This window comes from Protopterus annectens, chromosome 2.part1, assembly GCF_019279795.1.
Source record: "Protopterus annectens isolate FY-2018-M chromosome 2.part1, PAN1.0, whole genome shotgun sequence".
Lineage (NCBI taxonomy): Eukaryota > Metazoa > Chordata > Ceratodontiformes > Protopteridae > Protopterus > Protopterus annectens.
Window position 1 is genome coordinate 382,731,469 of NC_056729.1, and position 144,179 is coordinate 382,875,647.

Consider the following 144,179-nt stretch of genomic DNA (forward strand, 5'->3'; position numbering starts at 1 on the left):
AATAGGAATATGTTAACTGTGTTCCTATCTGCAGGCCTTTGACTTCCATCATTGGAAAACAGACAGTCCATCTGAAATGTTTTGTGTGGATAAGTAGGTGAAGAGACAGTCATTCATATCAAAATTCACAATGGTGATGCACCCATACATGTATTTGAAATGCTAGACACCACTGGATTTGAACCCAGGACCACGTGTACTACAAATTAATGATTTCAAAGCATTTAACAGCCTGAGCTACTGAGTCACAGTAGGTGTATTTTTCAGTATATATTTGCACCCTTACAGGCTGTTACATACCTCATTTACATCCATTATTCTGTGTATGACTTTATTAGAATGTATTTCTCCACCAGAGTCTCTGTTAAACACCTATTTTTCCATTAATGTTTTATCAGGTGTATTTTTAAATGTTGCAGATATAATTGCACACTTACCTGCTGTGAGAGACCTCACGTACATCCATTATTATGTGTTTAAACTCATAGTGATGTATTCTATACCAGAGTTCAAATTATATTCCCATTTTCCTATTACTCTTTTATCAAATTTGTGTGACATGGAGTAATGGGCAGTATTGCTTAAACATGCTTAATGATGGAAAGATGACAGTTATGTTTTGCTTAAAACACATGTGTTAATCAATAGCTGTGTGGCTTGGTTGGTTGATGTACTGATCTGCAATGCGATAGGCCTGGGTTCAAAATAAAGTGCAGCTGTACTTTTTTAATGTGATTAATATTTTTCACAAACATATATCAATATAAAGCCATGTAGCTGAGCTTAGCAACACTGAGCGTTGTGCACCGTCACACAAAAAATCTTTAAAAAAATGAAAAATGTGGAGATAGGATATAAGTGCACTGATGAAGGCTTTATGCCAAAACCAGTATGTGATGTTTTTTGCAATTCACCTTTGGGTGCTTTGTTTTGGTTATGTCCCTTAATTTATGAGGATATATTGAGCTGAATTGCATTATTATTTCATGTTATTTAATTATTAAATATACCATTAAATATGGAGAGCTGACTCAGAGTGTGGGCCGATTGTGTTTTATTATTTGATTTTTGGCCCAACACCAATCTGTACTTGCGTGGGTTTGTGCATTTTAGTTTGGGGTGATGGGATAATAATTTTCTTTTGATGGTCTCTATCTGTATGGGACATGGGAGCCAGACTAGTGGTAAATTTACAATTTTCCATCCAATTGTCAAGGTTTTGTTTGAATAGGGTCAGAGACAAACAGAATATGGTCAGAGATGAACAATGTTTTATATGGATAATCTTTTGTGACACATATCTGTCCCTCCATCACATTTGTTTATGTCACAAGTGAAGTTCGGATCCCTAGATCTAGTGTTTCTGGTGCTGTTTATTTTACCCATGTGCAACAGATCCTTAAGGGATGAGTCTGAGGAAGCCCTGTAAGCCAGGCCAAGATCTCCTCTCAGCATCCTGTAGGAGACTGAATACCGAGATAATGCCTTTAGGCAATCAGAGTAGGACAAGGTATTCATGCCATGAATTCTCCTGGTGAGAAACCATTGTGGGCATTCCAACTCTTGCAAGTGTCTGGTTAGATACAGGCCAAAGGGGGCATTGAATTCAATGCTAGGTCTGATAAGGGCCAAGTAGAGTTGTACTATATCTTCTTTGGACCTGGATATCATATCCTTACCTAAACGTTGGATGACATAGAATGATTTTCTTATTATCATAGCTATATGTTGGTCAAATGCCAGATTATTATCTACATATGATCCCAGGACCCCTTACTATTAGGTTGACTCTTACAGGCATTTTATTGATGGAGTAATTAACTTGCATTGATAGTTTCCCAAAAGGCATTATAATGCATTTTTTGGCATGGAGCTTTACCCTGTGGCTTTGACAACAGTCATTTGTCTATGTTAAACCCACGTCCAAGATCTTTGTTTCTTAGAGGGAATCTACAATACTTCCCAATTTACTGTCATCTGTGAACTTGGTCAGCCAGAGGCCTTTAATATTAGCCTTGACTTCCAAGAAGTAGATGCCAAACACGAATGGTCCCAACACAGAGCCTTGGGGTATTCCACTAATGACCGGTCTCATGGTGTGGGTGGTCTCATTTTTCCTGACTTCTTGGGTCTTGTCTATGAGCCAGCCAGCAATCCACTGAGTTATGCAAGGGTTTATGCATAGCTCAGACAGCTTGTCAACAATGCTTAAGTCGGGTATTGTATTAAATGCCTTAGCCAGATCAGGACACACTGCATGCACTATTTTACCCTCATCCATTGCCTTTGTGACCCTTACCATGTTAAGGATGTATGACCTTCCCATAACAAAGCCAAATTGAGATGGGTCCAATGTCTGTAGATTGCCAATGGCTTTGTTTATCATTTCCATGATAATTCATTCAATGTCTTTCATATCAGGCTTGTTAGACTGATGGGTCAGTAGCTCCCTGGGTCAGTTGATGGTCCTCCCTTGTGGAGAGAAATGACTGTTGCAATCCTCCATTCACTTAAAACACAGCCTGTTTCAAGGCTGTAGTTTAAGTGCCTCAAGTCCTGATAGGTCATATTTTAGATTCTTTAGGAGGCAACTGAGGATGTTGTTAGCACCCATGGAGGCGGTGCTCTTAGCTTTAGCGAGTGCTGCCAGCAACTGGTCCATGCTGATCTCTGGAGGAAGTATGTTTGAGGGGAGTTTCACCTGGTAGAGCTTTGGGAGAGTGGTGGTGAAGTTTGAGCTGAATTTATCAGCCAGTAGATTTGTTACTTCACCCCGATTGGTGTAAGTGGCACCATTCATCATCAGTTTAGCACACAGTTATGTGTTACCTTTAAACGTCCGTATGTAGCTGTAGAAGGTCTTATGATTGTCTTTAGCCTACAAGGCTATTCTGACCTCATAGTTGGCCTTGTTGGATTTAATTAGACTTAGTTTCTTGTTTAGTTGTTAAACCGATCACTTGTCTTTAAGAAAGTTGCTTTTCCTTATTTTGGCCATGAGGTTTTTTTTTTTCATTTTATTTTTATTATATACCCTGCTTAGTGGGGATTCTACCAGTGGGGTTTGTTTTGAGTTTATTTCTGGTAATATGGCAACCTCTATGCAGCCATTTAAATGTTTATATAGTGAGTCTGTGAATAATTCTTTGTAGGTTGCTGCAGTCCTGTGGTTGGGAGAAGCCTTGAATTTTGACAAACTGTCACTTAATAGGATGTAGTTTACCTTTGAATAGTTCCTAGCTGTTACTAATTTAGCTGGATTTTCTGGGTTGATTTTTACTTCATGTGAGACAGTTTTGTGATATGACCTCACTAGTGAGGATGTGATTTCCATGATAATTAATTCAGTGTGTTTCATATTAGGCTTGTTAGACTGATGGGACTGTAGCTCTCTGGGTCAGTTGATGGTCCTCCCTTGTGGAGAGAAATGACTGTTGCGGTCCTCCATTCACTTAAAACATAACCTATTTCAAGGTTGTAGTTTAAGATTACCTCAAGTTGTCCTGATAGGTCATGTTTTAGACTCTTTAGGAGGCAACTGAGGGTGTTGTCAGCACTCATGGAGGCGTTGCTCTTAGCTTTAGCGAGTGCTGCCAGCACCTGGCCCCTGCTGATCTCTGGAGGAAGTATGTTTGAGGGGGGTAGAGCTTTAGGAGAGTGGTGGTGAAGTTTGAGCTGAATTTATCAGCCAGTAGGTTTGTTATTTCACCCTGATTGGTGTAAGTGGCACCATTCATCCCCAGTTTAGCATGTTGCTGTGTGTTATCTTTAAAATTCCGTAAGTAGCTGTAGAAGGTCTTATGATTGTCTTTAGCTTACAAGGCTATCCTGACCTCATAGTTGGCCTTGTTGGACTTAATTAGACTTAGTTTCTTATTTAGTTGTAAAACAGATCACTTGTCTTTAAGGAAGTGCTTTTCCTTATTTTGGCTATGAGTTTTTTTTTCCCTTTTATTTTTATTATATATCCTGCTTAGGTGATGATTCTACCAGTGGGGTTTGTTTTGGGTTTATTTCTGGTAATATGGCAACCTTTATGCAGCCATTTAGATGTTTGTATAGTGAGTCTGTGAATAATTCTCTGTAGGTTGCTGCAGTCCTGTGGTTGAGGGGAGCCTTGAATTTTGACAAACTGTCACTTAATAGGGGCAGGGTCCAACTCTTTCCCATACTGGTGAGTACCAGAACCAGTATGTTTGATCTTCTGGTTGGAACGTGCACTACCTATTCCTTTGTGTTTGTGCTAATAAAGTTCAGGAAGCTTTGTGCCTGTGACTTTGAGGCAGTGTACATTTCCCAGTCTACAGAGGGATAGTTAAAGTCAACCATGAATGGGGTATTTGATTGTATGGTGAGTGCCTCTAGTAGGTTTAGATAAAACTCATGAGATTCATGGGGCATAGATGGTGACCTGTAGCTGGCCATGGTATGGTGACAGACCTTACCTGTGGTGACTTACACATGGATGAGCTCAACAGTTTCATCCTATTTAACCAACCTGGAGGTATGTTTGTTGCTGACATAGATCAAAACACCTTGACCTTTGGCCCCAGTCTGTGCTGTTATTGGTGTGAATGTGTGGAAGGCACTTTAGCCTTGTACTTCTGGGGTACTTTCTATGGTTTTAAACTAAGTCTCAGTCATGGTACAGATGTCTGTATTCTACAGAATGAGGAGGACTTGAGGGATGTGAAGTGTTTTTGTTTAGGCTCTGAGCATTAAGCAATAGCACCTTAAGGTTGCTTGTAGACTTTTTCACTATGTTAGTAGTTTTGTTTTTCTGGCAGAACCTGAAAATGCTCCAGAGGGGAGGATAAAGTTTTAGCCAATATCCAAAAGCCTCGGGGGGGATAGGTGCAACCCATCCTTGGCAAAGCAATGTGGTCTTTTTACTATGTTCTCTCATTCTGACAGATACTGGATCCCCCTGGAGTGACACCAGAAACTAAGCCAATTATTAAAGTCAATCATTTTATGTTCATACTTTGGAATCATCCTTGGTGAAGGTGAGATACTGCTCAATGCAAGGTTCATACCTATTAATCTATGATACATACTCCAAGACATCCATTAGGTCTCTTTTTATATACTCCATTGAGATATGTCTGAGGTCATTTATATCTACATGAAGTATGAAGCAACCATATTTGTATCTGGGATGCAATAACTTGAGTGCATGCATGGTATTGTTACAGCAACTTGAAAAATGGAGAAATCTCCCAAAAATAACTGAATCTTTGCTGGTGCAAACTTAGAAAGCTCACCTGTAGTGATTTTGTATAAGAAAAAGTGAAATGCATTATGTCTTTCATCTTTTTTCTATGTGCTTATGACACTGAAGCAATTTCAGCATGAGCAACTGTGGGGAAGCTCCTTCTATCTTGCCTCTCAACAGATTATCATTTGTAAAATCATGTTCCAAGTGCAGTTTCCTTATCTTAGGTTGAATCATCCAAAATTAGTTAATTTTCACTGATTTTTCTGTATTAAGATGTAAAACTCAAAATGCCTGTAAACACAAAGCATTTTGCACTGCATCCAGCATGTGAGGGGAATTTAGCCCCCCCCCCACATATATATATATATATATATATATATATATATATATATATATATATATATATATATATATATATATATATATATATCCATATTCACACAACAATGGACAAAAGTGGAAAAAAAACAACAGTATACCTTCGGCTTATGCAATATAAATGCCCATGGTTTCAATAAACCACAGTTAAAAGAAATCAAACTAGTGACTTGGATGAGCTACACTTGTTGCAGGTATGAATACCTCAAGGAGCCATGGCTTGTGAAAAACTATTTAAAACTGTATACTAAGTTACTAAAGCAAATGTTTTTGTTTTATTTTGGAGCAATTATTATTGACTTAATGAGCAACACATTTGCTTTTTATGCTGGAAGATCGGATGACTGTATGTGTTCTATTCCCACTACAAGGAGACACTCATTACTTAGGTGGCATCCTTGAGATAAGACACTAAACTGAGGCCCCATCTGCCAGAGGTGGTGGTAACTCAGGGGGATGAAAATTATCCAATGCATTTATTAGAAAAAGGCAGAGCGAGTATATACAATTAAAAAATGAGGTGCTATTTATGAGCTATGGTTACAGTTTGCTGTGGCTCATACTCTTCTAACATAAAACAAAAACATACATGCATACACACATGCACACATAAATAAATAAAATTACTGATATGAGTGAAGGCAGCAAAATGTTGTACACACAAAATGGCCAAGTAAAACCATAAACACTGCTATTGCTGTATGTGCTGAACATGGCAAACCAAATGTAATGGGATGTATGCACCACTGATATAACTTGAAGGTTAAAATGAGTTTTCTTAATGAAGAAAATGTTCCAGGGTAAAGCCTTATCTGTTTTACTTTCCTGAATGCTTGCACCAGGGGTGCCTGCTGAATTTCTTAAGAGTGTATATTTGCTCCTTAGAAATGCGGGAGTACAACTGAGAGCAAAAAGTCTAAGGGTTCTGGTACCTCAGACTAACCCCCTTTTCTGAAGAATGATAATCTTGTTGTTAGTATGTATTAGTAACAACAGAAGATTGGAAGGTGCGGGGTCAAAGCCCACTGATCCATTTACCATATTAATGGTATAACAGTAAGTAGATCATTTCATATCATTCCAACAGCAAGAAAATGCACTCTGCAAACTATGTTTAATAAAGCATGCCATAATATGAAAAAGGAATTGGATGTGTGCATCTTGGTATCCCTTTCTTAAATATACCCCCTAGGTCTTTACAATTAGAATTTTGCTTACACAGAACTCCTGCATTGTGTATATCATTTCATTGTAGATACAATCTCATATATCGTTTTGTATACAATACAATACATATTGCGCCAAACTGCACAGTTAAATTACATGTTGAAGTAGTCATCTGAGTAATGCAACGATATATACAAGTCACCACTACAAAGCAACACACACTCATTTGAATGCATGAGTGCATTCACGTTCAACATTCATTTGTATTATAAAATGAAACAGACGTTTCATTGAAAGCAAGAAGAGAAATATATTTCTAAATAAATCAAGACTGCTAACTTATGCCTAGCAATGTTTTCATGTACATTGCAATGTTTGTATAAATGTGTTATCTTTTTTGTGCTTATGGCCTGGGTTATGGCTGCAAAAGGTCTTGTAGCAAAGAAACAAACATGCAGACAAATAAATGGTTAATGAAGTGTTACTTTATTTTGCTATTATCTGTTACACAAAATTTTATTCTATTCAAGCAAAATATATGTAGGCGATGAAAAGTCATTCTAAACCAGTCTGTTTATGAATGTATAAATCCTGACATTTCTTTTATTATGATTATTTAATTAACTGCCACTGATAATTTAGTAATCAGGAAGCTCCTGTTGCTGTATAATTATTTGTAATACAGACTGATTACATTAAAGTATCCGAGTTTACTCAGCTGTGATTATTCATGTAATTGTTTTCTGTTTTTCACATTATGTTTTTAATTAGCAAGTATAGTTTCATTAAAACAAATCAGTCATAAATTTAAAGAAGCATATCAATCTGAAAAGTCCAGTTATATTTCATATACATCTCTCCTTCAAAATAAGGAAGAGATAAATAAATTGTTCTTACATATACGTGCAAATAGTATAACAAGTCAACGTTTAGAAAACTCTTGTTAAAATGACAGCGGAAATGTTGCCTTTATAAAATCGATTTTTTTCCTTTTTATAAACTTTGCTTACAATTTACAACAAAGATGCCTGTTAACTTTCTGCTTATCACTATATTCCAAAGTCTTTAAGACTGCTTTCCTCTTCTTAACTGACTTTGGTGCCTTTTTCATTTTTTCTCTCAAGCTTTGCAGAAACAGAACCTTCGGTAATAGTTCTGCCTCTGCCAGAATGGTTACAAGTACAGTGAATTAACAGTGCACAACTCTGGACCCTGGACAGAGGGACAGTAAATGCCATTTTGGAAACAAGATGGCAGGAAGGCAACATAGCATATTGTTACCATACCCAGAGTTTCACCATGATAGCACATAGCTCTGAACACTGGAGAGATGGGCAATACAATTCACTACAGGAAATAGGACGGGGGAAGGCAAAAGAGTGTCTCAATACGATACCAGAAGGTCATGGTGATAGTACACAATCTGAATCCGGCAAGAATACCTTAAATAACAACCAGCTCTATACATCTTCCTTCTATACCTATCCTTTGGGTAATGACAGGACCCCCAACACTGATTTGGCACATTTTGAAGACCATTTTATTGAAGGACAATTCCATTGAATTTCGCATTATAATAAGATTACTTATCCTCCTTGGGTGACTACACATCACTGTGAGTGGGCCTGCTTCTCACCATTCAGCCCTCTGCTTAATATAACATCCTCCAAGGTTGCACAACCTTGAGGGAAGTTTGTAAATTTCAACAGAATTGGGGCATTAAAGAAACAGTTTCCATAATGGTTAAGGTCTTTGCCTTCCATGTACAAGGTACAATCCTGACTTCTGGACAGTGCATATATGGAGTGTAAATGTTCTTTCTGTGTCAATATGGGGTTCCTCCCACCTGCTAAAAAAAAAGATGCTGGGTGTTTCCACCGCAATCTCACCAAAGAATACAGTTGTGGGTAGCAGCACAGACTCTAGATTGTACCTATTGGGGAAGAGTTGTATAGACTAAAGGGTTGGAGCATCAGCTGAGGTTCACAGTATCCTCTAGATATGTCAACATGGACCACTGACTGTGTGTCATGTCATGTCTAGCAATTTGATGTATGAAAATTGGCTCTAGGTGACTCGATCATATTGACTAATGCTGCCAAAAACTGGGCATAGGTATTTGCCAGTGATAAGTAAAATGAGGCTCCAACATACACCAGGGACGCATGCTAGTGGCGGAAGAGGCTTATGTGCCCTTATTGGCCAGTGTGTGCCCATCACAAAGCCCAGTATCCCTGGGTCAATAAGTTACTGGCTGGCTGGTGTTCTGTTGCCCAGCTTGGGTTGCCTTGGACAGCTCTATTGAGCGAAAGCTGGATGCAAAACCTGACAAATATGAGCTAAGTATTGCTACACTCAGTACGGATTTAGTGACAGGATGCAGCTTGGAAGGAGATGACATGATGGTAAGGAGGAGGCTGGATATTCTATGCATCCAGGAGACAAGATGGATGGGAAGTGCAGCAAAGTCACTTCACTTGGGATTCAGAGTCTGCTATTCAGGAGAAGGAGACACTAGTAATGGTGTGGGAATTTTGGTGAGGGAAAGGCTTCAGAAGACAGTGAGGGAAGTCATCAGAATTAGCAACATACTCTTGGCAATCAGTCTCCAATGCAAGGATAGGGAACTATTCATAATCTCACCCTATGCCCCACAACAGGGTTATGATAGTGAGGAAAAGAGTTTTAGAAACATTAGTAGAATTAATGCAGACTATATACAAACTCAGTGACTCAGAGATGAATGCTCTTCAGTCTGTCAGAGAGGTTGGTACACCACTGAAGACAAACACTTTAAAAACGAAAATGTTTTTAAACTGTTAGAGAGGTTCCCAGCAGGAGTAGGTGTACATCACTGTTCAGTTCTGAGCCCACTGCTGCTCATACTGGTGACGGACTATATTAGCAAACAGTTTGGAGGGGACAGATCAGCAAAGTTGCTGCATGCAGACAATGTAGCATTACAGGTAGACTCTAAACAAGAACTTCAGCAAAGAATAGGAGAATGGAATGCAAAACGGAAGGTACATGGAATGAAACTTAGTACAGATAAGACAGATGTAATGGCAGCAAATGGGAGAAATCAGAAGAAACTGAAAACTGAGACTGAGGAGAAAATAGTGGAATAGGTTAACAGCTTCAGGAATCTGGGAGAGGAGGTTGAGGAGAAGGGATATGAGGAGGTCAAAGCTATAATCATAGGGGATGCAGCAACTGGCACAGTGTCAGAGACTGGGTATGACAGAAGAATACCCGAGAAGCTGAAAAGTAAGCTGTACCAAACATTCATGTGACCAGTACTTCTGTATGGTACAGAAACCTGGCCATTAAAGGCAGAACAGCTGAGGAAGCTAGAGGTGATAGAGATGAAGGACAGACAAAGAAAGGAGGACTTCAGAGTCGAGGCCAAAGTAGCTCCAATTGCAAAGGTCAAAAAAAATTATTACCAAGGTTTAGACTCATGTGCAGAAAAGTAGAAGCAATCCGCTTAAGAACATTTGGGCAGAAAGGAAGAAGACAAGAGAAAATGAGGATATCCAATAAAGAGGTGGATGGATTGTGAGAGAGAAGACCTGGCACAGTCAGGCACAACTGCCAAAGAAGGTAGGAGAGTGACATTGAATCAAGAAATATAGCGACAGTTGACATGAAATCCTGAGCCAATGTAGAAAATGGGAAGGAGAGCTGATGATGATGATGGATGCCTTAAAGAAAGAGATCAATGGAACAAGCAGTTACTCTCCCAAAATTTAATTTGCTAAGGACTCCCTTATACCTTAAACTATAGCAAATATCAGCCTGTGAGAACATCTAACTGATTCTTCTGAGATTAAGTGCCCCAGGCACTTAGAGTATTCAGGGAAAAAGAGCAAGTTGTTATTCGCAGGGGGCATGCTGTTGTACCTTGACGGGGATGGGGAGATACCACATAAAGCTCAGTACGTCAATATCAGTACAGATGACCCATCCCAGCATAATCAGACCCTATCCTCAATCAATCTAGGCCACTGTAAATACTGGAACATCCAGAACCTAGACGCTATATTAGGCTTGCATAGTAGGATCGGTAGTGTTCATGTAAGACTGGTCAAGATGTTACTGATCTCTGAATCTAAATGCATATAGAGTGAACTAATAGCAATTTGGCTTGCATGCAAAACTATGATATTATGTAAGTGGCTGAAGCTGGAATACTATGGCATGCACCATAGATAGCAACTGAGATTTTGTTTCTAAGAGTTTAAAAGGTGTATTGCAAATCGCTATTCTGATAAGCTAATAGGATGAACCAGTGTAATTCTTAGGTCGTATAGGATTCATATAATTTTGAAACTGCTATGAACTATAATAGTTTATTTAAAGTAAAATTTTTACACCTAGGTATGTACATTTTAAAACCGCAAAACAAATAAATGGTGCATGATTAAAAACAAATGCAAATTACTTAAAAACACATTTTGATCTTAACAGTAAAAATAAATAAATAAATAAATCAAACCAAGACATACCTCTCCACCTCTTACAAAAAATCTGGACAAAACCTAAAATTAATGGGGGACACAGGGCCAAAAATAGGGACAGCTTTTAAATATTGCTCATAGACTTAGAAAGTTCCTAGAATAATAAGATTTGTGTTAGCATACATTTTCTGAAGGATATGAAGTCAGAAACTAAAATGTATTTCATTATTTAGTGACCTAAATCCTTAGCGAATTGTAATAAAACCTCAAGTTTTATGAGAAACAGACAAAAAATGAGGTAAAAATCTGGACATTTTGCAAATATCTGGACAGTTGAGATGTATGAACAGAGACACAAGTTTAATATTCTAAAACTAATGTAGATGCCCCTCCTTAAAGAGATGAAATCTAAGGGAATTCCTAAAAGAATCCCTGATTTTAAAGACTTAGAAGTTTTGCATTTTTTGGTAACTCCACCTTTCAATGTATTTTTATTTGGAGTTTGAGGTCATGCTTTTTGGTAGGTCACCATGCGCACTTTTAAAATATCACACAGTAGAATGAAATATAAAGGGATAACTGACCCTCACAAGCAGTGGTGCAAAGGAGCATGTACAAGTACAAAAGTGAGAGGTAGGAAAGACAATTTAAACTATTAAAAAGATACGAGTAGCAAGGCGTTGTCTGCACTGAGTATGCTGTAGTTCCTTTCTGAGTAATAAAGACAAAGAATATCTTGTAATCAGCAGAAGGGATTTAAGAAAAAAAATACCTTATGTTGACAAAACTTACTGGCCATAAGCCCTTTATCATAAGTATTGGAGATACACATTTTATTGTCTATAATAATTGCATCATTGGAAAGTGCATATGTACAAGATGTTTCTCACTAGATATTATAGGTATATTACCAGACAAACAGTTATGGGTGTTGACCATAAGCAAATACTTCCCTGTCCATAATCATTAATTGAGTTTTTTAGTCCACAGGAACAGACAGACAGTATTATGCAAGAAGCCCCGAATTTCCAGACAGATGATTTAGAGATACAAAAAGATTTAGAAAGACATTAGAAGAAAGAAAAATCCTTCCACAAGAAAAACTGTCATAAGTGTCAGATAAAAATTTGTGTTCATTAATGCAACAGATTTATGAAAAACATTATATTGACCAAGAATAATACAACAGATTTATGAAAAACATTATATAGACCAAGAAACCTTGGGCCGTTTGGGAAAAGAAGTTAATCAGGAAGTGCAAAAAAAAAATTATATATATATATATATATATATATATATATATATATATATATAGATGGTTCCCATTCAGAAGCCTGAAACATCATAAGCCTGAAAATCAAAGTCCTGAAACCAAAAGCCTGAAAATTCAGAATCCTGAAAACTCAAAATCCTGAAAGCCCAAAATCCTGAAAGACCAAAATCCTGAAACTCAAAATCCTGAAAACACAAATAATGCTAATATGTCACTATAAAGACACTAATATCTACCAACTGACCCTGACCCTAACCCTAACCCTAAGGTCCGTCACTATCGCACACTCACCTGACCCGCCTAACCCTAACTCACTTAAACCGCCCCTAACCCCAATATTTGTCACTATTGCATACATGCCTAACCTGCCTAACCTAACTCACTTAAACCGCCCTAACCTAAAATAAAACCAACTGCACACTTACCTGACCCCAACGCATGACCTAACACCACAGGGCTAACAATAGCAAAGCCACAATGACATCAGTATGTCTATTTTGTGTTTTCAGGATTTTGAGTTTCAGGATTTTGGTCTTTCAGGATTTTGGGCTTTCAGGATTTTGAGTTTTCAGGATTCTGAATTTTCAGGCTTTTGGTTTCAGGATTTTGATTTTCAGGCTTATGATGTTTCAGGCTTCTGAATGGGAACCATATAGATATATATATATATATATATATATATATATATATATAGATATAGATATAGATATATATAGATATATATATAATAAAATCTAGAGATGTTTGAAAGGTATAAAAAAGAAATATGCAGATGGGAAAGAGAGATCTGATATGGTGCAATATTTATGCAAAGGAGAAAGCCAAATGAATCAATACAAAAAAGGTAGCCCCAAAGATATTTCAAGAGCAATACAGACAAAGTCATCCAGATACAGAACATTTCACAATACGAAAAAAATATCACAAACAGGGTACGTAAAACAGAAGATTAGTAAAGCAAAAGTTAAAAAATAGAAGTTGAAGTTATGGAATATCTGGGAAGTGAAGAATTTAGTATATAAAGCCTAACACAGGTTATATCACAGCATGATGGAACAACAAATTCCCCAAGTAAGGAGAAACAGGAAGAGCAGGAGACATCTGAAGAAGAAATACGGACATGGGAAAGAAAAAGAGATTTAATATGGTACAATATTTATGCAAAGGAGAAAGCAAAACCAATCAATACAAAAAGAGCAGCACCAAAGATATTTTAAGAGAAATACAGGCAAAGGTATCTGGATATGGAAAATTTTACAATACAAAAAAATAAGAAAACAAAGAGGAAAAGTAAAGAAGAGGATTACTAATGGTGAAGTTAAAGAAATAGAAACTGAAGTTATGTATTACACTCAAAGTGAAGGATTTAGTGTAGAAAAATCTAACTTTGATAACATCACAGCAGGATAGAACAATGGATCCCCAAATTAAGGGGAAATCAGTGTAGTGGGAAACATCCGATCAGCTGCCATATGAAGATACTTTGGCGCCTTCTATAGGAAACCAGGATAAATGTTCAGTTGGAGTTGCACAGCAAGGGAAGGAACAGGAACTGTGGCAACTCTGATGGAATCAGTGTTGCGTAGTGATAGGCCAGCGAGTTCCCATATGAAAGAGCAACAGACAACACAGGATGAAACTGAAGAGAATGTGGCACAGGAAGATACTGTGGAACTTTCTATAGAATGCCCGCAGGAACTGGCAAACAAAGAATGTGCACACAGTTTAGAAGAAAATGATCTAAGAGAAGAGTTGTTTGATCTAATTTATTTATTTATTTCCATTTGTTACAGGGAAATTCAGACTGGACACAGGTCCTTTTTCAGTGGAGACCCAGGGGGAAAAGCTCCACAAGTACAATAAGTGAAATATACAAGAATAAATGAGTTTACAGTAAAGAAACACGGCATACAATAAAACAGGGTAAATATTTCCATTGTAAGGAACAAAACATACAATAAGATACAGAGCAATAGGCTGCAGTAACAATTTAAAGAGACCCATAAAGAAACTTATGAATTAAGCTGAAAAGCATGTTCAGTGGCAGATAATAAAAATAAAAATCTGTACTGTTTGGATAGGAGGTTTGTTAGTCAGGACTGGAGCAATGACAGAGCCAGTGCATTTTTAGGTGAGATTTGTGTGTGGTTTGAACTGACCACTAGAAGGTAACTTGGTTATTGGAGGGGGTTGTTCCATAGTTTGGATATGGCTCAGGAGGATAGAGCTGATCCTGCAGAGTTTTTGGGTTTGGTGGTAAGAAGTAGATTTTTGCTGTTTGAACATAATAGTCTAGAGGAGCAGTAGGGTTGGAGTAGGTTTTGAAGAGATGGGATCTTATGACGGTGGTTTACTAGTTTGTGGGCAAATGAGAGTTGATTTAGGTAAAGAGGTTGTGGGAGTTCAAACAAGTGAAGTTCCTTAAGTGTGTTACAGTGCTGGTGGAGGAAGGATGTACCTGTTACAAATTTTGCAATTTTATCGTAGCAGGTTTTGAGCCTGTTTAGGTCAGCCTGTCTAAGGCTGGTGAGTATAGGAGAGGCGTAGAGTAAGGTGGTGATTAGTTGGGACTTTGAAATAGAGGTTCTGGCTGCCTTGGTTAGGTATTGTTTGTTTCTATATAGTGCTCCAAGTTTTTTGTGTACTTTCTTGATGGTAAAAGATATGTGAAAGTCAACTTTGAGATTGTTGTCAATATCCACACCCATAGGCACCAGAAGCTGATGAAGACTGGGGGGGGGGGTGTGTGAGAGGGGCACTTAGTGATCTAAAAAGGGCAATTTTTTAAAACTATTTACTACCACAACATAGGTTCACTTGGAGGACATTTTAAGATTAGCCAATTCCCTTTTGGTGCTTGAATTAACATTTCCTTATTTGTCTTACCTATCCCAGGGCTGATAATTGTATATTAGCCCTAGTGAGAATAACTGTGATCATACCATAGATAATTTGAGAGGACCCATGTAAGGGATGCAGCATTTAGGAACTGCCTCTGTCCATTAGTGGCAATGAGGTGTAATCCTGGAGTACATTTTCTATTACCCATCCTTAGATCCAAGTTGCATTTGAATATGGACAGGGATGAGCTTTGTTTTACTTGAATGGATACTCTGTTCTGGAACAGTGGTAACCTCTGTGATATATATCCATCTCTCCACAACATTCAGTTTAGATACCTGGACTGCATATTTCTGGTGCCATTTGACTTGCTGATGTTCAGTAGGTCCATCTATAATAGGTCAGAGGATGCCTTGAATGCCAGACGTCACCTCTAAGCACGCTGTAGGATACTGAGTATAGTGATAAATCTTTGAGGTGGTCAATGCAAGACCTATTGTTTAGGACTTGTATCCTTTTAGTAAGGTATCTCTGTGGGTTTTCAATTGTTGTATGGGTCTGGACAGATACATGCCAAAGTGGGCATTATACAAAATGATTGACCTAATGAGGGCTTTGTAAAGGGGAAACAACATCTCTAGATCTAGTCACAATCAATTTGTTCATAAGCTGTGCAATATAGAATTACTTTTTTATGACTCTGGGCACATGTTGGTCAAGAGTTAGGTCACTGTACACACAAGTTCCCAGATGTCAAACAACTGGGTCAGTTCTCAGGGGGCATTGTCAATTTGGCAGTTCCCTGGAGTAGATTACTTCCCAAAGGATACGATTATGTATTTCTTGGAGTTTAATCTCAATTCATGACTCTGGCACCAGTTATTGTTTGGGACAAACCTTCCTTCATGATGGTTAAGTCATTTGGGGATTCAATAACTGCTCCTAGCTTGCAGTCATCTCATCTCAAACTTAGTTGGCCAAAACCCTTTGGTATTTCCTTTTACATAGACACACACACACACACACACACACACACACACACACACACACACACACACACACACACACACACACACACACACACACACACACACCCTCCTTAAAAACTGTAACACACATGCACACACTCCTCAAAAACTGTAACATACCACACATGCACATACCCACACACACACACACACACACACACACACACACACACACACACACACACACACACACACACACACTCCTTAAACTTCTGAACACACACACACACACACACACACACACACACACACACACACACACACACACACACACACACACACACACACACACACACACTCCTTAAAGACTGTAACACACACACACACACACACACACACACACACACACACACACACACACACACACACGCACACACTCCTTAAAAACTGTAACACACACACACACAAACACATTCCTTAAAATCTGTACCTAATAAGGAAGCATGACTCTGGCAGCACCAACGTGTACTGAAACAATACAGAGCAATAAGAGAACACTACTGGATATGATAAGAAAACTGAAACTCTTGGGCACAAAATGTGTGATTACCACCAACAGAACAGTTAAGCTATTTAGTTACATTAGTATTATTTTTTTTTGTTCCTTACTTTTATCTTGTTTATACTGCAGTGGTGGTGCTGCGGTAGCGTTGTCGCCTCATAGCAAGACGTTGTCCCATTCGATTCTCAGCTAGAGCATCTTCAGTGTGGAGGCATACGTGAATGGGGCGTGCCTTCGTTGAAGGTTGTGCATCAGAGCTGGTAACCCAGTACGTAAAAATCCACTACCAATCATTAGCGGACCAGAGTTCCGCTGTGGCAACCCCTAACCGGGAAAATCCGAAAGACTCTTATCTTGTTTATAACTCAGTTGGTGCCAAAGTACTGGGTCATAAACAGTTAGGGCATGCCACCAGTTAGCAAAGAAGACTGTAAACAAATTTTCCAGGACATTCCAAGGAGACGCTTACTATCAATCAGTCTTTGTTTCTATTCATCCCACCACTGAATATATTATTTATCCTTTCTCTGTCAGCTTAAATTGATTTCCATAACCACATTGTCAACAGGTTCCTTAATGCTAATGAATTAAGTATTGTTATTCCTGACTTAGATTAAGCTAAAGGCATATGGTTAGCAGCTTCTATCAGTTTCCAAATGCTATAGACCAAAAATCAGCAATCATTAGGTGTGAGCGATTTTATTCTAGTGGCACAGTAGCCTCTGAAAAAACAACAGATTCAAGCAGTAACTGAATAACAGCCTAAATAACATTTATGTGATGGACAGGAGATCGAAAAGACACAGTTTTCAGAAACTACTGGTTTATGCAAGACACTGCATCCTCCGTACTCTATATCCCACATTCTGTTCAAAGCTGCCATCACTCGAAGGAAAAGTAAATCAGTGTTTGTCCACACACCCTACATAAGCAGTGTGTGCCTTTCTTTGATTCAGGTCTAAATATGATAAGAAAACATCATCTCCTTGCCGTAATATGACTCTGGCAGCACTCAGAACCTGTTGGGCAAAATGTGTGATTACTAACGGAACGGCTGAGCTAGTTAGTTACTTCCATGCATGCTTGTGTTTAAATCTATGTTAGCATGTGCGATGCATGCAACGGAATCCGTGTTTTGGGTCCTAAAGAAAAACTCCATTTTTTTGGTGTGTTGCTTCATTAAGTTTTCCCCAAGAGACAGGTCTTGCAGCTGTAAAAGTGGGGGGCCCTCCCTCCCCCTCACCCTATGGTTCTGGCACCTATGTCCACACTAAGAAGTTTGGTGTACTCATATGGGGAGATGATGGTGTTGTCTTTGGCAAGAATGTTGAAGTTAGTGGAAGTCTGGTTAGATTTGGAGGGTTGGAAGATAAGGAGCTTGATCTTGCTGGGATAGAGTAAAAGTTGGGTATTGGATAGCCAGCTTTCTACAGATGTGAAAGACTCTTGTGTGATCTTTTGAAGTTCTGGTAAAGTGAGGGCAGAGCAGATGAGGGTGGAGTCATCAGGATATTGTATGAGAGAAGCACACTGCGTGGAGGTATGTAGGTTGTTGGTGAATAGGGAAAATAGTAGGGGGCCAAGGATAGAGCCTTGGGGGAAACCAGCAATTACTGGAAGAGGAGGGGATAGCTGATCTTGCAAACAACTGACTGCTGCTGGCTGGATGGATAGCTGTGGAATCAGTTAGTGGCAGAGTGGGAAAAGGAGAGATTAGTGAGGACAGAGAGAAGAATTTTATGTGATATCATGTCAAAAGCCTTTGATAGGTCCAGAAAAATAGCAGTGGAGAGCAAGCCATTGTTTTTATGATTAAGGATTGTGTTGGTGAAAGAAAGCAAGACGCTGGTAGTGCTGTGATATGGCCTGAAGCCATGTTGAGTTTTGGAGAGGAGGTAGTTAGCTAGGAGGTAGTTTAATACGTAAATATTTATACATTTCTCAAGGATCTTAGAGAATGGAGAAAGGATGTAGATTGGGCAATAATTGGAGAGATCAGTGGAGGAGCCTCCTTTGTGTAGGGGAATGATGTGTGACATTTCCCACAGAGAAGTTACATAGCTTTCTGATATGGAGCAGTTAATTAATATGGAAATTGGATAGGCTAGGGTGTTGGCTACCATTTTTAGATATTCTGAGGAAAGGTTGTCAGCTGCAAGTTTTGTGGGCTTAAGTTTTGTCAGAAGTCTTTTTATATAGGTGGTGGATACTGTGGAGATGGTGAAAGTGTGGGGTGGAGGATTGGGGTTGAGAGTGGGGGTAGTGGATGAGGGGTGTTGTTGTTTGGTTAAGAATAGTATGGTTTCAGTGAAATGTTTGTTGAAGGAGTCAGCTATATTGCTGGAGGAGGAGGGGATGGTAGCTGGGGGGAGTATGGAGTTTATTGTGGACCAGAATTGCTTAGGGTTGTGTTGGGAGAAGTTTAGGGTTGCCTGATAGTAAAGGGCTTTATCTGTTTTGATTTGCTGTTTGACCTTGTTGCGCAATTCAAGGAAGGATTGCCTAGCAGAGGAGGATTTTGTTTGGCGCCAGTGTTCCCAAGCTTTATCTCTAATTTTCATTAGACCCTAGGTGGTTTTTATAATGGATGGACAGACATATTAAGACCAATAAAAGAAATAGACTACAGAAAGTCAATCACACTCAAAAAGTTAGAAGTTTGATAAAACAAATGAACACAGTAATTAGGACTGTTTATAGAGATTCATGTGATATAACAGAAGTAAATAAAATATATTACTGTGCAGCTAAATTGATAACAGATAAAGCTTTACCAAAAAAAATACAGGACAGTAAGGGAAAGGAAGGGGAGAAGTCCAATGCCATCATGGAAGTATCAAACAAAGAAAACTATAAAGAATTCATACATAAGTATCACCATTAGAAGAGTATAGAAGAGAGAACAGATCAATAAAAATACTCAAAAAATAGATGTGATAAAAGCAATGCACAGTATCTGAACAAATTACGATCTATTGTGCACTATCACAAATAATAAACTAAAATATCAGCACAGGCAGAAAAACTTAGAAGATATGCAGATAAATATAAAGGAAAAGTACAAAATAAGTAATTTATTGATGACCCACAAAAGTTTTATAGAGAATTGGGAAACAAGGTAAACAGAATGGAAACACCATCAAAAACAAAAAGAAGAAAAAATAGATACATTGTGGAGAAATATCTGTGAAGATCCTGCGGAACATAAAATGGATAGAAGAAGAAAAAGAAAGAATAAGAAGTTCAAATGTTCAGGATATGAAATGGGATGAAGTAAAGGCCAGAGAGATTGAAACAAAGTTAATAAAAGCTCCTAATTGGAAAACCCCAGGCCCAGATGCAGTACCTAACTTTTGGCTTAAAGTACTAACTTATTTACATGAAGATTTAGCCATGAGTAAGAACTATTTATAAGAACACCCCAAACAGACACCAACCTGGTTAACAACATGAAAAACAATACTCCTACTTAGGAGTGAACCTGCAAGCTATCCTAAAACTATAGAAAAACAACTTACCTTCTGACGACGTATAAAATATACACTGGAATTGATGCCGACAGAGTGTATAGTCATTTGGAAGAAAACTCAATCATGGCAATAGAACAAAAGTGTAACAAAAGAAAGCTATATAGAACAAAGGATCTTTTGTTTTTAAATAAAGTCATAGTGGAGAACTGTGAAAAGATGAAGAATCTAAGTATGGCATGGATTGTCTTCAAAAAAGCATTTGATAGTATCCCACATTCATGGATAAAAGAGTGCTTAAACTGTATTAGATACACCCTATACTGATCAATTACATTACAGTGACAATGAAACAGTGGCAAACCACTTTGTAGCTAAGCCATGATAAAGCCCAAATTATTATTCCAGGGATAAAAATTCAAAGGAGGATGTTCCAGGGTTGCTCTTAGTCACTGTTGTTCCTTTGCCTTGCCCTTAACCCATTAAGCTGTTTACTTAACAGATTAGGTCATGGCTACAATTTGGCTCCAAGAAAACAACAAAGTGTAAAGGCTTCTCCTCTTCTTTTTTGTGGATGATTTAAAACTGCATAGTTCATCAGATAAAGAACTGAAAGCACAACTGCAAGTGGTCAAAACTTTTTCAGATGATATAATAATGCCATTTGGTCTTGATAAATGTGCAAAAGCAACCTTTAAAGCAGGAAAGATGCATCACCAAGAAAACTTTAGTCTGGGACAGGAATGTGATATCAAAGAACTTGAGCAAGAGGGAGTGTATAAATATTTGGGAACTGATGAATGATCAGCAACAAAATATGAACAAATGTGAATAAAACTGAGTAAAGAATATTTTACAAGACTAAAATGAATACTGAAAACATCACTAACATCTAGGAACAAAGTTCAAGCTATAAACCAGTTTGCTCTTCCTGTCCTAATGAACAGTTTTTGGAGTGACTGACTGGCCCCAAATGGTGTTGGATCAGGTGGATTGGAAAACAAGAAGGAATCTTCATGTTCATCAAATGATTTATAAAAATCAGTGTATACCAAGACTATATATTCCCCATTTTGAAGGAAGGATGGGCCTCCTCTAAATTGATTACATGTATAGATATGCAATTGTAGGACTGTGTACATATCTGCTGACCTCACAAGCTAAAACATGAGGAGAATAAATCTAAGATGACTTCCCTGTTTAGTTTGGCAGAAACATATCTGTGTCAAGCAGAAATGGAAATCAAACCAGAAGTAGATAAAAATCAGGCAGCAACTGAATGTGCCAAAAAACAAAAGAAAGAATATAAGATGAAGGATCAGATGAGAAGGCAAGAAATGTGGAAAATGCATAAACATATTTGTAAGTATAGAAAACTATTGAAACAACGTCATGTTGATCAGGATTGGATGCAGAAATGGTTGAGGAGAGGTGAATTTAAACCAAAAGATGAAAGGTTAATATTGGCGGGCCAAGATAGTGGACTACATACATGTTGGCTTACAAAGTCCATTGAACCTGTGGGAGAAACAGGCAGATGTAGGCTTTTTAAAACAGAATTGGAAACAGCTGCACATGTTGCTGTTGGTTGTGACATACTAATGGTAGAAGGACTGTATACTGAAAGGCATAATAATGTGGTAAGATTGTTGCACTGGGATTTGTGTGAGTATTATAATACTGAAGTAGCCAAAAGATGCTGGAAACATGAACCACATAGAAAATGATGAAATTTATATCACATGGGATCAACCACTATCAATAGTTCAAAAATAGATGCGAGAAAATCAGATATAGTAGTCCATGAAAAGAAGACAAAAGTAGCATTGATCATTGAAATTGCTGCACTCAGTGACTACAGTGTCTTATGTACAGAGATACACAAAGTTATAAAATACCAGGATTTGCAGGCAGAAATGAAGGTAATGTGGAAGAAGGATACCGAGACAGTTCCAAAAGTAGTAGGAGTAATAGGTCTTATAAAAAAGAATTTACAATCGTACTTGGATATGTTACTGATACATGTAACTCAGTATGAATTGCAGAAGGAGTCATTACAGGGCACATTGCAGGTGCTGCGAAGAGTACTTCTGGCTGACATCAATGGCTGAAGCCATACAAATTTCAGAAATTTAATTATACTTTGACATAGGAATGAAGTCTATTCTCTTCATGGTATTAGAATTCAAATAAATAGACTTGGAGAAATTAAAGAAATATATAGATCACTAATAGGAAAACAGGAAAGACAAGAAACCACCTTGTTACTATAACCAGAAGATCATGGTTGCAGTGCACAATGACAGACCCTCTAAAATACCATATAGAGCAATAAACTCTGTGGCCCTTCCTTGTATATCTATCCTTCAGGCAGACACGAGATGTCAAATCCCATTAAATAAAGATTCTCTTCCATGAAAAATAATAATACGTACCAGCCTGGGAGGATAGCTAACTGACCCTTCTGAGACTAAATGCCATACAGTCCTTACAAAGGTGTGGTATAAGGGGGGGGGTTATTCCTCTCACAAGCACCAACCACCCATGCTTTCAAAAGTAGTTGTACTTATATGTCCTACATAACTCTTCCAGTAAATAGTTCAACCATCAGCACAGTCCAGAGGAAAGTGCACCAATGTATCCCTCTCCAAATATTTATAATAACCGTGACCTATTTCCTCTTTATTTTTTCTTGGAAACACTTTCCTGGTACATACTCTTCTTGCGTAACAAACTATATGTAGTCCAACAAAATTAGGACTCTCTTGCAACCTTCAGATATTCACAAGTAGCCATTGGACAAATATTTCCGTATGTATACTGCATACACTACATAGTGTTATCAGCATATGTATTTATTTATTTTTCATTACTTTATTTTTATTTTAATTTGTTAACTGAGAGACTGTACTAGTCTGAAGAGCCTTTTAGCCACATTCCAGACCAAAGGCAAGAACAGGTACACAATGTCTAGATATTGATAAAAAAGGCATAAAAAATATAGGGAAGGCTTTATATAAATTACATATCTCCTGTGTGATGTACAATGTTGCATCTCTCACAGCCCACACACATACTTGCATTTCAGAGCATTTTCTGAAAAATCTACTTAAAAAGCAAAACTTAGTCAAGGCTTTTCTACTGGGGCATCCTATATTAACAAGCTTAGTGTCAATTATTAATAGCTACTTGCCTTTCTAATCCTCCCTGTTCTAAGATGATATGTCACTTAGTTAAAGAAGTCAGACCCAAGAAAAGTCTGGACACCATAAGGAGCTATATCTGTTAACTGGAAGTATGCAAAAAGGCACTATAGGCTTGAATAAGTTAAAAAGTTAAGAGCAAGCACATTATGAATATAATGGCTGTGACAATGTACAGATATATGATTTTGTACAGTTTTGAAATAAGGGGTAAAATATAACTGTAACACAAATAATACTGTCATATAGCACACAGAAGCAAAACAGACAGGTGAGCAAACAGAGACAAGAAGTTGAGAACAAAAGGTATGTGGATTTTTGAATGGAGTATGTTGTGGGATTATTAAAAAAAAAAAAAAGATATTATTTGTTTTTAAGGTCTTTTTTGCTTCTTACTGTTGAAGCAGGAGCAGGTGCATTTGAATGATTGAAACAGGTATAAATTTAAGAGTTTTGGCACTGAGATTGTGTTTCAGAAACTGTATAATTTTCAGAGTTTTTTGGCATTGAGATAGTATTTTAGCCTGTCGTAACTCCACTGAGTTTTAACTGGAGGGGGCAAGTTTAGAAAAATAGTTTTTTTTTTTTTTTTTACATAGGACCAGATGACTGTATAGCATAGGTTAGACTGTATAGCATAGGTTAATCATGACTTCTGAATGAATAATCAGTGAAATGAAATTGAAGTTTGAGTAGTAAACATTAAGGGCTGTAGAGAATTTTAAAGAATAAGGTACTAATAAGGAAAGAAGCTCTCAAACTGATAGGAAGCCAGTTTGACTTTTCTATACTATTGTGGAGATGCTGTCTCTACTGTGAGAGATGTATAAATCTAGGGACTTTTTTTTAAAGTTTTGCAGACAATTTAAATTGCAGATGAATGTAAATCCTGAAAGTCTGTATTCATGTCTGGGAATAAGTATTTTGAGGGCAATGGCTCATCTTACATCAGGAGAAAGAATACTGAAACTTTACTTGCTACATTTAGTGGGTGAAGTACTTTGTGGCATTGCAGTTCTATTTGAAGCTTGAAGGAGAGAGTCTGGTTAATCAGAATACCTAAAGAACGTTGCTGTGTGAATGTGGTTAATGGAGTACTGTTTGAGTCTAGAATGTTTAGAGGGTGGCAAGGAGCCCTGGCAAGGTGTTTTTTTTTTGTTTTTTTTTTTTTTGCAGTAGCACAGTGTTAGACTTTTAACACCAATTTCTACTATGGTTATAAATCCAAAAAGGAAACTCCTATTAGACAATCTGGGGAAAAATTATGCAATATTACATAAACTCAGAAAAATACCAACATACAAATAGAAGTCTGATTTGCCTCCTTACTCCATCTTAATCTCCAAAGATATTGATCTAAACTCTGGTTCTGTACCTGAGATTGCCATACTACATAGCCCATCTGTGACTTTTTGGAGGTGAAGCAAACACAAAAGTTTAAAATGAATTCACTTCAATGACCATAATATGTGCAGTAAGCTACCCCTCTTTCATAACTGGCTATCTAAATAAAATGCAGACATAGTGGCAATAACAGAGACCAGGTTCAAACCACACAATGCATATACAGAAATACTTTGCCATTTGTAACATAACTCACAATAGCAGTTTATATGTAGGAGCTGGAGGAGTAGCAATTGTCTACTGTTATAAAATGTACTATAGGCCAAGCTCAGCTATTCATTTTGTAGAGGCTGAAATTATGCTAGTCACTGTACAAATCCATGAGATTAAAACAACCACTATCAGCTGTATCTACATCCCTCCGGATGCACCAAAAACTGTAGAAGAATGCATCCTGTCCTGGTCAATCTCAAACATGAAGAAAGAAATACTCATCCCTTGTGATTTAAGTGTAGAGCAGCAAGGGACAACTGTCCAGTACTCCTAAGGAGAGTTACATTTCTTTGGCTTAAGGTAAAATAGTTGCATGACAAATAGAATAGATGAAGTTTCAGGCAAAAACATCATTCTTATATAACTAAAAAAACTGTAGAAGTGAAAAGAGCTTCCTTTAATACAACTTTTATTCCTACATGAAAAGTAACTAGTACCTCAGCTAGAAGTCAGCAAGGTTCTGACAATCCTTGAATGCTCCTAGCCAATTTGCTAGTTCCTTTTTAAACTATTTTGTAAAGAACTCATAAAGCAAAGTGAATATATCTCAGCTATGATTACAAACAAACCTATGCAGCGTGGACATTACAAAGAAAAATCATAAACATTAACTGCAAACAGCACTATCTATATCTCCACCCATGACTGTAGGCAGTCAAAGCATTTTGACAGCCTCCACCAACTTATTTTTAATTTTTCACCTATCTCAGCCACATCTGTCTGGAAATTCCTTACTAAATTCAAGCTCGTATCTATTACAACTAAGTCTTCCTGACAACTTCCTTAAACTAGCTGTTGAAAGTCTTGCATACCTTGTATCAGTCTCGATTAATTACTCTGTAAGGGAAACATAGGCTCCCAAATGCTAGTGTAGCACCCATTACCAGTCCTCTCCATGAGAGAGGAATGTCACCTGACCTAGCCGGCTCCATTGTTATCCCCTACTTTTCTAAAATACTGGGGAGGTGTATTCGCAGATAACTTACACACTACTTAAATGACTACCACCACCTCTGTCCAACACAACATGGCTTTTGTGCAGGGCACAAGAAAGAGATGGCATGCTTAACCTTCACAAATTATGAGTCTAATAAACTCATTGAAGGAAAATCAGTGGTATCAGTATAGCTAGACTTTTCAGAAGTGTTCAGTACAGTATCTTATCCTACCATCACTCAATAACTATTGGATATAGTCTAAGCTCAGAAGTCGTCAAATGGTTTGGCAGCTGTCTGAATGACTGTACTCACTGCATCCACTAATCTGATGCTTTTTTCCACATCAGCATCTATTGAAGTAGGATTGTCACAGGGCTCAATCCTGAGATCTGTACTGTTTAATATCTTCATAAACAATATACACATAGCAACTCATCCAGCTCAGATTATACAAAACACCAGAGCTGTAGCAAGGTCTGGTGATACCCTGGGCAAATATCCTATTTGGTACCCCCTCAAAAAAACAAACATCAAACAAAAAATGTTATCTGAGCTAAGTAATAGCACTGATTGTACCTGACAAAAAAATAAAAGTCTTCAGCATAGGTAAAAAGCTACATAATAGTTCTCTGCTGACTGCATCAGACACCTTTGATAAACTGTGGCAAACAGCTATACTAGCTCCTTGCTACACTTCTTAATGCACAGATAAAGGCTAGCTCTCATTTAAGCAGCACCTGCGGCTGCATAAATGATTGCTGAAATTGCTTACAGGGACCAATCAGCACCAGCCTTAAACAGTGCTGTTTATGCCCCCTGGTATAGTGTGCCGTGGGCAGCCACCCCCTTCACCCCCATCTTGCTATGGCTTTGCAAAACATCAATGACTCATCTCACATGTGGTTTACAAAGTGATTGTGTAATAATTATACATCTGAAAGCATTCAGAACTGGTTGCCTCAATCTGCACTACTCCTAAATGCCACCAAAACAACGACCATGATATTCTCAAATTCACCCCCTGAAACAAACCTAATATTATACACTTGCCCAAAGTTTTCTGAAATTCATTAATTTCAATGCCCTGGACCAGTTTGTTCTTACCCCCAATAGAGGTGGCAACATCCTTAATCTAGTCATTACTAACATGGGGGTAGTTAACTCCTCCCTGGTTAGATCTGACCACAAACTAATCACATTGGAAATCCACATCACTCCCCAACCCCCACAAAGGTAACCACCATGAAAAACTTTTCCAAAGCTAACTTTGGGCTCCTAAAAACAGAGGTGGCTAACTTCATGGCACCCATGGAAATGGATAATAGTTGCATGACCACCAAATCATACACCAATACACTGTATGAACACATACACAAATGCATGGATCTCGCCATACCCATGCTCTCCTCCAAAAAAAAGAAGCCAATCTGGTAGTCCCCTGCCATAAACAAACTCTACAACAGAAGGAGGAAACTGATGTGGAATAAGGTGAAGTCCCAAGACTTGAAAAACTCCCTTATCAGCCTCAACAAAAAGTTGAGATCCCTCATCAAATCCTCTAAAGCTAGCTATGAAAACAGAATTGCAGCAGATAGTAACGACAACCACAAGGCCTTCTATAGTTATTTAAATAATCTCCACAGCAATACCCAGATTTGCTCTGAGCTATTGCACAATGGTACCTCCTATACCGAGCCAATAGATATTGCCAATATACTGACAGATTCAGTGCCAACTTTACCCCCCCCCCCAAAGGACCAATCACAATACCAGTAGATTGACAGGCACCCAGTATTACTGCTGCACAGGTTAAAACAGCACTGTCCAAGGCCAAGAATACAGCTTCTATGGGACCTGACAATATCCCTGGCTGTGTTCTACATGAACTACAGAGTGAACTGGCACCTCACCTGTGTGCTCTGGTCAATCATAGCATCACCTCTGGCTTTGTCCCTACCAAATGGTGCACTGCTACAGTCATCCCTCTCCGCAAAGGAGGAGTGATTACAGACTCTGGGAACTATCGCCCAGTTAGCCTGACAAGTCTGATATGCAAAGCTATGGAATGCATTATCATGGACCTAATAAACAAGGATATAAGGAATCTCCAAACTCTGGATCCCACACAGTTTGGTTTTGTGAAGGTTAGATCATGCCTGCTCAACCTGGTTGACTTATTTGAGTCAGTCACTAGAGCTGTGGATGAAGGCAAGGTGGTTCATACAGCCTACCTTGATCTGGCCAAGGCCTTTGATACCATTCCCCAACCAGGAATCATAGAAAAACTCACTAAGCTAGGCATCAACCCCTATGTCACTAGGTGGGTTGCAAACTGGCTCACAGATAGAACCCACAGTGTGAAAGTAGCTAACTTCAAGTCAGACTGCTGAGCAGTCACATGTGGTGTACCACAAGGTTTATTCCTGGGTCCTCTCCTGTTTGGTGTCAACTTCTCTGAAATCCAGACCAACATGAAGGGACTCTATCTGACAAAGTTCACAGACAATTGCAAGTTGGGAACTATTATTAACTTCCCAAGTGATGTTGACATCCTACAGAAAGGCCTCACTGAGACCAACGACTAGTGTCAGAACAATGGCCTTAAGCTCACTGCCAAAAAATGTGTTGTCATCCCCTGTGGGAAAAACCTAACTCCCACGAATTACCACATCGATGGTGGTCCACTGAACACAGAAGGCATTATAAGAGATCTGGTAACATAGGTTTATAGCAAGCTCTCTTTTGACCATCACATTTCAACTGTGGTCAGAAAGTCCTTCTATGTGGCACATCTCATTACTAAGGGTTTTGCATCCAGGAAGAAAGTGGTCATTGTCTCCCTCTACTCTTCGCTCATTAGACCAATCATCGAGTACAATGTCCCATTTGGCATCTACTGCACTAGACACCTGCAGCAACTGGAGAGGCCACAAAAGTACCTCACAAAGAGGATCCTAGGCCTTAAACACTTGTCCTATATGGACAGACTCAAAAAATTCCAACTATTCTCTGTCTTATATCACCTACTTAGATGCGATCTCTGCTTGACTTACAAAGCCATGTCTGACCCAGGTCTGTTAGAAATGCTACATCTAAAGAAATCACAATCCCTCCACACCACATGCTCCAGAGACCTCAATCTCATTAATACAATCAACAGAACATGCTGGAGGGACAGGTTCATAACCCAGAGACATTCCATGCTATGGAACAGACTTCCCATACATGTCAAACAGAGCACCTCACTGGCCCTCTTCAAGAGAAATTTTGATGAGTGGATGGGAAATAGAAAATTCACCCCAGGGATCACTCCAGTAGCTCTACTCGACAGAGGCACTGGGAACTAAGGTCGGGTGGCATGATGCCAGGGTAATCTTATGGGCTAGGCTTGTAAAGGCTCCAGGGCCATTAGCCTAGTGCACACCCATGAACCTATGAATCTATTAGATACTGCATCATGGCCACCAATGGTAATCCCATAGAAGTTACAAACAATATTAAGCTACTAGAGGTCATTATTAATAATGAAAACAAACTGTTGCAAGTACGAAAAACCAAGAAAAAACAGACTGTATCAAGGTGATCAAAAAGCCACAAAGTCCACTCCACGATATTTAATCTTAACGCACCTTTTATTGAAAAACAAGCAACGTTTTCGCTACAACTCCTGTTGTAGCTTCCTCAGAGTACAAAATAAGACCAGTGTCAGTTTCTTTTTAAACATAAAAACACGCCAAAAGTAATGCGCGTAATTGTTAAGAAAAATTACATTAAAATAAAACATAAAAACAGTATTACTACTAAGTGTAAAAAACATGTCCTTACGACACTTGTGAGGACTAAGTCTCCCATTAAAACTCTGAAACCATTGTTATAAATGAATATAGACTACTAAAACCAAAAAACCGATCCCTATCGGATCGGAGCATGCGTGGAACATAGTAAACAATAAAAATAGTAGTAAGCTGTCAGTGTCATAACAGAAGTTAATCTGACCTAAAACTAGTAACAAAAAGTGATCGGTCCTGCGGTAGTAAATTGTCAATTGACCGCACTTGTCAGGACCCAACAAATGTAAAGTACTAAAGAAGTAGAGTCAAAAAACTGACAGTAGTTGTTAACCTTACCACAACTTAAGTAATAGGAATTGAGTCCTACAAATTCAGGCTTTAAGTGGAGCGGCTGTAATAATTAACGGTATTGTTTTATTCAAAACACTTACACACTTTCAAAGAACACTAATTTCTATTTTAAGGTTCAAGTCTGAAATATATCTAAGTCATTTTTTCAGCACGGAAAATGGGCTGATTGAATTGTCTACCACATTAAAGCCTGAATTTGTAGGACTCAATTCCTATTACTTAAGTTGTGGTAAGGTTAACAACTACTGTCAGTTTTTTGACTCTACCTCTTTAGTACTTTACATTTGTTGGGTCCTGACAAGTGCGGTCAATTGACAATTTACTACCGCAGGACCGATCACTTTTTGTTACTAGTTTTAGGTCAGATTAACTTCTGTTATGACACTGACAGCTTACTACTATTTTTATTGTTTACTATGTTCCACGCATGCTCCGATCCAATAGGGATCGGTTTTTTGTTTTTAGTAGTCTATATTCATTTATAACAATGGTTTCAGAGTTTTAATGGGAGACTTAGTCCTCACAAGTGTCGTAAGGACATGTTTTTTACACTTAGTAGTAATACTGTTTTTATGTTTTATTTTAATGTAATTTTTCTTAACAATTACGCGCATTACTTTTGGCGCGTTTTTATGTTTAAAAAGAAACTGACACTGGTCTTATTTTGTACTCTGAGGAAGCTACAACAGGAGTTGTAGCGAAAACGTTGCTTGTTTTTCAATAAAAGGTGCGTTAAGATTAAATATCGTGGAGTGGACTTCGTGCCTTTTTGATCACCTTGATACAGTCTGTTTCATTATTAATAATAGTCTAATATCAGATTAATTCAGTAAGTATGCATCACAGGCACAGTGGTGCAGCGGTAGCATTGTCACCTCACAGCAAGAGGTTCTCCGGTTCAATTCTCGGCTGGGGTGCCTTCTGTGAAGAGTCTGCATGTCCTCCCTGTGTTCGTTTGGGTTTTCTCTGGGTGCTCCAGTTTCCTCCCATGTTACAAAGACATGCATCTGGAGTGTTTCTCCCTGGGCATCCACTGAAAATTGGCTTTGTTCCAAGTTGGACTTTCCCAGTTAACAAATGTCAAATAAAATCACAGTTATTCCTGAATGAGATCAGTGAGACAGAAGGTCCATTCCATACTGTACTGCTAGCAATATTTTCTGACATCATCCCCCATGGACAGTATTGCTAGAGATATTCTCCTGATCACCCACCAGTAGCACAGCAGGTGACACAGTGGGCACTGCTGTTTGACCAATACTGAAGGGGTTCTGCTCTGTAACCTGTCAGTGGACCTGATACCGACTTCTCACCTATCTTATTCACACCACTGTGCAACAGTATTTGAGTCCATCACTAGTAGTAAATGGCATTTAGGTGCACATGGTTGCATGCTAATGATAAAGACCTCTTCTGTGGAATGGGGGTGGGATTGCTGGTATTTACAAAACCAAATCAGCCTTTGCAAATGCATGCATTTCAGATAAGATGGAAAACGACCAATCCTTTGTCATTCAGCAGAGCTGAAGCTAGGGTGTCGAAAAGAAGGTTGCTGCCCCAGGTGCAAACTGTTAGGGTACATGAACCATGAATCAGTGTTGCAAGTACTGGTTGTGATGACTGATCCAGCCTTGCAATTCTAGGCACTAATGTTAGTTGTTTAAATAGGTACAGTTGGGATCACAGCTGCTTAAATGATTTGCTTGCCATGGTTTCTGAAATGTGTTTGAGGCAGTGTATAATTTTTTCTTTTGCTCCTCAACTTTGGTTGAGTGGAAACTCCAATCAAAAGATTTCTCATCTTGCCAACTGACCAAGGTAATTCTCTATCACTCAGTAAGAGACAATTGGAACTGCTTATTTCGAAATGGTTACATAATATTGAAGTAAATAAACTTATATATAAATATAATAATTATATGTCTAATAGCATCATGCATAGTAAACATATTCAATAATCGATAGAATTAGCAATTATTATACACTCATGTGTGTCCAGTAGTGAGCATAATATGATACATACAACCATAGTATGGATTTGGAAAAATGTCTTGAAAAATGAAAACTACAAAAATGTGCAATATTTTTATATATGCACTTTTTAATATGTAGCATCCCGCAATTAATGTGAAAATATTAAGCTATATAGGTTCACATCAAGGAAATAATGTTAAATTTCCTCATCCCACAGAAAATATGCTTTAAAAAACATAAGATTGCCCTCATGTATCACAAACAGCTATAGATGACTAACTTAATTTTCAACTATTCTTTTATGGAAAAAAAACACACTGGCCTGAATTCATAGACAATTTGAGTAATAAACAACATGCCATTGCATTGGATGCAGCCATATGCAGACATATTTTGAGTGACACATCAGTGGACAAAATGGTGTTGGGAATTGGTGAGTACAAATGATAATACAGTGGCATGCAAATGAAGGTGTGTAATTTAATGAGTGCAAAATGCCATGCAGATGTGTTCTGTGAAAGTAGGTCAGATTTTATATACTATAATGGACAGGTGGTGTGTAGCAAATTGCATGTCACTATAAGAGCAAACCTCACATGACAAACTGTGGAGTTAAAATAACTGATGATGCTAGGAGCACCAGCTGCCTTTGTGCAACAGCATTCTTGTAAGCACTGGTCCCTCCCCATTTGGGGCATGATATGGCAGCAAGTAGCACGAATAAAAATGGTAGTGGCAGTATACTGCCTACCACATACTAACAAATCAGCAGTTGACTGACTGTAGAGAGAGATATAATATGGGGATTGGCAGACATGATCACCCATAGGTGGGATCAAGAAGAGTGTATGGACTTCCTATACCAGTGGGCACCAAGGTATTCTTAGCTGTCACTATACTAGCTGCAGGGACTTTTCAGTAGCCAAATGAGGGCACACTGGGTATATCACAGATTTCAGCCACGAATACTCAGTAGTTGTCCTTGTGGATTTGTATATCTGTTTTTCCAACATACCAGGGGGTAAAAGCTACTGCCATGTATGGCTTCTATGACACTGTAAAATTCACTGAAGTACAGGGTGCAATAGATTGCACAAATGTTGCAATAAAGGCTTCACCTGGTGTCCAGGGAGAGCACCATGTCAATAGGAAAGGCTATCATTCCATTAGCAGCAGGTATTGTGCATTGCTCAATGGTTGATAATCAATGTCGCTCTGCTGCTTCCTCGGCATGTATTTGAACCATTCTTTGTCTGTTTCGCTCGTTCGCTGATGCCCGTTCTTCCTCAGTTTGATTTGCAATTACTCATCGCACTGCTTCAGCTCCGCAAGTATGACGACCTAAGTTTGATCTTCTGCGAGGCATTATTTGGATGAACTAAAGCAGATTGAGTGCACTGAAAAAGAAGAAAGAAAGTTATAACAAAAACATATAAAATTGCATATTTGTATATAAATATATAGAATCCATAGTAGGTATATAAAAACAAGCACATATTCGAATGCAACGTGTGACATCTATATAATAGTAGGTATGTAAAAACACGCACGTATTCGAATGCAACATTGTGTGAAAATTTCAAAGCAATCGGTGAAGAACTTTCGGAGATTTAAGATTTTGAACAAACGTTTACATTTTTATATATATATATATATATATATATATATATATATATATATATATAGATATATATGTTACAGTAAATATACACATGTATATAGCTAGGATATGATACAGCAGTTACGAGTAACATATGTTCACAGGCCGTGCATATGGTGGTGGGAGGTTCAATAAACAAAGCTTTAACACGTAGCATTACCCCCCACCCCACCCCACCCCCAGCTAGGCCAGTGAGACATAAAGACACACAAGGTAAACACACCACTGCTTCCCAGACCACCGGCAGGATACTACCAGTGAGAGAGACCTGCAAGGTCTACACTTGAAACATAGACATCGATGTCCCTTGTGGGACACCAAAAATTAATGATCGGAGCCAGTCCCGGTAATGATTTATCAAACCAGGCAGTAGATTAACACGGACCAGTAGGTTGTGCAAGCCTGATAACACATGGGTCAACACAACGTATGACATGTGTCCCGACACAGGGAGAGTGGGCAGTGTGTAGTGGTGTGTTTATACCCCACCTGCACCCACAGTAAGGATGAGTGCTGTAGAGGAGTGGCAGGTGGGGGAACTATGGGTATGCGATTATGGGCCTAGGCTTGCAGGTGTTGGCTGGCAGAGCCATATTAGCACCGCCCTGTGGATGTAAGTAATATTCCGATGTGGGCATAGCTGACGCCCATACCTCCCAAACCCTAAGAGCACATCCACTGGATAGTCCGTAAACCATTGGGGGAACACATAGGGACCATGCCATTGAACTGTCCCTGATTACCAGGAACGACCCTGATTATGACTCAGAATCTAACTCTGTCCCACCGAAACCCTTCTAGAACTAGTGATATTAGGAGGAAAGGTGGTGGATTACACGTAATGAATAACGACAACAATTAAGAGTCATAGACAGCATGTACCTCAGACAATGTGTATGAATACATATGCTCTGGGTCTGTCAATGTGTGAGGTTAATAGCACCAAAATTTTAAATGTGTCCCTGATGTTGTTATGCAGTGTCCCTGATTCAGTCTTCATTTTTCCCCATTCGTATGAGAGGTCTGATAGGGACAGAAAGCACATATTCCGCTGACTACCTTAGAAGGATGATAGAACAATAGGTATGCGATAGCATGACTCGGCTGACGGATGTGGGTCCCAAAACCCAATTACTTGTCTGTATTGAAGAGTCTCGGTTCCCATGTATCAACCAGACGGGTGCAGATTGTAAGAGGAACACACAAGTAATATAAATAAAATACTAGACAGGCCGCCGATTCCGTACAGTCGAACGGCAAGTCATCGCCTAATGGGCAGCCATTTTCGATACTGTAGGCATGTAATCCGATGTAATAGGCATCACAAGGTAATATTGTGGTCCCCGCTCCCACCCAGAGGTGTGAGTGTCAGATGGAAGCACCAATGTCAGTGCATTTGCAAGTGCGGGAGCGAGAGGGTGTAAACTTGTTTGGCTACCAGTATGCGAGTATTGCACTGGTAAAGCAATGTAGAAGCTAACTGAGTGTAAGAAGCTGTAATCAGAGGTTGGCACTGCGCAATCCCACACACACCCGCTCACAACTGCTTTAATGTGCCTTACTCCCTCCGTATCCAATGGCCTTGTTCTGCCCTGCAACAAAATAAATGGCCTCTGCAAGGCTCGGAACCAGGACCCTGCACACACAGCTAATGTGATTTACCAATATCCTATGGCAGATATACAGACATCAGACATTACCACAAACATATCATACAGAGCAGTTATTCAACAGTATAGGAATGTATCCCATCATGTAGATGTATATGTCAGTGTTTATGCCCAGCATATAGGTACATACATATATAGAGATATATCAGGAACATACCATGTGGCAACAAAGCATTACAAATGAATGAAAAGAGAAACACCAGCGATGCCTGTATTATGTAGTGGTGTTGTCCTATGTAATATCAAGACTCCCTCAGACAGACGTGTCATTCATACACACAAACAGTTGTACATTGGCCATATACATCACTCTGTGCATGTAATGTACATTAACACAACAGTACCTGTCCAATCATTATGTGAGAACAGTACTCTTGCAAGGTGCTGTGTGCAACATCATCATCATGATAAAGGTAAATGGGGTAACCATAGAGGGACCGGTAGTGTTATGTGTACAATGGGGTCATCCGCATCACGTGTACCTGGACCACTTAGGAGTGATGTGCATACCAGGATTGTGCACCTGAGGGACAGGGGGTGAGAATAACAGGAGTATGCTGTGATGCATATTACAAGGGTTACATGTGTCCAGTGCACATGTGTGTGAAAGGGACAGCTATGTATAGGGCAGATGTTGTCCTAGGAACCGATTGGCCTTATGTTTCTGTAGGGTGAGAGTGGGATGTGGGGGAAGGAGAGTAGGTATGCCTGTGGAGGATAGGTAGGGTAAGCTCACAGACAAGACAGCATACAGGGTCGGTATATGACACATGTGGGGGGATACACCTCAGATGGGGATGGGTGTTTGGCATTCACAAGCCCATGGGAACAGTGGGACAGAGGTCCCCAGCCATGGGCAGCCACCACTGCACCAAAACAGCTGCAAAGGAGGCAGTGCTGGGGGCTGTCCAGGAGGGGCAGCCTCACCCTGTAAATGTGACACTCCACCCTTGAGCTTGCATATCTGGCTTCAGAACCCCTTAGTGAGCCCCCAACGCACCCTGTCCGGGACCGCACGACAGCAGACATGTTCCTGTCTGGCCCTGCTCCCAGGGTGGACATGCCCCATCCTCAGTGGTGGTACCATCAGAAGGTGGTGCAGAGCCAACAGAGGTTGAGGTCCAAGGCTGGGCCCCAGATGTGCTGGTGCCCATTGCTATGGTCAGTTGAAGTGGGACAGGAGGTTCTGCCGGGACCTCCCAACCCATACAGCCCATGGTGTTGCAGTTTAAACTCAGATATGGCTTAGTAATAGACAACAGCATTAAGGATTACCTACAACAGTATGCATAGATATCACCATCAACCCAACACAACAGATGGTATACATTTGCAGATGGAGCACAAATCATGCATATATACTGCATGACATCTGTATAATGTGCAGTAGACGTGTGACTGCAGCTATGAACAGTTACCCATTATTGGCTTGTCACTAGGAACCCCAGACAGTGTTTGTCATACCACTGTTTCATGTGACATATGTCCAGTCAGGGATGCGATGGCAGTAACACATCCCTATCACCATGTACTGTCTGCAATCCTCACACTATGCTCCTGCTGCACACAGATGTGTGGTCAGTGTGTAACACAGGAAACAAATGGTTCCACACACTGACCAGTCCACAGTTGGCCCTACGGATGGGGATCCCTCATGAACAGAGCACTGTCATGTCTGTTTGAAAACATGCAGGATAGCCTTTACCACACACAACATGTTAAACAGGCAGTAGTCTCAATGCAGCATAGCTACACTTATATGCTGTAGTCATGTGTGGCACATCACCCTCCTGTCTTTAGGCTATTTCCCACTGTGTATGATGTTTGAGGAACATCCAGATATCATCTGTGATGCAGTTTCAAAACACCACATCCAGGTACCACTCACAGTGACTGTCATGGCCAAACACCAACATGATGTTCCTAGGTAGTGTACTGTGTTTATCATGCGAATGGCTATGGGAACACCATCACAGCTGTTCCACATGCAATCAGCTAGAGGAGGACTGCAATAGGTGCAGAGGCCATCACCTGATCATGTCCATCAATTACAATACACATGCTGCTGCTGAGCAGGTGTACACCTCCACATCCACCAGAGAGTGTGTGGGAGGGACAGACAAAGTACACCAGAGAAGGGCTTGGAGACTAAACCCTAAGCATCATCTGCCACATGCCTAACAGTACAGGGGTCAAACTCCTGACTGACTAGTCATTACTATTACATTTGCATGAAGTTACTACATGTGCCACAAAGCCGACATGTTGCTGTGCTGTAAGAACATATATTTGTGTAGGTGAGAGACATCTGCAACAGAGATATAGTAGACATACATTAGGTGTAACACAAATGGCTGTCCATGTGAACGGATGCCATTGTCACCACAACCACACTCTCTAATGGACTCGCATTTACACTCTTTGCCAGGGCCACAAATACACACCCTAACTACTTAGTTTGCCACACTGCAGTAATGCACAGGACTACATGCACCACAGGGGATATCTGAAGGTTCTATGGGCTAGGGCATGTGAAAGTGTTTGACATCTGTTGGTATGCCAGTGAGGGTTATACTGGGAGTGACTGTGGTTGGGAGCATCATAATCCACATGCAGACACAAGGTGCCAGTACTGACATGAATGTATGCATTGCTTCATTGGTGTGTAGTGGATGGCTGTGCAAGATGGCTGTACAAGGCTGGGTGAGGGGTAATTCTTGGCATCATGCCACCTGACAATGGTGTGCAGTGTGGTACAGTGGTGTAGTGTCTCCAATGTCCCACACAGATGGGTACTGCATGATCTGCCCTGACATCCTGGTTACCATTGTGTATGGCCATGGCTTTGCAATGCATGCCATGTCTGTGTTTGATAGTCCTTCACATGGACATTGCCTGGGATGTGCATGTCCCACAATACTGTACAGTGACATGTACAGGTGTACCTGGTTTGGCAGGCACATGTTGTGTACACAGACTGTTATCCCCCAATATGCCAATACTGGCCTGGTGTGGCAAAACCTGCTTATATTCAGCAGGTTGACCCTGCACCTGCATTGATAGCATGATACAGGTATTCCCTGGTGTCAGTGGCATTCATCCATACAGGGCACATGTGTACGGCATTGTCTGGCCTCTGTGGATCACATTTGATGGCACCACATATGTTGCAGGCATCCAGTGGGGAACATAGTGAAGGCACATTGTCCGCAATTATGTGCTTATTGTACCGCTGTACAGGGTGCCATGTCATCTGCAGCCCACTGCAATCACACCATGCCTACTATCTGTCATCAATGTGCATGGTACTAGCAACATAGTGGGATATCCTAGGCAAGTGTGTTTGTGTATGACACATGGGTGCAGGACATATACCGGGTACTAGTAGGGTTGCATACTTTGTTCACCAGGCCTTTTACCAGATGTAGGGGTATGGCTAACCAACACAGTCCAGTGGCTGACTGATGTCTGTACTCCTCGTGAGGTGGCCAATGTGTCATAAGATAGACAGGAAAACTACAAAATCTGCTCCCCAACATGTACAGTGGTTAGACACTCACAGCCACCTCCACACAGGCTCTGACAGCCAAATACACACACTTGCCATGTCCTGTATTCGAATCCCTACCTCCCATATCACACTGCAGCAATACGCATTTAGGGCACGTGTTACCACACTCCTAGAGGTGTATTCCTAGGTGGTTGACAACAGCAGGACTGACAAAGGTGGTCATGTGATTTGTACAGAGTGCTTACTCTACAAAGCATTGTACTTGTCTCACACAGACACACACACACACTTGGCAAGTCTGGGATTAGAACACCGACCTAACTACTTTATCACACTACAGCATTACGCAGTTACAGAACGCGCTACCGAGATTACTGGGTCACAGCACTCCCAGAGGAGTATTTCTAGGTGGGTGACATCATCAGCCTTGTCTAAGTTGGGTATAGGAATTGCATGGAGTGTGAGCAGTCTAAAAGCATTATTCTGTCCTCAGGCAGATGGAGACACACACACACACAGTTGGCAAGTCTGGGATTAGAACACTGACCAAACTACCTTATCTCACTATAGCATTACGCAGTTACAGAATGCGCTACCGAGATTACTGGGTCACAGCACTCCCAGCGGTGTATTTCTAGGTGGGTAACATCATCAGCCTTGCCACAGCTGGGTATAGCAATTGTATGGAGTGTGAGCAGTCTAAAAGCATTATTCTGTCCTTAGGCAGATGGAGACGCGTACACACACACACACACACACACACACACACACACACACACACACACACACACACACACACACAGTTGGCAAGTCTGGGATTAGAACACCGACCTAACTACTTTATCGCACTACAGCATTACGCAGTTACAGAATGCACTACCGAGATTACTGGGTCACAGCACTCCCAGAGGTGTATTTCTAGCTGGGTGACATCATCAGCCTTGCCAAAGTTGGGTATAGGAATTGTATGGAGTGTGAGCAGTCTAAAAGCATTATTCTGTCCTCAGGCAGACACACACACACACAGACACACACGCACACACACACACACACACACACACACACACACACACACACACACACACACACACACACACACACACACAGTTGGCAAGTCTGGGACTAGAACACTGACCTAACTACTTTATCACACTCCAGCATTACCCAGTTACCGTACGTGCTACTGAGATTACTGGATCACTGCACTCCCAGAGGTGTATTTCTAGGTGGGTGACATCATCAGCCTTGCCAAAATTGGGTATAGGAATTGTATGGAGTGTGAGCAGTCTAAAAGCATTATTTTGCCTTCAGGCAGATGGGGACACACACACACACACACACACACACACACACACACACACACACACACACACACACACACACACACACACACACACACCAGTGGTGGGGTCAGAACACCTGCCTATCTACAGATCACTATTACAATACTACATAGTTATGAGTCACGCCACAGAGACTACACATTTCAAGGCGGTCATTATGACCTTCTAGGAATGCGGACATCAACAGGGATGCTGGCAGTTAAGATGTACATACCTGTGAACCTATGTGTTTAAAGTAGGAATCCATCCTGAACTGCAGTATGCCCATCTGTGGAATGGATGACTACTATCACTATACAGGGTTACAATGGCCATGCCCATACACATAGAGGCACATAACCGACACAATGTGTCACTGGGCATGCTCACACACTTAGTAGCACAGGGCTGTTTGGGATGCACTCTGATTCTAAACATGGAAGGCCACAGTGGCCATGCTATTACAGTTAGACGTAAAGAACACATTGTAATGGACTCTGGTGTTAGTAGTTGTCATTGTTAGCAGGAACGCTGCATTACATATATCTGACACCGGTCATCTACTCAAAGTCTGCTGCTGTCTGTCACCTTAGATGTACCATTCTATACCAAGCACAATACTGCCACTCACAGTGATGTCTTGCTAGGAGTGGCAACTGCTTGACCAACACAATGAGCCAATGTCCTGCTGTAATTACGAGGTTGTCCAGTGTTTGTCATTCTGGCATGACATGACTGAAAGTAGACAGGCCTTTGTGACATATCACATGCATCCATGATTCAAGGGAGTGGGAATAATACCTAGGTTGCATTTGCCCATATAGTGCCAGTCCATGTCAAATGTCCTAAACACAGGATAACATCCTGACACCTAGAGGACAACTGCATTATATGCTTATGCTAACCAGTGTGAGATGTGTAGCATTCGTAATCACAGCTGCTCACTGTAGATCCAACAATGGGGAATACTGACATTTGTGCAGTGAGGAACACCTGGCTGAAGGCTCTGTAATGAACAATAGCACTACCACCATATACCTCAGAACCAGACATGTGGGCCATAACACAGGTACGGACCGCTTCAGGTGGTGGTGTCCCCACATACATAAAGGCCACTCACATGTACTGACCAGTACTCCCACAAAAGGCATCACAGATGAGTCAGGTGCAGGTCACAGTGTCAAAAAGCTGCATTCTAGGATGTAACCCTCAAACACCACCATGCCCTCGAACCAACAACACACATCCATACATGTGTTAGGACACATAATAGTACAACACCATGTGAGCTTTGAACAGTGGACTGTACCTAGCTGTACATCAGCTGTGCAGAGAACCCATGTACTGACACAGTTGCACCATGTGTTATGCAGTGCAATGATACTACTGTTTGTAACCAGGCCAGCTGTACACATACCAGGGTCCCTTGGTTATTTACAGCATTAACAGATGACTGTTGCTTTACACCAGTAAACACCCTCATGTTTGGATATGACATGCATGTACCTGCCCCGGATATGTACATGCCACAGACATAACAACATATATGTAAATAGCATAGCTGTTGTTGTCCTTTGTGCAGACAGGTGGTACAGCCATTACACACATGCACATGGAAGGTAGGTCCATGGCTGCTGAATGCTAACAGTACATATGGTGTAATATCAATGATGACAGAGGTAACATTCCCTCTGTACTGGTCACCCATGACACCTATCATATCATACAACACTCCATGTGTCATGTATGTCATTACACATATCCACCAAATGCAATGCCTACAAACTTGCCCAAATGACAGGAATGTAGGAACTATATACATGTACATGTAGTGGTGGTGTGCATTCAGATACCATGCATGTGCAGTTGCTGATGTTTGCAGGTGACATATGTCTTAGTACATCATGCAGTTGCAATGCAGCCTCAACATTGCCAACTGTATATGGTGATATGCTGAAAGTACGGTAAGATGTACTTCAGGTATGGATAGTTGTGTGGACATAACTAAGTGGTGGGGCATCTTTGCAGATGGATGTTTGCTGAGGACAGCTCACAGGTGTGTCACAAGCAGTCCTACAATAACCTGTGTAACCGCTAAGCTATGGTTTTGTTAATTGAAGGGGAACACACACAACTTAGACAGCGGTCAGGGTGACACTGAAGGTAAATCACTTGACACCTGTAACAGTTAAGACCTCCCATGTGCATATATCAGCACAGTTGCCAAAGGAAGCATCAGTACACTTTGTAATGCGTGCAATACTGCTGTAAGTCTGTCATATGTATCATGAGAGAGGCAGGTGTTTGATTCACAGTACTGGCATGTGTGGTTGTGTGTGTGTCCATATATGTCACGTATGGTGGGGAATACATCTCAGTTTTTACTCACTCTCCTGTACACTGTTGTAGACATCTGTACAGACTGCAATGTAGAAAGCAGGACATAGACAGGGGTATGTATCTCACACATGTGAGGTATCTGTATGTGCATGACATAGGTGTATTCAATAGTGAATGCCACAGTGTGTGTGTGTGTGTGTGTGTGTGTGTGTGTGTGTGTGTGTGTGTGTGTGTATGTATAGATGTCTGGTCCCTGGAGTGAGGATGTATGTTACCATAGTGAACTGATAAGACCCCCTCCCCCCATCCAGGTGATGCAATCTACTATCCCTGTTGATGTCCTCGATCTTAGGCCATACTGACTACCTGTACATGTGTAATCGATGTGGCACGTCATGTAAGTGCACAGTACTGTAATGATTTGCACATTGGCAGGGGTCCTCACCTCAACACTAGCAACTGTGTGTGTGTGTGTGTGTGTGTGTGTGTGTGTGTGTGTGTGTGTGTGTGTTTACTGTGTCGGTGAATCCATGAGTGTATGGGTGTGTTACTGTGTCTCTGAATACATGTGTGTGAATACCTGAGTATGTGGGTGTAGTTGTGTGTTCGCATCCTGTCATGGGAATATGTATTACTGTTTCCTAATGAGGCATCACGCTTTCCACTGGCCTCTACCCTTGTCATCAGCTAGACCGCTATCTTACCTCCCCACTCCATGTAACTGTACCTGCGATGTCACCCGGTATGGATGTCACGTCTCTAGCCACAGTAGGTTAATACACAGCTATCATGCTCTTGGATCAGTAGATCTGTAGACGTGTTTGGAATGTGGGACTTTCTAACTGTGATATGGAAGCTACAAAGTGCATGCTGGTATTTTCAAACATACCTGTGAGTAGTCCACATTTACCTTTGGGACACTAACTGCAAACACTGACATCCACTGGCACATGCAATTAGACCTAAAGGAGGAAAGCAGAACATCAAGACCAACATGCAGTTACTGTTGTTACACATGACACATACTGTTAACAGTACAAAATGCATTGTAAACCTGTACTACATGGCATGTCTGCTGCCTGTCAACAGTACACAACAATTGTAATCTACACTTATCTTCCTAGTCTGTTCACCCTGTGCATCAGACCATATGAGCATGTCCCTGCACCGATGGTGTGGATGACAGGGATGCGGCATAGGCATCATCATATGCACAGGGTGATAATGTTTGCCAGAGTCCTAGGCTGCACCATTGGATGACATCATGTGTGTGGGTTAGGGCCTTTGATCTCATCGGGCATGTGTGGATGTTATGCATGTGTGTGTTGTGGTGCCCTAAATATGTTTCCGGTGTGTGCGTGTATGTATGCACACAGTTCTGGCATGTGTCTGGCCTACACAAGGGTATTATTGACAGCTGCGGACTGTACAGGCCAGGTTTTACAGTTCACGGTGTCTGGCCATGGCCATGTGACCTGTGCCTGCCAGGGGTTGCATGGGCACTACCAGGCAGAGGTGCAGATTGGGTACTGTCTGATGACACATGTCCACTAGAACCGTGTCCCTGTTGGGACCTCCCAGGGCCACGTGCATGTGGCCTGTTGTGCCCTGTTGTGGACAGCACAGCACCAGCTGCACTGCTGCTGCTACCGCCACTATAGGAGCGGACATGTGAGATAGCACGTTCACGTAGACCTGCAAAAGGTGATGTAGCTGGCCTACATCAACTTGCCCAATGTGTCACTCCTACCAGATGTTCTAGCACAGACATCTCATGCTCGCGCATTATCATGCCATGGTCAAGGACTCCAACCATGTCACCCAATCGTCTATCCAAAACTTCAGCAATCTGCTGTTGAGCATTTGCCATTGCCTGGATGTTGTTGTTTAGAGAATGGACAGCAGTCCTCTGAAGCCTCTGACCTTCTCTGTTGTGCCATTCAGCACATGCCTGTGCCTCCATTACAGCCTGAAACATGCATCTGGTGACACCAGCTGCTGCGCTCTGTCTTGCAGGGGCATGTTGGCCAGAGGTCCTCCTATGAGCAGTACTGGCCACATGCCTGTGTGGGGCATCACCAGTCAGTTGGCTGACACTATGGTGTGCAGGCACACCTTCCATAGCCTCAACACTTTCCTGTTCCAAGCTACCACATGCCAACTATCCTTCCTCTATGGCCACTAGTGATGGGGTATGCGTTGGCATGAGAACTGTGTGCAAGGATGAGGGGGATATAGGTGGAATGGCAACCAATGGCACAGATTCAGCCCCTGATAACTGTGCCTGTGCCTCAATCATACGTTCATCATCACTGCTAGCGTCTGTGGGGATGCTAACATCAGATGGACCGCAGGAGGGGAACACAACTACATCAACACCTGTGAGGGGCAGACAAGAAATTTACATTACAATCTATACAATAGACACACACACACAGACACACACACAGACACACACACAGACACACACAGACACACACACAGACACACGCTGTAGCACCTATCATGCATGTGATATGACAGAAGGCATGCAACATGCATGTGATACAGCAGATGGCATGCAGCTCAGACAAAATAGTGGTAGTTATACATCCCTGGGTTGCACACAACAGAATGCATGTGTCATAGCAGACAGCATGCAAATTACACAATCATGGTAGTAGTTAGCATACATCCCTGTGTTACACCATATAGATCAGCACAGGTTAGCAGTACACCTGCCTGATGTATGGCATATGACCTTGACAATCACATGTAATATGACATGTGATCTGCTGACGTGTACAATGACATGCATACATGTTTAACACAATGGTGTCCTGTCAAATATACAGTGGAATAATGGTGTCCCAATGCAGTGTTGTTTGTCCGCTCTACAGATATACTGCACATTTAGCTGATGTGCATGGCCATTGCAGGGAATCATGTGGCATCTCTATTGCTATACAATGTGAGTTACAGACATAGTTCATAGCCATGACTGTGTTCAGATACAATACATATATACTGTGGAATGTGACCCACATCACTGAGGTGTATACACACTAAACCATGATGTGGAATGTGTGACACAGGTCACTGAAGGGTAAACAGATGACATCTCTGCACATCTGCAACCATATTGCTGCTGCCTGGCAACTATGGCCAGACATGGCAAACTCGTCGGTACACCATGTCCCACATGACATCTGTGTACCACACACACACACACACACACACATGAGGAGCAAGGATGACAGTGATGTTCGACATCAGCAAGGAGAATGTACTGTATCTGTGGGCTGATGTGGTTGTCTGTGTATGTATGTGGATACTGTCCAGGTGACTGCTGTCATGTCGTGACACACTCAAGATGTTCAACACATCTTATGTGGTGGATTGATGTCACACCTACACAAGATGTGCACAGACCTGTAGGATGTCTAGTGTTCCACATCTGCAATATAACCATTACACAAAAGCCATAGTTGGACCATGTGGAGCCAATGTATGAGAGGGTGTACACACAAGCACATCACGTCTACTGTGTGTGTTGCTTCATGTCTCTGGCCATCCTCCATGGCCATGTGTGAACATGTGTTGGCCAAATGGTTGTGATGGGCATCTATTTCACATGTCTGTGTTGTCCCATATGACATACACCCATAGATGTGAAAAAACACTGGCAAAATAAGTAGAAAAAAACTAGGAACGCCACTCAGACCCGCTGATAACTGGTGAAAAGCTTCTTCTTCTTTATTGCATTCTGGTACCTCGGCCTTCGCCTTCTCAAGGAATACATTTAACTTATGTTTCACCACACCTTTTATATCATTAACTTAATATATTAATATCAATCAAACACTCCATCAAACAATTAAACAATCGACCAATCAGCCAACCCATTTCTTTACTTTTTCAGAATAAGAATCTTGAACCTTGCAACAAAGTAATGAAACTATGAATAGCATGGAGACTCATCAAAAAAATATATATATGTTGGGATATATAAAATACATAAAATACATATTCTTTCTCTTTGCTATGTTGTAATAAATGACATTAATTTCATTTATACTTTATGCATCTCACGTCACTTATGGACAAATGACTGTGCAAGATAAGATGTTCTCTTTTCTTTTAGTTGTATATCTTAAATAGCATGAATCACAATTGTACAATATATCCCCCTACACAAAAATTTTTTTTCAAATAGTTTTTTTCAAAAAATAATGTTTCAAATCATGAATGCATGTTACATTATGTACAAATTAACATCACCTTACCGTATAATTACAAGAATACAAAAATGCAAAAATATATAACTTTTATAAATAACTATGTTGATCAAAATGTGCTTATATATTTACTTTAATAAATGAAAACTGTCTTACATAACCATTGTTTTAACCTTGGCAAAGTTTACATATCTAAATTCATACCATTAGGAGCGAGAGTTTTGAAATTCAAGATAAACTTGGACTCCATTTCTAATAATTTCTTGTTAAATCCAGTATCCCCTTCTGTGTTAACTGGCCTTCCTAAAACACAAAATATAAATCCATCCGCTGTCCCCTTGTGAAAATCTGTGAAATGTTTAGCCACTGGGCTGTCCTGTCTACTGTGCCTAATATCTCCTAGATGTTCCATTATTCTTAACTTGACTTTTCTGGAAGTTTGCCCCACATACCATTTGTGACACCCACAACCAATGATATACACCACTCCTACCGAGTTACAGTCATAATATTCCAAAGCCCTATACCTCTTGTTGTTGATCTTTGTGCCATCTAGGTTCTTCACTTTGCTGCAGACCTTACATTTGCCACATTTGTATGTCCCTACCTTTGATGTACTGATGTTACTCCTTGAAAAATACCTAGTGTTCAGGATCTCCTTTAGATTAGGATATCTGCCGTAAGAGAAGATGATTTTTCTAGGGAAAAACTTCCCTACTCTATCATCTCCCAAAACCAATGGCCACAAACTGAGCACTGTGTCCCTCAAAACTTCGGAAAATTGAGAAAATTTGGTGACAAAAAATAATTTGTCCTGTTCAATGGCCTCTGCTTCATTGTTTCCCGACCAATTGTGCTTAAAAACTTGTCCACCTAAACTTCTCTTTCTGACCATATTTTCCTCATGCTTCTCAGAGTTTTCGGGCACTGGGAGGCCCAATTCCTTTTCAACATTTCTTCTAGCAGAATGAACTATGGCCCCAGGGTAACCCCTTGAATTCAATTTGCTTTCTATTTTATCAAACTCACTTCCCACCAAACTCAAATCAGAAATATTAAGTCCAATACGCTTGAACTCCCCTGTGGGCAAAGCATTTATTAATAGCCCACTATGCATGCTCGAGGCATGCAAAAAATTATCTGCAGCTGTTTCTTTGTAGAAAGGTCTATGCTGGATCCTATTATTGGAACCTACATAAAATTCAACATCCAGATACTGGATATTTCTACCCCCCTTAATGTAAGTGAAGTCCAAGCCATAAGGATTTCCTTTAATTTCCGAAATGAATGTATCAAAATCCACGGGATCCCCTTTGCATAAAAACAAAAGATCATCAATAAATCTTCTGTATTTGACCACCTTTGTCCTGTAAAAATTGTTAGTGTAAATAATAGAATTTTCAAAATAGGCCATGAAGAGAATAGCATATGAAGGAGCAAAAGGTGCCCCCATAGCTGTCCCTTCATTCTGCAAAAAAAATTTCCCCTCAAACTCAAAGCAGTTGTGAGTTAGACAGAATTCCAACAGTTGTATTATATAGTTGGTTCTTGGACCTTCACCCAGCATCCTCTCTATGGACACCAAACCCCAAAATGTGTTGATGCTTGTATATAGAGACTTGACGTCTACACTTGCCCAATAAAAATCCTGTTCCCACAACATGTCTTTTACATCTACGCAAACTTCTCAGGTGTCCCACATGACATCTGTGTACCACACACACAAACACACACACACACATGAGGAGCAAGGATGACAGTGATGTCCGACATCAGCAAGGAGAATGTACTGTATCTGTGGGCTGATGTGGTTGTCTGTGTATGTATGTGGATACTGTCCAGGTGACTGCTGTCATGTCGTGACACACTCAAGATGTTCAACACATCTTATGTGGTGGATTGATGTCACACCTACACAAGATGTGCACAGACCTGTAGGATGTCTAGTGTTCCACATCTGCAATATAACCATTACACAAAAGCCATAGTTGGACCATGTGGAGCCAATGTATGAGAGGGTGTACACACAAGCACATCACGTCTACTGTGTGTGTTGCTTCATGTCTCTGGCCATCCGCCATGGCCATGTGTGAACATGTGTTGGCCAAATGGTTGTGATGGGCATCTATTTCACATGTCTGTGTTGTCCCATATGACATACACCCATAGATGTCATATGCTCCACTGACGACAGGGTTATACAGACAAAGGGTGGTATGTTTGGTAAGTGAGATATGTTTTTCAGGATAGTTAGGCAATGTTGCAGCCAGCCCACTAGATGTCATGGAGATGTCAGATAGCACATAACATTGTGTGACATTCATAGCAGGGGTATAATCCACACCGGTGAATCCTGTGGGCTGGCCATACTCCAGCTCACTGTGTAGTACTGTTTGTATTCCCCACATGTGTAGTTCTGATCTGTAGTACATGTCCCTACAGTGAACAACACCTCCACCATTGTATGCACAGCTGTCCACACATCTGGCAATGACAGTTTGTGAGGTTTCATGTCGGTGTTTCACATAGTTTGCAAGTATTGCACATGGGTAGCCATTGTAATGCATTGCAGGTCCGACCTGTATATTGTGACAGGACCATACATTATAGTAACATGAGGTAAATGGCCACATGGCAGATAGATCTGTGCATTAAAATGCCTAATAAATAATAACAGTCTCACCTGCAATAAGCTGCTGTCACAGCGGAAAGCCAGAGGTACCTAAATAGGAGTAACACAGCAGTATGATCATTATCCACACCTGTATGATAGCTACAGGGTGCAATGTGCATGTTAACACATACGCCAGTACAAGAGACTATATACTATGGAGTATGCACATGTGTGCATACACAGAGTAGCATACTATAGTATGCAGCATGTGTGTACACATGCTTTGCATATGATGTTACATTACATATTGTACAGTGACATATGTAACTATATGGAATATAGTTGTTATATATGCAGTAGTGACTTACCAGGCAATTCCAGGCTCAGTGGTTGAGAGACACCCACCACCACGATATCAGCTAAGGCTTTTGATGTTGTTCTGCAGGTGTCCCCAGGTTGGCCAGTAGCTCTTCGGTATGTGTGAATGGGGGCTGGGTTGGTGGCCCACCACCTGTTGCACCTTGTTCCCTGGCAATTGCATTTGCACGCTGTTTCACCCATCTAATTAGGTCTGTACAGTGTCTGCACACCTGCTGGTATGTGCAGTTGTGGCCACCCACATCATTAACCCTCCTGCGAAGTTCCTGCCACAGGGCATCCCGCTGCTGTGCATCCTGTGGCACATGGCTGAACAGTACATGATGATTATCATGTTGGTATGGGATGACGGCCTCATCCTCCAAGCGGGTATAAGGTGGTAGCCTTGCAAGTGGCATACCTGGAAGACATAATGATGGAGACAGGTCAAAGTAACTCACAGAGACGTACAGAGCTACAGCTGAACATACATGTGTATCATATTTATTACAATTAAATAGTTGTCTTTGCAAATCTACATGACACTGACACCACTGACATGTTTGTGTCACACACATTTGACACTCAATGGTGATTGGATATTATCACCATAAATGTGTGTGTGTGTCACCTGATTACATTACTCCATGCGGATGCTGTCTTGATGGGGGCATGCATGTTGGCTTGTACTGATGTTCTTACTTATCAGCACATGCCTGGATGTGTCCAAATTAATGCAGTCGACCTTGTTGCTGTGTATATGTCACATATAAAGACTTACACTGCCTTAACGGACATGACCTGTGACCCTGCAGACTTGCTCATGGAAAGTTTTACATGTATGTGTTCTGCCATATACATCTACACAGCACTGTACAGCAGTTCAACATCCTGCCATGTATCACCTTTGTTGCACATGTGATACACATGGGACAGTGGCTAGCCTGATGTTATTGGCAGGGATGGATATCAACTATAGCATATACGGTCAAAGTTAACTAGTAGGCTATATGCCCTGGGCAATGTATGAGCCTAGGATGAAAGGTTACCTAGCTGTAGCCGACAGGCAGGTTTCTGGGGCCAGGTCAAGCAGTGCCACATAACTGATATACAGGGTTAATGATATATTTACCATGCAGTCATCACACCATGTCTGAAAGACGGGCAATGTGCAGCTTTGCTGGACAGGGATGCATAGTATGGCAGGAGTATGTAAAGTGTACGGGACAAGGAGCTGTCCAGCATGTGGTGATCCTTGTACTAGGAAGGTGGATGTCCATGAAGTATGTGTTTGGCATCATGCTACATAGTGGAGATGGGGATTGGAAAGGCTGGTGTAGGCTATCTGAACATGGCCAATACCCCTTAAAGGAAATATGTGATCTGATATGGGTCACTTGAGTGTTGAGTATGGCTGAACAATGATCTCTATATTCATGGATGGCACCCTGTCATGATTAGGGTTGCCACGTACGACTACCTGACAGGTGTGCTGATGTAACTATCACATGAAAGACAACTGCCCAGCTTCGTCCCTTACACACAGTGTCCATTATGTTGACCGCTGCCTAGGTGGTAGTTCATGGGTACAGGGTTATTAACATAGGGGTGACAATGCAATATGCAGCTGTCAGATTGTGGCCATATGCCACACACCTCACCCACAAAGCCTCTTCTGTATGTTGTCCACAACACTAATTGAGTCAGCTATTGCTCCTAGGTCATAGTCATTCTCATACTTCAATAGGCAGATGCCTTCTGTTAGTCTGTGTGGTATAGACTACAATGAGGGGGAGTACAATGAATTAACCCTGTCTTACTGTAGCTGGCACTGGTGTGATGTGCATGCATTATTCAGACACCTTCTGTAGTGTTGGTTCTGCCAGCAGTCCAGTTGCAAAATACTCCTGTGACATAGGAATGTACATCTAGTATACTGAGTGTAGGTGGAACACAGTATGGGTGATGATGTTCTATGACCTGGCAAGGTTATGATATGCTGTGTGAAATCAACCTTACTGTCATCTACATCTGTACTGCTGACATAAACTAAGTTGATCAAGGTTCATGGCCTTTCAGACCAAACTCAGCAAGGTAGTAGTGCAGTACTTCCCATTATCAGTGGTGTCTCCCCCTTTGTGGGTTGTGATAACTGTTGGTGTGCACTATTCAGTGTGTACACAGCCTAACACAAAGCTATGTTTTACATGATGTGTATGTGGAGAGCAAATTGTTTTGCCATATGTGTATGATACAACCTGGGATGTGGACTGGTCCCATGCAGCCTGAGTGCAGATTGTACCTGCATAGTTGTGGTTAAAGGGGCTCTGTAGTGTACATGGATATATGACTGTGTACCTGTTGGGGGGGGGGGCAGTGTGTTTATGTTATCCAAGACCCTATCTGAATTGCTTATTCATGCTCAGCACTTGTTCAGAACTTGTAAGTACTAAATAAGCTACTAATTACTATATCACTCAGTCTTCCTCATTACTTAGAGGTAAACAGTTTTTGTACTTACTTTTCTCACTTGCTTAGAGAAAAACAGCTGTTGTACTCACTTTCCTCACTTATCTAGAAGAAAATTTTTTTTTATTCAGGCATGTTCAAGGGTCAGCTCCCAGTGTTCTCTCCTGTCTATCTGATGAATCTGGGCATCTTGAGGAAATGTAGAAATTGCCTCATGTACACAGACAACCCTCTCCTCCTACCATCCAACACTACAACTTGTGAGAGATGCACTTATCTAGCCAAACTGGAGGTAAAGCTCTCTCCAACCAAGACTGAACTTGACAGTCATGTGGAGAAGGTAAACATTTGCACCACACCACACTCATCACATAGTCTCACTAAATCTAAACCATCAAAATCCACACATAGTAACACAAAAACATTTGCGGAGGCTCTCAATAATAATCTGTCTAAGCAACAGAGACTTCCAAAGCAGAAATGCAAGCAGCCTCCATCCCCCAACACAACCCAAATGACACATAGCCCACAGACTCAGTGTGCCACTCAACCACAGCCAATAAGGCAAAACAACGTACCCAACACACTAGTCATAGGTGACTCTATAGTCAGGCACACTGATGTCCCACGCACCAGGATAAACAAGGAGAAGGTTACTGTCAGCTGCCTGTAGGGTGCCAGGATCCACCACATAACCCATGCACTCAGGTCACTCCACAACAAGTACAAATATGACTTTGTCATTGTCCATGTTGGTGTGAATGACCTGAGATGTACCTCCCTGGACTACATGAAAAGAGACATGGAAGAGCTCTCCGATCTTGTAACCCAGGCAGGTATGACCTTAGCCCTGAATAGCATTCTGCCATCACTCAGAATGATACCGCAGTACAAGGACAAAATGATTGACTTCAACAATTGGTTAAGCTTCTGGTGTCATTCTAAGGGGATCCAGTATATGTCTGCTTGGGATGACAGACCACTGTGCTTTGCCACAGATGGCCTGCACCTGTCGCCCCTGGGATTCCAGATACTGGCTAAGGCTCTTGCTGTCCCTATAGTGCCTTTTTTAGGCAAGGTTCAAATAACAAATTCACCACCATAACAGGAACAGGCAAGCAAAAACTGAGGGTAATGCTACTCAGTGCTAGAAGTCTAAAGCTTAAAATGCACTCACTTGAGGCACTCCTTAAAATGGAGAACATCGATATCTGTTCAGTGACTGAGACCTGGTTCAAGGGTCCAGAGAGCACCCCTGCACTATCAGGCTATAACTCATATCACACTTTTCAGCCATGTAACCTGGACCAAAATACCAAAGGTGGAGGTTGTCCATATTCATTAAGCCCCACACCTCCAGGCTCGTTGTTTAGCACAAGCATCTGAGGCTATCCAAGTGCAACTAACTCTGGGCAAAACTGCAATCCAAATTGTAGCTTGCTACAGATACCCCACCATGCTCCAGGATCCCCACTCCTCTTTTCTTGATGTACTGGAAAATATTAGGGTTCAACCAAACACCCTAATAATGGGAGACTTCAACTACCCCACCATTAACTGGGAAAACTACTCATGTACCAACTCATTAGCTCAACACTTTCTGGAATTCATAAACTCCAATGCCCTGGATCAACCTATCCACAAACCCACCAGGGGCAACAATATCCTAGACCTAGTCATTACCAACATGAGTGACCAGTGTTCCACACCTGAAGTCAACTCCTCATTGGTCCGATCAGACCATAAGCTAATAACCCTTGATATCCACTTCCCGCCCCCACCCCCCATTAAGGAAACCACAGTAAAATATTTCTCCAAAGTCAACTTCATGCTTCTTAAGACAGAAGTGGTGAACTTCATGACACCCATGCAGATGGCCAATATAGTTACAACTGCTGAATCCTACACAAATGCACTCTATAAGCACTTACATGAGTGCATGGATTGTGCTATCCCAAACAGAACCAAGGCTCTATCCTCCAAAAAAACGAAGCCAATCTGGTGGTCCCCTGCCATAAACTAACTGTACAACAGAAGGAAGAAACTGTTGCAAAAGAGAGTACAATCCCATGAGTGGAAGAGCTCCCTGGTCAGCCTCAGTAAGAAGCTGAGATCCCTTATAAGATCCTCCAAAGCTAGCTACAAAAAAAAAAAAATCAGCACTAATTCCAAGGACAACCACAAAGCATTCTATAGCTATGTCAAGAATCTCGATGGCAACACCCAGATCTGCTCTGAGTTACAGCACAAAGTCATGAAAATTACAGAACCAACTGATATTGCCAACATCCTGGAAGATAGGTTCAGTGCTAAATTTACCCCCCTCTCACCCCCTAAAGGGCCCATATCTATACAGGAAGAATGCAGAGTCCCTGTAATCACAACTATGCAGGTAAAAGCTGCACTCTCTAAAGCCAAAAGCACAGCATCCATGGGACCGGACAACATCCCAGGCTGCATTTTACACGAACTTCAGAACGAACTGGCTCCCCACTTAAGCACCATGTTCAGTAATAGCCTCGCATCAGGCTTTGTGCCCCCTGAATGGCACACAGCAACAGTTATCCCACTCCACAAAGGTGGTGCCACAATGGACCATGAGAACTATTGCCCTATAAGCCTGACTAGCCTGATCTGCAAGGCTATGAAGCACATCATCATGGATCTCATTCACAGAGACATTGGGTACCTCCAAACTTTTGACTCCACCCAGTTTGTCTGTGTTAAGGGCAGCCCATGCCTCCTAAACCTGGTGGACTTCTTTGAGACAGTTACCAAGGCATTAGATATGGGTAAGGAGGTCCACACAGCCTACCTTGACCTCTCAAAGGCTTTCAACACCATTCCCCTTTCTGGTATTATCGACATACCCATCCACCTGAACATTAACCCCTACGTCACGAGATGGTTTGCATAGTGGCTCACGGACAGAACCTACACAGTGAGAGTTGCATACCCTAGGTGCGACTGTAAACCAGTTACAAGTGGCATCCCCCAGGGCTCAGTCCTAGGACCCCTCATGTTCGATATATACTTCTCTGAGGTACAGGCAAGCACAGGATGACTTTGGCTGAAAAGGTTTGCAGATGACTGCAAACTAGGGGCCATAATTGGTTCCCCAGCTGACACAGACACCCTCCAGAAGGGTCTCACTGAGATGGATACCTGGTGTCAATATCATGGCCTCAAGCTGAATGCCAAAAAGTGCATAGTCATCCCCTTTGGATAAAACTAATTACCCGCAGACTACCATATAGGTGGTAGTCCCCTACATACAGAAAAGGTAATAAGGGATCTGGGAACCCAAGTAGATAGCAATCTCTCCTTTGATAACCATATTGCCAAGGTGGTTAGAATATCCTTCTGTGTGGCCCCCCTAATCTCAAATGGGTTCACATCCAGAACAACGGAGACCATTGTGCCTCTCTACTCATGACTTATTAGACCCATTAAAGAATACAACACCCCATTTGGGATGTACCTTACAAGACAACTGCAACAGCTTGAAAGACCACAAAAGTACCACACCAAGAGGATTACTGACCTCAAAAAGATGACCTATGCAGCCCAACTAAAGAAACTCCAGCTGTACTCAGTTGCATACCACGTACTAAGAGGTGATCTCTGCTTGACATACAAGGCCCATGTCCAACACAGTATTGATGGATATGCTCCACCTAAACAAAAGCCCTTGAGAGCCACATGCTCTAGGGATATAAACCTTACCACAATGATAACTAGGACATGCTGGAGGGATAGATTCCTGACCCGGAGACTCCCCATGCTTTGGAACATGATTCCAATGTACATCAAGCAGGGCCCCTCACTAGCACTCTTCAAGAGAAATCTTAATGGGTGGATGGGAGACAGACATGTACCCCCAGGGATCACTGCAGTGGCTCTGCTGGACAGAGGTGCAGGGAACTAATGGCTCTGCTGTTCAGAGGCACAGGGAACTAACCTAAGGGGGTGGTGGAAGCCAACACACTCTAGCTAGGCTTATAAATGCCCTTGGGCAGACAGCCTAGTACCTAACTATGAACCTATGAACCTATTACATGTCTTATGTGCATGGATAGTTAACTAGCTCTTCCATTTTACTTTGCTATCATGCTGATAAACTGTTGGGTGACTACAAGTCATATGTATCCTGTTATTGTGTATTGTAAATGCCAATAGACATAACTAATATTTGCCTAACATAACAGTAATGCTATGTAAAATGTAATACATATCTGCTTACAATACTGTACATTTCACAGTTATTGGCACAATATCCCACAATGCAAATCATAATTGCACAGTAGGCCCACCTTCGACATGTTATTCTCAGTAATACACCCATACATATGCCTACTGTTACAATATATCAACATATACTATCCCCTGTTGTAGCACGTACTTGTTGGACCAACCCTGCCACTGACAGCGGCTGGAGAGGAATTGTTGGGTTCAAATTCCTTATATAGCATCCCTTGTGGTGTATGAGGTGTTTGCCTTGTGACCTACAGCAGTACACACATAAATACTACAAGCATTACTATGCTCAACAATACATCACTACAAGTTAACTGTTTCCACTATATGCATTGCATACACTTTAATTATTACAGAACAGGTACTACATACACAGACATACTGAGTGTTCTACATACCTTATTAGTAACCCGAGGTGTCGTTGACTGTTATTTAAATCTTTTTCAGTTTGTGCTTCAATCTTCTTTGTAATGTTCTGCTAGTATATACAGATGGTTTGAATGTGTGACAAGCCATCCTTTTATAGTTAAATATTGGTAACATGTGCTATCCTGACCACCAATTGGTGTTCCAAAGTAGTTAATTATATGCACATCAGCTGTGCAGCTACTCCATTAGCCAATACCATGGCAACAGTGGTGTATAATGGAGTACTTCACTTGGGCGTTGTCCCTTTGCCTTACTTTTGAGGAAGATGGCCTGGATGTGTTGTTTGTGATGTATGGCAACAGCTATATGTTCACACAGAGATATAGTAGCTTCATGACTCCCGTGGATTGTGTGTAATGCCTAGAAGATGTTGTTCTACATGTGAGTACAGCTGTTATATTTCAGAACATTGCTACTTATGCAGGGTTTGTTTGTACTTGATACTTCTGCAGATGTTTAAGTCTGGCAAGGATGTTTGAGCAACTCAAGGATGTATGGCTATGCATATAATGTTAGGTGGTTTACAGTGTGCTCACCAGACATCTTTGGTTTGGTGTAAATGTATATCATACTGTGCTGTTAATCAGTAATTGGTAACACTTCCTGGTGTACGCACAACCTTCTGAAACGGGATTAGTGCAAACAAACCCTGTAACATCAGCAGCTGTTCCATTGTATAACAGCAACTATTTTACATAGGGCCATGTTAGTGTGTCTCTGACAAGTTATGTTAAGGCTTCTGCAGATGTCGTACAGTGAGAGAATGATTTGTGATGTTATTACAGTATGTATTGTAATTGGTTTGGGTGTGGGGGAGATGTTGGTGGGTGTACATAGCAGATGCAGGTGTGTAGGAACTGCTTTTATACATATTCGATATGTGTTTGAGGGTTCCTTCCCTATTTGAACACATATCCTTTAGTGGACTAATACTATGGTAATTGCAGGCTGATTCATTAAGGCACTGTTAATTGGTTCCTGTATAGCATGCAGGTGATGTTAGTCCTTGAATTCTTTCAGCAATACACCATACCATAAGGGGGAGGGATGGCATAATGGTTAAGGTGTTTACCCTACAAACACAAGGTGCACGGTTTGATTCTCAGATGGGGTAATTGGCTAGGCTTAAAATAGCCCACAAGGGCACTTAGCCTAGTACTAATCTATGAAGCTATGAAGCTAATAAAGTGTTGCTATATGAAAGCTGTATATTTCCATCATAGGTATTTGCAGTCATTGGAGTTGTGTTGGTGACTGACCCTCTTTGGCTAGGGTTGCCACCTTTTCAAATGGCCATAGTGGGACATTTTTGGGACACACATCAGATTTTACAGGCCGACACAAACCCACGGTCAGTACAAAGGATGAAACTTTACTTTTTTGCCTAAATAAAAGCTTATTCTTGTAGCAATTTAGTTGCTTATCCTGTTTCTTGTAACATTTAGGTATTTTAGAAACAGAAATAGCTATTTTATGCAACTATTACATAAAATATGGGACATAATTATGTCCTACAATCTCAGGACATTTGCCATTTTTAATATGTTTAGTCAGGACACAACCGCCCAAAGAGGGACTGTCCCTCACAAAGTGGGACAGATGGTAACCCTATCTTTGGCTCATGTCCATAGCACATATTTGTAATAGTGTATAGGCATATACTCTCCATATCCTTTGTTCATATAGTTTGTTCGTGGCGGAATGTGAGATTGCTATGGTCCATGTTATACTCATATATGAACACTTCAACCACTGTATACGGGATAGCTACAGAATCCCAAACGCACACAATTCCGATGCCCACAGTACCAGGCCCAGACTCCCAAACCCCACATTACCGAACACTCAAACTATTGACAGTCAAACTCGTGAAAGTAACACAAACACAGAACACACACACGCACACACAGACACACTGCTACCCACCACATCCAAACAAACCATCCTACACTTTGTATGAGCAGGTGGGCAAGTCCCCTACACCCCCCATGTGGGTGGCTGCTCCCCCCACACTCTCCCTACTTTAATATTCTATGTCCGATATCGCACAGACACACAAAACAAACCCACACCCACACATTACAGTCCCCCAGAAACACACAACACACTCAGAACACACACTTGCACACACTACAACCCTCAGAAACACACTTACACACAGTAACCTACCTGAACCGCAACACCAGAAGCACTAACTAAAAGTCTATTAACATCGGGATTTTAAAACTTGCACTTCTGGTGTTTCGATATTGTGGTCTTTCGGTCTTTAAGCCTCGTGATTACGCAAGTCGGTATGTCAAGCATTCAGTATTTGGTAGGTATCCCATTTATATGTACCTCCATGGTTGTGTAGATGTTGTTAACCTATCTACATATATATGTATATCCCTATATATCGACATATATCTCTCTCTCCCTCTCTCTCTCTCTCTCTATATATATATATATATATAGATATGTTGATATATATATATATATACATATATACATATATATATATATATATATATATATATATATATATATATATATATATATAGCATACACCTTTCATTGGGTACATGGCAGTTTGTCCTATTTCTACACAATCCTCCCTTTTGTGTTTTAACTTATCAGAATACAGAACTGCCGTTGGTACATCTCAGGTAGCGTAGTTGTAAGTTATTGTGAAGACTGTGTACATGGTTGCGTGTTCTAATCCTGGCAGTGGTCATTTTACCTCTCAGAGCAGGCACTGGTAATACAAGGGTGATTAACGCACATTTCAGTGGTTGTGAGCGGCTTTGCCCATGATCTGCGTGATGTTCAGCAAAGGTTAAACCTGTGTGGCGCTTATCCATGTATTCATGTTTAAGCGCCGCTTACCGGCACTTACCAGTGCAATAACCCGCTAACGTCTGCTTAAAAGTGCTTTAATAACCTGCATCCCACATCCCTTATTCGAGACCTCAAAATGACGTAACAGCCCTTGCAGGTCTTGAAACTGGGAACATGAACACCACAGTCACTGGCTTTACCACTGAGGCATCTGAGATATGTACAACTTTTATGGTGTTTAGTATGTATAGTGTACTACATCCATTCCTCACTACTGCAAATAAATGTGTAAGTTAGTTGGTGTACATATGTATGATACCTGTTAATGTTCATATGTTTGTTGAAGTCAGTGTTGCAATGTGACCTGACAGGGAGTATTATGGAAGAGAATGGTTCTTGTTTTGTGTCCTTTTTACATTGTGCCCATACTCCATGTGTACCCCTCCAGTTCACGTAATGAACATCCAACACAGGCCCTCCTTGATGCATATTCCATTAGCCAGCAGTCCTCCCCCACACCAATCTCCACATACACAGCAACCATTGTTTCTATGGGGAATTAGGTTTATATTAATAGTTAAAGTATATAGTTCTTCCTGCATTTTTATCCAGCAAGTGGTGAGGATTGAAGTAACTGAAAGTATGTGCTCATTTAGTACTGCTAAGAAAAGCCTCACTGTCCTGTTGTAACATGAAAATCTATTATGTTTAAACAGTGTATTTAATACTGCTAATAAAAGGCTTGTTGCCTACTCTTACATTGAAAACTCTTCTACCTGAGCAATACAGCCCTGTTCCTCCAAGTTGTTGTTGTTGTGTCTTTCGGCTTTTCCCGGTTAGGGGTCGCCACAGCGGAACTCTGCTCCGCTAATGACTGGCAGTAGATTTTTACATGCCGAGTTGCCAGCTCTGACGCACAACCTTCAACGAAGGTACACCCATTCACGCATGTCTCCACACAGAAGACGCTTTAGCTGAGAATCGAACAGGACAACTTCTTACTGTAAGGCAACAATGCTACAGCAGCACCACCACCGCAGTGTATATATATATATATATATATATATATATATATATATATATATATATATATATTTAGTATTAATTTGTAACACTTATACATATGTAGACTTTATATGTTGATTCACACATTACAGTACATTACAATGTACTGTACATATGTACACAAAGTAACTGTCCCATTTGTGGTCTGTACTGTGAAATGCCTGTAGTATAAGGTGTAGTCTAACGGCCACTTACCATGTATACAGATTAGATGGCTTAGTGGTAGGTCCCATGACTATGGTGTGCATGGTCCACGGTTCAACACCTGCAATGTATTAGACAGTCCTGGGACTCCTACTGTTTGCCATATACACCTCAGAGGTACGGGCTAACACAGGTGGACTACAGCAGACCGTGTTTGATGATTACTGTAAATTAGGAGCCATAACTGACAGTCCAGCTGTCACAGACGTCCTTCAAGGGGCCTCACATAGACCAACACAGGGTGTCAGAGTCATGGCCTCCAGCTAAAGGCCACATACTGCATGGTCATTCCATTTTTGGAAATTACACACACACATATTAACACATGACTGGCAGACACTATAATTCAGACGACATAATGGGTATGTATGGACTACATTAGATAGTGATCTCTCCTTTGACAATCATATCTGCGAAGTAGTTAGGACATCCGTCTATGTAGGCCATCTGATTACTTAAGGGTTCGCATCTAAACAGACTGAGGCTATTGTGCCCCTTTACTCATCACTCATCAATCCCATCATCGAGTATGATAACCCATTTTGGATGTACCTCAGAAGACACATCCAACAGCTGGAAGGGCCACGAACGTACCTCGGCAAGAGGAATAATGCCCTCAGACATGTGTCCTATGCTGCCAGACTGCATAAACTCTTGCATTACTCAGTGGCATCTTGTTTACTCAGAGATGATATTTGCTGGCCAACAAAGCCGTGTCCAAGTCAGGCTTAATGGATGTGCTCCACCTATGGGAATCCATGTCACAGTGAGACAGACACTGTAATGAGCTACACCTTGCCACAACGATAACTGGAAGATGCTGGAGTGACAGATTCCTATCACGGGTACTCCCCATGGTTTGAAACTACATCCCTGATTACATGATATGGAGCCCCTCACTAACACTACAGGGAATCCTTGCAGAGTGGGTGGGGAACAGTGGATACACCCCAGGGATCCTGCAATTGGCTCTGCTCCACAGAGGGACAGTTAGTTAATCAATGGGGTGGTGACAGCAAACACATTTTGGCTAGGCTTATGAATGGCCTCAGGCAGTTAGGCATGTGCCTACCTATGTACCTATGAACCTATACATACAGTATCGACACATGCTGATAGCTTAATTTACTGTTCAGGTATTGACTTACCTTGTGCCAATGGCAGCTGTGTGTACAATAGTTGAGGGCTGCCTATGTAGGATGCACACAGTAGACCACCTGTACATGACAATTTACAGGTGGTCGTGTGTGCGTGCCATCGATGTTTACTGTGTGTGCAGGTGGAGAAGGGTGTCAGTCCGTAGGTGCCTACACTGTCAGTGTGTGTGCTATACGTTCCCTCTTTGCCAAGGCATGGGCATACTGGGCATGCCTCCTTCTGCCTACTGGGACTGGCACAGGGTGTTCATGGTTTGAGTCCCTCTGTGCCTGTGGGGCCCTTGGCAATGGTGGAGGGCTGTGAGGGCCTTCACCATTCTGTCCCTGCTGTAGCTGTTTCGCAGGATCATATTGTGTAGCATGGCACATACTATGAAGATGTGGACACACATGCCTGGAGAGTACTGCAAGGCTCCACCGGATATGTCCAAGCAACTGTGATTTCAGCATCCCAAACACATGCTCTATGATGATTCTGGTTTCTGTGTGTGTCTCATTATGGCATTCTTGTATGGGTGTGTGTACATTTCTGATGGGAGTCATCATCCACGGTTCCAGTGCATAGCCAGCATCCCCCACCAGGTGGCCATTTGGGATGTCCCCCTGGCAAATACCTGATACATCTGTGAGGCATGCTAGATGTGGGAGTCGTGATAGCTTCAAGGGCTGCCAGCACACACATTCATGCAGGGTATCTTAATTATGGGTTTTACAGCAGGTACTGCTATTGTGGGGCCTTTGGTGTTGAATTACGCTTGGCTGTCGTGATTCATCTATTGCCCTTTACTTCACTTTTCAACCCGATTCCCCTCCCATTGTCCGGCATGCATCCAGCTGCAGGGTTTCTTATTTTGTACTTTCCCAACCCAGGATTGTGTAACAAAATTGTGTTATGTAGCTGATCTACTGCAAGTTTCCTTTGTTCTGCTATGACAGTTCTCCTTTCTTTGCAGTACAGTGTATCCCCTTTCCTGTTCTGCAGGTAGCTGCTAGCAGCCTTGTTAGCTGTTGTCAATGGCCCACTGTGGGTTCCTAGGTGTTAATTACCCATTTGTACTCCAATTACCATGCTGCAGCATTTCCTTATTTTCTTCCCGTACCCTTCCTGTTTTAGCTCTGGTGCGCGCCGCGCACAGCTGTTTACCGGATTTTGAGTGCGTTTTCATCCATGTTCACATGCACATTCCGTTACCTTGTGTGCTCTCAGCTAAGCAAAGCTATGGCTACTTCAACACACCCCTATCCTGCGGCTTTGCTTAGCAACAGGCAAACCGGATTAGCAATGCTCCAATGTGCTGACAGCTAAGGTGGTGCACCCCTCTCTTGATGTCATCTTTATCTCCAGGCCACACCTCGGTGTAGTACCACTATGCTGTGAGGTAAATCCTTACACGGGTGGGGATTTTGTGATTCAGTATTACTTGTCTCATTTGAATGGCATTGACTACTAATTCCTAGTTACCGTGCAGAACACTGTCACAGCCCCTTAGCAACCATGGTGTGCTGTAGCATGCGTGCCATTGACTATTATGGGGAATTCATGAAATGTGTTACACTGCAGTTTTATTACATATAAATATATTTTCATTGTGATCCCATTTGCGCACCGATGCACTTCGCGTTAGTGTGGACATAACATTAAATGTTCTTTTTTATGTGTTGTGCATGTTTTTTCATGCCAATGGCTATATATTTAGCCATTGGCATATATTAGCAGTATAATACGCGAGTCTGGTCCGCTGTCATGGCTCCGATTTTATGTTTGAAAAAATGTAAACCGTTTTTTTTCGGTTTACATTTCTGCATGCTTACACTACGCCTGCACCACTTCCTGAATCGCTATACACCTTCATTTGCATGCTACGCTGCTGCTCATGGGGGTAATTAGCATACATGCTCCGGGAGCTGTGCAGCTGTGATGTACGCAGGTAGTGCATGTGGAAACAGTTCGTACCTGAATCGCTCGGTGGCCATATTTGGTTTAGATCACCGATGCTATGCCTGCGCCTGGTGCAAGCTTCATGAATCCCGGGGCATAATTGTTTACAAATTTTAGAGGGTTTTAAAAATATTTTCTCTTAAAATATCTGAATGCTTGCCATTTTTCATGTAGCCACCCACACAGACACAGCTTACTTTGTTTATCTGATTGTAATTTTTTTTATGTCTTACTTTTCACTGTTTCCAGTTTTTTTGCTTTACTAGGCTGTTTGTGGCTTGCTTCTTTCTAATAAGTTTTACATAAAAAGTCAGGGATGTTCTACAAAAAGTGTCTGAGGTGGGAACCCTAGTTTCTTGCTGATTTTTATACATCACCTTATATTTATGTCGTACGATATAACTAATGATGAAATGGAAACTGTTACTTCTAGGATGCCTCCAAAGCATACTCTTTTCCAAGTTTTTTTTCAGCTGTTTTCAAGTTTTAAGGTTTAAGATAATATCTTTCATATTATTCCTTCAAATGTAAAAGTCCCCTTAAATTGTTTCTGGCCCTTTTTGTGATGTAGCTTTCTTAACAACCTAAATGAATAGTTTTTCAATGGTTTTGAGCATTTAATAAAGCCCACAGCAGAAGGGTAACAATGTACTAGCCTGAATACACTGTGCTGGTTACCATTCAGTAAATGTATTTGACAGTACTTACATGGAAAGTGGGGTGCGAATTGCTGCTCTGAAGTTTTAGAACTGTTTGCCTGAATAGACCTGTCATGCATCAGTGAAGAGTTTTAAACAGCAGTATGAAATGGCTCACAGGTGAAATTACAGTTACAGATGATGACTAATCTTAATAAGGAAGGTACTTGGAGGAACAGGAAGGTACTTGGAGGAACAGGGCTAACTGGTGGTGGTGCTGCGGTAGCATTGTCGCCTCACAGTAAGACGTTGTCCTGTTCGATTCTCAGCTAGAGTGTCTTCTGTGTGGAGACATGCGTAAATGAGTATACCTTCATTGAAGGTTGTGCGTCAGGGCCGGCAACTCGGCACGTAAAAATCTACTGCCAATCATTAGCGGAGTGGAGTTCCGCTGTGGTGACCCCTAACCGGGAAAAGCTGAAAGACACAACAACAACAACTTGGAGGAACAGGGCTGTATTGCTCAGGTAGAAGAGTTTTCAATGTAAGAGTAGGCAACAAGCCTTTTATTAGCAGTATTAAATACACTGTTTAAACATAATAGATTTTCATGTGACAACAGGACAGTGAGGCTTTTCTTAGCAGTACTAAATGAGCACATACTTTCAGTTACTTCAATCCTCGTCACTTGCTGGATAAAAATGCAGGAAGAACTATATACTTTTTCACTAACTGATCCAGGATCTTTCCACTAAATGTAATTTGAGCTTCCATATGCTCGTGTAATTTGAGAGTTCATATGTTCAAACTGCTGCTGAAATAAAATATGCCAGTTAATGCAAACTGAAACATAAAACAGGAGAGGCAGACAGCTGTATAACACCATCACAGGAGTTCACAACAGTTTCACATTTCATTTATCCAGCAGTTGAGGAAATCACCAGAGATGTAAGCAGTAACACAATAATCCTGAATGAGGTTAAAAGTCTAAGAAAACTTAAAACTTTAGATTATATCTGTTGTAGGAGAGTTAAACTGCCAAGACATGTCTGTCTCATATGCTGCTTTGTGCTGCTCCAGATACTTCCCACGATATAAAAGTATCCAGTGAAATATAGAAAAAAAAGTGATGAAAATAACAATTGATGTAAAACAAGTCTTGAGTTCTTGACAGAAGCCAAAATGGTTGCTGTAGGAGCATAAAGTTTCTTTTAAGACAAGCAAACAAGAAACACCTGATGCAATTTATGCTGATATGGAAAGCAGTACAACACAATCTTACTTCAAATCTATACTTTCCCATTGCAGGCCAGAATTAGGTTCTTCAACCTTTGGTTTTGAGGGTTATGGGTAGAATCTAGCAGTTAACAGCCACAAAACATAATACTGCAGTTCTTTGTTTCAGTTGTATACCAGTTGGCTCATTTTTGTAGATATAGTCTATAAATGTAATGGAAGACTCAACAATTTGTTCACAAGACCAAAACATTTTGACATTATTGAGACCAGAATCTTCACCTTCCTGCCCTTCAGTGATACTAAATTACTCAATTGCCAAATGTCTGTACTGTCCCACTGTGACTGGTTTCTAAGTATTCAAAGATTTGAAGTATACTTATGAGCTGTGAAGGTCATGGCTTACAGACATATATACAGAAATGCATTTCTCTACAATATACAATACAAAAAAAAATTCTAAGCTTGTTTCCTGCCTTTCCTGTAACTAGTCAAGTCCAGATACAGACTTGCTGTATGCAGGACTGTTGGTAAGCTTCTGAGCCCCCCGAGCCTTTATGTGTTGGAGGGAAGCCTTCTAGCTTATCAGTGGGAGTGGTAAGCACTAGGTAGCTTATCTACCATGGAAAGAGTGGGTTTTGGCTCAGAAATTATAGTTTATTGGCCGTTTGGGAAGCTTTACTATCTCTCTCAACTTTCTGATTTAAAAGCCTGTGTTTGCACTTGTTTCCTGCCTTTCCTGTTACTAGTCTAGTCTAGGTACAGATTTGATGTATCCAGGACTCTTTGTAAGCTTCTGAGCCACCCAAGCCTTTCTGTGTTGGAGGAAAGCCTTCTAGCTTATCAGTGGGAGTCATAAGCATCAGGTAGCCTATCTACCACAAGAGGAGTGGTCCCTGGCCCAGAAATTGTAGCTATTGGCTGTTTGAGAAGTTTTTTCCATCTCTTTCAACTTTCTGGTTTGAAAGCCGCACTTGCGCCTGTTTCCCGCCTTTCCTATAACTAGCCTAGTCCGGTTACAGAGTTGCTGTATCCAGGATTGTTAGTAAGCTTCTGAGCCCCCCTAGCCTTTTTGTGTTGGAGGGAAGCCTTCTAGCTTATCAGTGGGAGTGGTAAGCACTAGGTAGCCTATCCTCCACAGGAAGACTGAGTTTTGGCCCAGAAATTGTAGTTTATTTCGCTGTTTGGGCAGTTTTCCATCTCTTTCAACTTGCTGGCTTAAAAGCCTGCATTTGTACTTGTTCCCTGCCTTTCCTGTAACTAGTCTAGTCCAGGTACAGATTTGCTGTATCCAGGACTCTTTGTAAGCTACTGAGCCCCCCCAAGCCTTTTTGTGTTGGAGGGACGCCTTCTAACTTATCAGTGGGAGTGGTAAGCAATAGGTAGCCTATCTACCACAAGAGGAGTGGTTCCTGGCCCAGATATTGTAGCTATTGGCCGTTTGGGCAGTTTTTTCCATCTCTTTCAAAGTTCTGGTTTAAAAGCTGCACTTGCGCTTGTTTCCCACCTTTCCTGTAACTAGCCTAGTCCAGATACAGAGTTGCTGTATCCAGGACTGTTGGTAAGCTTCTGAGCCCCGCAAGCCTTTCTGTGTTGGAGGAAAGCCTTCTAGCTTATCAGTGGGAGTGGTAAGCACTAGGTAGCCTGTCTACCATGAGAGGAGAAGTTCTTGGCCAGAAATTGTAGTTTATTGACCATTTGGACAGTTTGTCCGTCTCTTTCAACTTTCTGGTTTAAAAGACCACATCTGTGCTTGTTTCCCATCTTTCCTGTAACTAACCTTCTGGGTAGCACTAGAAAGCCTTAAACTGATACAAGCCTTCTAGCTTAGAAGAGAGACTTTGGAGTGATTAGGTTTCAGTTTTCTGTACTTTCTTGCTGTACTTAACTGTTTTCCGCCTAAACACAGATTTTTCCAGCATTTATTGTTTTTTAAAAACTTGTTTTTTTCACATATTGTACTTATTTGACTGCCTGCACTTTTAAAAAGTTATTTTTTGTTTAAATAATTTGTTTAACTGTTGTAGGCTACACACTAAAATGTGATAACCTTTTCTGATCATTTGTAGTCTAAAGTTGTTTTAAGTGTATTTTTTACTGTTTTTGCCTTATCTTTTCAAAAAAAACAAACAAACAAAAAAAAAAATTCCTTGTTTCCGACCTTTCTAAGCTAGTATAGTCCAGTTTTCAGGCTAGTGCTGAATTCAGGGCCGTGATACTTGTTTCTAAGTTGCCCATACCTTACTTGGATAGAAGGAAGTTTCTCTGTTCACCTGTGAGAGAGGGGAGCTGTGAGCAACCTATCTGTCTCTGAAGGAGTGGTTCCAGCCCTGAAGTTAGTAGTTTATTGGCCATGTTGGGCTAATTTCTATCTCTTTCATTTCCCTACTATAAAAAACACATTTGCATTATTTTGCACACTGGGCAGCGCAGGTTAACCACGGTTAAATTATTCCTGGCTCCACTAAGTCTCCTTTTCAGTTTTTCCCTTGAAATTAGTCTAACTCTCAACCTAAGCACTCAGAAAGCATCGTACAGCCCAGCACTTGCTCAGACCTAATAGCAAGCACTAATATACCCTCACACTGATTGCCCAGCAGGGCAAGGCTCTTTATTCACCCCTCCCAACCAAGTGACTAAGCAGCTCACCCTAGTATTCAGGCATGACCAAAGGGCAATTTCAGGTGTACTCTCCAGTCCGGCTGGTGAATTTGGGTATCCTGAGGCAATGTTACAACTGCCTCATGTACACAGACAACCCTCTCCTCCTACCACAAAACACTAACATATGCGAAAGATGCAGTTATACAGCCAAACTGGAAGCTAAGCTGTCTCCACCCAAGACTGGAACAGACAGTCAAGAGGAGAAGGTTAACACTTGCACCACACCTCCAGCCGCACACAGACCTACTAAAACAGCACTGGCAAAAAATACACATAAATACACAAAATCATACTCGGAGGCTCTAAATAAAAACCTGCAAAAGCATCAGAGACCTCCAAAGCAGACACCCAAACAACCTGCACCTCCCGTCACAAACCAGACAACACATAAAACACAAAATCAGTGTGCCGCACAATCACAGCCCTTAAGGCAAAATAACATACCTAACGCACTAGTAATAGGTGACTCTATAGTCAGGCACACAGATGTCCCACTCACTAGGCTGGACAAGCAGAAGGTTACTGTTAGCTGCCTGTTGGGAGTCAGAATCCGCCACATAACACAAGCACTCAGGTCACTCCAGAACAAGTACAAATATGACTCTGTCATTGTTCATGTTGGTGTGAATGACCTGAGATGTACCTCCCTGGACTACATGAAAAGAGACAAGGAAGAGCTCCCTGATCATGTAGCCCAGGCTGGTATGACCTTGACCCTGAGTAGCATCCTGCCCTCACCAAGAATGATACCTCAGTATAAAGAAAAAATGATCAATTTCAACAATTGGCTAAGCTTCTGGTGTCATTCAATGGGGATCCAGTGTCTGTCAGCCTGGGACGACATGCTTGACAGGCCGCGTTGCTTCGCAAGAGACAGCTTGCACCTGTCACCCCTAGGCTTTCAAATACTGGCCAAGGCTCTTGCTGCCCCATAGTGTCTTTTTTAGGCAAGGCTCAAAAGTCAAACCCACCTCCGTAAACAGCAGAATTAACAAAAAACTGAGAGTTATGCTACTCAATGCCAGGAGTTTAAATCTCAAAATGCACGCGCTCGAAGCACTCCTTAGTATGGAAAATGTCGACATCTGTGCAGTAACTGAAACCTAGTTCAAGGCTCCAGAGAGCACCCCAGCACTACCGGGATACATCTCATGCCACACTTTTTGGCCACAGAACACGGACGAAACACAAAAGGAGGGGGTGTATCCATATTCATCAAGGATACCTACACCTCCAGGTTAGTGGTGCAGCATGATACCTCTGAGATCATCCATGTGCAACTAACGTCAGGCAAATCTGCAGTGCAAATTGTGGCCTGCTACAGATCACCCTCCATGACCCAGGACCACCACTCCACCTTTCTGGAAACACTGGAAAACATGAAGGTCCTACCAAACACACTAATTTTGGGCAATTTTAATTACCCTACCATTCACTGGGAAAACTAGTCGAGTACAAATTCCCAGGCCCACCGCTTCCTAGAATTCATCAACTCAAATGGATCAGCTGTTAAACTTCCCTACCAGAGGTGAAAACATATTGGACCTGGTCATCACAAACATGGGTGACAGGTGTTCCACACCAGAGGTCAACCCGTCACTGGTTAGATCGGACCATAAACTAATCACTCTGGATGTCTACACCCCACCACCACCCCCAACTAAGGAAACCACAGTAAAAAACTTTTCTAAAGCAAACTTCACCTTACTTAAGACAGAGGTGGTAAGTTTCCCAGCCCCCACGCTAAAGGATAGCACTGCCCAAGATGCAGAAACCTTTACAAATGCACTCTATGAGCACCTACAAGGATGCATGGATCATGCCATCCCTAGCAAAACCAAGACTCACTCCTCTAAGAGAAGGAAACCAGATTGGTGGACCCCTGCCATAAACAGGCTATACAATAGAAGGAGGAAACTAGTTCAGAAAAAAAGCAAATCACAAGAAGGAAAGACATCCCTGATCAGTATCAGTAAGAAACTAAGGTCCCTCATGAAATCATCCAAGGCTAACTTTGAAAGAAAAATAGCCAAGGATTCAAAAGATAACCTCAAAGCCTTCTTTAGCTATGTTAAGAATCGAAGTGGCAACTCGCAGATATGCACTAAACTAGTGCAAAATAGCACAAAATATACTGAACCTACTGATATTGCCAACATCCTGGCAGATAGATTCAGTGCAAACTTCACCCCCCCACCTCAACCCCAAAAGGGCCCACAACAATACTGGAAAATTGTAGTGTCCCAAAAATCACAGACGCACAGGTGAAAACAGCCCTTTCAAAAGCCAAAAACACAGCATCAGTGGGACCAGATGGTGTCCCAGGCTGCATCTTGCACGAACTACAAAATGAACTAAGCCCCCACCTAAACACACTGTTCAACCTCAGCCTCTCCACAGGCTACATACCCATAGAATGGTGCACAGCAATGGTTATTCCTCTCCACATAGGAGGGGCCACAACTGACCCTGGTAACTATCGCCCCATAAGCTTGACTAGCCTGGTCTGCAAGGCTATGGAGTGCATCACATGGATCTCATTAACAAAGACAATGGGAACCTCCAAACACTTGACCCGACTCAGTTCGACTTTGTTAATGGCAGATCATGCCTACCAAACCTGGTTGACTTCTTTGAGACAGTCACCAAGGCCATAGACGAGGGAAAAGTGGCTCACACAGCCTACCTCTACCTCGCCAAGGCTTTTGGCACCATTCCCCACTCGGGCATTACAGAAAAGCTCACCAGCCTGAACATAAACCCCTATGTCATGAGATGGTTGCCAACTGGCTTACAGACAGAACTCACACAGTAAGAATAGCGGGCTCCAGGTCCGACTCTAAACCAGTCACAAGTGGTGTCCCACAAGGCTTGGTCCTGGGACCCCTACTGTTCTGCATATACTTCTCAGAAGTACAGGCAAACACAGGAGGAATATGGCTAACCAAGTTCGCCGATGACTGCAAACTGGGAGCCATAATTGACTCTCCGGCTGACACGGACATCCTCCAAAAGGGCCTTACTGAGATGGACATCTGGTGTCAAAGTCATGGCCTCAAACTAAATGCCAAAAAATGCATAATCATCCCATTTGGGAAAAACAAAACATCCATGAATTACCACATAGGTGGCAGCCCCCTTAATACAGAAGAGGTAATAAGAGATCTGGGGACCCAGGTAGATAGTAATCTCTCCTTTGACAATCATATTGTCAAAGTAGTTAGGAAATCCTTCTATGTGGCCCATCTAGTTACTAAAGGGTTCACATCTAGTAATAAAGAGGTTATAGTGCCCCTCTATTCATCACTCATTAGACCCATCATAGAGTACAATGCCCCATTTGGGATGTACCTCACAAGACACGTCCAGCAGCTGGAAAGACCACAAAAGTACCTCACCAAGAGGATTACTGGCCTCAAACATATGTCCTATGCAGCCCGACTGAAAAAACTCAGGCTGTACTCAGTAGCATATCTCCTACTCATAGGTGATCTCTGCTTGACTTACAAAGCCATGTCCAACTCAGTATTGATGGACATGCTCCACCTAAAGAAATCCAAGTCACTGCGAGCCACGCGCTCTAGTGAGCTAAACCTCACCACAACAATAAATAGAACATGCTGGAGGGATAGATTCTTGTCACAGAGACTCCCCATGCTTTGGAATAAAATTCCAAACTACATTAGGCAGAGCCCCTCACTAACACTCTTCAAGAGAAACCTTGATGAGTGGATGGGTAACAGAAAATACACCCTGAGATCACTTAATTGGCTCTGCTTGACAGAGGATCAGTTAATTAATCAATGGGGTGGCAAAAGCTGCCACACTCTGGCTAGGCTTATAAATGCCCTCGGGCAGATAACCTAGTACCTACCTATGAACCTATGTTTACTGGCAAACACATTTTTTTATTTCATCTGCTCTCTGTGGTCCATGCACATATAGTTCACAAGCAGTATACTATTAATTGCAGTAACACTGCTTTTTAGCTGCCCTTTTGCCAAATAGGTAAAGCACCTATGTGTTGACACAGAGACCAGAGTTTGTGAAATACTCAGATCATGTACACAGCCTGCTAGAACAAAGTGAACTTACCGCAAGTGTGCAGTTGTGTAGATGCGGGGGGGATTAGCTTGTGGCAAATCATGCTCTCCTGAAGTGGAAGGACTTACCTAATGACAGATTATGTTAGGAGTACAGTATGAGATGAGAGGGTATTCCTGAAAACCACAATTCTGTCCAAAGAATTTGGCTATTGCTAACCTGCTAGTAGTATGTTAGAAGCATATTTTACCAGCCCTTGCACTCTTTCACTGTTTTATTAGTTTATTTTAACCTATTATGCCACTATTAGTAAATTGTACATATACCATTTAATAAAGCATACATTGTATTTATAAACTGAAAAGTATCTGAATGTTGCAAGCTATGTAATCAACAGAGTTTTTATATAAGGCCTATTCTTTTCACTGAAAATGCCCAGAAACAAATTACGCTGGAACTGTTTTACTTAATTTGATCCTTGAATTAAGAAATGTATTGAAGGTGTGTGTAGGAAGTATCTTCTTGGGATTCTGTACATTATTTATTGGGCATTTTCAATGTGTTTCCTGATATTTTACATTCTGAAACAGGTATTGCAGTTTCATGTTTTCTTTGTTGTTAACTCAGTAATTTGCACATACTGAAAAATAAGTTTTACCTCAAAGTTTTGACCTTAGAACAGATATCCTTATTTTGACACTTTTGATTTAGTCCTGTGTAAGTCCATCAGTCTTAAGACTTTACAAAACTAACACTTACTGCTACAGTCTTAATTTATGCTGTTTATACTTAACATTGCTTTCTGCTTTCAGGATAAGCCTTTCTATTAATCAGTTTTTATCCAGCTGACATACTATGAGTGAAGTCTCCTAATAACACAGAACTGAAGCATATGCCCCACGAGTAGTCTCACAAATGTCATATCAGCACCCATACATTTCACAATCTATGGCCAGGCACTCACTGAGTGACCATGAACTTTGAGCAGCTGAACTACTAATGAATTCAGTAATGTTCAATAAAACTGGAGCTGTATATGCATTAAGCAAACTTTGTTAAAACATTGAAGGACTGTCTGCCTCCCAATGAAAATACAATAATAACAAGCAGAGCAGGAGCAGGAGGAAACTGTAAATAAGATGCTCTTTACACTCCTCTGCTTTTGTGGTTACACTGCCACAGCTTAGGCAGTGACAAGTTCTGACCCTACCTGCAGTACTAACTGTCCTCAAGAAAGGATTGGCAATTGCAAGGATGCATCTGTGTTTATCATATGATGGTATCTATTAGGTTAGTTTTCTTCCTTCTCATAATGTGTTGTTTCCTCAGTCCTCTCATCTTCTCCTCCTCTCTTTTACACCATAGACATTTTACAGTTTCTATCTTCTAGGGCCCATGCCCCTGTCATCATTGTGTAGAAGGACCCCCTAGGACCACTATTTGTACTCTAATGTCATGTAGAGTGGTTAACTCTCATTTCATATTCCTCATACCTTCTCCTCATGCAATACTTCCCAGGCAGACCCTTTAGCACATATTTCATTATGCTGTTGTCTAAAGAACAGTGGATGCCGATGTTCTGCATACTTCTATACCTCCCATGCTGCATACCTGCAGTCCACACCTGTAGGTAGCCACTCAATGGTAGTATTTGCATATTAGAGAAAGAAAATGCCATATTTAATGCTCTAAAAGTGTTAACAAGTAATTAATATAGTAGGTCAGAAACTGCCAGATAAAAAGTTTAACATGCATAATAGTTTCTACAGACAGGAAACAGTAACCTAATTTAGATAAATTCTATAACTAAGCACCTCATTGAGATGAGACTGCCATCCCTCGGCTAATTCAGTCATCTTCCTCTACTGACTAAGCTCATGTTGTCAGCACTGTAGTCAGCTTTCCATCAGTCTGCACCATTCATCTCAACTACTTGTCATTTGTCCTAGTCTCTGCACAATACCTGATGTACTATACTTCCATTCAGTCCAGCATTTAAGGACTCAGCTATTTCTGATAATGGCACTCAGACTTTGGTTTGTATTTACATTTAATTTCTGTTGTAATCTATTTTATATAATAGTTTATACCTAACAGTAAGACTTCTGTGCTACTTGAAATCAATTAAAAAGTGAACAATAGCTAACAGTAGACAAACATGCAAACAAAAAATATGAAAAAGGAATCAGCCTATGTCAAAACAGTTACTAACATTTTTTGACTGAAAATAGTAGCCAGATTGGTACACAAATGAAAAAAACAAACAAGCTCCTTAAGTCTGTGATAGCCTGGTTTAATTCAGTTTGCAGTGGAAATGAGAATTTAAGACTAATTACTAGAAAAAGAACCCAGAAATATGCTTTGGATTTACACAGTGGAACATTTCTGAGGCTCAGAAATCCCTATTAGTCTTCATAATGATTGTTTCTTTAATTGACATAATGTGGGCAAAAAAGAAGTACAATGTAATTAGCCACAAACTGCCATGTCACAGTTTCATTGCAGCTTTTAACCAGAAGCACAAAACATCATCATGTCTACCTGTTCATAGGTTCATAGGTGTGTACTAGGCTAATGGCCCTGGAGCCTTTACAAGCCTAGCCCAAAAGAAGTGACCTGGCATCATGCCCCCTGATGTTAGTTCCCAGTGTCTCTATCAAGTAGAGACACTGGAGTGATCCCCGGGGTGAACTTTCTATTTCCCATCCACTCATCAAGATTTCCCTTGAAGAGGGCCAGTGAGGTGCTCTCCTTGACATGTATAGGAAGTCTGTTCCAGAGCATGGGTAGTCTCTGGGTTATGAATCTGTCCCTCCAGCATGTTCTGTTGATTGTGGTAATGAGGTTGAGGTCTCTGGAGCGTGTGATGCGGAGGGATTGGAATTTCTTTAGATGTAGCATTTCTAACAGCTCTGGGTCAGACATGGCTTTGTAAGTCAAGTAGAGATCGCCTCTTAGTAGATGATATGAGACAGAGAATAGCTGGTGTTTTTTGAGTCTTTCCATGTAGGACATGTGTTTAAGGCCTAAAATCCTCTTCATGAGATACTTTTGAGGCCTTTCCAGCTTTTGCATGTGTCTAGTAAGGTACATGCCAAATGGGACATTATACTCAATGACTGGCCTAATGAGGGAAGAGTAGAGGGAGAGATGATGGCCTCTTTCTTCTTGGATGCAAAACCCTTGGTAATGAGATGTGCCACATAGAAGGACTTTCTGACCACAGTGGCAATGTGGTGGTCGAAGGAGAGGTTGCTGTCAACCTGTATCCCCAAATCTCTTATAACATCTTCAGTGTTCAGTGGGCTCCCATCAATGTGGTAATTAGTGGGAACTGAGTTTTTCTCAAAGGGGATGATGACACATTTTTTGGCATTAAGCTTAAGGTCATGGTTTCGACACCAGTCATTGGTCTCAGTGAGGCCTTTCTGTAGGATGTCTACATCACTTGGGGAGTTAATAATGGCTCCCAGCTTGCAGTCGTCTGTGAACTTGGTCAGCCAGAGTCCCTTTGTGTTGGCTTGGACTTCTGAGAAGTAGATGCCAAACAGGAGAGGACCCAGAACTGATCCCAGTGCGACTCCACTCGTGACTGGTCAGCAGTCTGACTTGGAGTCCGCTACTTTCACACTGTGGGTTCTATCTGTTAGCCAGATTTCAACCCTCCTAGTGATACAGGGGTTGATGCCTAGTTTGGTGAGTTTATCAATAATTCCTGAGTGAGGAATGGTATCAAAGGCCTTGGCCAGATTGAGGTAGGCTATATGAACTGCCTTGCCCTCATCCACAGCTCTGGTGACTGACTCAAAGAAGTCAACCAGGTTGAGCAGGCATGATCTACCTTTCACAAAACCAAATTGCTTGGGATCTAGAGTTTGGAGATGCCCTGTATCCTTGTTAATTAGGTCCATGATGATGCGCTCCATAGCCTTACATATCAGACTCATCAGGTTAACACAGCAATAATTCCTAGGGTCTGTAGCCACTCCCCCTTTATGGAGAGGGATGACTGTAGCAGTGCGCCATTCGGTAGGGACAAAGCCTGTGGTGAGGCTGTGATTGAACAGGGCACACAGTTCATAGGTTCATAGGTTCATAGGTTCATACTAGGCTATCTGCTCGAGGGCATTTACAAGCCTAGCCCATCGTTTTGTGGCTTACGCCACCCCTTTAGTATGGGGAACTATACCCATTATTTTGCTGTGCCTCTGTCAGCAGTGACACTGAGGTAATCCCTGGGGTATATCTGCGATCTCCCATCCATTGGTCAAGATTTCTCTTGAACAAGGCCAGCGAGGTGCTCTGCCTCACATGTACCGGGATTTTGTTCCACAGCATAGGAGTCTTTGGGTGATGAATCTATCCTCCAGCACGTCCTATTAATAGCCGTGTTGAGGTTTAAGTCTCCGCCCTTGTGGCTCTGATGGATCTAGATTTTTGAGGTGAAGCATATTCATCAAATCTGGGTTTGACCAGGCCTTGTATGTTAGGCAAAGGTCACCTCTGAGCAAGCAGTGGCGACTGAATAGAGCTGGAGTTCTTTCAGTCGGGCAGCATAGGACAGATTTTGAGACCCTTTATCCTTTTGGTGAGGAACTTTTGTGGCCTCTCCAGCTGCTGCAAGTGTCGGGTCAGATACATTCCGAATGGGGCATTGTACTCAATCATTGGTCTGATGAGTGATGAGTAAAGGGAGACTATGACCTCCCTTGATCTAGATGAGAATCCCTTCATGATGAGGTGGGCAATGTAGAAGGTCTTCCTAACTACTTTAGCTACATGGGTGTCGAATGACAGACTACTATCAACCTGGGTCCCCAGGTCCCTGATAACTTCTTCTGTGCTCAGTGGATTGCCACCTATTTGGTAGCTAGGGGTAACCTTGTTTTTCCCGAAGGGTATGACTATGCATTTTTGGCATTTAACTTTAGGCCGTGGCTCTGGCACCAGTTATCCATTTCTGTGAGACCCTTCTGAAGGATATCTGTGTCAGATGTGTTTTCTACTATGGCAGTTTGCAGTCATCTGCAAACTTTGTCAGCCATAACCCTCCTGTGTTTGCTTGTACTTTGGAAAAGTAGATGCCAAACAAGAGTGGGCCCAGGACTGAGCCCTGTGGGACACCACTTGTGACAGGCTTTGAGTCTGACATGGCGCCAGCAACTCTGACCCTGTGGGTTCTGTCACTCAGCCAGTTTGCAACCCATCTTGTGATGTATGGGTTAACATTTAAGCTGATGAGTTTTTCAATGATACCCGAGTGGGGTATTATATCGAAGGCCTTAGCCAGATCGAGGTAGGCTGTATGGACTGCCTTTCCCTCATCAATGGCTTTGGTGACTGTTTCGAAAAGTCAACCAAGTTTAAAAGGCATGATCTGCCTTTGACAAAGCCAAACTGGGTTGGATCCAAAGTCTGCAAATTCCCTATGTCTTTATTTATGAGGTCCATTATGATCCTCTCCATGGCTTTGCAGATAAGGCTTGTCAAGCTAATGGGCGGTAATTTCCAGGGTCAGTGGAGGCACCGCCTTTGTGAAGTGGGACCACAGTTGCAGTGCGCCACTCCTGAGTGCGTATCCAGAGGTAAGACTTTGATTAAACAGCTGTCCTAGCTGTGGGTTTAATTCTTCATTGAGTTCGTGGAGCACACAGCCGGGGACACCATCAGGTCCCATGGATGCTGTGTTTTTTGCTTTGGAGAGAGCAGTTCTCACTTGGGCGCTGGAGATGTTTGGGGGGCTGCAATCGTTTGGTATAGATATCCCTCCTTTTGGGGGAGGGTAGAAGTTTGCACTGAACCTGTCAGCCAGTATGTTGGCAATGTCTGTAGGATCAGTAATCTTCACATCATTTTGAACTAGTTCTGAGCATATCTGGGAGTTTCCTCCCAGGTTTCTAACATAGCTAAAGAAGGCCTTATGATTGTCTTTTGAGTCTTTAGCTATTTTTCTCTCGAAATTTGCTTTGGATGATTTTATGAGAGCTCTTAGTTTTTACTTATAGTGATCAAGGGTGTCTTACCTTTTAAGGATTTTGCTCTATCTTGTAGTAGCTTCCTCCTTTTGTTGTAGAGTTTGTTTATAGCAGGGGTCCACCAGACTGGACGCTTGCCTTTGGTACAAAGAGTCTTTGTTTTGCTTGGGATTGCCTTATCCATGCAGTCCTGCAGGTGCTGGTAGAAGGCATTTGTAAGAGATTCAGCGGCTTGAGTACTGTTTTCCATGAGGCTCGGGGCCTTAAAGGAGACCACACTAGTCTTTAGAAGTGTGAAGTCGGCTTTTGAGAAGTTCTTTACTGTGGTCTTTTTATTTCAGGTGGGGTGGGATGAGGACCTCCAGCGAGATTAGTTTGTGATCTGATCTCACCAGTGAGGATATACTTCGGTGTTGAACATTGTGCTCCCATGTTCGTGATGATGAGATCAAGTATGTTATCTCCTCTTGTGGGGATGGTGACTAGTTGTTCCATGGCATTTGAGTTTATGAATTCCAGGAACTTTTGGGCTAGGGTGTTTGGGCTTGAGTAGTGTTCCCAGTCTATATTGGGGTAATTGAAGTCACCTAGTATGATGGTGTTTGGTGATACATTTATCCCTCTAGTGTTTTCAGGAAGGCCATGTGAGGTTCCTGAGTTTGTGAGGGTGGCCTGTAACATGCTACAATTTGCAGAGCAGTCTTGCCTATGGTTAATTGCACCTGGATGGTCTCCGATGCATCGTGCGTTGCCACCAGTCTTGAGGTGTGGGTGTCCTTGATGAATATGGATACCCCTCCTTTCTTGGTATTGTCCGGATTTTGGGGCGGAACGCATGATATGAGGTAAAACCTGATAGCGCTGGGGTGCTCTCAGGAGCCTTGAACCAGGTTTCTGTCACAGCACAGACATCGATGTTCTCCATACTGAGAAGGGCCTCGAGTGTGCATTTTGAGATTTAGACTTCTGGCATTGAGCAGCATTACCCTTAGTTTTTTCCTTTTTGTGTTCTAGGGTGGTAGGTTTAGAATTTGAGCCTTGCCTAAAAAGGCACTATGGGGTGGCAAGAGCCTTTGCCAATATCCGGAATCCCAGGGTGACAGGTGCAAGCTGTCCCTTGCGAAGCAGCTTGGCTTGTCCAGCATGTCATCCCAGGCAGACAGACACTGGATCCCCTTTGAATGACACCAGTGTTTAAGCCAATTGTTAAAGCTGATCATCTTATCTCTGTATTGTGGCATCATTCTTGGTGAAGGTAGGATACTGCTCAAGGTCAGGGTCATACCTGCCTGGGCTACATAATCAGAGAGCTCCTCAATGTCTCTTTTCATGTAGTCCAAGGAGGTACATCTCAGGTCGTTTACACCAGCGTGGACAATGACTGAGTCATATTTGTACCTGCTGTTGAGAGACCTGAGTGCTTGCGTTATGTGGCGGATTCTAGCGCCGACAGGCAGCTTACTGTGACCTTCTCCTTACTCAGTCTGGTGAGCGGGACGTCAGTGTGTCTGACTAGGGAGTCACCAATGACTAGTGTGTCTGGCATTGTGTTTGGCCTTAAGGGCTGTGACTGTTTGACACTCTGACTGTGAGGTCTATGTGTTGCAGGTGTTGTGTTCTGAGGTGGTGGTTGTTTGGGTGTCTGCTTTGGTGGCCTCTGCTGAGTATGTATTTGTGTGTTTATGTGTATGATTTGAGGTTGTAATGGTACTATGTGAGACTGGGTCTATAGTGTGTGTGGTAACCTTCTCCTCCTGACTGGTCTTGCCAGTCCTATGTTGAGAGAGCTCAGCCTCCAGTTTGGCCGTATAGTTGCATCTCTCGCATGTATTTGTGTTTTGTGGGAGGAGGAGAGGGTTGTCTGTGTACATGAGGCAATTGTAACATTGCCTCAATATTCCCAGGTTCACCAGCTGAGCAGTAGAGGACACTAGCAACTGATCCCTCGACATGCTAGTAGGATAGACAAAAAAAAACTTTAAAAAAGATTCCGGGGGACGTGGGTGGCCGAGAAATGGGGGGTTGCCTTTTTGGGGTACTATCTATGACAAGAGTGCCGTATCAAGGTAATAAGTACTGTAGGAGCAAGTGCTAGGTTTAACAGATAGAGAATAGTCTACTTGGAGTCAAGTAGAGAGGATCTTTTTAGTTATAGGATACGCTGATTAGATCAGTAGTATAGTTGTGGTGCCAGTTCACTTTGTAGTTCATGTGAAACACATCCAGGGATATTGTCAGGTCCCATAGAAGCTGTTTTCTTGGCCTTGGACAATGCAGCTTTAACCTGTGGTGTAGTAATGCTGGGTGTCTAGCATTCCTCTGGTATTGTGGTTGGTCCTTTAGCGGGGAGAGTGGGGTAAAGTTGGCACTGAATCTTGTCGGTCAGTATGTTGGCAATATCTGTTGACTCAGTTTAGGATGTACCATTGTGCAGTAACTCAGAGCAAACCTGGGTATTGCTGTGGAGATTCTTGATATAACTATAGAAGACTTTGTGGCTTTTTTTAGTGTCTGCCACAATTCTGCCTTCATAGCTGGCTTTAGAGGTTTTGATGAGGGATCTGAACTTTTTGATGAGGCTAATAAGGGAGTTTTTCCAGTGTTGGGACTTCACCTTTTTCTGCAACAGTTTTTTTCCTTCAATTGTAGAGTTTATTAATGGCAGGGGACCACCAGATTGTCTTCCTTTTTGTGGAGGAGAGCATCTTGATTCTGTTGGGTATGGCTAGTTCCATGCATTTATGTATGTGTTCATACAGTGCATCGGTGTATGATTCAGCAGTCATGCATCTATTTTCCATTGACATGGGTGCCGTGAAGTTAGCCACCTCTGTTTTTAGGAGCCCAAAGTCAGCTTTGGAGAAGTTTTTCATAGTGGTTACCTTTGCAGGGGGTGTGGGTGAGATGTGGATTTCCATGGTGATTAGTTTGTGGTCGGATCTAACCAGGGAGGAATTGACTATTGGTGTAGAGCAAAGGTTGCCCATGTTAGTCATAACCAGGTCAAGGATGTTGCTTACTCTAGTGGGGGGAGAAATGACCTGGTCCAGGGCATTGGAAGTGATGAATTCCAGGAAGGGCTGGGCCAGTGTATTGCTGCATGAGTACTTTTCCCAGTTAATGGAGGGGTAGTTAAAGTCACCTAGTATGAGAGTGTTGGGTTGGACCCTAATAGTTTCCAGTGTGCTTAGGAATGTAGAGTGAGAGTCTTGGGACATGGTTGGGGACCTATAGCAGGCTATGACCTGAATTGCTGTCTTACCCAATGTTAGTTGTATCTGAAGTATCTCAGATGCGTTATGCTGGGCTACTAGTTTGGAGGTGTGCATATCCTTTATGAATATGGAGACACCACTGCCTTTGGAGCTTCATTCCATGTTCTGGGGCCAAAAGTTGTGGAATGAGTTTTAGCCTGGTAAATCAGGGGTTTTTTCAGCTGCTTTAAACCAGGTCTGCATTACAGCACAAATGTCGATGTTCTTCCTTTTGAGGAGTGCTTCAAGCAAGTGCATCTTGAGATTTAGACTTCTAGCATTGAGCAGCATGACCCTCCGATTGCATTTATTTATAGCAGTTACAGTGATAATTTGGTCTTTGGAACATCACCTAAAAAGGCACTATAGGGTTGGCAAGAGTCTTAGCCGGTATCTGGAAAACCAGGGGAGACAGACGCAGGCCATCTCTGGCAAAGCATTGAGGTCTGTCAAACATGTCATCCCAAGCAGACAGATAGTGGATCCCCTTAGAATGACACTAGAAACTTAGCCAGTTGTTGAAGTCAATCATTTTCTGTTTGTACTGCCATATCATTCTGGGTGATGGTAGGATTCTGCTCAGGGCTAGGGTCATACCTGCCTGGGCCACATAATCCGAGAGTTCCTCCATGTCTTTTTTCATGTAGTTCAGAGAGGTGTGTCTCAGGTCATTCACACCCACATGGAAAATGACAGTTATACTTGTACTTGTGGAGTGACCTGAGTGTGTGTGTGTTATGTGTCGGATTCTGGCACCTGATAGACAGCTGACTGTTACCTTCTCCTTATTCACCTTAGTGAATGAGACATCAGTGTGCATCACTATCGAGTCACCTATGATTGGTGTATTGGGCAAGCTGTTTTGCCTTAGAGGCTTAAGTTGAGGGGTACACTGTGTAGGTGAGCTATGTGTCTTGTGGTTTGTGCTGTGTTGTGGTGGTTGAGTGCATTTTTGCCTTGGAGGTCTCTGCTGTTTGGGTAGATTTCTGTTGAGAACCTTCACGAAGATGGTTGTGTGGTTTGTGTTTTTATGTGAGAGCTGTGATGGTGGGTGTTGTGGAGGGCTATGTGTTAAATGTGGTGTGGTGCAGGTGTTGACCTTCTCCTCTTGACCAGCTATTCTTGTCTTGGCTTTAGAGTGCATGGCTTCCAATTTGGATATATAAGTGCATCTCTCACAAGTCTGGGTGTTGGGAGGTAAGAGGAGAGGATTGTCTGTGTACATGGGGCAGTTGCTACACTGCCTCAGAATGCCCAAGTTCACCAGGTTAATAGGAGAAAGCACAGGGAACTGACCATTAGACATATCAGGAGGTATGGTCATTATTAGTAAGTACTGGAGCTGTTTTCTTATATATTCCTTTTACAGGAAATATGTCACTCAAGGTGTCTGAGTCTGTACAGAGCACTGCCAAACACTTGAGGGGAAACTACTGAGTAGACCCTGAAAATTTAAGGATGAAGTATTTAGGCAGATATTCTGAAGTTAGAAAGAAACCAAGCAGTACTTACTGAAAAATAAAGAATTAGCTTGTCAAGAATGATGAAAACAGGGGAGTCACATGAATGGCTACTGCTTGGCTCTTACTAATGCTGGTCTCAGCACAGCTTCACTCTGTTGGCATACAGTACTCCTTTGCTTCTTCTCTCACCAGAAGCAAAATGTTAGCACCAATCCCAAGAAGAGAAGCAGGCCATGGCCTTTTTGGAGATCCACAGTCTTGTCCCAGATGATGCAAGGGTCTGCAGGCTTGTAGCCTTTTTCTGGTAGATGCCTTGAATAGCAACCAGACCAATCAGGTACGTTAAGCAGAGACACTCACCCTCCAACCAGAAAGAGTCAGGAATCAATGCACTCTGCTCATACTCTCACCAGTATCAGAATATAAGCACAGATTCCAAGCTGTCACCTATAAAGCAGTTATTAAGCTTTCTGGTGATCAGCAGTCTCCAGGAAATAATGTAACTGTACCCATTGCCTCACCAGGAGAAAACAGAAGCACTAATCCCAAGATTACTAATGAGTGGCAAATGTGTCTGCAATAATAGGTGGTCTTGCAATAGATGCTTAAAGGTAAGATGAAAAAAATGGTTTATCCTAAACACTGCAGTGTGGACTATAGGAGATAGATGTAAAAGTAGGTAACTTAAGTTTTAAAAATCTAAGAAGGAACAGTCCAGTCCTCGGTGCAATCCTGACAATTTAATCCATAATCAATAAAAATACAGCAATAAGCGCTTTCATCTTCTGGTACTATGTAATACAGTAGGATGGCCAATAAATTTAAATAGTTGAAGGAGAGTGATTTCACAAAATGGTAATATTGTGCTTACTCACACCAGACAGTAAACGTAGAGAGGAAATGAGATATATGGTGAAATTAACACAAGGGGCAAGCAACTAGAAAGACAGTGGTGTTTAAGAACACAACAGTAACAGGGTTGGAAAAATTTCTGTCTGACTCGCAAGAAAAAGAGCTATGGTCTCTTTTCAACTTTTAGTATGCAATTAAAAGAATAATTCAAGTAAAACACAGTGTAAAGAAAACAAATCACAGTATACAAAATAGAAAAAAGACAATAAAGTAATACAAAATACAGCAAATAAAACCAAAGTAACCTAAAGTAATACAAAATACAGCAAATAAAAAGCAAACTAACCTTTCCCTCACAGCAAACTGTAGCAGAATCTAGATGAGTATTTCTTTTCTTTTACAATCTTTTATTCATTTGAAGCTGAATATGGATTCCTTAAATGAGTATGCCATTAAAGATTTGCTAATGCACAAATATCTTGTACAGTGTAATAAATGCTATGCATATTTAAAGGCAACAGCTGATAATATTGGTGATCTGTGTCCCTCATGTCAAAAGTTGGATGATTTGCTTATCATTGTTAGAAGTAAATCTAGACTTGATGATGATGATTATACTTGTGCAATTGTCATGGCTTGGAGAACTGTTGTTTCATATATTAATGACTGGACTGATGAACTAAATAATGTTAGGCAAAGAACAAATAGAACACATTTAGGAAATGATGCATCTATTGTCTGCAAAGATCATTCAACCCCTATGAAACAAGACAATGCCGCTGACAACTTTGGAATTTTGGATGCAAGTATTCAGCAATCTGAGGATCCAGTTTGTTTAGAAGGAAACAAAAAAAGAAAAAAAGGAAGAAGTTCAGAACAAATAACAAGGAAGAAAAATAAACTGATTAATGACTATAAAGAAAAGAGAATATGTAGATAAAAGGACACTGCTTTGTTATGTAACACACGGATTACAGGGAATGATGATATTTTCCTATCAGAAAACCTTCAGTCTACAGAAAAACGCATCATTTGTCCAACAGAGAAGGTAGAAAAAAGAGGCTGGGGCAAGAGAAAAGGAAGAAATCAAACTTTACTATGGAAGGACTGAAGAACATTACTGTAAGAAAAAAAGAAGAGAAAGACAGACATTGACTACATGGCTCAAGCTGTGGATCTACAATTCCAGCTGGATGAGAATGTAATACATAATAAAATCAGTGGGATTAATAAGACTAATGGTGATGAAGATCTATCTTTCGTAACAATTGATAGAGCAGATATTACTGTATTAGAAGCTGAAGATTCTTCAGAGCTCGCCAGGAAAGATATTCTTGTAATTGGAGATGCAGTTATTAGAAGAACTGATACTTATATCTGCAGAGAATATAAGGAACATTGAATAGTGTTATGCTTTCCAGGAACAAAAGTAGAAGATGTGAGACAAACCTTGGAACACCTTAATGTAAGGATGTATGGATCCATTTTTATTCATGTGAGTACAAATGATGTCATCCGCAAAGATTCTCTGACTGTTAGTAAGGAATTGACAGCCCTGTTAGATAGTATAGCTTGTACTGGTGTTAGGACATATTTTTCACAAATCACCTATAGAAAGGATAGTCAGTCACTGTGAATGAAAAGATTTTTTGGGTAAATACCTGCATGGGAAAAATGTCCTGTTTTAAAAAATGGAAATGTGTAGAGCATCCAAGCCTAGTTTTGGGCACATGTGTTCAGACAGGATGGTGTGCATTTGTCAAGATCAGGGAAGATAATTTTTGCAGTAGATATTTTGCAATATTTGACAAACACTAGGCAGGACTTTGGCCAGGTTGAAAATCTTAACAGTTCACAGATAGCAACATTTGATGCATCTCTGATGGTTGTTAATGCTAGAAGCATTAATAATAGTTTTTTATTGAAAAATTTGTTACGTTCCCACAAGACTGATGTTGTTATTGTTTGTGAAACATGGTTAAAGAACAATGACTGGAAACCAGTTCTCTCAGGGTATAAATGTTTTACTGTAACAGACATTCTAACAAAAAAGTGGAGGTGTTATGATAGGGATTAAAGATAGCTGTGAGACCTGTGATTATTACATGTTCAGTGATAACACCAATACTATAGACTGTGTAACTGTGACAATAAAGACAACCCTGGAATATATAACAATTATTGGAGTGTATAGACCACCAAAGTCAAGTGCAGATGACCTAGAGGAATTCATACATTTCTTGCATGAAACACAGGAAGGAATAATAATATTAGCCGGGGACCTAAATTTACCAGAAACAGACTGGAATAATATTGATTCAACAATGTTAGTAAGGAAATTATTCACAATGTATATTCAGGAACAACAATTGCTTCAGATTGTAAAGATAAACTACCAGGGGGCGGAATATACTAGACATTGTTTGTGTTCCTAAAGAAATTACTGTTACTTCAAGTCAAGTTTTACCACCATTGATGTGCAGTGATCATGGGGTTATAAAGGTTAATAACTTTTATGGCTAGAGCAAGTGAAAGAAAGGGCAAGAAAAATATAGTGGATCCTTTATACTATTAAAAGTAAGGAAATAAAATAATTAATAGAACATTATTTGAAGTACCTAATACAGGACAAATTTTTGGCTAGTATTTTTCTACGAAAGCCCTTTTTTTCTTATACCAGGGGTAAAAATTTCAGAGATATGGTTGTGCATGGTATGTTTACCATGCCAACCATAGAGTTAATAAGAGCTCCACTTATTAAAGGAACTTTAAAATGTGGTAGGTGCAACATATGCTCTTATATTGTAACTACATTTCACAGCATGAATCACATAAGATTTGAACTTAGGGGCACTTTCTTTTGTAAAAACAAGGGGGTAATATATGCCCTAAAATGTCCTTGTCACCTATATTATATAGGTGAAACAGAGAGACAATTTTAAAAGACATAAAAAATTGTAGGGAAGATAAATGATTGCTTCACACTTTAAAAAGTTTCATGAAAGTAATGCTAATTTATTACAATGTATTATTTTGGAACAAATTGAATGCATAGATGTTACAGATGAAATATTAAAACACAAATTATTGTATAAAGAAAGTATTTATATTTTAAAATATAACACATTAACTCCTAAAGGTTTAAATAATGAATTGAATTTAAATGTTTGCTTTAAAAAGTTAATTGTTGTCTTTTATTGTTTAATTGATTTATGAGATGTAATTAGGAATGAAGTATATAAAGAGTGTTGTTTTATAATTTTTTTATTCCATGAAGTTGGTAACACCGAGGCACTAGAATAAATTATTCCTGTTTTTTAGTACGTGGTCTCTTTTTATTTTAAGTAACAAGGAGAACATTTGGTATCCAGTTGTGGTTTGAGAAACTTGAGGATGTGGAAGTGTTGTAACAAGTTATAAAGGCTAATTTGTTGCTAGATAATTCTGCCAAACTGAAATCTAAACCAATGCACAGAAGGTTAATTACAGATTATATGGAAGGAAAACAGTTGGGTCTATATTAGAACACCAAACATTCAAAATGTCGAGTGTTCTAATATCGAACCCTAGCAATCGAAAATACAAAACATCGAACATTCAGAACAGCAAATTTTTTCCTAGGGAAAAAAATTGCTGTTCCAAAACACATACACACAACACAAGCACACCAAACAAACAGCAATCCACACACACACACACACACACACACACACACACACACACACACACACACACACACACACACACACAAACACACTTAAACTCTTACATCTAATCCTACACTAAACTATACATACACCACTAACTATACACTTACCTTAACCCAAACCCTAACCCTAAGGTCCCTCACTATCGCACAGTCACCTCACCCGCACCCTAACCCTAACCCTCACGTCCACACAATCGCACACTTACCTGACCCGCACCCTAACCCTAACTCACCTAACCCACCCTAACCCACACATCCAAACAACCGCACACTTACCTGAACCCGACCCGTAACTTTCCACCAGAGCGCTAAAAATACCGAAGCAACATAAACGGACAACTGAATCCTTTCTCTAGGAAATAAATTCTGTTTTTTTTTTCTTCGATATTTTCAGCGTTCACTGAAAATGGGTTGATATTAGAGCACTTGACATTTCAAATGTTCGGTGTTCTAATATAGACCCAAACAGTCACTGTGTAAACCTAACTGGAGTGAGGTGTTCAGTGAAAAAAAACTGCAGATTGAATGTAGAAAGTATTGAAAGAGAACTTGAGTGCAAAAAATAAAAAAAAATGTTTAACATCAAGATCTAGGCATACAACATCAGGGGGATATATTTCCATAAGAACAAGGTATCTGTTTAAGGTGAGAGACAAAAAATATAAGAAATGGAAGAAACACTGGACTACAACTTTGAAAACTGAAATAAACAAGGTGGACAAACAGATCAAGTATAGTGTGAGACAAGATCAAGAAAAAATTGAAGAAATGTTTATAAACATATAGAGCATAATAAGAAAATGTTTTATAGATACATAAAATGTGGAAGGAGTAATGACACACAAATTGAAAAAGTGTGCACAAATTGTAAAATGTATTCTCAGACACAACAGATTATAGATATATTTACAAAATCTTATGCAAAACAGTTTGGCTTCACAAAAGGGGTGATAAGTTGTCCTAGTGACATCCAGGTAACCCCAGATACTGGAATCAAATTAGATTATATTGAAAAAGAACTGTGCAAACTGGATCCAAACAAATCACAGGGAGGAGACGGAATTAGTAACAATGACCTGAGAACACTTCAGCAAGAACTTACGGTACTATTATATCTATTATTCACCAGGTCGTATAAATATGGGGAGATTCTTCAAGATTGGAGACATGCACTTATTAAACCTGTCTTTAAGGGAAAGGGGAGTAGGACAAACCCAGAATCATATAGACTCTTAAGTCTACTCTCATGTCGTGTAAAAATAATGAAGAAGGTAATATTGGATACGTTGTTGTCAGAACTGGATAGGTTGGGACTTGAAACCATATATCAGCATGTATATGTTGAAAAGAGATCTATTACCACCTGTCACATGATGTTCTATAACAATATAATAACAGCTATGAATGAAGAATTGTGCTGTGATGTAATTTATATAGATTTAAATTCAGCATTTGACAGGGTCATACACAAAACACTGATCAATAAATTAGTACAACTAGGTATTGATGTACTGTTGATAAGATGGATAGCTGCACTGCTTACAAATAGGACATGGCAAGTATCATACAGCAACTGGATAGATGAAATACTTGGTTACATTTAGGGTGTCCCACAGGGCTCCATCCTAGGCTCTTACTGGTTAGATTGTATCTTTCAGACCTAACTTTTTCATCTGAGGTGTTCTACTGTCTATATGCAGATAACCTGAAATTTGGTAAACTGATTACATGTGTTACATATAAGGCAAGTCTGTAAAATAACTTGACTAAATTGACCATTTGGGCACAGGAGAATAATATGCTGATAAATGCATCAAAAACTAAGCATATGAGATTTGGGAGACATATATTGAAAGGTGAATATTTAATATAGCACACAGTGATTGAAATTGTAGACTCATCTAAGGACTTGGGTCTATGGGGAGATTCAGCTATGAGTTTTTCTAATCATATCAACAAATTGCTTAATGATAGTTATAGAACTACAGGCTGTATAAAAAGTTTTATAAAGTCTAGGAAATCAAAAATGATGACGTCATTGTTTGTTAGTTACATTAGACTCAAACTTGAGTATGGAATATGGAAACCATATAAGAAAACAAGCATGAGTAAACTGGAAAGAGTACAGCGAAAATACACCAAGGGCATCCATGGATGTGAAAATTTAAGTTATTATAAAATACTAAAATATCTGAACTTATACAGTGTCTCTTACAGATATCTAAGAGGAGATCTTATTCAGGTATATAGCACATTTAGAGACAATTAACTCTGAGAATGTTTTTGGTTATCAAAAAGTACTAAAGAATCATCAGACAACCTATGTAGAAGATTCTATAGGAATGAGAAGTGTACTGATTGGTTCTCTGACAGAGTAGCTGATGCATGGAACAGACTACCAAATTACATTAAATCAAGTACTAGTTTAGATATTTTTAAGAACAGCCTGGACACTTATAATGGGAACACATACTTTGGTATATTGACAAGTTAGAAGGGCATTAATGCCCATGCTTGAGATATTCGTATGTATGCATGTATGTATGTATGTACCTTAACTTCCTGTAGTAACTCACCTACTTTAAACATAAGTTTAAACAAGTTGGGAACTAGGTGCTAGTCTACTGTTTAATAGCAAATAAACTAATAGGAATTACTGTTTACTTCATTGTTTTTTGTGTTAAAAGTTAAGTTGTCCTTTGTGGAAAGGTGTGTTTCCACCTTCTTCTAATACGAGGGCCCTTTCCAGAATCATATTTATTTATTTTATTTTAATTTTACATTTGATTACCAGGTAAGTGTCCGGCTGGACTGGAAGCCCATTTTCAGTGGAGACCCGAGAAGAAAAGCTCCAACAAGCAGTATACAGTTTTACATTTATACAGAAAAATTCAAAAACACAAGCTTTAAAGCAAGTAGCAGAAATTTGACAGCTGTAACACAAACAACTAGTAGGAAATTGGAATTACAAGAGTTCAGTAAATATATGGATATTGAATGGAGTTAGACACAAGTTTTTTTTTTTACATCAGAATTAGTTTAGAATATACAAAGTCTGATAGATTGAACTAATAGGCATGCTTTAATGGTGGACCCAGATTCTGAGGCAAGCAAAATAATCTAGACAGGTAGTCGGGATTGGGGCAAGGACAGAGCCAGTGATTGGACAGATGTTCTCTGAGGCTTTGTTTGAATTTGTAGGTCATATTTAGATTGAGGATGCACTGAGGTAATAGGTTTCAAGACTTGGATATTTTGTTGGAGTACAGTGAGTCTCCAAAACTGTTTAGGGATTTAGTAACTTTTAGCAGGAGTTTGTCAGAGGATCGAAGGTCTCTGATGTTATTGCTAACTTGAACCAGGTCTTTTAGGTCAGGGCAGTTATCTGATTTGGTTAGGATAGTATTGGCAATGGTGAGTTGGTTGAATTGAAGAAGACTGGGTAGCTCCAAAAAGTTGAGTTTTTTTAGACCTAGGCAGTGATGTTCCCTATAGGGAATGTTGGCTGCAAATTTGGCTATTTTATTATAGCATGCCTCAAGGAGATTTAGATAAGTCTTTCATAGGTTAGTGAAGATTTGTGAGGAATAGAGGAGGGTGGGGAGAAGAAACTACCTGGCAGAGGTTTGTCTGGAGATTTTGGTAAGATAGGGTTTAGCTCTATAGAGCTGACCTAATTTTATATGGACTTTTTTATAGTCATTGCTATGTGTTTGTCAAGTTTAGGTTGATTGTCAATTATGACGCCAAGGAGTTTGGTCTGTTCTGTGGGTTCGATTACAGGTTGGTTGGAGGAATAGATGGTGAGTGGAAGGTTACTGCTAGTGGACCTGTTTTTAGTGAAGATCATGAGTTTTGTTTTGTTTGGGTTGAGGATGAGATTATTTTCAGCTAGGTAGGTTTCTATGTCTAGTAGGGATTTTTGTGTTTTGTCCAGAAGTTTGGGAATGGTGGGAGTGGAGCAGATGAGGGTGGCGTCATCTGCGTATTGGACTAAGGTGGCCTGCTTAGTGGCAGAGTAGAGGTCATTAGTGAAAAGAAGGAGTCCTAAAATGGAGCCTTGTGGAACTCCTACAGAGATAGGCTGAAGGGGTGATAGGGTGTTGTTCCATTTGGTGGCTTGTTGTCTATTGGAGAGGTAACTGTGAAATCAGTGAAGAGGTGAAGAGTGTAAGTTGTATGAGCCACGTTTGTTAAGAGTTTTTGATGGTAGACAGTGTCACATGTTTTTGACATGTTTAGAAAGACTGAGGAGACTAAGAGGCCTTAAACTCCATTACTGCATTCCTCCACCATCTTCTAGTCTAATGGAGAGCAAGTACAGTAGCTCTCACTGAGATGGATGATGTACTCTACAATTTCATGGCAATAATGCAAGGTCCAGCATTACATGAACGTGTCACATTCAGCTTGTAGATGCTCTACTGTTTGACACAGGATAATTGATCAACTCTCCAAATGTCAAACTTAAAAGATCACAGATATCCTGTCATGACATCTACACCTAGGGAATAGTGTCAAGATAAGTGTTTCTTTCACCTCTCTTTTTCAATCTTTTTTGTGTTTTTGTGATCTCAGAGTTGAAATATATATATATATATATATATATATATATATATATATATATATATATATATATATATATATATATATTGGTTCAGGGGTTCTCCTGAAAAATTGACCTCCCAACGTTTTAAACTACCTATATGTTCATGGCTGACCATAATGATTGGCCACCTGACATGTTTTGTCATCATTGCACCATTTATCTGCTGTCTGATCTTATTTCTAACATGCCACAAAGAACTTTTTTTTACAACTAATTATGTGACTCTAATGTTCTCAAGATTAAGGAAAAAAAGTGAATGATATAAAAATATTCTGTTCCCCCCCCCCAGTTTGTGCAATCTTGAGGAGTATCTCCATGGAGAATAACAAATGCAATAACAATGTATTGGTTTTATATTTTTTAAAAAATATATTGTACCTCTTGCTTGTGATAAGCTGTAATTATTGATATGTTGAGCTTTATATACTGAGCCACAATATAGTTAATCATTATCAATAAAAGTAATCCCCTTGATCCAGTGTAGGATATACAGGTGTTCATGCACATCTGCTGGGGATTTGATTGTCATTGCAAAAATAAAAGTTTTAAAAGAATATATGTTTACATTAGAGTGTTTACAGCATAAATCATTAAGTACCTACCATTTTGCGAGATATGTGCATTTGTAATCATTGTAGTCTTTGTCTGCCTTTGTTATTCCATCATTTTTTGCTAGATACTCTCTTTTGCTGTGTCATATTTTGTGCAAAATAAAAAAAATTTCTGACATTTTGGATGTCTTTAAGATGAAGAGACATGCATGAGTAAATCTTGAGGGTTCAGCAGGACATATAAGCAGAAATATTGCTTTTTTGCTTCTGCATAACTAGTGATGTTCAATATCAGATCTGTGTTGATGAGCGATCTGATTAATCAAATCCAGACACAGAAGAACCACCTGTTGGTGGCTAATGCAAAACTGGAGCTAGCCTAACTCCAGGAGATTCCCTTGACCATCTTCTTCTTCACATTCTTCTTCTGGCGGATGGGGAAAAGGAGAATTGAGAAGACTGTTAACTGCTCCATATGTCCAGCCGCAAGGGACACCTCAAAGATATAAGAGGTAGTAAGCCTAGCACCAGATAAAAAGGTGATTTTGATTTAAAAAAACACCCTGACAGTCCCCAAAAACAACAAGTCCTGTCCCTAACACCTACATTTTATACAAGAATATTTGAAAAAAATAAAAAAAATATTTAAATGCAGTATGTTCTCATAAGCATTCACAGAAATAAAATCCCCTGGTACACAATGATACTCTGAAGAAAATAAGTTTACTTGTCTAAATAATATTAGTTTTACAGAAAATAAACACAGTTTTTCTCAGAAAAATAAAATCGTGGAAGATTTTTCACAGAAGGGGACTTCTCTGCCAACTTTTAAGGATCGCTATCTGACCATCAGTTCTATGAAGCCAACAGAAAAGCACCTTTCAACATTAAGAAAACTTTGAAGCCTTTGAAACTGTAACTGCTTTTTATATGGAGCTCTGCTCAAGCTCTTGAAATAGTGTAAGGAAGGTGCCCTTTACCTTTGATAAATAACCTAGTTGGTCATATCCTTGTCAGGATACAACTTGAATAGCTTAGGGTGGTGATTAGAACATCAGCTGTTCTGGTAACTGTTTGCTGTTATGGTAAGTTTACTCGCACAACTCTCCTTTACATTTTTTGGTCATCTTCTAATACTAATGTAACTATAAAGTATTGTTTGTAATAATGAAAGACAGGTGCTGCTCAGTATCTGGCCTAAAATTGTAACAAAAATATGATATAAATTCATGCTATAAATGGAAAATAAAGGTTAAAACTTACATTTCAGTTGGAAGTCTTTTTTGTAAAGAAACTATATGACAAGTTAATTTGATGGATAAGTACAGGTAAATAACTATTAGAGATAAACGGAGGTGATATGCATGTGTGTTTTTGTGTGTGTATGTGTGTGTGTGTGTGTGTGTGTGTGTGTGTGTGTGTGTGTGTGTGTGTGTGTGTGTGTGTCTATGTGTGTGTGTACATGCTTTACTAATTATATATACCAACTCTGACATCACATAACGTGGAAAAGTAATATTCCCTGATTCCCACCGTACCACATCTCATAGTGAAAAAGCCAGTAATTTTGTATTAGCTGTACCAGCTTTTTCACTAATCGATGAAAAGACACATTGACAAAATATTATGCACCGGTATGTGTCTGTAGGTATGTGCATTTATTTGTGCACATGGAGGATGAGGAGAAGCTCATGAAAAACAAACGAATGATGACAGGAGGAGGCGAACATAATAACCTGAGCATTCCTGTGCAAGGACTTAATGAGCAAATCAGGGCAGAAAACAGACAGGTAAGAATGGGTAGTTATTGATTTGTGGATGCCTGAAATCTGGCATAATGATACTAAAATAACATCATATTCGTTTAAAATACATTTTTAGGAAGATTGGCTGTTTTAATAAATGATCAGTATTTTTAGTAAAAGAAAGCAGTGTTGAAATTTAGTTTATCACCTGGCAAAGGGAGGCACATGATGGCATTCCTTATTTAAACAGGTTTTCCTACAGCTTCCTGTGTACCTTCCTGACAGTAAGCAATGCATCTATGAAGAAGCCACTACAGCTTATCAGTCTGGAGGATGATTCTAATTTCTCCACATTAGTTTTTATATGACTTTTATTATTCCCCCCCCCCCTCTGTCCTTTACCAAACTTCCTTCCTTTATTTTTATTGAGTTTATGCTGTTTGCAGTGCTCTGTCCATCTTCTGCAAACCAGGACCTCTCCTAACTTCCTAACACATATGTCTGAATTGATGGGTGTGCATTGGGTCAATCCTCCAACAAGGATGGTCACTTCTACTATTTGTAACATTATTATTATTATTTGTTTGTGTCTTTCGGCTTTTCCCAGTTAGGGGTCGCCACAGTGGAACTCCGGTCCGCTAATGATTGGTAGTGGATTTTTACGTACCAGGTTACCAGCCCTGACGCATAACCTTCAACGAAGGCATGCCCCATTCACGTATGCCTCCACACAGAAGACGCTCTAGCAGAGAATCGAATGGGACAACGTCTTGCTATGAGGCGACAATGCTACCGCAGCACCACCACTGCAGTTATTATTATTATTATTATTATTATTATTAATAATTTTTTAAACCGGGGTAGAGCACTGATCTCTGCAGACTTTTTCCAGACTCAACACGGGAGTGCTGTTTGGTTAAGTCATTTCCTCAGAACCACATTTAGGCAGTAGAGGCTGAGGGAATCAAACCCTGGAAAACTGGACCACAGAAAGCAGCTCATTAAGAGCATCTTAATACTTATGCCAACTACCAGACATACAAGTGGACATAAAAAGTACACACTCCCCTGTTAAAATGCCAGGTTTTTGTGATATAAAAAATGAGACCACAGTAAATAATTTCAAAACTTTTCCCACCTTTAATGTGACCTATAACCTGTACAATTCACTTGAAAAACAAACAAATATGTTAGGGGAAAAATATAAAAAAATAAAAAACTGGTTGCATAAGTGTGCACACCCTTAAACTAATACTTTGTTGAAGCACCTTTTGATTTAATTACAACATTCAGTCTTCTTGGGTAGGAGTCTATCAGCATGGCACATCTTGACTTGGCAATAGTTGCCCACTCTTCCTTTCAAAAGTGCTCCAAAGCTGTCAGATTGCGAGGGCATCTCTTGTGCACTGCCCTCTTCAGGTCACCCCACAGATTTTCTATTGGATTTAGGTCTGGGCTCTGGCTGGGCCATTCCAAAACTTTAATTTTCTTCTGGTGAAGCCATTCTTTTGTTGATTTGGATGTATGCTTGGGGTCATTGTTGTGTTGAAAGGTGAAATTCCTCTTCATCTTCAGCCTTCTAGCAGATGGAAGGTTTTGGGCCAAAAGTGACTGGTATTTGGAACTGTTCATAATTCCCTCCACCTTGACTAAAGCCCCAGTTCCAGCTGAAGAAAAACAACTCCAACGCATGATACTGCCACCACCATGCTTCACCATGGGGATGGTGTTCTTTTAGTGATGCGAAGTGTTGTTTTTGTACCAAACGTATCTTTTGGAATTGTGGCCAAAAAGTTCAACCTTGGTCTCATCAGACCATAACACATTTTCCTACATGCTTTTGGGAGACTTGATGTATTGTTTTGCAAATTGTAGTTGGGCCTGGATGTTTTTCTGTGTAGGAAATTGCTTCTGTTTTGCAACCTTACCCCATAGTACAGACATATGGAGAATACGGGAGATTGTTATCATATGTAGTACACAACCAGTACCTGCCAGAAATTCTTGCAGCTCCTTCAGTGTTGCTGTATGTCTCTTGGCAGCCTCCCTGACCAGTTTTTGTCTTGTCTTTTCATCAGTTTTGGTGGGACGTCCAGTTCTTTGCAATGTCACTATTGTCCCATATTTTCTCCACTTTTTGATGACTGTCTTCACTGTGTTCCATGGTATATCCAAAGCTGTGGAAATTTTTTTTGTACCCTTCTCCTGACTGATACTTCTCAACAATGAGATCCCTTTGATGCTTTAGCTCTCTGCAAACCATGGCTTTTGCTTACAGCAGGCAATCGAGTAAATGTCAGGAAAATCGTACTAGGACAGCTGAACTTTATTTGCAGTTAATTAGAGTCTCTTTAATTGATGGCAGGTGTGTACCAAAGAAGACCAAATGCTGTAATTAAATCCAAGCTGCTTCAACAAAGTTTTAGTTTAAGGGTGTGCGCACTTATGCAACCAGCTTATTGCACGTTTTTTATGTTTTATATTTTTTCCCCTAACAGATTTGTTTGTTTTTCAATTGAATTGTACAGATTATAGGTCACATTAAAGGTGGGAAAAGTTTTGAAATTATTTATTGTGGTCTCATTATTTTATATCACAAAAACCTGGCATTTTAACAGGGGTGTGTACACTTTTTATATCCAATGTAACAGCATAATAACATGTAATACTGTGTATTACCTTTTAAGTTTCATATCATGTCTAAAGTCAGTTCATTAATGCTCTTACCTGGTAAACAAAGTTAAATAAATAAATTAGTAAATAAATAACTGATCAAATAAGAGTGGAGATCCAAATATTGATTGACTGATGTGATGCAGGTGAAGGCTCTAGTGCGGTGGGAAAACCCTGACCCTAATTTTCCATGTACATTTAACAGTTGGCAGATATGTTTTCTACTTACTTTAAAAGGGCTGACATTCATGACCATGCCTCACCACTTGAGCTTCTAACCAGTGCATGCACTCTTGGTAAATTACATTTCTGCACAATTATCCCTGAGACGTATTACTTCCATCTGAAAAGTAGTGCTCAGGTGACTTGAATTCTACCATTTCATCCCCCCTTGGATGGATGATCTGACCTCAGTCATTCATTTCTTCCTATCCTATAGTTCCTGTACATTCTCTGCTCTCTACATGAAGCCAGGATGACTGAAGCATGATCAGGACGTCACTCACACTGCCTGACATCAGGTAATGATGATACAATGATTGCTTATAAATTACACGCATGTCACCTTAGGACACTTTAATTGTAGTTGTCACCCTATGTGGAACATACGACTTAGCTCCTCATATAATTCAGAAACAGTGCAGGGCTTGTACTAATTACTATAAGAACAAAAACTGTATTTCAGTACCAAATCCACAAGATGGACCCTAATTTACCAGCCACTTTGTTTGACCTAAATGAAGTCAAGCAAGGACTTCAAGGTACGGTGTTTACTCATCTTAAGTTTATAGACTTTAGGCTACTCTTTGCTATTGACCTTCCTAAAAGTATGAAAATCGTCTTGTGGTTAAAATTAATCAATACAGAGTAAAGTAAGGGGTATTTCTCATAATTAATGTTACTTTTATGATTTTTTTTTTTGTGTTACATTAATTACCTCAGAACTAACTCCCAGTGTAAAGGTCTTTCATAGCCTGGCCATTTCATATTTTGTATTAATGAAATCTGGCTTGGAGTGTGTAAGTGCATGGTAATGACTTAGGACAATGCAATTAAGCGGGCATAACTGAAGCATCTAGCATTATTTCTAATTGTGTCATTTCAGCTGTGTTCAGTGAGAATAAAATAAACTATTACTCCCAGTGTTACCAAGGACTAATAAAGGAGAAGCTTATTTTTGCCCCTTTTCTAGTGCTCTTGATTGTGAGCAGTCAGGTGAGATAGAATACATGGAAAGAAAAATGTATGTGGAACCTAGGGATTATTTATTTATTTTCCATTTGATAATTGGGTTGACAAACTGGTCCATTAATCTTTTACACGTATGACCTGGGTACCACATGTGGTACAAAACACAAAAAACAATATGATGCATGAAGACAGAGAACACAGGTAAATAAGAATATGCAATTAAATACATGTAGTCCATCAGTGTATAATTAATTATTTCAATAGAAAATGCTGGCAATTGTATTTACATATGTATGATTACATATGCTGCATGTAGAAAAAAAATGAACACAAGATAGTAAGGTAAAATTTCCAAGCAACAAAATATATGCAAATTAATTATATATATGGATTTAATGGGCATTTAATTTTTAGCAATAAAATTGTCTTGAAAGCATTTTCAACCATATTCAGAGTGCACATGCTCTTTAAAGTTTCAATGGAATCTTGATTTTTTTTATGTCAGTGGGCAAATGGTTCCAGATTGCTGGTCCTGGTCTTGAAAGGGCCCTTTCACCCAGAGTCATTTTAAAGATGGGCATACAGTTAGTAAGCAGTTATCCTGTGAATTTCTCAGCTCATACACAACCTATCGAATTGTAAGTTTCCTTTTTATTGGTGGGATAATAAGCTTGCATAAGAACTTCAAACATCAGAGGGCGAAGAAGAAGAAAGACAGGTATAGTATTCGCTGAGAGCTAGTTTGTACTTTCATAGAGTTTATAGTGATGGAGTAAAGGGTGTGCTACCAGTATCAATCTACAGATTTTATTCTCTACCATTTGTATTCTGGGAGAATTATAAGCTAAATAAGACCAGAAAGTGAAGCCAATTTTCCAGTTTTGGTAATAATATGTTCTTGGCAACTAAAACACATGCTCTCAGATACAAAATATAAGTGATATTGTTAGTTTCAACTGAGAAATGCCTTTGCTGGTAGTAATGTCTATGCACTTTGTAAAGGAGAGAGCTGGGTCTACAGTTCTGCCTAGATATTTGTGTTCATTGGTGTTGGGTGTACTGGAACATGATACATCAGACAATTGACTTGAAGTATGTTGGAAAACTGGATAGCTTGTTTACAGAACATGAGGACAGCTTAACAAAGTGTGAATAAGTTTCTTAATCCCTTTAATAATGGCAGACTGCTTTCAGGGTTGGGTTTAAGCATAAGATAAAGAAGTTGCAGCTTAGATCCTCTCAGTCTGAAGGGGGTCTCAAAATTTCTACATTTTAGATTTTTTTTTCATGTTTTACAGTTGTATTATAATTTCAGGTAATTAAGATCCATAAAGCAAATAATTAAAAATATGTTTTTCAAGTTCTAATGCAGCAAACCTTCCTCCAGTCCTGCACAGCCTTATTCTCTGTTATAACTTTCTTAATATGTCCTCTACATCTTCCCATAAATTAGGGACTCACTGTATTTACATCATCCCCAGATTACTGGGGTTCTTTTTAAAATTTAAACTGGATGTGCATGTGTGTGTGTGTGTGTGTGTGTGTGTGTGTGTGTGTGTGTGTGTGAGAGAGTGAGGGAGACAAATAGATGGGGTGTATACATGTCTAAATGTATGCAATTCCAGAAGGCCAATGAGATTCTTGTGAGTACTGCAGATTTTTATTTATTTATTATTTATTTATTTTACATTTGTTTACAGGGATAGTCCGACTCGATACATATCCATTTTCAGTGGAGGCCTGGGGAGAAAAGCTCCACAAAGACAAACTTACATAGACTGCACAGAAGTTAGCAAACAATTACAAAAACAAAGTGATTATATACAATGGGTTAGTAGTGTTCCCTAGTAGGAACTCACAATTGTCATGGACAGACAATTAAAAGTAAGAGACATCAGATTGGAAGCAGAGCTTGGTGATGTAGTTACAAGTTATGATAATTGCAGAATATGCTTTTAGTTTAAAACTTAATCAGGGTTGGTACATGGGCATAGCCAATTCACTTTGAGATACTGTTTGAGGTTTTTTTTGAAGAGACTTTTGGAAGATTGTAGGGTTATATAGTTTGGCAATGAATTCCAGGTTTTGCCAATGAAGTTGGCAAACAGGGATTCACTAGCAGAGTTATTAGCTTTGTGGGTTTGGACCAGTAGTTTATCGGCTGACCATAGGGATCTTAGATTGCTATATGGCTTAATAATATTTTTACGTCAGGGGGTATCCTCAGGGTGGTACAAATGTTTGTGCGCTATTAAGAGTTGATTGAATTGAATTAAGCTGGGCAGTTCTAGCCACTCTAGTTTTTAAGGTTCTGGCAGTGGTGGGTTCTATAGGTGGAGCCAGTGGGTTCTATAGGTGGTGCCTGGCAATATGATTGTAGCTATGATTGTAGCTTTAGATACAGTATAAAACTTTCTACATTGCTATTTTTACTGTTAAGGGAGCTGAGGAAAGTTTTAAAAAGTATTTAAAACAGAATGGCCAAGACATAGACCAAAATGGGAAAATGAAGAGGGAGTAAACTACCCAGCGGCCACCAAGATCCTCAAAGATGGCCTGTCCCAAACAAATACCTGATGTCAAAACCACTGACTAAAACTAAATGCCAAGAAGCGTATAATTGTATCTTAAGCAGGACTCTTTATGTAGCTATCACATTAGTAACATACCCTTGAAAATTGTTCCTGTTGTTAGGGATCTGGGAACCTATGCCAGAAATGAACTGTCCTTTGATCTCTAAGTATCCATTGTTGTAAAGAAGTCCTTTTTCATTGCACCAATTATATCTATAGGTATTACATCCAGATCCAGGAAATGAATCATTTCACTGTATTTGGTACTCATTAGCCCAAACATTGACTATAAAGCTCCTTTTGGTGTGTACCTGTTCAAACACTTGTCACAACTGGAATGACCACAATGCTTTCTCACTTAAAAAAAATCAAGGGCCTAAAATTAAAAAAAAAAAAAAATATGCAAACTATCTCAAAGCTATGGCCCTCTTTTCAGTATCATTCACGCTACTAAAATGCAAACATTGCCTCATATATAGAGTTTCAACAGACTCTATTCTCTAAGACCTATTACAGATTCACAAGTCCAGTCGTATCATAAACACCTGTTTAAGGGATCTCAATCTCTTTTTCAAAATAAATAGAGCATGTGAGAGGGATAGGTATGTATCACAGAGAATACCACCTTTATGGAACTGTCTCCCTTTCCACATAAAGCAAAGTACTTCTCTTATTCTATTCAACTCTAATTTGGACAAATGGAGAGGAAACTACAACTTCACCCCCTGTTTAGTACCTTTATCCCTCATGGATAGTGGAAATATATATATGTCCCAACATATCCTTGTTTGTCTCATCTCTGGGTTATTCATATGCAAAATGTAAGGCTTAACAAATACCATGAGAATATAAGACTATGTTTCTTTAGATCCTTCTACATCAATAGCCTATTAAGTGTTTGTTAACCTATGGATCTGTCAGTAAATGGAGACAAATGGACAGAGGGAAGAGTGTCTAGGGATGAAGTGCAGAAGAAAAATTCCCAAACAAGCTAATTCTCACTGTGATCAGACAGTTGGCAGTGGTGCTCTCTAAGCGACTGCCATAACTTTATACTATCTTTGAGGTGACCAGCACAGTGTGGAAAGAAAAGAGGTTGGTGATGGTGATTCCACTGTATTACAATGGGCCAAGGAACCACACAGTGAAAGGCCTATTACATTTATTTCCTTTCCTTTCTAGAAAAGTTAATTGAAGACTCTTTCTGTGTGGCAGGTTGATAGAATTCCTAAATGCAATTTCTCAGGCCAGTGGTAGACAGCATTTCATTAACTAGAGGTCTTGTCAGTTCAGTTAGATTCTGTTCTTTGACAGGACCACAGGGAAAGTGAACAAGTAGAATCCTGTGTATGTGTTGTATGTGGACTTTAAGATGGCCCTTGCCATTGTACCTTGCTGGAGATTTATAGAGAAATTAAATATGTATGTGGGATTCGAAAATGGCGGAGTGCATTAGGAGCTGGAGTTCTACTCAGAATCAGAGAGTGAAACATTAGCAAATAGATACAGAGATCGATTATTTGGTATATTAAATATAATTTTTCACTGGGTTAAGATACCATATTCTTCTTAAATGCTGATTTTAGTATTTATATTATTTCATTTTGTTGATTATGTTAGTCCAACTAGGCTTGTAGCCAGTTTTCACAGTTAACAGAAGTTAGTATACATACAGAGGGGAAAGATTCGGATGGCACCAGGGAAATATCACTACTTTTTTAATGAGTGGGGGAAGATATGAGTGCGATACAAAGATGGAAGCAGATAACATGATAATGTGATTGTTTGAAGAGGAAGATATGATGGCTAGTGATAATTTGAATAATTTTTGATAAAAAAGAAATACAATGGTAATAAATTCAATATCAGATGGAGGTCTAAATTATATAGTGTCTAAATGGAAATCAACCTGCTGACAATAATGCATTTTCCTGGAGTGGTATACTGTAAAAATTTAAGAAATGTGGTAGGCTCTGATTAAAGTATTAGTGAAATGTAGTTAGATGCACAGATTATGGAAGGAGCAGGAGACTGCCATGTTTTGGAAGACAGGAATGCAAATTTAAGTATTCAGAGCAGAATGCCAGGGAACCAGAGACCTACAGGGAGGTGCATTCATATGCAATGGTGTAAAACAATACTGTATAATAGCTTAACAGACTCCAGGAATAAAAAAATAGGTGCTGTAAAAATGAAAAGTAAACTAGACAAGTAAATTAATAAGTATGAGGAAGTATGAACTTTCTTGAGAGAATTTGATTCAATGATACAGCATTTCCCTCGTATAATTATTCTTTATAGAAAAAGGGTAACTATGAGATAGTGGAGGCAACCACAATTGTGTTATTTTTTTTTTGGGTGTGGGGGGGAGAGTAATTAGCAAAATTAACAAAAGACAGTCCTAAACAAAAAATGCTGTCAGAGTACTAACTGTAGAAAATATTTTCAAAATGGTTTGTAAAATAAAAATGTATAAATGTAGGCCATTTATGGCTTGATTTCCCAGTATTATATAAAATAAAAGTGATGTTATAGCTGAAAATATGATGAAAAATTAAATGGAAATTTTTTTTGAAAATATTAATAGCAGTAAAGTTGTAACTGAAAATAATAGGATAGAAAATGAAAATGTACAAGATGAAAGTATAAAAAAATTCAGAACAAGCAACTATAGTACAAACTGGTACAACTGTGTTAATGATAATTGTAAAACAAGGACATTTTGCCAAAAGGAATGACTGAAAGTAGGGTACAGAAAATATGCAAGAGAGGGATGGAATTTACTGAAAAAAACTGGCAAAAGAACCAAGATATTGGGAGAAAATAAGTATAGAGGGAAAGTTAATAGAGTGTGATGAGGCCAAGAAGACCTTTGGACTGCAGGTTAGGGATTGCTTTCCCAATCAGAAGCTGATATTAGAGTATAGGCAATTAGAAAGCGACAAGTGGGTTATAAATGAAAGACCTTCTGTGATAGTATTTAGTTGAATCTAGAACAAAAGCTGCTGTGGAAAAGGGAATAACTAGTAGGGCATATAAAATACTGTGTGATAACTATAAGAATCAATCAGATGAGGTTAGAAAAGATTAGGAAGCTAGACTGCAAAAGTAATTTACAAAGGAACAATGTGAGGAAATACGTATGGCTCCCAAGTATGCAACAAAGTCGAGAAGGGTTAGGAGATTTGCTTGGAAGTCTTTGCATATGTATTTTTATTCTGCAAGCAGACTTCAAAGAATTTTTCCTAAGGTTGACAGCAAATGGAGGTATGATTACAAAGACAAAGCTAACTGAGAACATGTTTTTTTTTTTTTTTTTTGGCATTATAATAAGCTGGCAGGTTTTAAAAATTCCCTACACAGTAGTCTGTCGGAAATATTGGGGGAGCAAATGGCTGTAACTAAGGAAATTATTGTTTTGAGCTGTGACATGGGATTTGAATTGTCTATCCACATTGAGGCTTTATTAAATTAAATTTTTTTGGATGCCAAAAAACAATTGCTAGCAAATGGAAATCACAGTCTAAGCTAACTGTATTTGAAATGCTGATTAATGGAGAAGAGATGCAAGAAATGGAAGAGGGATCTTTAGAAAAGAGAAGGAACACATTGCATAGGCACACATGCATGCACACACACACACACACACACACACACACACACACACACACACACACACACACACACACACACACACACACACAAACACACATTCAGTAACATATACATACACACACAAGCGCACACACATACACACTCACACATTCTATAAACATAGTGACAGACAGACATACACAAACTCACACATTCTCATAAACACACACACACACACACACACACACACACACACACACACACACACACACACACACACACACACACACAGAGACACTATGAGATTAGATGGATGAGTGGCTTCTTTTGGGTTGTGTAATTGGGTCTATATCAGAACATCAAAGTATTAAATCTTCGAATGTTCTGATATTGGACATTATTCAGTGAATGCTAAGAATAGCGAAGCTGCAGAACAGCAAATTCTTTCCTCGGGAAAGAATTTGGTTGGCCGTTTCTGCGGCTTTGCTATTCTTAGCGCTGTAGTGAAAAGTTATGGGTTGGGCTCAGGTAAGTGTGCGATTGTTTGTACGTTAGGGTTAGGGGCGGGTTAAGTGAGTTAGGGTTAGGGTTAGGGGGCATATTAGGCATGCGTGCGATAGTGACAGACTTTAGGGTTAGGGACGGTTTAAGTGAGTTAGGGTTAGGGCGTGGGTTAGGTGAGTCTGCGATAGTGACGGACCTTAGGGTTAGGGTTTGGGTTAAGGTAAGTGGGTAGATAGTAGTGCATGTTTAGTTTAGTGTAGTGTTAGATGTAGGAATTTAAGTGTATGTGTGCGGTTGCTGTTTGTTTGATGTGCTTGTGTTGTGTGTATGTGTTTCTGAGCAGCAAATATTTTCCAAGGGAAAAAATTTGCTGTTCCAAATGTTCAATATTTTCATGTTTAGATGTTTTGGAGCCAATGAAATAGCATTTGCTATTTTCATCTTTCGATAACGTGATATAAACGCGTGTAATTGTACTGGTGCAGTTTGAGTATTTATTTTTAATTTTAATAAATTGCTATTTGAACTATGCACAGTCAACATTGTTTAATGGCTTGTACTAAAATGTGTTAACCCATCAATGTTTGATGTATTTACTAGCTTCTTATATGTCATGTCTTATATGCCAAACAAATTATGCACCAAAGGGACAAACTATGGAAACTTCACCAAAAAAAAAAACAACCTGCCCAACACATTACTTCAATACAAACAGCACCATAACCTTGCTAAACAGCTAATCAACAAAGACAAAAAATCTACAATACTAAGCTCCAGTCAAACAACTATTATAATCCAAAACAGTTCTGGAAGTCAATAAACTCACTTCTCCATCCAAGCTCAAAAACAAACCCCTGTCCCAACCCAAGCAAAACTGACCTTGAACTAGGCTCTGAATTTAATTATTTCTTCATACAAACCATTTCCAACCTCACTAAATCCTTTCCTAACAATAACCCAGCTAAGCCTCACCTTCCCCATCAATCCCACCAAACAACCATTCTCCTCTATTCGAGCTCAAACCTGTCTCTACAACTCTCATAAAAAAACTCCTATCCAAACTCAAGCCCTGCTCTAATGCATCCAACAACATCCCCTCGTCCTATCTAAAACATGCCACAGATGGTATTGCCCTCCCAATCAGTATCATTATAAACAGATCAATAAAAGAATCCTATGTCCCCAAACTCTGGTGCTCTGCTTTCATTCTCCCTCTACACAAGGGAGGAAAAAACACCAGCATTTCAAACTTCCGCCCTATTGCCTTACTCTCCCCTATCTCTAAAATCCTTGAAAAGTGCATCCACCTCCAACTTATGCCATTTCTGATCCAAAATAACCTCCTCTCACCCACTCAGCATGGCTTCCGCCCTGGCCACAGCACCAATACTGCCCTAATCTCTTTCTTAGATACTGTTAATAAAGCCTGAGATTCAGGGCAGCTAGTTTCTACTGTTCTACTTGATCTGTCCAAGGCTTTTGACACTATATCCCACAACCATCTTCTTTACCACCTCTCTAACCTTCACATCTCACCTAAAACTCTTTCCTGGTTCTCCACCTACCTATCAAACAGACCTCAGGCTGTCAAATGGAAAACCACCATCTCTTCCTTCGTAACCACCCCCTACTGGTGTCCCACAGGGATCCATCCTCGGACTTATGCTATTCAACATCTTAATCAATAACTTTCATACTGCTATTCCTGATACCGAAATCATTCAAAATGCAGATGACTCAACCCCAGTCTGCTCTGCCTCAAACCTCCTTGAATTGCTGTCAAAACTGCCTTCTCAAAAACTGAAAATTGGATGCACCAAAACCACCTCTCTCTTAATGCCAGCAAATCCAAATTTTTTCTATTCCCACCCTCTAAGAACTACTCCTTCAATAAAAACGACTTCAAAATCCTTAGCCAAACACACACACCTATAGAAGTCATCCCTTCTGCTAAACTTCTCGATGTAATTATTGATGAACACCTAAAGTTCGATATACACATGCAACAAAACATAAAAAAAAAAAAACAAAAGCTAGGTATGTTGTATAGGAACAACCACTTTCTCTCAAACACAACTAGGCACACTCTGGCCTCTACTTTTCTCCTTCCTTCCTTACTATATGGTGCACCTCTCCTAACCAACCTGTCTTCCTCTTCCACCTCTAAACTAAAAAGCTGCTACAATAAAATCGCTAAATTTGCCTCCAAATCCAAAAACTCCACTCATCACTGCCTCACCCTACAATCCCTGAACTGACTAGAACTACCAAACTACTTAGATTACCTACAACTCTCCATAGCACACTCACTCGTATTTTTCCTACAAAATGCCCTGCTCTAACCAATATCCTTCCTCCTTATATTCCCAACAGAGCCCTTAGATCTGAGCATCAGAACTTAATTTCTATCCACAAACCTAAACATCCTGCTGGCCAGCTGCTCTTCTCCTACGCTCTGGGCAAAAAATAAATATAAGAGTCTCCTCATACTGACACATTTGCCCTATCTTCCTCCTATAGACATATTCCTACAACTATATTCAACTCTCCCTGCAATCTCCTGCAGCTCTATCCCTCTACTTAATTACTTCTACCCCTAGAGCTAGTTTTGCTCAACAAAACTGGTAAATACTACCTAAACCTTCTACTCCTAGAGCTATACTTGCTCAACAAAACATGTAAATATTGAGTACTACTTTTTTCTCTAATACATGCACTCAAAGCACCTCCGTTATTTCTCAATCCCTGTGACTTCTTACTACAGGTAAAAGTTATACAGCCTTAATCACTCAGTTTTAAGAATCTCAAAGAATTACTGCTTACCTATGCTAATGTAAAAAGCATAACTTTAATGTAAAAAGCAAAATTTTAATAAATTCTATATGAACTGTACTCTCATACTGTCTTGTATTCCTTGTAATCGTATTCTGTAAACTGTTTAATGCTTTCTAAATAATCTTGATTGTGTTGAAATCCTGTATGTAATATGTTTTAATGCATTCTCGGAGCTTTTCTCCCTGGATCTCCACTGAAAATAGGCCACGTTGACCCAGTGGAGTTCCCTGGTAATCAAACTGGAATAAATAAATAAATGTACTTAGTGTGAATTACTTCACCCAGGTTCTGTCTGAAAATGGTCAGATATAACAATGCACTAATTGGTAAATATAAACAAATAATACAATTTCTGATAATAAATTTGAAGTGGCAAATGAGTGGATCAAAATTGTGTTTCTCAGTTAGTAGGTTTAATGGATTATTTTCAGTAGTTTTACAGCTTCCCAACATTTTCCTGTCTATATGTTTATGTATATCTATCATTGTATGTCAGCACATCAACCTCATGGAATGCTGGTGGAACATAGAAACAGGCATTTTTCTATCATTTTGTTATACGGATGATCTTGTAGTGGTTGTTAATGAGGTTTCTTCTGCTTCCCAAGTGCTCTTGTTACTGTCTATATTGAGGACAGTGGATGTCACTCTGAACTTGAAGAAGTCCAATATGTTAGACAGTGTATGAAGCTGTCAGATCACAAATTTCATAGGAGCCAGGTACTAAAAATGTAGGGACTTAAAGATGGCAGTATGGGGCTAAGTCTTCTATGAAAAGACAGTGAAGAACAATGTAAAAAATTTAAACAAGTTACTATGCTTTCAAAGGAAAATGCATGAAAAGTGATTCAAGCTATATTAAAGCTGCATCACATTAAGGAACTGTAAATCAATATTTAAAAGATACAAGTAAAAGACGTTGCATTGTACTTGCCTTTTGTACAAAATGGAATATGTGAAAAAAATATGCAAAATTGCATACAGTTGTATTTGCCACTGTGAAAATGTAATACAGCTGAAAGCAAAGATCAACATTGCCTCACAAACAGGTACACTGCTGCAAAGTCTAGTGTTACTTGGAGAGGGTGGCAGTTAGTGCAGAGAATTAATGAAATGCACTAAGAAATGAACAATTTCCTGTAGTCCAGGGTATGATTTGGAGCCATATTGTTTGCCACTTGGCAGTTGGCGAATGGCCAGAATGGTGAAATTGCCATGGCAGAGAAATACAAAAAGGCAAGTGTTGCATTTTCCTCACTTCCTCCCTGTGCTACAAGTTTATGCAGTCTGAGATTGGAGACACACACATTATATATATATATATATATATATATATATATATATATATATATATATATATATATTTATTGTGCCCTGCAAAAAAAAAGTTTTGTGTTTTAAACGTCAGGAGTATGCCTGTTGACCTCCCTATGCTTTAGATGTTTTTAGAACAAGTCACTTAAAAAGGCAGTCCCTAGGTCAATTGAGAAATTAAGCTAAGCTCCTAAATGGTTTCCTGGACTACGTGCCTATAAAGGACCAGGACTGTGTCAAGTGACCAGTGATAGTTTCAGTGAATGCCATTACTATGAAGACAATCAACAGAAGTATTTTTACTTTTCTCCACTGTTGTCCAACCTTGGAGTAGACATGGGAGAGTGCAGAGGCTTGCTTCCCTGCAAAAAAATGCTTTTCTGCAAAGTCACTAAAAGTGGTATAATTGATTTGAGTTTTGACTTTTGGCATTTGGTGAATCTGCTGTCACTCTATTGACATGAATCCATAACAACATATGAACCTATAAGATGCTGAGACAGGCCAGTCACATACACACACATTATATATATATATATATATATATATATATATATATATATATATATATATATAGTTGAAGAAGAAGAAAGTATCTTCCAGAATTTTAATCAAAAGCCATATGAAATCCTGTTCGGGATATATATATATATATATATATATATATATATATATATATATATCTATTTATAAACTGAGACAGATTGTTAATGCAAGACATACACTTAAAGGAATTACTGTAATCTGCCTCTGGAACATACCCTTGGGACAGAGTTCAACATTTGATGAACTTCTTATAAGAATTCTGAGAATTAATTTTGATTGTTAAATGTATTTGTAAGGAAATGATTCAGTGTATATTTATTTAAAGATACTTATTTGACTTTGAATGTGGCTGATGTTTTATTTTTTAACTTAAGGGGTTATGCATTTTAGTAGTGTATCAAACATTGTAGTATGAATTTTGAAAAGGTGACCTCTCAGAGCTAATTGCTAGTATTTAATTATTTAAAGGTTACCTTATTTTAATGAAAAGGGGTAAACTGTGTTTTTATTTTGCTAGTTTTGACTAACTGGTGACAGTAATTCCAAAACTGGAAAAGTGGCTTTGGTATTTTGGAAATAAATTGTGCAAGTGTGTTTTCAAAATAGTTCTATTCAAGTTTCAATTATTGTTGTTTACGATACACTTAAAGGCACTGTGCTCCATTTGAGATGAGTGAAATTCTGGGAAGACGGTTATTATAATTCATATCTTTAGCAGTAAGGTCTTAAGCTCATTTGGGTAAGGTAGGATTTAGCTATAATCCAATATATATGTGCACCATTACTTTATACACTTTGTATATTAACTAGTACTGAGTAGGATTCAAAACATATTGTACTGTTTCCAGCACACATTAAATATTAATGGCAGAGGTGTGAGAATTAAAGCCTGTAGCCTGTCTGTATCACATGGACAATATGAGAAGAGACGTAGAGGACTCAGGACGTTATTTATACTTTAATGATTTTTTCCTTACATTTTTTCAGGACTGATACTTTGGAGGAGCAATGTTTAAATTAACTTTTGATATGATATGCAGCTCATTCCAAGATAGGAGACAAAATGGGATTTAGACAAGGAAGTAGGAATACCTTGTGGAAAGCAAAGCATGCAAAGATAAAATGCATCCTCTGGGTAATAATGCTGTCATTAAAAGACATAGAGGAATTGTGTTTTGCTGGCATTAACCTCCTAAATGATTTATAGATGAAGAATATATGCTGTGTGTAATGAAAATGCCATTAATGTTGGTAAACACCATGGTATGGAGTGTGTAGGAATGCAGACCATCTTCAGCTATTTTCATTGCAAGTACAAGACATTTCATTGTTTCATTTGTGTTTGCTTTAACTGCAATATTTGATCATGTTTTCTCTACTTTTATTGAATGGTATTCTTCAATAGACAGTAAGACATTATTCTTCTTGTGAAATGAGGGGTAAAGAAGAAAAAATATAGATGACATAGTGCGTGCAATAGAAAAGAAGGTATAAAAAGTAACAGGAGAATGGCGAATTAAAGAAGTTAAGGCGGATGTTAAATGTTAGAAAGTAATTATTTGGTACAAAGAGATTAGGTAAAACTGAGGAGGGAAAGTGAGTGTTATGTTTTGCAACAGTGAAATGTTACAGACTATTGCTCTTGATACAGTTTTGCAATTTGTAATACACCTGGTGGATTACTGCAATCAGTGAAGTGATGTACAGGAACTGTTTTCAATAGAAGCTTGGAAGGTTATGAATGATTAATGTGTATGTCCCAACAAATGAAAAGATTTAGTACACTTTTGAGCAAATCTATTAATATATTAATATGGACAATGAGGTTTTCTGTATGTGAGATTTTAGTTGCATCATGGAAGAAAATTGAGAAGTAATAAGGGATAATGTAGAAGTTAAGTCATTAAAAATTTGGGATCTAAGCAGGAAAACTAATTTTAGAGGAGAAACGAGTAGCATTTCAGTGGGAGTCCTAGAATGAGTCTGGTGTTTTACAACATAAGGATGCTGTATGTAGTAATGGGTTACTAATGTTTGAAGGAAGTAGGCAATTGTTTTGCCAAAAACAAATACATAATTTGAGAGGCCATGGAATGATGACAAGCTGTATTACAATCTGAAAGTATTTATATGATGACTGGATATGTGGAAGGCTGTGTTTAAAGTTTTATTAGAAAATGAGCATTCATATTTGTGTACATTAGCAGAAAGGAAAATGATGGGGCAGAAATGATATATGCTACGAAACTACATATTATTGTATAGAATGGAAATGGTGAGAGTTGTAAAGGAAGGGGAAAGAGTTGGTTAAATGAAAAAAACAGTGGCTGTAGAACTATTACAGGATATAACAATGTGTAGGTGAAAAGAGCACATTTGCCATTTAGTGAAGAAAAAAAACATGAATAGCAGTGTATAAGTAGTTAGGTAGATGAAGAATGAAGCGAATTGATTTGTTAAAGATAAATAATGGATTTTGTGGCAAAATGTTTAGATGAAAAGTTGGGAAGAAGGTCATATAGAAAAAAGTGAAGAGATCTGGGAAAATGATGAAATACACAGAATTTCAACTGAGGATGTAATGAGGGTTGTGAGGAAAATTAATAGCTTATTCAAGATACTGATGGAGTTCTATGAGAAAATAAGGGATGAAAAATGTTACTGCAGAATGCAGCATTTTAACTGAATAGTTACTTCAAAGAGATGCAAAGAGGGAGATGCTGTATGAAGGACTCATTACATTTACGAATGAAAAGGGTGAATAAAGATGCGAAAAACTGGAAAGATATATATTTGATAGATACTGATTATGCAGTTTTGAACATACAAGTGCAAGATATGTTATTATTGTATAAATTATTTCTAGGAAGAAATAGAGCTGACTGGTAGGAAAAGAGATGTCGGTATTGTTTTGTGGTAGATTAGGGAGACAGTTGAAGAAATATCTGTTGACATGCAGTTTTTTTTTTTAGTTAGCACTGATTTATATAAGGCATATAACACTGTAGATTCTGACAGTGTGATAATAACAAAACTAGAGAAGATAGGACTACATAATGTGTGTAGAAGCTTTATTATGGAAGTGTATATTTTCTCGTTTAGGATCTTTAGTGAATGGATAGCTGGACTGTTTTGTAATGTGAAAAAGCAGATCAAGCATTGTGGTCCTGAGCCCATTAGCTGCATGTTGCATGGATGGATAATGAGGTTAAAAATTAACAAAGCAGGTTAAAACAGATATATGGAGGTTGTGTGGTGAAGCCACGTCTAGACTTTTGATGTATACAAATTATAAGGTGATGATGGTTAAAATAAGAAGGTTATAAGAAGCATTATTAAGAGCAATTAAACTACAAAGTAGGTAAGTGCTGCTGAAGTTTAATGCACAGAAGATAAAGTGGTACAAAGTGAGGCTATTTCAGGAACTGAGGATAATCAAGAAAATAGTACTGAATTTGGTGACAACATGCACCTCTTGATGGCTGAAGATGACTTTTAAAAAATTAGGGAAACATTGCATTTGTGTGAGTTTTACATGCTTTTGAGAAGAATGTAGCTTTAATTAAAACCCTTTTGTTCTATATGACAAGTTACATTTCTGGGAAGTATATATACATATATATATATATATATATATATATATATATATATATATATATATGGGTCTTAGACTATTCACTGAAAGCACATTTCGCTGAAAGTCAAATGACTGTGCACAAATCACTGAAAGCACAATTCACTAAAACACATTTCACTGAAAGTTATATATATATATATATATATATATATATATATATATATATATATATATATATATATATATATATATATATATATATATATATATATATATATATATATATTTATATTTGTTGACCGGGAGTGTCCGACTGGACGTAGGTCCATTTTCAGCGGAGGCCCGGGGAGAAAAGCTTCACAGTTAAAATAAACAGACAGTAGTTACATTGGATTACATAGCGATTATCAATTTACATAGCAATTACTTACAACATATTTACAGACGAAGAACATAGTACATCAGTAGACAACTATATATATGGCCTTTTCCCCACTGTAGTGCAACCCTGGCGTTAGTATATATAATAAGGGGGGTTGTGGTGGACACTGCCCCCTCCACATTGGGGATGTGGGGGGGTGTAGCCCCCCCACATAGTTTGGATATATATTAAGTTTAGAAAAGAGTAATTTACTGAAATTGCAAGTATCCATGTGTATAGTTCAAAATATTTAAAATAGGTGGGGGACTATGCTCACCACACCCCTCAATGTGGGGGGCAGTGCCCCCCCTTACTATATATTCTAACTCCAGGGTCACACTACAGTGGGGAAAAGGCAATATATATACCTTTCAATGAAATGTGTTTCAGTGAATTGGGTTTTCAGTGAATTGAACTTTCAGTGAATTGTGCACAGTCAAATGCATTTCAGTGAAATGTGCTTTCAGTTCATAGTCCTAGACCCATATATATATATATATATATATATATATATATATATATATATATAGGAGCACTTTATAATCTCGAAATGCTTAAATGTTGAATTTCAGTATATCGAGACTATAAAGCTGAATGTTTACAATAGTGAAAGTTCATAATTGTGAATTTGAATATCTCAAATTCACAGTTATGGCCTTACACTACGTAATGTCCGGGATTGTGTGTTGATGGTGCACGGTGCCGTGTGTGGATCTAGGTGTTATGTCAGGTAAGTGAGTGTTTTGTAAGGGTTTTGAGTGGGAGTTAGAGTGTATGTGAGTGTGCTGATATGTTTGATGTGTGTGTGAGGGACTGGAGAATGTGCGTGTGAGTTTGCTTTGGTTTCCTGTTTGTGCGATCTCGGAGTTAGAATATATATGTGGGGGGTGGGGGGCACATGGGGGGCAGGGGTCTTGCCCCCCTGCTTATGTGTGTATGAGTTGTGTATATGCGTAGTTTTGTTTGTTTATGTTGTGATGTGGGGGTTGTGGTGTATGTATGGTGTAGGGTGTGCAGTTTGTTCGGTGTTTTGAATTTTGCAGTTTTGGGTTCGGGGTTTTGCTGTTTCGGTGTTTTGTGGATTCAGTTTCATGGTCTCGAGATACTGAAATTCGTTATTTCAGTATTTCGAGATTATGAAGTGAATCCATATATATATATATATATATATATATATATATATATATATATATATATATATATATATATATATATATATATATATATATATATATATATATATATATATATATATATATATATATATATATATATATATATATATATATATATATATATATATATATATTTTTTTTTTTTTTTTTCTCTAGGTGAAGCTTATGATGATTAAGCTTCCCAGTATGCTTCATTGACTTCCTTCTGTCCTCTCAGTGTGAGAGTTATAAAGTCCATTCATTTTCTTCAGGGTCCGAAGTACTGTCATCATAGTTCAGTATTACTAGCTCCCATTGCATGCCAATTTGATGTTTCTATGATTGGGTGTACAATGGATGTTGCCCACAGCTGTTACTTTCATGACTGAATAAGCACATCTCTCAACTTTTTTCCTCAAGAAATCTGGATAATCCAAAAATAATGGTTTTGTGTCAACAAGCATTTTCTGAACAATATAAAATATGAAACTCTAATATATGGCATTTTTGACTGACTGTAATCATTAGAGATTTATCAGAAAAAAATTTTATGAAAGACATGGTATTAATATGAGGTGAAATCAGGGACATTCGGCAAAACTATGGACATTTGAGAGGTATGGATGTAAGTGCATGAAAGCCCCATCACCCTTTAAGGCATTTTCAGTCTTGACTGAGGAGCTCACATATTTTAAATATCCTTGAGCAAGTGTCTCTTTACTTATTCCTGAGAAAAGTCAGCAGGCTCAGCCCTTTCCTTCCCCAAGTCAGTTCATCCAACATTAGTATCTCTAATCAATCTTGGTGATCTGGGTTATAGTCAAAACACTATCCTTTTATACCCTGGTGCTGAAATATTTCTGGGTATATGTGTTATTGAGATGTTTAGAAAGCTCGGGCCTAGAAGTTCACTTTAAATCTGTTTGCAGTCCATGATCAGCCAGGTAAAAAGTGGTGTACTTTATAGAAGCAGAGCAGAGAGGTCTCAATGTGATTCAAACAGTAATGTTTCATATTTCTTTATGGTTCATTTTTTATTATGATATTTCAAAAGGTAGAAAATAAATTAGGCATATTACTAAAGGTAAAGCATAGAGAATTTTGTGAGTAATGACAGACTGGAAAACGATGGAAGAGGGAAAATTTAGCCATGGAGATGTTGGGGTTAACAAAAAAGATAAATGGAAGTTGACAAACAGAAATGAGGAATTTGAAGAATGATATTGGAACATGTTTTAGAAGATACTTAAGCAAGATTTTGCAGAGAATATTTGGAATGTGTTATGATGTTAAAATGCTGTTAAAGGATGGTTGTCCAGAATTTGCTCATCCAAAGACACCTGTAAAGGGTTTCATGAAATACAACGCATATGAAAAATGGCTATTTGATTATTACAAATGAAACAGAAGAGACTTTGCAACATTTTTCCTTGAAATGTGAAAACACAAAGTATATAGTGATTTAATAAAGTCTACAGGATTGAAAGTTTTATTTAATAGTAATGAAAATATTGGTTGTTATAAGACAAGGAAGAATATAAACAGGATGTTGGGACCATGCAATTATTTACTCTATATGAAAACAGTGGGGGAATTGTGAGTAAATAAATTTACATTGCATAAATATTGTAAGAGCTTTGTAATATTATACTTTCTGGTATAAAATGATATGGTTAATACTTGAAGTTGAGTACTGTATATGTATATGAAATGTAGTACAGCTGATCTGTATGCGTATATACAGTAAATAATGTATATATTTTGTAAGAGATATATTTTATTTACTATTTTAATAAAAATCCCCAATCTTATTAAGTATCAAAAGATCTTTATATCCATTTAACCTACCACCAACTCAGGCAAATGGGACCTGAGTTTGGCATCTCATACAAATGGTGTTACCTGAGGAGTACAGCAGGCATTCCATAATGGATCTCAGCAGTTTCAGTACTGGAAAATCTAAGACCTGCCCTGAGACTGAGAAAGACATAGCTCAAAGCGGAAATCTTAGCTTGGAAGGTTTTTGCATCACCCTAAAGCTTTCGATTTCAGAGACTGCACTACTCACATGGGAGCCTCAGAGCAGGGACAAATCTCATGACTAAAGCTGCAAGCTAATATAGCAGTCTGGGGAGTGACCAATGCTAATTAGCAATGTGCTCTCCCACAGAAATGTCTGTGGCTCTCAATTTGCTTGGCTGAGTCAGTCACTCCCGTGGGAGTACTCACAGTGCATGTACATGCAGCAAAGATGTGGGCCTTGTGCGTAGTATATGACAGAAGAATGCCAAATAAGCTGAAAAGTAATGTGTATAAAACAATGGTGCAATCAGTACTACTGTATGGTACAGAAACCTGGGCAATAAAGGCAGAGCAGTTGAGGAAGGTAGATGTAGATGAAGTGCTTGGGTTGGGTGGTAAGATACACACTGTGGGACAGATGAAGAAATGAGGACATAAGAGCAGAAGGCAAAGTAGCTCCAATTGCACAAAAAGTCAAAGAGAACAGATTACAGTGGTTCACTCACTTTGGGACATGCAGGAAGAAGGCAGGAGAAAACAAGGGCATCCAGCAAAAAGGTAGATGGACTGGGTGAGAGAAGACCGGCAACATTCAGGCATTAACACTGAAGAAGTCAGGAGAGTGACATGAATAGAGAGAGATGGTGACAGTTCGCATGACACCCCAACCTCATGTAGAAAATGGGAAAAAGGGGTTGATAATGATGATGATGATGATTTCTGTGCATGATAAGCATTTAAGCATTTAACTACTGCTTATGACCATCTTCTGCACTTTTTTGAAAACAGGGCAACAGTAACCTTAGGAGGGGCTACTAAACCCATCAGAAAATTATCTAATACTTCTGAAGCAGTGACAACTGTGCCAACAGTTTACATACATATATCTTAATCTCTAACGATATCTGTATCTATGCATATACATAAATCTATATGATCTGTTAGTTTTATAGTTTTGTTGCTTTTTAGTTAATTTAATTTTAGTAAGCACAAATATTAGATTTGGACAGTTTTACCAGTAATATGGTTTTCTGACTGTCTAGTTGTAGATAAGATTTTTTTTCTCTTTAATTTTAGAGTTTTCAGCTTGTGTTGAACTTCATTTGTGGGAGTTTGATGTAGGTAAGTTGTGTTATTTTAGATGGATATATGGTACTTTTGAGATCCCTTATCAAATCCTCTAAAGCCAGCTATGAAGGCAGAATTGCAGCTGATAGCAAAAGCAACCACAAAGCCTTCTATAGCTATATCAAAAACTTCAAAGGCAATACCCAGATTTGTTCTGAGTTATTGCACAATGGCACCTCCTATACTGAGCCAAGAGATATAGCCAACAGATAGATTCAGTGCCAACTTTACCCCCCCCAAGGGCCCTATCATAATACCAGATGGAACCCTGGTGTCTACCATTTCACAGGTAAAAGCTGTATTGCCTAAAACCAAGAATACAGCACCCATGGGATGTGATAATATCCCTGGCTGCATCCTACATGAGCTACAGAATGAACTGGCACCACATCTGTGTGCCCTGTTCAATCACAGCCTTACTTCAGGCTATGTCTCTAATGAATGGCACACTGCTATAGTTATCCCACTGCATAAAGGGGGAGCAACTACAGACCCTGGGAACTATCGCTCCATTAGCCTGACAAGCCTGGTATGCAAAGCTATGGAACGCATCATCATGGACCTGATTAACAAAGATATAGGCAATCTCCATACTCTTGACTCCACACAGTTTGGCTTTATCAAGGGGAGATCCTGCCTACTGAACCCGGTTGACTTCTTCGAGGTAGTCACCAAGGCTGTGCATGAGGGTAAGGCAGGCATACAGCCTACCTCGAACTGGCCAAGGCATTTGATACCATTCCCCACTCAGGTATCATTGATAAACTCACCAAACTAGGCATCAATCTTTACATCACTAAGTGGGTTGAAAACTGGCTCACACACAGGACCCACAGAGTGAAAGTTGTGAATTTCAAGTCAGACTGTCGATCAATCATGCATGGAGTCATACAGGGCTTGGTCCTGGGCCCTCTCCTGTTTGGCATCTACTTCTCAGAAGTCCAGGCCAACAGAGAAGGACTCCAGATGACCAAGACCACTGATGACTGCAAGCTAGGAGTTATTATCAACTCCCCAAGTGATGCAGACATCCTACAAAGGGGCCTCATTGAGACCAATGACTGGTGTTGGAACCATGGCCTGAAGCTTAATGCCAAAAAATGTGTTATCATCCCCTTTGGAAAAAACTCAGTTCCAATGAATTACCACACTGATGGGAGCCCACTGAACACTGAAGGGGCCATAGGAGTTCTGGGGTCCGAGGTTGACAGCCACCTCACCTTCGAACCACCACATTGTCACTGTGGTCAGAAAGTCCTTCAACAAGGCACATCTTATAACCAAAGGTTTTGCATCCAGGAAGAAAGAGGTCATCATCCCTCTCTACTCATCCCTAATTAGACCAATCATTGAATATAATGCCCCATTTGGCATGTAGCTGACCAGATACCTACAACAGATGGAGAGGCCACAAAAGTACCTCACAAAAAGAATCCTAGGCCTTAAACACATGTCCTACATGGACAGACTCAAGAAACTTCAGCTGTTCTCAGTCTCTTATCGTCTACTTAAGAGGTGATCTCTGCTTGACATGCAAAGTCATGTCTGACCCAGCTTTACTTGAAATGCTACACCTAAAAAAACTCACAATTCCCCCGTGTCACATGCTCCAGAGATCACAACCTCATTACCACAATTAACAGAACATGCTGGAGGGACAGGTTCATCTGTCAAAGACTGCCCATACTCTGGAATAAACTTCCCATTCATGTAAAGCAGAGAACCTCACTGGCCCTTTTCAAAAGAAATCTTGATGAGTAGATGGGTAACAGAAAGCTCACTCCAGGGATCATTCCAGTTGCACTACTGGATATGGGCACTGTGAACTAACTGGATGGCATGGTGCCTGTGCAATTTTTTTGGGCTAGGCTTGTAAAGGCTCCAGGGCCATTAGCCTAGTACACACCTATGAACCTATGAACCTATAAAATGTGAAGTTACATTTTCCTTTAATATGAATGGAGCATAATTTGCTTAGCTAATGACATGGATAGTGTTGTAATATGCTGACTGTCATGGACAGAATGGTGCCAAACAAAAAAAAGAATCTGTGCATCTGTACTTTATTCCAGTCTTCATAAACAGGTCAAGTGTAAATAACACTTGCTGTCAATGTGTAGGGGAATATGCTGCATGCTTCTTAATGCTTTTACCTGTCTGATAAGTCAAAAATAAGGGCCAAGCATACTTTTTTTTGACAGGATAAAAGTTTGCCCTAGAATTCAACAAATTGCAAAGAGGCTAGGTAATACCTTATTTAAATGTACACATACCTTGTTGATGAGAAAAAAATTAAGGTGCAGGGGAGAGTTATTGCTTTATATGAATCATCCAAGGCTAATATTAATCCCTGAAGGCTGACGGAAGCTCACGGCACTGACCATTGTCTCTGAAGTTTGGTGGTGATTGTAATTTTGTTTTATCAAGAGAGCTTAGAGCAGAATACAGACTGGAAACTTTGCATGGTGAAATGTATAGCCTAGTAGTAATGTGAACAAGCTGAATGCAGTTATAGATGCTAATAGATGTTATAAGATAACTGCAAAATTTTGCCCTTTAGTGGAGGACTAAATTCTCCAAATTAGAGTGTAGAAATCTTTTACCACAGCTATGAAATAAAGGAGTCCTCTATAACTAAGAAGGTGGTATGCAAGGAAATGTTTATGGAGGCATGAATTTGCATTTTGTACTCCTGGTCAAAGGAAAAAACAACTTCAAAAAGATCAATACACGGCAGGTTCAGGTTAAGGCACTTTAATTCTTGCAGCAAGGAGACAAAAATGTGCTAATGCAGAGTTTGTCTAACTAGAATCAGGAAGTGAAGCCATTTTTATACATTTCTTACAAGACATTGCCTACTAAGCTGACGTAACAAATCACAAGTTCTTACAATATTATTTCATAGCAGCTGTTTGTCCATGATTTTCTGCTGACACTATCAAGTTTATGAAAAAACTTCCTAAGAAAAATAACGTGGCCTTGGAGACCACCGGTTAGATACAACTTCTCACTATATGTTGTTACCATTCAAGGTACTATGGCTAATTCGAGCACAAAGCAAGTACAGATTATAGTTCATTTCTTCAAGCAGTCTTTGTTCAACTGTATCTTTTTCTGCAGCTGTGCATGTTCTCATAACATGGACAGGGCTGATTGTTCAAGTTCAATAACGTTATAGAAAACAATATTGTTCTATTCATTATTTTCCTGACCTAGCAGATAATCACCTGCTTCTCAGTAAATTTCCAAAAGGCATAGACATGAATTTTGCTGTGCTAGCAAATACTAGGTCAGAGAGCATCTTGCAGTTTCAGAAAGCATCTCGTAGTTTCATACAAAACTAAGCTGTACATAGAATGAAATGTGTTAACCCTTTTAGCTTCTAATAAGCACTAAACACATACATTAATACATATCTTTTTGACATTTCCCCCCTGTTAATACTTTTTATTCTATTTTCAAAAGCATAAACAGTTTGCTTCTTTTCCTAACCTCTTTCATTCAGGATTTGCAGTTAAGAGAGTCATTCAGTTTAAACTTATGAAAGTGTTTTATTTTTCAACAGTTCTTCAAATTCGGTACTTTGATACAAAGTCTCAGAAACTGACATGTCTATAAAATCTTTAATTAATCTTTTCATGCAGGGAATATCACAACAAACATACACTCCTAATAGGAGTAATCCCACACAAATGGCAATCAGGATGTTCATTAGGATGGTACCCCACCCCCCAAACAAATTCTGGAAAAAATCCGTCAGTGGGTTTGGGCCTGGTTTGGTCATGGCCGACAATTGCTGAATTACCTCAAGGTGGTCGGCTATCTCATGCTGGTTGTCAGGAATATACAAACAGCACTCCTCTTTTATTAAAGTGCAAGTACCGCCTTTTGCCGCTAGGGTGAAGTCGAGAGCCATGCGGTTTTGAAGCACCACAGTTCTCATAGCGTTCAGTTCATCAGTTACTAATTCGAGAGCAGAAAAAGTTGCATTGCTCATTACTTCGAGAAGTTTGGACAGTTTTCTCAGCTCCCAAATTGATTTTACTGCGCCATATGCAGGAGCTATACCTGCCCACAATATAATAGTGTCACTCAGGTCCATGTGTGTCAGTTTATCTTTGTTTTTTATGGAGTTATGGTTTTTCCAGCCTGCTTTGATTCGTCCCACTGGATTCTCAAGTTTCTTGATTGGATTTCCAGGTTTCTTGGTGACCTCTCTGACATTTCAAATTCTTCCTCGAGGCAAAACTGCAGTGTGTCGTATGGCCGGAACCAGGTAACCCAAAAAACAACTGCCAGACCAATTCTCAGGTAACCATTTGTATGCTTTTTTCCCACACACAAAATAACAATCCTCTACTTTAGTATTAATATATACTTGCCCTGCATGAAACATTTTTCTATCAATGATAGATAGTTGCTTAAAAAGAACAGGATTATGTTGTACTTCATTAACTGTTTTGTGCATTGATTCAAGAAATGAGTCATAGTTTGTATCACAAATAGAACCTGCATTATTAGCTTTGGTATAACATTTGTAAGGAACAGTCACATTACAACTGCTCCAACCTACCTGAACAGTATCATTTTTGTAAAAACACACAATTCCCTTTTGTGTAACAGGCAGGTATAATGCTATTTTGTCTTGTGATTTTACAGTCGTAGTATCAAAAATCAAAATTTCCCAGGTCTTATTGACCCCTAGGGGGACAGCAGTCATTAATAATCCTCCATATGCTGTTGGTATAGCTGTACAAACCCAACAATTTGAAACATTAAAAGTCTCAGCATACACGTTTGATCGCTTGGTAAGTGTTAAAGTTTGGATGCCAGTCTATGAGTAATACATCACATTTATTCAGTTCAGCTCATGTGGCTGGAAAAAGGAAAGGCCACAGCAAAAAGATTATTGTTATCAGTATAGTTAACAGAATGATCATGCAATACTTCTAAGGTTGTTCTGCATTCCTATTTGCTCCATATCTGGTCATTTTGTTATTGTTGTGTAACAATAGCAAGTTTTTTGTCCAGTTCAAAGTTTTTAACCAGTTTACAGTGTGTCAGATGAATCCAGGACGCTCGCTCTGCGATCTTGACTGCAGTGGGTGTTGACAGTAGCACTTGGTATGGCCCTTCCCACTTCAGTGATGTCCAATTCTTCTTCTTTACAGTTTTCACCCAGACCCACGTGCCTGGGACTACTGCTGCTTCCGATGGTCTGGCTTGTTCTTTATCTGAAACAGAATTTAACTGCAAAAGTTGTTTATTACTTAGAAGTTGTTCTTTATCTGAAACAGAATTTAACTGCAAAAGTTGTTTATTACTTAGAAGTCGTCTCATATATTCTGCGAGTGAACTGTCGGCCTCCTGGTCTGCAGGCATGAGAGGTTTCCACTGAGGTATATAATATGCCCTCCCAAATAATTTTTCAAAAGGAGTTAACCCCTTTGCATTTGGAACAGTTCTCATGCTCAACAGTGCCAGAGGCAGGCAGTACAGCCAATTTTTTTGTGTCTCACTAATTAACTTCCTAAGTTTACTTTTCAAAACCCCATTATGCCTCTCTACTAGTCCTGCAGATTGTGGATGATATGCACAATGGTTTTTCAAAGAAATTCCGAAATATCGGCTCAACTGTTGTATAGTTTGATTTACAAAGTGTGTGTCATTGTCACTATAGATCTTTTCCAGTATGCCAAATCTAGGAATAATTTCCCTGACAAGAATTTTTGCAACAGTAGCTGCATCTGGATTTTTGGTCGGAAAAGATTCCACCCATTTAGAAAACATATCTATAATGACAAGACAATACTTATTATTTTCGCATTTGTTCAGTTCTATGAAATCCATACAGATAGTATGAAACTGGTACGGTGGTGCAGGGAAACTCCCTTGCTTAGGCTTCAACACCCCTTGTTCATGATGCTTATTACAAATATGATATGCTGCACAAAAATTTTTAGTGTAGTTTATAAATCCATATGTTGTGAACACTCGATTCACTAACTGTACCATCCCGCCCTGTTGAGACATGGCACTGCCCATGGCTCAACAAAGCTGCATATCTAAACAAATTAGATGGCAAAATCATTTTTTTCTTCTTTGGAGATGTACAGCCCTTTCTCAAGAATTGCTCCTCGCTTTATCCATTTATGTTTTTCTACTTTCATAGTAAGTGTCTGCATTGTTTTCAACATTTCTAAATCTAAAATCTCAGAAGGTTGTAATTCCTCACTCAAAAGAAATATTTCTGAAGCTGAAGCTGCCAGCCTGGCAGCTGTATCAGCTCTCGCATTACCTTTTGAAATCCTATCCTGTTGCTTGGTATGAGCTACACATTTACAAATAGCTACTTTCTGAGGTAACTGAATAGATTCTAACAAATCTAAAATAAACTGCGCATGATTAATCGGTTTGCCAATAGATGTTATCATTCCTCTATTCTTCCACTGTTGCGCAAAAACATGTACAGTAGAAAAAGCGTACTGGCTATCAGTAAAAATGTTTACACATTTACCCTTTGCCAAGGTACATGCCCATGTCAAGGCAATCAATTCTGCAGCTTGTGCAGATAAGTTGTGTGGTAAAGACTTTGTTTCTAAAATCTCAGTATCAGAAACTACTGCATATCCTACTAGGTTCTGCCCTGTAGGACCCCTTCTGCATGAGCCATCCACGTAATATGTCACCTTGGCATCATCCAAGGGAACATCCATTAGATCTTTTCTAGGCAGTGTCTTTTGCTCAATCTCCTGCAGGCAGCTGTGTGGTGTGCCATCTGCAGGGGTTGGGAGCAAGGTAGATGGATTCAAAGTTGTACATCGTTCAGTTGTCATATGAGGTTGGCTCAACAGTATAGTCATACAGGAAAGATGTCTAGCAGGAGAAAGATATGCTACTTTTTCTTGCAGTAAAATAATCGTGACTGTATGGGGCACTCTCAATGTGAGAGGGTGGAACAACACTACTGAGGCTGAAGCCTGTACTGCCATTGCAGCTGCGACTACTGCTTGTACACAGTGGGGCAGGGATCGCGCCACTGGGTCCAGCTGTGATGAATAGTAAGCTATGGGGTGTTGCTTGTCCCCATGTTGCTGTGTTAACACTGATGTCATATAACCTTGCTTACAATCTACAGTTTGGAAAAAGCGTTTATGATAGTTTGTTAATCCTAAAACTAATGAGGATGCTATCAGTTGTTTTAGTTTGCAGAAAGCTGATTCTGTTTCTGGTGTCCATTGTAATAAATCTTGTGCTGCCATAGGCTTCCTGTATATCAAGTAGGTCAGTGGGGCAGACTCCAAAGCATAGTTTGGAATCCAACTCCGACAGAAATTAGTCGTACCCAGGAAGGACATCATTTCCTTCTTGGTAGTAGGTTTGGGTGCTTGTAAAATTGCTATTTTTCTATCTTCATCTAATGTTATGCCTTCTTTGGATATTGCATATCCCAGGTATTTAACCTGCTTTTTCCAAAGCTGCAACTTTTACTTTATGTCTTTGAGTGGCTAAAAAATGTAATAATGCTATGGTATCTTCTCTGCATTCTTGCTGGGTGGGGGGCTGCCAGCAGGATGTCATCTACATAAAGTAAAATCTGACTGCCTCTCAGTGGGGTAAATCCCGCCAAGTTGCTTGCCATCTCGTGTGAGAATATTGTTGGACTTTCACAATATCCCTGTGGTAGTCACGTGTATGTATACCTTTTCCCCTGAAATGTGAATGCAAGCCAATGTTGGCTGTCAGAGTGTATCGGTATCGAAAAGAACACATTACTAATATCTACCACAGAAAAATACTTCTGTTGAGGCTTCAAATCATTCAATAGGATGTGTGGATCGGCACCGTAGGTGCTCTAGGTATTACTGCATCATTTACAGCTTGTAAATCTTGGACCATACAGCATTCTCCATTTGCTTTCCTGACAGGAAATAAGGGTGTGTTACATGGTGAAATCGGGAGAGTCTACCAGTACTCCTTCCTTACGTAAAGCTGCTATTATAGGTTTGATTCCTACTTTTGCATCTTTCCTTAAGGGATACTGTCTCTTCTGTGGTCTAAATGCTGATTTTGGCGTGATAGTAACTGGTCCTGCTGTACGAATGAGTCCTACATCTGATTTCCCTGTTGAGTTTCTGGTATGCTCCATAAGGCATTCTCTTCCTCTTCTAGTAAGAGTGCTAATCAGCTGTCCTTGCTAGACTGCAAGTATACAGCTGGGTGTGTCTGTGTTATCCAATTTAACTTCTGCCTCTGTACTCCTTGTTCTGACAGTTCTAACTCCATCTGTTTTTTCCACTTTGTGACTTTTTTTCCTAGGTCTGCCCATTTCACATTCTTGTCCTTAGTCAAACTAACATGTGGTAATTGATTAGATTTATAAAGTGCAAAGAATTTCTGGGGCAATGAACAGCTAACTACACTGTTCCCTTCTGTGTCTCAGTACAGATTGCATAATACTAATCTGTTTGCATGGTTTCTAAACAGTTCTTGCTCATATTCCTTATCAGGTCCTGGTGTGCTACAATAATACAGAGTACAGTGCAACAAATGCTGTTTATCAGTGTCAAGGGAGGGGGACTTACTGATGGCTACGTTCATCAGCTCTTCGGTTACTGCCCCTGGACCAGTCGTGACCAAGTCCTGGCTGTACCAATAAAATGTTTCGCCCTCCGGTCGCACTACAAAAGTATCCATTTGTCGCTGAGCTTCCATACCCTGCATAGTTGGAACTACTGCTATGCCAAATATCTGCATAAGATCTCTGCCCAAAAGGTTTACTGGGCATTTTGCAGAAACAACAATTTTGCTTTTCTGGGTCATCCCTGAAATGGGGTCAGTTATTGCTATGTTATGAGAGAGTGACTCCCGATACAGTTGTCCATTAGCTGCTTTCACTAATATGTAATCGAGTGATTCTGAATTTTCTGGTAGTTTGGAAGGATGTATCAGGGTCCGCGATGCCCCTGAGTCACACAAAAATTTAACTTCCCTCCCCTCTACCAGAAGTGTAACTTCCGGTTTCGTATCTACTAAGTAGAGCTCTAGGCTCAATAATGCTAAGTCTAAAATTTCACTTTCTTCACTATCTGCAATTTCCTGCACTTCCTCTATTTCTTCTGTCACATCCTCTACTCCCTCTATCACACTTGCATTTGTCTTTTCTTGGTTATTCCCTTCTAGTGATTCTTGACAATCATATAGTCAGTCCTCACCCTCCTTATCTTCCATGGCTACCATCTTGTTTTGCTTGCAATCCCTTGCTAAATGTCCCTTTTTTCCGCACTTAAAACATACAAATTTTCTTTCTCTCTTCAAACTCCTCTGATCGCTTATCGGATTGTTTGTTTCCCTGGGCATTTTTCTTGCCCTTTTTCACAGACTGTACTACATAAACTTCTGCTCCATCTTCTACAGAAAATACTTGGGCTTTCTTTTTCTTTTTACTGTTAAAATGCCTTTCGGCATGTCTAGCATATTCAAGTAGTGACTGTAATCTACTTGTACGATGGTCTACCATGTGCTTTGTAATAAAGCTGCTTATAGGCAAAATACTGCCTTTTAAAAATGCATTCTTTAGCTGCTGCTCATATGTGGAATCATGTGTTTGATCTTCGGGTATCCGCATTCCACAATGGTTATTAAAACACTCTAATAATCTAGCATAATATCTGTCAACAGTTTCACCTTCTTGTTGGATGCATTGATTAATGCAAGTCCAGTCTGCCCTAGGCTTCCATTTCTCAGAGATTCGGTCTGTAAGACCTTTTACTCTGTTATCCAGCTCTGCATTGCTATGTGGGAGTGGCTTGTGTTCTGCGTCACGGGGATTCCAGTTGCCACTGATCATGTGCCAATCTGGACCTACGATTTGTCTAACTACTTTTTCTACTTCTTCTCCATTTAAATGATAACTTAACCTCATGCCCTGTAAGTTTTCTAAGAATTTTCTAAAATTAAATTTTGGATGGGGAATTCCCTCTGTGGCTTTCTGGATGTCTTCCAGTGTCCATGGTTTATATACCACGAGAATTGGGTCCTTCCCTTCCTGTCCTGCCTGAGGATTTGGTACTTCTATGAGCGGACATATCTCTTCTTCACTCATAGCTCGTGAAGTTCATTTGATATAACTCAATATCCCCTCTTAAGTTACATGTTCGAGACCTAGTCTCGACGGGCTCTCTGAAAAACGCTCTTGGCTTCACGGGGACAGCCGGGTATAGCAGAAGTGGACCAGCTTGTCCACTCGCTTCATATTCTGGTAAGGGAAGTGGACGGGGTGGAGGGGCTGATGCTATTACCAAATTATTGTCCTCTTTATCTAGAAACATTGCTTTTGAATTATTACTCTTTTGTTCCCTACGGTTTGCTTCCTCAATCCACCTGTGTGCCTGAGGAATGCCTAATTGATGTTGCTTTTTTACCTGACCTTTTGCGTTGGTTTTAAGCTGTTTGACAAGTTTAATAAGTGAGGATTTTTCAAATTTGCCATCAAATTCATATTTATTAACCCATTTTGTATAGTACCTAACATTGTCGGCACGCTGTAATTGCATATATTTTGCATCTTCAGATAATGGTGGATCTTGGGATCTTTTTGTGCACTTATTTCCCATATTGTTCTAATTGTTAAAATGTTAAGTAACCCTTCTTATTTTTACGTGGTACCACGATTTCTCTTTTTCACAGTTTATCTAGAATAACTGCCTACCTATTCTGTTTCCCTGATCTATGACAAGATTGCAATCTTCCTGTCCCTGATTTGTACACAAACAAATCTCCTGACAGATGATACAAATCAAGTCCCTGATCTAAAACAGAAAAAAGGTAAATTCCTCCTTACCTGAGCCTCTGTGATTGATCGTCTGGTTCGAGGAAAAACCATTAACTCATCCTCCAGTCGCAGATCAGAACAGTGGCTGGCCTCTTTTGAACAACAATTCAGTCGGAGGTCTTTCAGAGCAGAAGAACCGATGTGGTTTCTTCTCCGTACGGTTTCATGCCACCTGGCCCATCTGACCTGAGATGAACTGAGAGTTTCCGGTCCGAAGGACCAATCTGTCAAAGGAAAAAACAACTTCAAAAAGATCAATACACGGCAGGTTCAAATTAAGGCACTTTAATTCTTGCAGCAAGGAGACAAAAACATGCTAATACAGAGTTTGTCTAACTAGAATCAGGAAGTGAAGCCATTTTTATACATTTCTTACAAGACATTGCCTACTAAGCTGACGTAACAAATCACAAGTTCTTACAATATTATTTCATAGCAGCTGTTCATCCATGATTTTCTGCTGACACTATCAAGTTTATGAAAAAACTTTCTAAGAAAAATAACGTGGCCTTGGAGACTGCCGGTTAGATACAACTTCTCACTATATGATGTTACCATTCAAGGTACTATGGCTAATTCGAGCACAAAGCAAGTACAGATTATAGTTCATTTCTTCAAGCAGTCTTTGTTCAACTGTATCTATCTTTTTCTGCAGCTGTGCATGTTCTCATAACACGAACATAGCTGATTGTTCAAGTTCAATAACATTATAGAAAACAGTATTGTTCTATTCATTATTTTCCTGACCTAGCAGATAATCACCTGCTTCTCAGAAAATTTCCATAAGGCATAAACATGAATTTTGCTGTGCCAGCAAATACTAGGTCAGAGAGCATCTTGCAGTTTCAGAAAGCATCTCGTAGTTTCATACAAAACTAAGCTGTACATAAAATAGAATGAAATGTGTTAACCCTTTTAGCTTCTAATAAGCACTAAACACATACATTAATACATATTTTTCTGACACTCCTCTTTTGCACACTGCAAGATAAGCCGATTTGTCAGCATTACAGATATCAGGAGCAAATACAGTAGCAGTGTACTGCACATGGATTGTAGCATGCAGTAAGACAAATCCTCCATCACATTTTCTTGGTTTATTGCATTTGAGGATTAATTTATTGAGACACATGAATAGAATAGCACCATCTGCCTTGACAATGGACTCAGGAATACTGATAACTACTGCTTTGGATATGGTAATCCAGGCTTCCAGATATGGAGCTTTATTTTTGTTGTGCCAGGCATGAATATGGGTCATTGTGATGCCCGTGCACTGGCCCAGCAATCAAGGAGCCTCAATCCTCACCACTAACACCAGTGAGGAGTGTCCATATAGGGAAAGGATAATAAATACACACACAGTAAAGTACAATTTCCCTTAAGAGCACACAGAGATCACAGTCAGTCTGGGGCTGGTTTCTCCCTTTATCTCCCGGTCCTCAATAAGACTCCCCACTGGCATAGTTATTGGGTCCAGATCTCAGCCTAGTGGGCAAGCTAAAACCTTCAGCACCCTCTCTGTCCAACCAGTGCTTCGTGCCCCTGTCCAAGTAGCTGACACACACATACTTTGAGATAAGAGTTTATCCAGCCACACAGACACTCCTGGGGAAGGCTGACACAGGTTCTCTAGCTGTGCCCCTTTTACCCAGACTATACAGCAGAAATCCCTGCCACCACCCAGCTAATATTTATCAACTACTCAAAGGCCCTTATGAAAGGTTGTCCAATTATACTGTGCAATGTTATTATCCAAATGGTAAGTGCAACCAGTCAAGACTCATTTGGAGTAACTTGGTACAGTATCACTATATACATGCAATGTAGTCTTACAGCTTAAATTATCTCCACACAAAACAGCCACAGTTGAAAGTTTTTAAAATATTTAATAATAAATAATAAAAACACAAGACAATACTTTTTATTACACAGTGCCAGTCAAGAGTTCAGAGCTCACAGAGAAATACTTAAAATAATACATTAGAAAAGTTCTGACATCACAGAAAAACAAACTAGTCTAATCTTCCTATCTCCTAGCTATATCTAAGAGAAAACACAGTTCTAAAATCCTACTTACCGATAGACACAGGCAGAGTGGTGAGTTGGATGTTGTCAAGACAAATGCTCAAATGCTCTCATTCTTTCTGTCCTTAAATTGATAACACAGTATCACTGATTAATTTCAGATTTCATCATTTCTTTCTGGTTCCCAGCCTAACAGACTCTCAAAGGTTAAAAGCCCTTTTGATCTTGCAGATGGTCAGGAACCAGAGCAATAAAATAAATTTTGCATGCAAATTCCAGCCATTAACTCTGGTCTCAAAACAATAGGCAGAATGCCTTTATCTAGACATCTTGCCTCCAAGTTTTGACATCAAAAATTGACTTATCAGCTTTGTTACAGCAGAGTGCACTGCTGTTACATTTTTGCAGTTCCACATTTAACACCATTTTTCCTAAGAGACCAAACCTGTGGCTTATATTAATATTTACAAATGACAGAATTATCTACAAAATTCTATCTGGCTAGGCTGGCAGCCTTCACCTATCCACACCCCCCCACCAGGGAACTCAAGCTAGTTTTTCAAGTGACCCTTGAGTAACATTGCTTGAGAGGGTTAGGTCTATCTGAGTATACCTTACCCCATTCCCTGTAGTGAGAGCCCATATGCATTGCCATTGCTAATCCCACTGTGGTGCGGCACTGACATATATGCTTGCAATCCTAGGTGGCTCCATCTTAGCAACTTGGCATTTTGCTGGCTGGCCCTCTGTAACCATGTTAGGGGGTTGTGATCTGTCACTACAGTGAATTTTCTTCCATACAGATAGGGCTGACATTGCTGCAGTGCCCACACTATGGCTAGACATTCCTTTTCTACAGCTGCATAGCATTCCTCCCTGGGTTGGAGCCTATGACTGAGATAAACCACTGGGTGCTCTTCTCCATCTGAAGAAATCTGGCTAAGTACAGCCCCCACCCCATGGTTCAAAGCATCCACATGCACAACAAATTCTTTGCTGTAATCTAGACTGGCTAACACAGGGGGTCCTCCCAAAGTTTCCTTAAGCTCCGGGAATGCCTGCTCACATGCTGGGGTCAACACTACCTTATCTGGCCTGTTCTTCCTTGTCAGGTCTGTGAGTGGACCAGCTATGGTACTATAACTGGGGACAAACTTCCTGTAGTACTGTGCTGTCCCTAAGAATGCCTTCACCTGCTTTTTAGTAACAGGTGTAGGCCATGCCTTAATGGCTTCTACTTTGGCAGATTCTGGTCTGATCTTACCACTCCACACTCTATGTCCCAGGTAGGAGACCCCTACCATACTCACCTGACATTTGCTGGGCTTAATGGTCAACTCTGCCCTCTGTAGTCTGCCCAGCACCTCCCTGAAATACTGAAGGTGCTCTTGCCAGTAATGGCTGTAGATGGCAATATCATCTAGGTAAGCAAGGACAAACACTCCTGTTCCTGCCAGGATATGAACTACCAGCCTCTGGAAAGTTGCTGGGGCATTTTTCATCCCAAAAGGCATCTTTGTGAACTCATACAAGCCAAAAGGAGTCACAAAGGCTGACTTCTCTTTAGCAGTGGGAGTCAAGGGCACCTGCCAGTATCCCTTGGTAGGATCAATGGTTGTAAGATACTTAGCCCCACCCAGCTGCTCTAGGGCCTCATCTGTCCTAGGCATAGGGTAAGCATCTGACTCTGTATGACTATTTAATTTCCTGTAGTCCACACAGAACCTGGTGCTGCCATCCTTCTTTGGCACCAGCACCACTGGAGAGGCCCAGGGACTGTTGGACATTTGAATCAAAAACCTGGTGCAGCACCAGGTGGGTGCACCCTGGTTTCCCAGTGAACTGTCCCCAAACTCCTGTAACACTGCTCGGATTTTTCAAACTTGGGTAGGAAATAGCTGCTGGGACATTGCTACCCCTTCCACTGAGGTGTCAGTCCAAGCCTCACTGAGGAGATCAGTCACCAGATCTCCCTCAGACTCCTCCTGCAATCCACTGCAAATGCTCAGCACAAGGGCCTCTGTATCATGGTAAGGTTTCATCATGTTAACATGGTACAATTTGTGCCCCTGCCACCTGCCTAGCAGTTCCAGCATGTAGTTAACATCACTTACCTTTCTTACCACCTTGTAGGGTCCCTCCCAAGCTGCTTGCAGCTTGTTGTGTCTGAGAGGAATGAGAACCATTACCTGCTGCCCCGCAGCATACTCTCTAGCTCGAGCATTCCTGTCACATCACACCACACCTTTTTCTATTGTTGGGCTTCTGCCAGGTTCTCCTGGGCCAAGCCCATGAGTTCCCTAAGCCCTGTCCTGAGGTTTAGGACATATGCCACAACAGACTCCTTGTGAGGTTCACACTCATCTTCTCACTCATCTCAAACTAAATCTAGAGGTCCCCTCACTCTATGCCCATACAGCAAATCAAAGGGTGACAAACCTATGGATTCCTGGAGAACCTCTCTGTAAGCAAACAACAGATGAGGCAAATATTTGTCTCACTCCCTCTTAAACTGGTCTGCAAATGCCCATAGCATGGACTTGATTGTAGAGTTTAACCTCTCAACAAGACCATTAGTCTGGGGATAGTAGGGGGTGATCTTCATGGGCTTCCCCCCACAGTACTTCCACAGATAAGCCAGCAGGTCTGTCATGAAATTGGCACCTCTGTCAGACAGTATTTCTTTTGGGAAACCTACCCTGCTGAAAACCTCTAACAAAGCATTTTCCACCTTTTCTGCCTCAACGGAGGAGAGAGCCACTGCCTCATGGTATCCTGTAGCATAATCCACTACCACTAGGATATACTTTTTCCCTGTGGAACTTGGGGTTCTAAGAAGCCCTACAATATCCATAGCTACCCTTTGAAATGGCGCCTCAATCACAGGCAAAAGCATCAAAGTAGCTCTCACGTTGTCTCCTGCCTTGCCTATCTTTTGGCACTGCTCACAGGTCCTGCAGTACCCTGTTACATCTCTGGAAATTACAGGCCAATAGAAGTTCTGCATAATATGTCTCTTTGTACGTTTCATTCCCATATGACCTGCAAAGGGAATATCATGGCCTATGGCTAGAAGTGCCAGATGGTAGGCTCTAGGCACCCTCTCACCTTCTAGCCCTCCCTCAGGGTCCACTCTCTATACAGTAACCCTTTCTCCCAGTATACAGATTCCCCCATTCCATTGAGAATCAGGTGCCTCCCTAGCTACCTGCCTCAGGCCTTGCAATGTAGGGTCTGAGAGATAAGCTTGTCTCAACTCTCTCTTTGTAACCCTTCCCAGCTCCCCTTCCACAGGAAGTCTGGCATTCTCTGACAGTGGTGCCTCACTGTCAGCCTGGGTACTACTACTCACCTCTACCTTTGCAGTCACTCTGTCCAAGGGAACATCAGTACCCACAAGCAGATGCAGCTCACATTCAGTCTCATTGCTACAGAGTAGCCCCCCTCCCTGAAGTAACCACCTCACCAGTCCTGGCTGCAACTGTGCAGTCTGTCTGGGTCTCCCCCAGGCTACCATACCCACATGCTTGTCTCTGCATGTAACTGCATAAACACATGATACTGCCTCATCCAAATCCTTCCCTATCAGGACATCTGCAGGATGGTAGTTTGGTACCCCTGTTGTCTCATGACAACCTACTATTGGCATTTTGTCTTTTTTACTTACTGGCTTTCTCACCTTTTGTTTCCCACCTTGCCTCCTTAGACATCTGTATGCCACATGGCCCCACTGTTTGCATTTAAAACATTTAACCTTAGGTCCTCAGTTTGTGCTGCCCACCATGGGTTCCTTTTTCCTGTGCAGGGATGCCCTGATTGCTAGATATAGGTCTCCCTTCTTCCCCAGTTCATCTGAAGTAGCGCATTGTCTATCAGCTAACCAGATCCTCATGTCCTCAGGCAAAGTGGTAAGAGCCTGTTCCCTCCCCAAAAGGTCTGCTAGCCCTTCAAAAGTGGTAACCTGACATCCACTCACCCACCTATGAAAATAAGTACTCAGTTCAGCAACATATTCACACACACTTGCATCTGCCTTGTTGTCCATGCTCACAGAACTTTTCCCTATATGTTTCAGGTGTTAGCTTAAACAATTCTAACAAACAGTTCTTAACCATAGTATAATTAAAACAGTCAATGTCAGACATTTTAGACAACACAGTTACAGCTTTACTAAGGAGTAAGAGGGTCAGGAATCGTACCCAGAGCCTTTGGTTAACATCATACTGTTTAAATAACCTCTCAAACATATGAATGAAACTATCAAAATTAGGGTCTATATCAGAACATCGAAGTATTAAAACTTTGAATGTTCTGATATCAAACACTATTCAGCGAACACTAAGAATAGCGAAGCTGCAGAACAGCAAATTCTTTCCTCGGGAAAGAATTTGGTTGGCCATTTCTGTGGCTTCGCTATTCTTAGCGCTGTGGTGGAAAGTTACGGGTTGGGTTCAGGTAAGTGTGCGATTGTTTGTACGTTAGGGTTAGGGGCGGGTTAAGTGAGTTAGGGTTAGGGCACGGATTAGGCGTGTGTGCGATAGTGACAGACTTTAGGGTTAGGGGCGGTTTAAGTGAGTTAGGGTTAGGGTGCGGGTTAGGTAAGTGTGCGATAGTGATGGACCTTAGGGTTAGGGTTTGGGTTAAGGTAAGTGGGTAGATAGTAGTGTATGTTTAGTTTAGTGTAGCATTAGATGTAGGAATTTAAATGTATGGGTGTGGTTGCTGTTTGTTTGATGTGCTTGTGTTGTGTATATGTGTTTTGGAGCAGCAAATTTTTCCATGGGAAAAAATTCGCTGTTCTGAATGTTCGATATTTTCATGTTTAGATATTTTGGGGTCGATGAAATCGCGTTCGCTATTTTCATCTTTTGATAATGTGATATAAATGCCAAAATTATCCCCCTCTTTAAACTGCAGAAGAAATTTACTGACCTTTTGTGCTTCTGGGGTCCAGTTACTCCATTCCCCATTACCTCAGAGTCAGAGTCTCCTTCTTATGCTGCCTCTGCCTCTCCTTTTCCTCACCTTCCAGGTGTAACAGTTTCTCATTCTCCTCAACCTGCAGATGTCTCAGTCTCTCAGCTGCTTCTATTTCCAAACGTCTGGCCTCCAACTCAAGTCTCTTTAGCTCCAGATGGATTTTTAGGTCATCTGCAGAAAGGTTGAGCTGTCCATACTTTGAGGGTGGTACATCTCCACTGCCATTCTTATCATCCTCCTGGTTGCTGTTTTCTGTTGCAGCTGTGACCAAAGCTGCAATCATGTCTGCCTTAATCAGGTTTCCATGCACCAGTCTCCTAGCCTGGCACATCTCAGCCAGCTGGCTTCTTGTCAACTTTCCATACTCCTCTGCTGACACACTGCCTGCTCTCCTTGACTATCTAAGCTAACAAAAGAAATAAAACAATTGTGATCTGAACTCTGAGTATTCACTGCGTGGTTGATTTAGAGTACAAAACACCTTCAGTGATCACTGTACACAAGCTACAGGAATTCACTCTACCCACACCACTACAAGCCAATTAGAATTTGCCAACCAATTAATATATGGTGTGGATATCCCACCACTGCCAAACAATTAATATGTGATGCCGTGCACTGGCCCAGCAATCAAGGAGCCTCAATCTTCATGACTAACACCAGTGAGGGGCATCCATATAGGGAAAGGATAATAAATACACACACAGTAAAGTACAATTTCCCTTAAGAGCACACAGAGATCACAGTCAGTCTGGGGCTAGTTTCTTCCTTTCCTCCATGTCCCCAATAAGACTCCCCACTGGCACACACTATAGGGTCCAGATCTCTGTCTAGTGGCAAGATAAAACCTCCAGCACCCTCTCTGTCCAACCAGTGCTTTGTGTCCCTGCCCAGGTAGCTGACACACACACACTTTGAAATAAGAGATTATCCAACTACACAGACACTCCTGGGAAAGTCTGGCACAGGTTCTCCAACTGTGCCCCTTTTACCCAGACTATATGGTAGAAATCACTGCCACCACCCAGCTAATATTTATCAGCTACTCAAAGGTGCTTATTAAAGGGTGTTCAATTATACTGTGCAATGTTATTATCCAAATGGTAAGTGCAACCAGTCAAAACTTATTTGAAGTAACTTGCTACAGTATCATTATATGCATGCAATGTAGTCTTAGAGCTTAAATTATCTCTTCACAAAACAGCCACAGTTGAAAGGTTTTTAAATATTTAATAATAAATAATAAAAACACAAGACAATACATCTTACTACACAGTGCCAGTCAGGAGTTCAGAGATCACAGAGAAATACTTAAAATAATACAGTGGAAAAGTTCTGACATCACAGAAAAACAAACTAGTCTAATCTTCCTATCTCATAGCTATATCTAAGAGAAAACACAGTTCTAAAATCCTACTTACATATAGACACAGGCAGAGTGGTGAGTTGGATGTTCTTAAGACAAATGCTCAAATGCTCTCATTCTTTCTGCCCTTAAATTGATAACACAGTATCACTGATTCATTTCAGATTACATCATTTCTTTCTGGTTACCAGGCTAACAGACTCTCAGAGGTTAATAGCCCTTTTGATCTTGTAGCTGGTCAGGAACCAGAGCAAAAAAAGAAATTATACATGAAAATTCTAGCCATTAACTCTGGCCTCAAAACAATAGGCAGATTGCCTTATCTAGACATCTCGGCTCCAAGTTTTGACATTAAAGAATTGCCTTATCAGCTTTGTTACAGCAGCGTGCACTGTTGTTACATTTTTGCAGTTCCACATTTAACACTATTTTTCCCATTTAAGAGACAGAATTATCTACAAAATTCTATCTGGCTAGGCTGACAGCCTTCACCTATCTTCACAGTCATTATGACACAACTACCATACATTTGGAGATGTGACTCAGGACTTGACAAGGAGATGAAACAAGACCATTGTAGGCCAGCACTGATTTCTGCATCCCCCACAAATATTTCTTTGTATTCTCTGCAATCAAGCTATACCTGTAGCATATTGTATCTAATGTTTAAATCTTGTACATTGTTAATACCTGATTGTTACTATCTCAGTATGACGTCTGTACTACTTTATAAATGCTGTACAACTATCGTAAACTGAAAATGACTGCATACTATAATAGTTCATAGGTTGCATTGTTCCCTACATAAACATTGAGACACACACAAAACATCCACAACTGTCATGTGTGGGTATAGAACCCCTGCCAAGGACTATATTACACTACAGCATGGAGCAGTTATAGGTCGCACCACAGGTCTTGTATCATGACTGAAAGGGACCTCTTATCCTAGGCATCCCATCAGTTGTTAATAAATAAAACAAGGAGTGAGGGAGGTTAAAGACCGGCATAAAACAGATGTCTCAAAGAGAAAGAATGCCACGAACAAAAACTGATAACAGTGCATCTCTTGTGGTCAAAAACCAGGAAAAGTACTTTAGAAGTATATTCTGACTACCCTAAGCATAACTGAATCGCAAGAGGATGACAGGAAAATGAATGTGCAATGCAGAAGATTCAATTTGTGAACAGGAAGTGATAAATATAAAAGGAGAAGAGAGGTGGGGAGTAGTTAGGGTGAAATTAAGAAAACAGACTTAGATGAAGAACATTGATAGGGATAGGAGACAGAATGGTGGTTCATAGGCATCAAAGAAGAGCTTGTACTAACAGATTAAATGGGGAAAATAATAAAAAAAGAGAATGTTAGAGGACAAGCACATGGGTGTGCATTACTGAGAAGAGGGTGAAGAGAAAGATGATTTACTTTTCTGATGCAGTAAGATGAGTCATTGGAGAATGATGGTTGTAGGCACTTGGGTACAGAAGGCAAGTAAGAATAAGAGAGAGCAAAAGACTGTCATTAGAGATGTTACTGAAGAAAGAGGTAAAGTATGCAACTGAAACATAGGTAAGGGAAAGAGAGGAAGAGAAATAAAAGTCAGGTAGAAGTACAGGGAACACGTGTTAAAAAGGAATAAAGTTGGAGCCAACTGGTCCTTAAGCATTTAGGCTGCAGGCATATGAAACAAAATATGGTGTCACAGCAAAGAAAGCCAAAATGTTTGCCAGGAGTTAATTGTTAAGACAAGGGGTAATGTGCAGAAGGGTCTATATTACATCGTCGAACTACAAAAGTTCGAACGATGTAATATCGAACCCTAATATCCAAAACACTAAAATAATGAACACAAAGAACAGCAATTTTTTCCCAGGGAAAAAAACTATTTTCCCTAACAACCCCCCCCCCCTGCAACCTGAAACTTAACCTAAAGTGGGGGGCTTTGTCCCCACACCCCCCACACACCTCCTACTTAAATATACCAACTCAGAGATCGCAGCACAGTGGAGGAAATAGCAAAGCCCCGAAAACGGCCCACAGATTTTTTTCCCTGGGGAAAAAAAAAATCGATGTGCCGTGGCTTTGCTATTTTTAAGTTTCGGACTTTCGGGTTCGATATTACATCGTTCAAACTTGTTGCAGTTCGACAATGTAATATAGACCCATGCAGAATACTACAGTGTACTGCAGCAGATGATGTTATCAGGAACGACTCTGACAATCTGTCTCTAAAAGATTAATACTGTCCCCAAGACTGCCAAGTGCTGTGCGGCACAAAATGGACAGCAACACTGCAAGAGAATAAAAGCAATACTAGATAGTGTCTGAGCAAATATATATAAAGTACAGAGCTACTGAGTCCAGCAAGGGTGCAGCAGGAAATATACGGCACTAGCTTTGAGTAGAAAAGTGACAAATTGGTGGTATTCAGTTAACTAACAGCAGTGAAATAGAGCTCACAAACTGTGATAATAAAAAGCAGGTTCACTTCCAAGGCTCACAAAAGCCCTTTTTCAAGAAGTGCCACACCAAAAAAATCAGTAGATTCTCATCCATATATACTGGATGTCATGACTTACAGAATGTAAAACTGTTACTATTAACTCTCTCTGATCATGGGACAGTTGTAATGTATTCACTAGTAATACATAGTAATGAGGCTGAAGGTAGGTAAAGGAAAATATAATCATACTTTTGTCAGTGATAGTAAAATCAAGTGAATCACATGAATTTCTACTGCTGAAGCAAAAATGCAGAGTGTTATGTATCAATGATATATGTTTTTTTTGTCAGAGTAACCAAGGAAGAGAAGATGCAAAACAACAGTCAGATAGCATTTTAAACTCACAGTGTCATTTAGTATAGAAGCTTCAAACTGCCAGGAATGAAGTTTCAGCCACAGCCAAGGAGTTAGAGAGATGATTACACAGGTGCAGTGATTGAGGTATGCCTGCTAAGAGAAATAGAAAGCCTGATCTGAGAAACAGCAGGGGACCAAGAAGCAGGTTTGCTTCAATTAAAGCAGGTAATTAAGTTGGTACCATCATTCTCAAGTACTGATTGATTTCATGGCACCACTGAAGGAAAATGTATTGATTGTTAATAAATCAAGGAGACACTGATGGAGCGAAGCAATGTAATACCAGTGAAATGCAACTTAACAATGTCTCCAGTGGTCTACAGGAGATTAAGTCATTTAAGTTAGCTTTTCCGAGGGTTTGTTTGCTTATTGCCTCTAAGGAAACAAAACTAAATTCAAAGTTTGACTGAAGTAACAAATGCTATCCAAATTAATTCCTGCTGCTATACAAAACATCAGAATTGGAGGAACAAACAATCCAATATAATGAACTTTTCAGTGCTTTGACTATACTATATGCATCAGTCTGCTATAACAATACTACCTGAACAATAACTACTCAACTCAAGTTAAGCCAAAAGCCTCTGAGAAATTACTTGTACTTGTTAAATTAAAAGTTATATAATCTCACATCACAGTAGTGTAACATCTCTTATTACTCTACAGTAATGCAGGCCACTGGTACCACATGGAAACAGTGACAAGGCCACAACACAGCATAGTGTGCAGTCACAGAGTACACTAGAGGAATAAAAATCCCTACTGCACAACTAAATGAACTCTACAGTGCTGGACATGGTCAGTCAAAGCCACATATGGTCAGGCCCAGGACAAAGTAATATGTCATAAAGTGTTGCACTCAGTAAAACAGATTAATAAACTGTTTACAGCAACACAAACAAAGCATTCCGTGCAAGGTAAAGTTCAACCTGGTCTCAAAGAGTGTGTTACAGATAATACAAAACCAATATAACCTAATAATAATGATATCTTCATTATTTTGTTTTTATTTGTTGACCAAGTTAGCACACTGGACACAAATGTCTCTTTGCAAGAGTGCCTTGGGAGACCGTCTGATTAAATGGCTTGCTCAGTTACACAATGTGGACACATGGAATCAAACCCTTGACTGTAACAAGCAACTCATTAATGGTTCAGAGCCTTAATCCTCTGAACAAATTGATAGCTAGTTATAGGATGTGCACAATCTGTTGCTGGTATCTCGACCCCTGTTGTTTATGACCATAGCAAAAACATTGATACACACCAGTGATATGTGCCACATTGTTTTTAACTAGAATGTGTAAATGCTCATGTGGTCAAATGCAAGTATTTGTTGGGGGGGTGTTCTGTACAATGATGTTGTTGTTGTTTGTCTTTTGGCTTTTCCTGGTAAGGGGTTGCCACAGCGGAACTCCGGTCCGCTAATGATTGGCAGTAGATTTTTACAAAACGTCGAGGTGCCAGCTCGATTCCCAACCTTCAACGAAGGCACGTCCATTTACGCACGCATGTCTTTCGAATGCTACCCAACCCCGGGGAGGACATGCAGACTCCACACAGAAGGCACTCCCAAGCCCAGCCGAGAATCGAACGAGAGAACCTCTTGCTGTGAGATAACAACTCTACCGCCGTACCATGGTGTTCTGTACAATGATGGCACAACAAATATCTAATGGTTGTCATAAGGAATATCCTGTCTGATGTACAGTTTACATACCATATGCATTACAGGGCTTAGATCATGTTACTGACGCCTATAGTAGCTATGGATGTTTTTATGTCATTCTAATATATGAATAACACTTTTGTCATATCAGAAGACACTGCTGTGACATATTAGATATCCAGTCTGTCATGTGTTGTACTGCACATATACCACATATTGTATACAGAAAAGTTCCTGGACATATGCTTTCCAAATGTGCCCACCAGATTTGTCTCTGCCACAAGCAGTGCCTTCTGGCATTGAAAGAGCATGCAGATCTTTAAGGTACTCCAGATACTTCTCAGAAGCCAAAGTTCATGCTATGACAGTGTAAACAGGTGGTGTTGCAAATACCTTGGGATGATTTGCCTGTTTTCCCTGAAGGTAAGACTATAAGGTGTGACAACGATTATTCTGCACGACTCCTCTAGAAGAAAATAGTGTTGTCACAAAGTCTGAAGACATCAATGCTTCGACTACCCTTCAGATGAGATTTTAAACTGAGGTGAATATAAGAGATCCCACTGCACTTACTGAAAAGAGTTAATCCTCACCCCAGTGTCTTACTCAAATTTCCCCTGGTCATTATGAAAACCACCCAGGGCCTCCCTTGAAAATGGCTGCTAGCCTAGTGTGACAAATCCAGTAAACAAAACATTAAATCAAATACGAATAAATAAAATTATAATTACCCACAAATTAAGAACTCTCATCTGTGACTGTCTAGAAACAACCCTACAGGATTTACAAGCCAGAGCTGTTCTTTCTTCAGAAGGCATTATGGCAGACAACAACGTTAAAGATGCCAGACACCAGAGATAATCTGGTATAGTGTGCCAGGTCCCAAGAAAAAGGAAATGCTTGTTAAATTTGTACTGACTACTGTTCTGATCACAAAATGTTTTCTTACATAATAAGAGTCAAGGTCAATAGTTTTATGGCTAATTTCTACTATATGTAGCTCTTCTTGAAAGGAAATTATAAAAATGTTTTATCTCAGAAACATGTTATGGTCTGTTCACGTGGTCCATTTTATCTTCAGACATTGATGAGCTTTTGGACACATATCCATTTGTAAGTAATCCGTATACAACTGAGTTAAATACTTTTATTTTGATATGGTAATAGAGATCATGCCATCTGCTTCATTTTATCTTGCTTTTACAGATTAGAGAGTAGAGCTTATATTATGTCATGAAAGATTTTTATATTCTTAAATGCTTCCTTGTGTTCAGATGTTTGGAACCTCACTCAACAAGTTCAGAACAATAAACACAAATTTCAGGTCTGACTCTGAATTTCCCCACTAAGCTACCTGCTATTAATGTACTCCTTCCAGTATGCTTGCTTTGAACTAGCTTTACAGAATGTGTCATGACTTTTCACTATAACACATTTAAGAGACAAACTACAATAGTGAAGTTAGTGAAGTACATTTACTGAATCTGTATGCTTATCAGCCTTGAGGGTGTCTGCCTATCACATTTTATCACATCAAATATAACACTGTCCATGCTGATGCATCTTTACCATTCTGTATATTTAAAAATAACTTTAAAAACAATTAAGAACTGGTTTATTAAGATTGTGTTCTTCACTGGACATAAGTTTTCATTATAGAAATAGCCAGGAGTAGATTTCTAGAACAGTATAAAAGCGGTCTTGTTCTCTACCTCATTAACAGTTGTGAATGCCATGAACAGCAGCATTGCTTGTTTCACGCTGAAGTTCCTTTCTTATTAGAGTGAGAAACGTAAGTAAGCTTATTGCAAAAGAAGACAAAAGTACAGTTGTGTACACTTACCATAAATGTAGATGTTTGAGTGTATTCACTGTTGCAGTCATTACATTTGGGTAATCTGCTGGCAGGTTGCCCTCAGTCAGTCTGATTAAC